Below are 144,179 nucleotides of genomic sequence, written 5' to 3' on the forward strand. Positions count from 1 at the left end.
TGTTGTCATTTTACTGTTCATACTTTTTATCATGTTTTAACTTTTAAATATATTTTATTGATTATGCTATTACAGTTGTCCCATTTTTCTTCTCCCCTTTAATCCTCTGCCCTGCAACACCCTGACGCCTGCATTCCCCGCCACTTAGTTCATGTTAATGGGTCATATGTATTAGTTCTTTGACTTCTACATTTCCTATACTATTCTTAACCTCCCTCTGTCTACTTTGTACCTACCATTTATGCTTCTTATTCCCTGTACCTTTCCCCCCAGCCTCCCCCTCCACCTCCCCGCTGATAACCCTCCATGTGATCTCCATTTCTGTGACTCTGTTTCAGTTCTAGTTGTTTGCTTAATTTGTTTTTGTTTTTAGGTTCAGTTGTTGGTAGTTGTGAGTTTATTTTCATTTTGTTGTTTATAGATCATCTCTTTTTCCTTAGATTTCATATAATATTTCCTTTATATAGATTCCTTTAACATTTCCTATAAGGACTTTTGTGAGGAGGAACTCCTTTAACTTGACCTTATCTGGGAAGCACTTTATCTGCCCTTCCATTCTAAATGATAGCCTTGCTGGATAGAGTAATCTTGGATACAGGTCGTTGCCTTTCATGACTTGAAATACTTCTTTCCAGCCCCTTCTTGCCTGCAAGATTTCTTCTGAGAAATCAGCTGATAGTCTCATGGGAACTCCTTTGTAAGTAACTGTCTCCTTTTCTACTGCTATGTTAAAGATTTTCTCCTCTTTAATCTTGGGTAATGTAATTATGATGTGCCTTGGTGTGTGCTTCCTTGAGTCCACCTCCCTTGGGACTCTCTGAGCTTCCTTGAGTTCCTGAAAGTCTATTTCCTTTGTCAAATTAGGGAAGTTCTCCTTCATTATGTTTTCAATTTCTTGCTCTGTTCTTTTCCTTCTGGCACCCCTATGATTCAGATTTTGGAATGTTTAAACTTGTCCTGGAGATTCCTAATCCTTTCCTCATTTTCTTTTTTTTGAATTCTTGTTTCTTCATTCTGTTCTTTCTGAATCCCTATTTCTTCCTTCTGCTTCAAACCATTGATCTGAGTCCTGATTTCCTCCCATCACTGTTGGTTCCCTGTGAATTTTCCTTTATTTCACTTTTCATAGCCTTCACTTTGTCCTCAATTTTTGGACCTTACTCAGTCATTTCTGTGAGCATTCTGATTACCAGTGTTTTGAACTCTGTATCTGATAGGTTCGCTATCTCTTCATCACTTAGTTGTATTTTTTTGGAGCTTTGATCTGTTTTTTCATTTAGGCCACTTTTTTCATCTTGGCTCATCTGTTAAGTAGGAATGCGCACAGTCTTAGGTGTTTAGTAAGGGGCTGAGCCTTAGGTTTTTGTCAGGGTGGGGCAACCCACACCACCATTGCGGCACTGCATGTGGGGAAGCGGTCAGAGAGGGAATACTGTTGCTTGCTCAGGTCTTGGCCTGCTTTCAGTCACTTCCTACACTACCCACAAGCAAATTAGGACCTTTTGGTGCTGACTCTCAGGTGGATAGGCTTGTATAAATTCTAGGACCCTGTGTGTCTCTCCAAGGAACTCTCCTGTACTTTTGGGAGTTTCTCCTGCTGTTGCAACATCGATGGACATTTTCAGTCAGAGGTTTTTAGGCTTTATTTCCCTGTGCTGAACCCTGGATTGCTATGTCTGTCCTGCTCTCCAGTTTTCCTTCCTATTTATCTACATGTAAATATCCAACTGCCCACTCCACCAGCTGCTGACTTGCCATGAGTCCTCTCTGCCCCAGCTGCTACTCTCTGCCCCTCCTACCGGTCTGGATGAATATTTCTTCCTTAACTCCTTGGTTGGCAGACTTCCATATACTTCAATTTTATGGCAGTTCTGGTTATTTTCTTTTTAAAATCTATTGTTGTCTTTCTGTTATCTGTGCAAGGAGGCACAGTCTGTATGCTTACACCACCATCTTAACTGGAAGTCTACAACCTTCCTTTTTGAAAAAAAATTATTTTTAGAAGGACAAGAAGGGAGCGAGAAAGGAAGAGAAACATTGATGTGAGAAAGAGACATCCATTAGCTGCCTCTCAAACATGCCCCTATAGACACCAAACCTCAACCCAGCCATGTGCCCTGACTTGGAATTGAACTAGTAAATTTTGCTTAGTAAGATGACACCCAACCAACTGAGCCACATGAGTTAGGACTCAAATCTTCCTTATTTTATTTATTTATTTATTTATTTATTTAATTTGTACACTTTTTTATTGTTGTTCAAGTACAGTTGTCTCCACTTACCCCCCACCACTCCCCCATACCCCAGCCATCTGCACTGTCCACCTTGATCCTACCCCCATTTGGTTTTGTCCATGTGTCCTTTATGCATGTTCCTGAAATCCCCTCACCCTATTCCTCCCCTTTATCCCCTCCCATCTCCACTCTGGTTACTGTAGGTTGTTTTTAATTTCACTGTCTCTGGTTATGTTTTGCTTGCTTGTTTGTTTTGTTGATTAGGTTCCACTTAAAGGTGAGATCATATGGTATTTGTCTTTCACCACCTGGCTTACCATAATGCTCTCCTGTTCCATCCATTTTGCCACAAAGGATAGGGGCTTGTTCTTTCTTTCTGTGCATAGTATTCCATTGTGCAAATGTATCATTGTTTTTTGATCCATATATTTATTGATGGGCAATTGGGTTGCTCCTAGCACTTAGCTATTGTAAATTGCGCTGCTATGAACATTGGGGTGCATAGGTTCCTATGGATTGGTGTTTCAGGGTTCTTAGGATATAATCCCAGCAGTGAAATTGCTGGGTCAAAAGGCAGTTCTATTTTTAGTTTTCTGAGGAAATTCCATGCTGTTTTCGACAGTGGCTGCACCTGTCTGCATTCCCACCAACAGTGCACTAGGGTTCCCTTTTCTCCACATCCTCTCCCACACCTGTTGTTTGTTGGTTTGTTTTTTATGGCCATTCTGACTGGTGTGATGTGGTATCTCATTGTGGTTTTAATTTGTACCTCTCTGATATCTACAGATACTGAGCATCCTTTCATATGTCTCTGTATGTTCTCCTTGGGGAAGTGTCTCTTCATGTCTTTTGCCCATTTTTTAATTGGGTTGTCTTCCTGGAGTGGAGTCATGTGTGCTCTGTATATATTTTGGAGATCAAACGCTTGTCCAAGCTATTGTTGCCAAATATTTTTTCCCATATAGTTGGTTCTCTTTTCATTTTAATGCTATTTTCTTTAGCCATGCAGTTGCTCTTTATTTTGATGAGATCCCATTTGTTTATTCTTTCCTTTATGTCCCTTGTTCTAAGGGACATATCAGGGAAAATGTTGCTGTGTGGAATGTCTGAGATTTCCTTGCCTATGTTTTCCTCTAGGACTTTTATGGTATTATGACTTATATTTAAGTCTTTTATCCACCTTGAATTTATGTTTTTGTGTGGTGTGAGTTGGTGATTGAGTTTCATTTTTTTGCATGTAGCTGTCCAGCTCTCCCAACACCATTTGTTGAAAAGGATATTTTTAATCCATTTTATGCTGTTTCCCCCTTTGTCAAATATTAATTGAGCACAGAGACTTGGATTTATTTCCGGGTCTCTCTTCTGTTCCATTGGTCTATGTGTCTGTTCTTATGCCAGTACCAGGCTGTTTCAATGACAGTGACATTGTAATCCAGTTTGATATCAGGTATAGTGATCTCTCCTACTTTGTTCTTCTTTCTGATAATTGCTGAGATTATTCAGGGTCATTTATGGTTCCATATAAATTCCTGAAATGTTCTATATCTGTGAAATATACCACTGGTACTTTAATAGGGATTGAACTGAATCTATAAATTTTGGGGGGTAGTATGGACATTTTGATGATGTTCTTTCTCCCAGTACCTGAACATGGTATATATTTCCTTTTATTTTGGTTTTCCTTAATGTCTATCTCCAGTGTTGTGTAGTTCTGAGTACAGGTCTTTCACCTCCTTGGTTAGGTTTATTCCTAGGTACTTTATTTTTGTTTTTGCTATATCAAATGGAATTTTTTTTCCTGATTTCTCTTTCTGATATTTCATTTTTGGTGTACAAAAATGCCTTTGATTTCTGAATATTGACTTTTTATCCCACTGTTGTGCCAAATTCATTTGTTAGGTCAAGTAGCTTTCTTGCGGACTTTATAGGATTTTCTATGTACACTATCATGTCATCTGCAAATAATGACAGTTTTGCTTCCTCCTTTCCAATTTTGATGCCGTTATTTCTTTTTCTTGTCTTATTTCTGTGGCTATGACTTCTAATACTATGTTGAACAGAAGTGGTGAAAGTGGACATTCTTGTGTTGTTCCTGATCTTAGTAGGAAAGCTTTTTAGTTTTTGTCCATTGAGTATCACATTTGCTGATATGTGATATATGGCCCATGGCCTTTATTATATGGAATAATTCTTTACAATAATAATACAACAAGAAATATATGATCTCAATAACAAGAATAGAAAGTACATGACCAAGTACAAGAGTAGTGCGATACTGGACCACAAATGAAGTGAAAGAAGGAAAATTGAAATACAATTTGAAAGAGAGAACAAGGAAAACCAGTCAAACAATGCAATTAAACAGAAGAATAAAAGGAATAAAACTCAACAAAAAGAGAAATAAAAAGACACTAATAAAATAAAAGAAATAAAAATAATGAAAAAATAATAATACAAATAAACGATAACATGCAAGTTCTCTAGAAGAGCAAAGTAAAATTTGTCTCAGTTTCTCAATTATTGGGTTTAGCCTTGTGTTCCCTCTTTGTATCTGTCTCTGGACCTTTCAGAGCTCCAGGTCTTATTGTCTCACTTGGAAAAGAAAAAAAGCCTCCCAGTGACTTTAAACCCACAAAGCCAGTGCTGCTGGTCTTTGTGGATGCTGCAGGCTGAGGGGGCTGGGCTTGTTTTTTTTTTTTTTTTCCTTCCTATGGTTTTGTGAAGATGGGGGCCAGGTCTGGGCCACAATATTCACAGTTTCCCAGACTCCAGCCCAGGTCATCTGTGTGCTGTTGATCCCCCACTGTTCATGTGCACCAGGGCAGTGCCTTCAATTCACCAGCTGTGCTGTCTGTGAGGTGCTGATTACCACCTCTCCCTTGCTACTGGCCTAGGTAAAGTCTCTTGAGGGTAGTTCAGCTCCCCCAGTGAATTAAGTCTTTCTGGAGACTGTTAACTCCCTGAACCTTGATGCTCTCCTCTGTGGCAGCAGCAGGGCTGTGTGTGTGTGCCGGGAGGGGGGGGGCGGGGTGTGGGGGGGTGGGGGGGGCGGCCTTCTCCTTCCTGTTCACTAGCCAGCTGTGATGTAAGCCTGCTGTGGCAGTGAGGAAGCCACTGTGGCAGAGTTTCTTAAACAGCAACTGAGAGCCTTTTTACTTTTTAGTAAAATCCTTTTGTGTAAGCCCACCGTTCTTAACAAGTGTCTGGCTTTTGACACAGCCCAACTTTCTACCAGATAGAGACTATCTGGGTCAGGGTCCATCCTGGCCCAACTCTTTTCCCTTCTCCAGGTGTCACCTGGTTCCCAATTTCTCTGATAATGACCTAGCATAGTCCCAGCAGTTGAACATGAACCACCTTTGTGAATCTGTCACTTCGTCTTTATTCCCTCTAGCAATGTCAAGTACTGGGGTCCATCCTGTTGCTGCTCTGTCCTCCCTGTTTGGTAGGGTAGGAAGCTGCTGATTTTGCCCTTCTCCAAGAATCCTGTGGAAGGCACTGGGCCAGGGGTTGCAGCAGCCTTGGTCCCCACACAGATCCCAGGGTCCTTAGCGTCCCAACGCAATCCCCCTACCATCTGTTTTTCAATGTCTTCTAGAATTTTGACCTCCAAACTTTATATAAGATGGGATTCCATTGGCTGTTCACTCTGTTCCTCAGAAGATCAGCTGTGTTCCATCTGTGCACAGGGAGAAATGGCCTCTGCTCCCACCTACCTTACCACCATCTTTTCCAGCCTGAAACCTTCCTTTTTAATAATGCAAACAGTATGGCTCTCTGAATATAAACTACAAGCAGCTTTCATCTCAAATAACCTAGTGTTTGTGTGACAGTATGAGAACTTAGGTGCTGGGAACATTTGATGAATGAATCCTTCCAGTCAGATAGTGTTCTTTTTGTACTCATTACCTGGCATTTACGATCAGATTAAATCACTTTCCATCATAAGGCTCCCAAAGACTTTGAACAGTTTTTCAGTGATCCTTACAGAAAAACATACTTCCTAGAGAAATGCAATATTTAATATACAGTCCATTGGTATACACTGGATCTCTAGGGAACACCAGAATTCCCAGTGATAGCACAAGGGTTAGTATGAGGCGACTTTTTTGTTTGTGTGATTTGACAGTAAAACTCTTATAACTGCTTCATGTTTCTGCAAAGACATGTTCCTTTGGAGTCAATTATAACACACAAAATCTGGACATCCAGCCAAGATGGAGGCATAGGTAGACACACTGTGCCTCCTTGCACAACCAAAACAAGGACAACAACCAATTTACAAACAAAAAACAACCAGAACTGACAAAATCAAGCTGTATGGAAGCCTGACAATCAAGGAATTAAAGAAGAAACATTCATCCAGACCAGTAGGAGGGGTAGAAATGGACAGCCTGGTAGAGAGAACTTGTGGTAAGGTGGTGGCTGGCAGGCAAGGCAGCAGTGGCTGGTGGAGTGGGGGGTCCCACATTCATGTACAGATAAACTGGGAGGAACTACTCAGGAGTGAGATAGACTGCACAACCCAGGGTTCCACTGCAGGGAAGTAAAGCCTCAAATTCTGACTAAAAACACCTGTGGGGGTTGAGTCTGCAGCAGGAGAAACTCCCAGCCTCACAGAAGAGTTTGTTGGAGCAACCCACAGGGTCCTAGAGTGTACACAAACCCACCCACCTGGGAATCAGCACTAGAAAGGCCCAATTTGATTGTGGGTAACAAGGAAGTGACTGAAAACTGGCAGAAAGTGGAGCAAGCACCACTGTTCCCTCTTCGATCCCTCCCCTACATACAGCATCACAACACAGCAACATGAGTTGCCACACCCTGGTGAACACCGAAGGCTCTGCCCCATACCACGTAACAGGTGAAGACAAAAAAAAAAAAAAAAAGGAAAAGAAAATGGCCCAAATGAAAGAACAGGTCAAAGCTCCAGAAAAGATACAACCAAGTGACAAAGAGATAGCCAACCTATGAGATATACAGTTCAAAACACTGGTTATCAGGATGCTCCAGGAACTCACTGGGTACTTCAACAGCATAAAAAAGCAAAACAAAACAAAACAAAACCCAGAGAGCAATGAAGGTTGCATTATGTGAAATAAAGAAAAATCTACAGGGAAGTAACAGTGATGGGAAGGAAACCAGGACTCAAATCAACTGTTTGAAATAGAAGGAAGATAAACATTGAACCAGAACAGAATGAAGAAACAAGAATTCAAAAAAAATGAGGAGAGGCTTAGAAACCTCTAGGACATCTTTAAACATTCCAACATCCAAACCATAGGGATGCCAGAAGGAGAAGAGGAAGAGCAAGAAAATGAAAACTCATCTGAAAAAATAATAAAGGAGAAATCCCCCATCTGACAAAGGAAATAGACTTCGAGGAAGTCCAGGAAGCTCAGAGCATCCCAAAGAAGTTGGACCCAAGGAGGAACACACCAAGGAACATCATAATTACATTACCCAAGATTAAAGATAAGGAGAGAATCTTAAAAGCAGCAAGAAAAAAGGAGAGAGTTACCTACAAAGGAGGTCCTATTAGACTAGAAGAAATCTTACAGGCAAGAAGGGGCTGGAAAGAAGTATTCCAAGTCATGAAAGACAAGGACCTACATCCAAGATTACTCTGTCCAGCAAAGCTATCATTTAGAATGGAAGGGCAGATAAAGTGCTTCTCAGATAAGGTCAAGTTAAAGGAGTTCATCATCACACAGCCCTTATTATTTGAATGTTAAAGGGACTTATCTAAGAAAATGAAGATCAAAACTATGAACAGTAAAATGACAACAAACTCGCAGCTATTAACAACCCAACCTAAACAAACAAATAAAAACAAACTAAGCAAACAACTAAAACAGGAACAGAATCACAGAAATGGAGACCACATGAAGGGTTATCAGTGGGGGAGTAGGTGAGAGAGAGAGGGGGCAAGGTGCAGAGAATAAGTAGCATAAATGGTAGGTAGAAAATGCACAGGGGGAGGTTAAGAATAGTATATTAAATGTAGAAGCCAAAGAACTTATATGTATGACCCATGGACATGAACTAAAGTGGGGGAATGTGGATGGGAGGGATTGTGCAGGGTGGAGGGGAAAATGGGACAACTGTAATAGCATAATCAATAAAATACATTTAAAAAACAGACAAAATATACAAAATCATTGGGGGCACATCCTGAAGTTTTGAAAAAAAAGAAAAGAAAAAGAAAGCTGAGGATGCATTCTGTTTTGGTATAACAATGATTGCTTTTACTCAAGTCTTGAAATTTCTTCTTTGGACAATCCTCTTTGACAATGATATGTGAATATTCAGCTTTGCTAGGTATGGCAATAATTTTTATGGTTCACAAATACAAAATGAAAGTGCTCCAAAAAATACCTTCATGTGACTACTTAATTTCTGGTAACTATTATAGTGCTGAAATTACTAATATTTTGCTACTTCCATCTAGTAAAACTAATCTATGAGATTGAACAGATATTTGGACTGCAACATTGTTAGTGGCTTGCATGCCTAATGCAAGGCTCCAAGCACTTTGAAAGAAGCCAACAGTTGTCATCTAAACATTTGCCCATCTACTTACGCATGTCGCAATGTGCTACTGGCTTCAACATATTGTAGAAAGATAAAGTACTGCTGAGGTGGATTGAGGATGAATCTGCTCATTTTCCTGGAATCAATCTGAGGATAATGTGTATTTGTCAAAACTTGTGGAAACCTTTAAGAAATAGAACAAGGGGATAATAAAATGTCTTGAAGTCTCCCCAAAATAAGGTCCTGCAAATAGAAGTAATTAAAATAAACACACAAAATAAAATCTGAATGGAGTTATGTTATGAACTGAATGTTTGTGTTCCCCCCTCTCCCACCCGCCTCAAATTCATATGTTGAAATTCTAACCTGTAACATAATGGTGTTAGGAGGTAGGTCCTTTGGGAGGTTGTTAGATCATGAGGGCAGAACTCTCGTGAATGGAATTAGTGTCCTTATAAGAAAAGACACGAGAGCTTGTTTTCTCTTTCTGCTCTCCTGCTGTCTTATCCTCTAGGATACAACAAGAAGTGATGATTATCTAAATACCAGGAATTGTGGTCTCACCAGACATCAGTATGCCAGCACCTTGACCTTAGACTTGTCAGCCTCCAGAACTGGGAGAAATCAATGTTTGTTGTTTAAGCCACTCAATCTATACTATTCTGCTATATTGAATAGCAGCCTGAGCTAAGATAACCTATAATTGGTAAATAAATAATGAAGAATCTTATAACGAAGAAAATCACAGAACCAGATAGATGGCTTCACTGGTGAATTCTACAAAATATTTAAAAAATCAATACCAGTTATTCTCAAACTCTTACAAAAAACTAAAGAAGAAGGGGCATTTCTTCACTTACTTTATGAAGCCCCATTACTTCAATATGAAACTATACAAAGGCACTACAAGAATAGAAACTATATGTGAAAATCCTTTCTGAATATAGATGCAAATACTTAATAAAATACTAGTAAATCGCACTGAGCAATATATCAAAATGACCATCACATGACCAAGTGGGATTTATTCCTAAAATGGAAGGATGATTCAAAATACTAAAATGAATAAATATAGTAAATCATATTAGTAAAAGGAAAGAATAAAAACCACATGATCATCCAAATGGCACAGAAGAAGCATTTCCAAACACTAAATATAAAAACACTCAATAAACCAGGACTTGTAGGGAAATTCTTTAACATGATTTAAAAAAGCAGTTATGAAAAACCCACAGCTAACATGATACTCAGTGGTGAAAAGCTAAGCTTTTCCTGTAAGATTAGAATTAAGGCGACAATGCCAGTTTTCACTGTTGCTATTGCACATAATTCTGGATTTTCAAACCACAGCAATTAGGCAAGAAAAAAAAATAAAAGGCATCCAAACTGGAAAGGAAGAAGTAAAGTTATTTTTGAATGCAGATGACATGATCTGATATGTAAAAATCCCCAATGATTCCACAAAAAAATGTTAGAGCTAATAAATGAATTCAGCAAATCTGTAGGATTCAAAATCATTGCACAGAAATGAACTGTATTTCTGTACATTTGCAATAAACAAGTCAAAGGAAATAAAAATGAATAATGCCATTTACTTCCAGTCAATATGTCAGTGTAGGTAAATGTGGTAATTTAATCCTCATACAACCACATCAAAATTGCAGCTAAACTACAGAACACCCATCATTCAGAACCTCCTGAAAGCTAGCTGAATGGAAGTCGTACAACTAGTTTAAATAAGAAACTACACTGAGACTGTGAGAAGGGTCGGAGAAGTAGAATAAGCTGATCCCAAACCTACATGTGGTAGAATTTTTGGAGGGATAGCTCAACTGCATAGGTCCCTTCTGGGCAATGAGGGGTCTCAGCCCCCATACCAGGATCCCCAGGTCATGGTTTCAGTGCTGGGAAAAAGCCCACATAACTTCTCTGTGTGTAAGACAGCAGGGATTGAGGCTGAGGGAAGCGGAGGCTTCTGGTGTCCCAGGTAGTTCTAAAGGATCAGCATGGACTTATTTGGACTTACTCCCTCCGAGCTCCAGTACTGAGGTAGTAGTTTGAAAGGCACCAGGGACAAATGGGGAGTAACTGCCCTGCCTGGCATCAGGATGAGAGCTAGGAGGCAGTTTTCTCCCAGAGAGAAGTGCTGGCAGAGGCAATTACTCCTTTTCTGAGTCCTCCTCACACAGAGCTGGCAAGTGGGTGCCATGTCTGAGTCTCCATCAACCTGGCTTACACTGCTTGACCTGCTTTGACAATTCTTTAAGACCTTGCCCCTCCCAACATTTGGGACCACCCGAGCCATTTCCAGTGGCTTTTCCATACAACTAGGCTCTCTTGCTTCATGCTTTGAACTTTCCTAAAATCTCTCAAACAAGCAGTGTTTGGTCTCTGTGTACCCCATACCTCTTGCTAAGTGGTCCTAAGTCTAGTACTAGCAGCAACCCACCTTGTTTCACTGTGGGGAACTACATACTGTGGAGCTCTCCTGGCCAGCTGCGGGTGAGAATAAGTTGTCCTGGACACAATTTGTTGTCCCAACAGGAAAGGAGGTGGCAATTCCCTCTAGTGGAGAATGCCCAGAGCCCTCCTCCAAAATGGCTTTTATTGGGATCGGTACATGCAGGGGTATACAGCATGCATGCATAGCTAATCTATAAATGCCCGAAGGCTATAGTTAATAGAAAACATATTATCTATAGATAACAATTGAAGGAACACAGATCTGCCTCAGGGTAGGGTCTGTTAGACATGCTGAAGCCAGATGGTCGTTGAGGCTTGTTTCATGAGATAAGGAGTTCACTCCCTTATGTTTATCTGGTTTATACCAACAGGGCTATACAAAGCAAATCAGGCTTCAAAGGGTACAATGCATTCTTTAGGCCTGATTTTTCAGGGAACCCTTGGTGTTAGTATCAGGTCGTTCCTGCCTCCTGCATTCCCAGCATTCTGGTCGAGACTTACAGGCCTCTCTCAAGGCCTTGCTCATGTGGGTCTACAGTCTCTGGTGCCATACAAAGTGGTCCCCAACAGTCCATAGCTGGGCCTCTCCTATGCAATTTCAAGCCTAGCACAAGTAGCAGCCATCTGCAGATTGCTCTGTAGCACATGCTGCAGGGCTCCGTGTTGGGCGCAGGTGGTGGCTGACCTTGTATCTTCCAAGAGGGTTCAAGAACCAGTGCACCCAGTGCATAGCCTCAGACACCACTGGATTGTTGGGGAACAAGAAGCGTGCACCCGGAGTGCTCAGTGTGTGTGACTAGGGAGGCTGCGTTACTGAGCCCTACAAGATACCTACTAAACAAGGCCTGTCTACCAAGTCTGGGAGATGCAAAAGCGCTACCTAATATATAGAAGGAAACACAAGGAAGCAGTCAACATACAGAGAAAGAGACAAAAAAAGTCCCAAATGAAGAACAGGGTAAATCTCCAGGAAAAGAACTAAATAAAATGGAGGCAAGCAAATTATCAGATACAGAGTTGAAAAAATGATTGTAAGAATGCTCAAGGAACTTAGTGAGAACATCCACAGCATGCAAAAAAACACAGAAACCATAAAAAAAGAACTAGTGAGAAATGAAGGAAACACTAATTAAAATAAAGACTAATTTAGAGGGAATCAACAGTAGTGTAGATGAAGCCAAGAATCAAATCAGCAATTTGGGATATAAGAAAGAAAAAACAAACAAACAAAAAACAAAAACACCCAACCAGAACAGCAAAAAGAAAAAGGAATTAAAAAATATAAAGACAGTGTAAAGAATCCCTAGGACAACTTCAAGTGTACCAACATTAACATCATGGGGTTGTTGGAAGTAGAAGAGAGAACAGGAAACTGAAAATCTATTTCAAAAATGCCAGAAAACTTCCTTAATCTGCTGAAGGAAATAGATGTACAAGTCCAGGATGCACAAAGAGTCTCAAAAGACATAAACCCAAAAAGGTATACTCCAAGACACAGCATAATTAAAATTCAAATGGTTCAAGACAAAGACAGAATCTTACAAGCAGCAAGAGAAAAGAAATTCTTTACCTACAAGGAGGTCCCATAAGACTTCCAGCTGATTTCTCAACAGAAACTTTGCAGGACAGAAGGGAGTAGCAAAAAATATTCAAAGTGATGAAAAGCAAGGACCTACAATCAAGATTACCCTACCCAGAGAAGCTATCATTTAAATTCAAAAAACAGATAAAGAGCTTCCCAGACAAGGAAAAGCTAAAGGATGCCCTAGCTGGCATAGCTCAGTGGATTGAGCGCAGTCTACGAACCAAAGCATTGCAGGTTCAATTCCCAGTCAGGCCACGTGCCTGGGTTGCAGGCCACGGCCCCCAGCAACCGCACATTGATGTTTCTCTCTCTCTCTCTCTCTTTCTCCCTCCCTTCCCTCTCTAAAAATAAATAAAATCTTAAAAAAAAAAAGCTAAAGGAGTTCAACACTACCAAGCCAGTAGTATATGAAATGTTAAAGGGTCTTCTTTAAGAAGAATAAACAAATATAAAAATATGAACAATAAAATGACAATAAGTACATATCTATCAAGAAGTGAATCTGAAAAAGCAAAATAAATGAACAAGCAGAAAAGGAACAGATTCATAGATACAGAGACTTTGACAGTTGCCAGATGGGAGGTATATTGGGGAGGTGAGTGAAACAGGTGAATAAATTAAGTACAAATTGGTTGTTGCAGAGTAGTCATGGGGACATAAAGTACAGCATAGGGAATATAGTCAATAATATTGTAATAACTATGTATGGTGTCAGGTATGAGATTTATCAGGATGATTACTTAGTAAGTTATATAATGTTTAATCACTGGAGTGTATACCTGAAACTAGTGTAATATTTGTACATCAATTGTAATTAAAAATAAAAATGATTTAAAAATAACTTGAAAAACAATTCTATTTACAATAGCATAAAAAAGAATTGCCAATATATTTGGCAATGTAAAACTGTACAGCTGCAATGGAAAATAGTTTGGTGTTCTTTTTTCTCAGAAAACAATATACAGAATTATCATGATTTAGAAAGTTTACTCATAAATATATATGCAAAGGAACTAAAACCAGGTAGTTAAACAGATAATTATATGCCAATATTAATTATAGCATTTTTTATAACAGCAAAAAGATACTAACAATCCAAGTGCCATTTAATTGATAAATGGACAAAATAAAATGTGATATATACATATAAGTAATTTTAAAAAAGATTTTACTTATTTACTTTTAGGGAGAGGGGAAGGGAGGGAGAAAGAGAGAGAAACATCAATGTGGGATTGTCTCTTGTGTGCCCCCAGCTGGGAACCTGGTCTGCAACTCAGGCATGTGCTACTGAAATTTGAACCTGTGGCCTTTTGGTTTACAGGCTGGTGCTCAATCCACTGAGCCACAGCAGCCAGGGCACATATAAGTAACATATTCAGAGAAAAGAGGGAATGGAGTTTTCATTCATGCTACAACCTGAATGAATGTGTAAAAGCTTATGCAAAGTGAAATAATCCATACACAAAATGATGAATATTGCATGAATCCATTTATGTAAGTTACCTAAAACAGGCAAATCCATACAGAAAATGTTTAGAGATTACCAGGGACTGGTCTAGGGAGAACGAGAAATTATTCCTCAATGATTACAAAAGACTGATAAAAACATTTTGGAAATAGGTAATGGTGATGTTTGCATAATTTAATGTCTCAGAATTGTATCCTTAAAATGGTTAAAATGTTGGATTTTGTTACATGTTTACTTTAATTTGAAAGATTAATGATGTAATATGTAAAAATATTGAATTATACACTTTAAATAGGTGAATCATATTGAATGTAAATTATATTTTACTTAAACTGTTTCAAAATAAATAATAAATACTATACTTAAACAACCAATTGTATCTGTATAGTAGCAATGAGCATACAAAAATGAAGCTAGCCCTGGCCAGCGTGGCTCAGTTGGTTGAAGCATTGTTCCATACACAAAACAGTTCCCCTTAACATAATCAAACCCCCTTGTTTGATTATGTGGTGAGGGCACTTATCTAGGTTGTGGGTTTGATCCCCGGTTGGGTGTGTACGGGAGGGAGCCAATCTATGTTTCTCTCTCACATCAGTGTTTCTCTCTCTTTCTCCCCCTTACTCTCTCTTTAAAATCAATAAAGATACTAAAAATAAAGTTAAAATGAAACTAAGAAACTTCCATTTACACTAACATCAAAATAATAAAAGTTAGGAATGAGTTTAACAAAAAACTTTGAATAATACAGAACACTGTTGAAAGAGATGAAATTAACACTAAATTAATAGAAAGACCAACTATCTATGATCATGATCAGAATACTATAAGGTGGCAAAATGTCCCAAATATGTCTATAGACTCTACCTTCAAAATTTCCAATGACTTTTTTTGCTGAAATTGACAGGCAGATCCTAAAATTTACCTGAAAATCTAAGAAACCAGGAACAGCTAAAACAACCTTGAATAATAATAACAAAATGGAGAACTCACAATGCCCAGTTTCACAGCTTCAGAGTTTCAGTAGATAAGACATTGTGGTAGTGGCCATAGGTTAGACATAGATGAGTGGAATAGAATTGAGAGTCCGCAAGCAAGCTTTCTTATATACAGCTAACAAACACATGTTCAACAAATTGCCAGGACAATTCAATGCTGAAAAAAGTCATTTCAACAAACGGTCATTGGAAAATTGGCTAGTCCCGTGCAAATGAGTCAAGTTGGACCTTCTACTTCACATCAGATAGAAAAATTAACTGAAAATAGATTAAATTCCTAAACTGGAGCTATAGTTACAGGGTACAGGGCTTATTTTGGGGGCCACAAAAATATTTTAAAATTGAATGTGGTGATGGAGGCACAAATCTGAATTTATAAAAACCATTGAGTTGTACACTTCAAGTAGGCAAATGATATATTATGTGAATTGCATCACAATATATCTTTTTAAAATAAAAGGTTATAACTAGTGATCCCACACACATGAAAAGGATAATAAAGAAAAACTATAAACAATTCCATGCCCAGAAATTTAATAACTTGAATGAAATAGTCCAATTCCTTGAAAGACAGAAAACTACCGAAGCTCACATGAGATAGACAATCCAAATAGGCTTATATTTATTTTTAAATTGAATTGATAATTATAAACTTTCTAAAACAAAAAGTACTAGATCTAGATATTTCTCACTGCTGAATTTGACCAAATATTTAAGGAAGAAGTTGGGCCAAATCCCTTCAATCCCTTGTAGAAAATAGAAGTAGAGAAAACCATTTCTAACTCATTCCATGAGGCCAGCATTATCCTGACACTGAAAATAAAGACAAGTACAAAAAAGAAAAAGTGGAGAAATATTGTTCATAAACATAGATACAACTAAATATTGGCAAACTGAATCTAACAATGGGTAAAAAAAGGATAATACACCATAAACAGAATTTATTCATGTATGCTTGTTTAACTGGCTGATTCTATGATAACAACAAAAAAAATCAACAAATAAATTCTACCCTATCAACAAGCTAAAGAAAATGATCATATCAGTAATGCAGAAAAAGCACATGACAAAATCTATCATCCATTCTACAGTTAAAACCTCTCTTGCCCTAGCTGGTGTGGCTCAGTGGACTGAGCACTGGCCTGCAAATCAAAAGGTCACCAGTTTGATTCCCAGTCTGGGCACATGCCTGGGTTGCAGGCCAGGTCCCCAGTAGGTGCGTGTGAGAGGCAACCACACACTGATGTTTCTCTCCCTTTCTCCCTCCCTTCCCCTCTAAAAATAAATAAATAAAAATCTTAAAAAACATTTTTGGCAAACTAGGAACAGAGAACTTTTTCAACTTCATAAAGAAAATCTTTCAAAAACCCTAATGCTAACAATACTTAATGGTGAGAAACTGCACACTTGACCCCTAATATTGGGTATAAGGCAAATATATCCCCCTGTACCATTTCTATTCAACATCTTACTGGAAGCCCTAGCTAGTATAATAACAAACAAACAAACAAACAAACAATAAAACCTGTACAGATTGGGAAAGAAGAAATAATGCTGTATTTATTCACATATGGAATTATTGTTTATGTAGAAAGTTCCAAAGAATCAACAAAAAACATAGCAATATCATAGCATATAAAGCTAAGAGTATATAATGTTGATTGCTTTCCCATATACTGCCAGTGAAAAATTAGAATTTGAATTGAAATGTGTTCAGAATGTATATGAGGAAAACTGAAAAACTCTGATGAAGGAAGTCAAAAATGTAAATAAATGGAGAGATAATCTATGTTCATGGATTAGAACACTGAACATTAAGATGTCAATTCTTTCCCAACTTGATCAGATTCTATGTAATGCTAGTTAAATTATAACAAGCTATTATATATATAAACAGATTCTAAACTTATATGAAAAGGCAGAAGGCCCAGAATAGCCAACACAATAGTGAAGAAAAAAGAGAACTGATACTACTAAAATTCAAGTTACTATATAAAGCTGCAGTAATCAAAAGAGTGGTACTGGCAAAAGAATAAAGTACACTGATGGAAAAGAATAAAGAACCCAGAAACAAATATAGACCCACACAAATATAGAAAACTGACCTTTGACAACGAAGCAAAGGCAATTTAATGTAGAAATAATAGTTTTTCAATAAATGGTGCTAGACATCCACATGCCAAAAAACAAAACAAAAAACTTAACAAACCTTACACTTTCACAAAAATTACATCAAAATGATCCATTTTATAAAAAACAAAACTATAAAAAGCCTGTAACAAAACACAGGAGAAAATGTAGGTGATCTTGGGTCTGTTAAAGAATCATTAGATATAACTCAAATGCACAATCCATGAAAGAAAAAAACTGATGTTGTAATTTATTGAAAAAAACACACAACAACTTCCATCCGGGCCAAAAGTGAACCAAAGGGTCACTGGTTTGATTCCCAGTCTGGGACATATGCCTGGGTTGTGGGCTGGATCCCTAGTGGGGGGCATGTGGGAGGCAACCACATGTTGATGTTTCCCTCTCTCTCTTCCTCCCTCTCTAAAAAGTAAAATAAAATCTTAAAAAAACCCTGCTTTTCAAAAGGCACTAAATAAAGGGAAAGATAAGCCACAGAATGTAAGAAAATATTTACAAAATGCCCATTGGAATAAGACTGATAACCAAAATATACAAAGAACTCTCTTAAAACTGAATTGGAAAACAAACAACATAAATTAAAATATGGGCAAATATCTGAACAGATATCTCTTTAAAAACAATATAAAAATAGCACAAGCATATAAAAATGCTTGACATCACGTATCACTAGGGAACTACAAATGAAATCAATGAGATACCATTACACAGCTATGGCATAGATAAACTACAAAACACTCACAACACTGAACATTGGTGAGAATGTAAAGCAACAGAAATTCTCATTTATTGCTGGTGGGAGTGTAAAATGATGCAGTCATTTTGGAAAACAGTTTCTTTTAATCTTATGACCCAGCAATCACTCTCCTAGGTTTTTACCCAACTGATTTGAAGATTTATTCCCACATAAGAACCTGCATGCAAATGTTTATAATAGCTATATTCACAATAGTCAATAATTGGAAGAAAGATGTCCTTTAATAGGGACATGAATAAATAAACTGTCGTATATTCTCACAACACCATTCGGCAATGAAAAGAAATCAACTTATAATACATACAACAAATATCTGAATCTCAAATTATGTTGAGCATAAAAGCCAGACACAAGTAAGTATAGACAATATAAATCCATTTATGTAAGGTTCAACGACAAAGAAATATATAACAGACTGGTGTCTACTCTTGGGGGTGCAGAGGTATACGGACTACAAAGGGACATCCTGCAGTTATAACAATGTCATGTGTCTTTATTCAGATCATATATATATATATATATATATATATATATATATATATATATATATGTCAAAGTGGATAAAATTGTATAGTTAAGATTTGGGTATTTTGGATGGATGTAGTGGGTTGTGATTGGAATGGTGCAATTTCAGGACTTCTGAGGTGACTAGTGTTGGCCCAGAAAATGTATCTCCCAAAAAGGACACCTGTGGTTAATAGGCTTAAATTCCTAACCAGAGCCTAGCAGCCATTGTTTTCAAAGATTCTTCACAAATGCTGCATTTCAGGGAAGAGCCGGACTGGGCTGCCAAGCCTCCTTCATTGGGCTCCTGTCCTGTAAACTGACCCTTATGAGAGCTCTTAGATGAAATCCAACCAATAGAACTTGGACTTCCCTGTCTGATCAAAGCTGCACAACTATATTCTCTTCATCTTCACCAATGAATTGGAGTAGCTCTATTTCTGCAAATCAGGACAGTGCTATGGGAATAATCAAGCTGTGAGATTTGTGGTCCTCATTTGTATAGACCAACCTGGGATCTGACTGGGGGTGGAACTGGGGAAGGCAGGCACATGTGCCATAAAAGTCAGAAAGGGGGAGGTGTTGGACCAAAAAATTCTGTCAGTCTAGCCTGGGGAAAAGAAGGGATTAGCTGAGGGGTGGGGGGCATGGACCCTTCTAGAGCATGTGGAAGTTTGGGAAGTTAATTGGGCATTCTGAGAAAGCACCAGTTCCATCCCACACCCCAAACTAATATAAACCCAAGGAACTCTCTTACCCACCTGGTGAAGGTACTAGGTGGTGTATATGTGGGACCCCTGGCCCCGAAGTCAAACAGCTGATGGCAGTACAGGCCACACACACAGGTTCCAGAAGAGAACCTGTAGGTGGTCAGTGTCAGGGCGCAAACTTAGCTGCCTGAATGAATGACTGCTCAGCAACAACCTGCGTTTCCCAAAGGACGGTACTTTAAATGTGAGAAGGAATTCTGGACACTGCCTTCAGTTTTGGTCTGGCTGAGGACAACTGGTCTTTCCTCCAGTTTTCCAGAGGGGATGGGGTTTGAGACAAGAGTCTGCCATTCTCCCAAATAATGCATTGGAATAACCACCTCTTTCCTTTCTCACCAGCCTCTGCCTTTAGAATTTGCCTATTGGTGGAGACAGTAGACAAACTGCTACTTGGGTTCTATACCAGTTTTGCCAAACCCAGAAGGGAGACAGTATGGACATTGGGAAGTCCTAGAGAGCTCAGGTTCAGTTCCCAGCTGCCTGTGGCAGGCCAGCCCGAGAGTGGGACTGCAGGGATTGCCCTATCTCAGGGAATTTCCCTGTATTCCTGCTCAAGGTGTCAGCCACTTGAAACACTTGGCTGATGAAAGGAAATGGGTCTGGGAATGAGATAGACTCATTCTATCTCATGAGATAGACTGAGTCAAACTGTCAGTCCTCTACCTCTGCCATTTGAGCTCTGTGCCACTGGGGTCCAGTGGGGACTATTTAGGCTTTTGTGCTACTGCATGCAGTAATGGTTGGCAGAAGAAAAGACAACTTGCTAGTGAACACTCGTTTGAAACAATGGAATTGTGGATTCAAATTTTGTTTATATGTCCCACTTTGCCTGGGGACTTGTTATGGTTATCGTTTTGGGTTTGTACTTCTGTGCCATCAGGAGTTGTTCCATTTGACCCCTTATGGGAGACTATTGGGCCAGATTTTCAGATTGACCCATGTAGTCATTATCTAATATCTAAGAAAGAATTGATTTTTTATTGTGAAACTGCATGGCCTATATATATTTTAGCCTGAGAAAAATGGTTCCTAAATGGTTCCCTAAATTACTACACCATCCTGCAATTGGAATTATTTTGCCAATGACCAGAGAAATGGGATGAAATCCCAGTGTCTAGGCTGATAGAAAGACACTATTCTAGTAATCACACTACACTGGTGCCTAGTAAACAATCAGTATCTTTTAAAGTTGGCTCTATATCCCAATGAAACATTCTAGTAAAACAGCATATTATCCCAAGGACTTTAGCCAAGGTTATGCAGGTCTATGTGTCCTAACTAGAGGAAGGCTGAGAGCCTCCTTTGCCTCTTTCTCCTCCAATCCTATACTAGGTGAGAGCTTAACATTCTAATTTAAGGAAGACTGTCTCAGGTGAGCCAGTCTAAACAGAGCTAGTACACTAGTCCCAAAAACCTGGTCAGAATTGGCATAGACTTTGTCTCAAATCTGTTTAAGTCAGGGCAAAGAGAAGAGTGCCAGCCTCAAGCTGGCAATTGGAAATACATGTCTAGGAAGCAGACAAATACATTCTGTAAGAATATCCAGCCAGAAGGAAGAGACATGACTGACAGAGCCTAGAAGAAGCAAAACTGGACTACCTACCACTCCAGCAGGTTAACAGGAAGCAAGAATAACCCTGTGAAGAAAACTCACACTCCTGGGCACTTCACCCGAAGAATACAGCCTTAGTTGTTCTAAAACTTGACCAATCTGAAATGGGATACAATACAGTCTTGTATTTAAGCGAAATAAGAGCCACTGTGGCATCTTCAAAATATCAGTGCAAGTGGAACTCTTTAGGTAGAATAACAAAACTATAATAGAACAGATACAGCAATGTGTAAGAAACTCCAGTAGGGTCAACACTCAAGTGATGCTCTCAGTACAGCAACGAATAACTTTATAAAATGATGCAAACTGCTGATGTATGAAACCTCTTTGAGTTCTTTATTAACATTTGGAGATGTGTGGTACATACAATTAACAGCATCACACCAGCTACAGAAGCACAGATAACCAAGGGTGTACTTCAGTACAAAGAACTCAGAGCAATTTATGATGTTGCCTACTCTGAGCTTTTACAAAAACCCAACTTTTGATACACACGGGACAGACAATATAGTAACTCCATTTTGAAATGGTTCTTAAAAATGACAATTGATAGTTCAAATCCTTTTTGAGTATGAGATGTGCAGGTCTCTTGGTGCCATTGAACTACTGAAAAAGGCCAGCTCTGGCTTGAAGGTCAGACAGAGTAGGAACCAACTGGGGTGAGGGGAGAGGTTTGACTTTCAGTGTACAGAGATAAGAGGTGGTCCAAGTGGACACTTTCAGTCCAGGCTCAGTCTGGGTCCTACAGGAATCCATCAGATACAGTTTATAATCTGAAAAGCTGAAAAATGCCAGCCATCTTTTGTGTCTCTGATTCCAACCGGTAGACAATGATGCATCAGGCCGTGTTTATGACACAGTAAACTTAAGAGGGAAGTGCCTAAAAGAAAGAATGGAATTCACTGTGTCAGGTCACCTCTGATCCTCTTGGGACAGGATGCCATGGGTCCCTCTGCTTTCACATGTGAATTAAGGAACGTTTTCTTTATTTCAATGCTCCGATTTGAAAATAACCAAAAATCTTCCCTCCACTCCCACTATCATTCTTCATAAATCGTGTTTCCAAAGTCCCAATTCTTGATGGTTCTAGACTTTTTCCTTTCGCTTCAATTTTGATACCTTCTTGACAGTCCCATTCTTATTCAGAAGCTTCAGGACACGATCTTTATGATCTAAAACCTTAAGCATGGAGTCTCTGGCTTCACTGATCTGATCCATCACAAGTTTACACCTCTGCATATTCCCCTGAAACAAAAGACATGTCAATGTCAATCAGTGATCTTGAGGATAATTTGGCTTTTAAAGAACTTCTCATCTTTAAATTGAGACCATTTTGGGGCTTTCACATAGAAAAATGTTTTAGTGTTTCTTGGTAATGTGGGCTGAAGTAAATAATAGGTTTTATTAAAGACATTAGTAGATGAGAAAAGGAAAGGAAGAAGAATACAGTAAACAATTCCATAAAGTGGATGATCAGAAAGGAAAGGGCTCATTCAAACCTGTATTAGTTCATTTATTCGGTGTAGATCATCATCAGTTGCTGCTTTTTTCTTTGGGATAATCCCTTCCTGTAGGTTGGTGAGTCTTTCATAAACATCATGTTCTAGATTAGTCTGCAACACACAGTGGGGAGGCAAGCATCGTGACCTCAGAAATACTTTTTTTTTTGGTCAACTTCAGGCAAAGAAAGCCACCTGGAATCCCTTTTCTAAACCCATCTGAGAACAGTTTGGGTGATGAAATCCTTTGTCTCAATGACTAAACTGATCAATAACAATTTATATTACAATTTGCCATGAGTAATTCAGAGTCCACCTTCAAGGATAACTTTTAAATACTGCCCTAAATTCAATTCCTCTGGAAAACAGGTCTGTAAGTTTCATAGAAATGTGCTTCTCTATTAAGTAGAGAACTAGACAGTACCATTGTTTGTTTTCTTTTTAATATACTTGTAACAGTGTTATTCAGATCACAGTTACTTCAAAGATGGAAAAAACCTCATGAGGTTGTTGTTTTGACTGTTATCCCTTCACTTCATTAGTGAAGGCAAGGTTCCTGCCCTAGGGTTTTGGAAATAGTTGAAAACGTAATACTGACTGACATTGGACAGATGAGGTCAATAGCAGTTTACTAGTCAACATACTCACAGGCCAGGGGAAGAGGACACTGCACACTATGTGGGGTCACAGGGGCCATGACGGGGCTGTATTCAGGAACACAGTGAACAAGCTGGGGTTGTAGGAGGCAGGATCTGTAGTGTCAAGAGGGAGAGGGACCCCATGGTTCCCACAGGTGGATGTGACTGGCTTATTTGACTAACACTGCAAGCTGGCAGAGAACTAAAGCCCAATCTTCAGCGAGAAGTGGGAAACGTGCCTGGTCCCCATGATAAAAAGCAGAGTGGGGAGGAGGGTCTTACACTGAGGCCATCTGAGGCTCCCTGTCATGGCAACACATAGTACTAAAATTTAATTGCAGGGTCTTATACCATAGGTGCTCAATATATTTTGGTTCTGGATACCAGAACTAAGATATATTTAGGTCATAATTATATATATGAAACATATACAATAATTATGTTACATAGCACACATAAAAATTCTATGATGACCCATGTTCATTGCAAATCATTTTCAAAAGAAAATGCTCTATGACTAGACACCTCCAGTATGTGATAAGACTTGACCTACCAGCTGCAGCAACTGGGCGGCACAGAGGTGGACTTTCCAGCCTTGGGCACGACAGGACACTCCTTTCTGATTAGCTATTTCTTGTAGCATAGCTTTCTTCTCCTCTAGAACCATAAAAAAAGTATGCTTCAATTGTAGAAAGCTAAAATCCTTAATGTTCAAGTTGTGCAAGTGCTACTATTTTGTCAGTAATTTCTTCACTTAAATATCTTTAAATATATCCTTTGCATTGAAGTCATTAAGAAGTCATAACAAAAATAAAAGGACTCTTTTGCCCATTCCATAAGAATGCTTTACAGACATGCTCTGCTAGTCTAGTGAGTTCAAAAGATGGCAAGTTGCTATTCTAATCTCTTTAAAGAAGGAAAATGGTCTTTAGTGGGTTGTAGCCTTGGCTCATGTGTGCTGGTTGCACGCATGTGGAGAGTTGGGCCTGAAGTCTTTGAAGCTCTTCAGTATTACCTAGATCTTGGAGAAATCACAGGAACCAAATTTAAATAACACTTAAATTTGGGCAGTAAGTTATAAATGAAATGTATCATTTGTGCTGGAGAGAGACAAACTAGGATTGAGGGGTGCTCATCAAAGGTGAGTTTAGCTATACCTGGGAATTTTTAACTATGGTGTAAGTAGGATTTAAAATATATTTACACATTACATGTATAATTAAAAATTTTAAATATAAAAATTATTTTATTTTAAAAATTACTCTTAAAAAAACAAAACAGTAAGGGGGAGAGAACTGTATTTGAACAATGATTAAAATAAAATTAAAAACAAAAACAAAAACAAAACAAAAAAAAATCAATCTATTTGTCAAAATGCAGAGAATGCCCAACACCAACACTGAACCCTAACATAAACAATGAAATTTGAGTGGTGAGATGATGGATCACTGTAGGACTATCAGTTGTAACAAATGTACCACTACAGTGGGGATGTTGATAAGTGGTGAAGGCTGTCCATATGGGTGGGGGAGGGGGTGTATGAGAAATCTCTGTGCCCCTATTCAATTTTGTTATACACCTAAAACTGCTCTAAGAAGTTTGTCAATTAAAAAAAAAAATTGCCACCTAGCAGGAAAATATTAGCATAAAAACGATTAAACAATTTTTTAACTCCTTGAGATAATTACAGACTCATTTGCAGTTGTATAAAATAATACAGAGAGATATGCTGTGTAGTCTTTACCTAGTTTTCCCTAATAGTGGAGTCTTGCAAAACTAGAGTATAATACCACAACACTGATATAGTGCACTGACCCTATTGTTTTCACATTTTAGATATACTCGTGGATTTCATTATAAGCATTTTACAAAACTTTTAAATTTGAAATAAAGATTCACAGTAAGTTACAAAGATAGTATAGAGATATGCCTGATAGGGGACTTTTATCTAAAACATATGAAGAACTCTTAAAATTTATCTATCTATCTATCTACCTATCTGCCATTCACCTTTATTAGATCTTTTTTTCCCATCACTATTTATCTCCCCTATATGCTTTTCTACCTCCACCCATCATGGCCCTCACAATCATCACACTGTTGTCCATATTTCTAAGTTCTTTTTCTCTTTTTTGCTCAATCCCTCTAGAATAATTCTTACAACTCAAAAAGACAAACCAATTAAAAATGAAGGTCAAAGATTCCAAAGAGACATCTCTCCAAAAGATACATGGATGGTCAATAATACATGAAGACATTCAACATCATTAGCATTAGGGAAATGCCAATGAAAACCAAATTGAGAGTGACATCAAAAGAATGGTGGTATGAGAGATCCCCTTGGTCTCTTACCCAGAAATTTCAACAATTTGAACAGCTATAACTCAACAAAGGATTCTCTGTTCAATACATAGGCACACGTGAGAGATCCACACATTGAAGCATCTAAAGGTGGGCAAGTGGGAACAAAAAGGACAGGTCAGAAGGAAGGGAGAAAGTCTCAGACTAGCAATGGAGCCAGGAGCTCAAAGCAGGGCTCAGCTCAGAGAGGAGAGGAAGGAAGCTGGTTGTGGCTGGCACTTCCTTCAGTTGGGAGGAGCAACGACCCTTGGTGGGCATTCCTGCAGGAGTGAGCAGTATGAGTTGTGGCTGAGATGAAAGACCCTGGCAAGGACACAGCATGATGTATGGCCACGGTTGTTGGGAAGTGGACATTCGAGAAAGAGAAACAAGGTCATGGAGCACTGCTGCCTTGCAGACTCCCAAAGCACCTTCTGTTGCTCTTGGTATTGGGTTGAGAAGCACACTATCTGCAAACTGGAAAACTGTTACTAGAGAATAATTACTTTCCCTGAATAAAGGGTGCATTCTGTGACTGATCCCTGATTAGGATACATTGGTGGGGGACCCCTGTGAAGATTTGAGATTGCCATTATAGAAAGGGCAAAACAAAAAAGGTGGCTGGGTTTCCCTAAACAATGCCACCTCTAAGCATCATAACTACACTGAGGACAGTCAAGGGGTTAGCTTTGGGATTTCACAGAGCTAAAAAAAATCCCCTCCTGACTCAGTGCCACCTACTGGAAAATAATAAAAGATCTCTTTGCATTAAATGTCACTCATAGATGCCTAGACAATGAAGGAAATCCTCAATATCATGAATAACTGAGGTAGCAAAGCAGCTCAGAAGTCAACGAAAAATCTCTAGAAAACAAACCTAAAGACATGGAAATATGTGATGTAAGTGACAGAGAATTCAAGAGTGCAGTTCTGGAAAAAACTAAAGCAGCAAGAAAATACAGGCAGTTTAATGAGCTCAGAAAACAGATCAATGGACAAAACGGGTATTTTACCAAAGAGATTGAAAATAAAATATTTTTTATATATATATATATTTATTTATTTATATTTGTAGAGGGGAGGGGAGAGAGGGAGAGAAACATCAATATGTGGCTGCCTCTAATGCACCCCCACACTGGGGACCTGGTCCACAACCCAGGCATGTGCCCTGACTGGGAATTGAACCAGCAACCCTTTGGTTCATAGGACAGTGCTTAACCCACTGAACCACACCAGCCAAGGTGAGACTGAAACTTTTAAAAAAGAACAAAACATAATCTTGGAGATGAAGAATTCAATAAGAGATCAAGAATGAACTAGTGAGCATAGGAAATAAAGCTGACTATCTGGAGGAAAGAATACATGATATTGAAGATAGAAATCTAGAAATGACACAGAGGGAACAAGAGTAACTAGAGCATAAAAAAAAAATTAAAAAGCTCCACAAGACCTATCTGACTCCATCAGAAAGAATAAATCATACCAGAAGAAGAAAGAAAAAGAAAACAAAGAGCCTTTCCAAACAGTTAGGGACCTTCCCAAACAACATAGAAAAAGCTAGATGCTTGAATCCAAGAAGCAAACAGAACACAGTTACCTCAATCCAACGAGGTCGTCTCCAAGGTACACTGTATTAAAACTGTCAAAAAGTAATGGCAAAGAAAGAATTCTCAAGGCAGCCAAGGAGAAGAAGGAAGTAACCTATAAAGGAAAGCCCATCAGGTTATCTTCAGACTTCTAAGCAGAAACTCTACAAGCCAGTACAGAGGGGAACCAAATATTCAAACTACCGAAAGAGAGAAGTTACCAGCCAAGAATCATACATCCATCATAGTTATCCTTCAGATATGAAGGAGAAATAAAGACTTTTCCAGACATGCAGAAGATAGGGGGATTTATTACCAAAAGACCTCCACTATAGGAAATACTCAAGATCATAATACTATGAGTAAGATCAACAAACTTACAGCATAAAGAGGAGCAATTTGTGATTTGTGATGGCGGATGAAGATCAAATGCACTTAAAAGATGAAAAAGTACTATATTTATGATACTTTATTTTTCATACACTAATGGTACCATACACACAAAAAAAGACACATAGCTTAAAAAAAAAGAAAATGGAGAAAAAAAATATGGAATAACACTGGTACTTTGGATCAAGATGGTGGCAAAGGCAAACACAGCTTGCCTCCTTGTACAACCACATCATAGTTAAAATTATACAACAATCAATACTCAGAAATGTCAGAAATCTATTTGAATGTAAGTCTTGATAACTGAGGAATTTAAAAAAAAACATCCATCTAGACTATTGGAGGGGTGCAGATATGGAATGGGCTGGTTCCACACCCATATGTGGTGGATAAAAATTTGGATATCTTGGGAGTAAAGAGTCCCAGCCCCATACCAGGCCTCCCAGTGCCAGGAAGATAAGTCCCCATAACTTCTGACTGCAAAAACCAGCAGGGATTAAGTCAGTGGAAGAAACTTCTGGAGTCCCAAGCAGTTTCTCTTAAAATACATACACAATCTTACTCAGACTCACTTCTTCTGAGCTCCAGCACCAGGCCAGCAGCTTGAAAGGCACCAGAGGAATACTGGACGAATATGAAGTACCTGGCATCAAGATGAGAGTTAGGTGGTAGCTTTTGCCCAAACAGAAAGGTGGGGAGAGCCAAAGAACGGACAGGAGGGTGCCATGTCTGAGACCCCATCAACCTTGCTAACCCTATTTGCCCCATCCTGGAGATCCCCTGAGATTCCGTCCTACAAAACAGAGCTGTTAACAGTAGCTTTTCCATATGACTGGTCTTGGCTCATGCTTTATAACTTCCTAAATCCTTTCAAACAAGTAATAACTGGCCTCAGTGAGACCCCAGGCCCTGTACCTCTTGCTCAGTGGCCACTAGCAGCAGCCACCCTAAATCACAGCTTGGCTTTGCCTGGGAATCTCCAAGCCCTGCACAAGTAACAGTCATCTCAGACTGGTTCAAAGCTCAGGTAGGGTAGCCCCAAGTAAAACATGGGTCGGGGCTGACCTTGGCTTGTACCACCCAAGAAACTCCAGGGCCAGCACCATCCAGTGACTAGCTACAGAACATTTTGGAGTACTACCACCCTACCCCTGCACAGTGGATCCTCCACAGAGAGCAGAGGTTGGTTGGTCAGTGGTCACAGCCAGCCTTTGCAAATGACTGGCCTGGGTAAATTGCTCCCATTAATCTGCCAACAGCAACCAAGGCTCAACTACAAGAGGAGTGTGTACTCAGCCCACACGAAGGGCATACCTCAAATACCCAGCTTGGGTGATGGGGAGGCTGTGCCATTGGACTCTATAGGATACCTACTACATTAGGTCATGCTACCAAGACATGGAGTCATAGCAGTTCTGGCCAACACATAGAAACAAACACAGGGAGGCTGCCAAAATGAGGAGACAAAGAAACATGGCCCAAATGAAAGAACAGATCAAAACTCCACAAAAAGAACTAAACAAAATGGAGATAAGCAATCTGTCAGATGCAGAGTTCAAAACACTGGTTATAAGGATGCTCAAGGAGCTTAGTGAGGACCTCAACAGAATAAAAAAGATCCAGTTAGAAATGAAGGATATGTTAATTAAAATAACAATTTACAGGGAAACAACAGTAAGGTGAATGAAGCTGAGTAAAATCAATAATTTGGAACAAAAGGAATAAAAAAACAACCGATCATAAAAACAAGAAAAAAAAAAAAAAAAGAATCCAAAATAAAGAGGACAGTGTGAGAAGCCTCTGGGAAAACTTGAAGTGTTCCAACATTTATATCACAAAGGTGCCAGAAGAAGAGAAAGTGCAAGAAACTGGTAATCTATTTGAAAAAAAATAATGGAAGAGAACTTCCCTAATTTGGTGAAGGAAATAGACATAAGTCTAGAAAGCAAAGAATCCCAAACAAGATGGTTTAAAGAGGCCCACTCCAAAGCACATCATAATTCAAATGCCAGTTGTTAAAGATAAAGAGAGAACTTTCAATTAATACATATCATCAATTGAATCTAAAAAACAAACTAAGCAAACAAGAACAGAGACAGAATCATGGCCACAGAGATCATTTTGATGGATGCCACATAGGGAGGGAGGTGTAGTGGAAGGTGTGAGGAGGTGATGGGATTGAGAAATACAAACAGGTAGTTACAGAATAGCCCCAGGGATATAAAAGTACAGTATAGGAAGTGGAGTAGTCAACGAACTTATACATATGACCTATGGACATTAACAAAGGTATGGGGATTGCCTGAGAAATGGGGTAGTGCTGAGTAGAGGGGGACAAAGGGGAAAACTGGGACAATAGTAATAGCATAATCAATAAAATATAATAATAATAAAAAAAGAAGTATGGAATACCACCAAAGAAAAACAACAGAAACACAAAGGGAAAGAACCAATGTAGGCACAGAACAGAAAACAAAATATAAAATTGCTATTAAAAAATCCTCAAACATCAATAATTACCCTAAATGTAAATGGATTGAATTCACCAATAAAGAGGCACAGAGCAGCAGTCTGGATCAAACAAAAACCAACAGTATGTTGCCTTCAGGAGACACAGATAACTAAGGTGCAAAAAGAAAGGTAGGTTCAAAGACAGATGATGGAATATGATTTTCTAAGCAAATGACATACTACAGAAAAGCAGGTATAGCCATATCTGACAAAATAGATTTCAAGATAACAGTGGTAACAAGAGACAAATATGGACATTTTATAATGATAAAGGGGACACTACATCAAGAAGACACAACATGTTTCAATATATATATACCCAATCAGGAAACACCAGAATATATAAAGCATTTACCAACAGAACTAAAGGGAGAAACAGACAAAAACATAATCATAGTTAGGGACCTTAATAATTGAGTGACACCTCCAGATACATCATCCAAACAGAAAATCAGTGAAGAAATATCGGCCTTAAATAATACATTAGATAAAATGGACATAATTGACATTTACAGAGAATATCAAGTTATACATTCTTCTCCAGTGCACATGGAATAGTCTCGAGGATAAACTATATATTAAATCACAAAACTAGTCTCAAAAACTTCAAGTAGATTAAAATTATACCAAGCACAGTCTCTGACCACAATGCTTTGACATTAGAAATCACCTGCAAAAAGGAAGTAAAGAAACCCACAAATATGTGGGGATTAAACAACATACTATTAAAAATGACTGGGTCAAAGAAGAAATAAAGGTGAGATCAAAAGATATACAGACAAATGAGAATGATAACACAATGTATCAAAACTTCTAGGGTTTAGTGAAAGCAGTAATAAGAGGGAAGTTATAGCATTACAGGCCTATCTCAAGAAATAAGAGAAATTGCAAGTAAACAACCTAACATTAAATCTTCAAGACTTAGAAAAAGAACAAAAGCAACCCAAAGTCAGAAGAAAATAATAAAAATTAGAGCAGAATCAAATGAAATAGATAACAAAAAAAGACTATTCAGAAAATATTATGCAGAGCTGGTTCTTTGAAAAGATTGATAAAAGTGACCAACCCATGGCTAGACTAAGGAAAAAAGAGAAAAGACCTACATAAACAAAACCAGAGAAGTTGCCACAGACATCACAGAAATACAAAGGATCGTAAGAGAATATTATGAAAGACTGTATGTCACCAAATTCAATAACCTGGAAGAAACAGATAATTTCCTAGAAATATGTTTCCTATACTGAATCATGAAGAAATCGAAATAGACTGTTCAGCAGTGAGGAAATTGAAACAGCCATCAAAAACCTTCTCCAAAGCAAAAGTCTAGGACCAGATGGCTTCACTAATAGATTCCACTACATGTTGAAAGATTTGAAACCTGTAAGAAAAGACAAAATACTACCATTGTGACAACTTGGATGAAGCTCAACAGTATTATGTTGAGCAAAGTCAGTCGGTCAGAAAAAGCACAGAACCATATGATTTCACTCATATGTGGGATATAAAACTGAATGTCATGAACACAGACAACAGTGTGGTGGTTACCAGAGGGGAGCAGGTAGAGAGGTTTTAGGGAAAGGTGGAGCAAGCCTAGTCTGTGGTGAGAGAAGATCTGACTTTGGGTGATGGGCACATAGTATAGGTTACAGATTTGTATCATGGAAATGTGCACCTGAAACCTGTATGTTTCTTTTGACCAATGTCATCGCAATTAATTAAAAACAAACAAAAAAATCCACACTGAGGTACCACTTCCCACCCACCAGCATGCTATAATAAAGAAGTCAGTAAAATATGGTGAGAATGTTGAGAAATTGGAAGCATCATGCATTGCTGATAGGAAAGGAAAATGTATTTGCTTTGGAAGGCAGTCTAATAGTTCTCAGAATGTTAGATACAGCGTTACCAAACAACCCAGAAACTCCATTCCTGGGTACATATCCAAGAGAAATGAAAACAGATAGCCACACAAAAATTTGCACAAACGTTCGTAGCATCATTTTCATAATAACCAAAAAGTGGAAGCAGCTCAAATGCCGCATTTATCCAATTGATGAATGGATAAAAGCTGGTATTCATTAATGAGAATATCTGGCAGGAAAAAGGAATGAAGTATTGATACAAAATGGATGAATGTTAAAAACATGCTAAGTGAAATAAGCCAGTAACAGAATACTGCATATTATGATTCCATGCACACGAAATGTCTAGCATTAGCAAAGCTAGAGACAGAAAGTAGATTAGAGGTTGCTGAGGGCTGAGATGTATAGAGGAGTAAAGATGGCAGGATTGGGGGTGATGGCTAAGGGGTATGGAGTTTCTTATTGGAATAATGAAAAAATTTTTAACTGCAGTGATGGATGCACAACTCTGAATATATTAAAAAAATCACTAAATTATACATTTTAATATGTAAATTATCTCTCTCTAAAGCTAGTAAAAGAAACAGTAGAGAGAAATCATTTACCCCACTGATTACATCTTACATAATTATAGCACAATATCAAACCCAGGAAATTGCCATTGATGTAAAGTGTTAGTGTAGTTCTATGTCATTTTATCATGTGTGTAGATTTATGTGACCACTACCACAATCAAGATTCAGAACTAGTGCATCAACACAAAGGTGTCTATCATGCTACACCATTATGGTCACACCACCCCTCCTCATCATTAACTTCTAGCATTATTTATATACTTTTGTCATTTTGAGAATGTTACATAGATCGGAACCACATGGTATGTGTCCCTTTAAGAAATCCATGGAAGCTGCCAAACGCTCAATAGTTCCTTCCTTTTTAACCCTAAGTAGTATTTAATAGTACCACAGTTTGTTCAACCATTTTCCCACTGACTATCATTTGTTTTGTTTCTAGTTTGTGGCTATTACAAAAACAGTTGCTATGAACATCTGTGTACAAATTTTTGTGTGGACATAGGTTTTCATTCTTTTGGGATAAATGTTCAGGAGTGCAACTGGTGGGTCACATAAATGTCTACTTCATTTTTATGAAATCGCATTTAGCGATTATATCCCAGAGTAACTCAGTAATATGTGAGCATGCCCTGGTAACCTACTCCCTAGTGAGATTGGTGAAAAATTTTTAAATAACCATTTACAACTCTGAAAAGCTCCTAAGGGCAAATAGCAAATGCAGAAACATCTATTCAAGCACACCTACTAAAATGTGGTAAAAACATCAAGCCTGTGGTACTTGAACAGAATGTTTCCTCTCCTTCTCCTTCCCAGCTCAGTTGCGTGAGGCAGAGACTCCATTCCAGAATGCTGCAAGCTAAACTGTGTTCCCTCTCCTCTCGGTGAAGGGCTTTCTTCCTAGGAGTAGGACACCACCATTTCTCATCCTGATCCTTGCTACCTATTGCTGAGGTCAAATCACAGGTAAATACCACTGAGATGTGGGGGCTCCATTTTGTTCAACTCCCACTCATGGAATAGACTGTATCTCAGGCAAGACTTGCTGAGGACAACTGGGGTGCCAGGGGCCCTTCTCCTGGCTTGTGAAGGGGATAGGAGAGGCAAACCAAGAGGATCTCAAGCTGCTCACTTCTCTCTCTCCAGAGTGCTCACCTCTTAAAAAGCAGGGTGTTACTCAGAGAGATGGTTAGTAGTATCCCCACTACCATCCTCATAACCCTTGGCTAAGAGATTCTATTTGGGGGGAGCAACAGTTCATAAAACAGATAGCCTAATCTATTCCCAAAGGAACTGATTCTATTTGTGAAAAGGTGAAGTTCAAACATTAAGGTGCTCCCAAGAATAGGGAGGTTGTAGTGAGAGGCAAGTGAGAAGAAATTTGTACATTAATGAAGATACAACCTAAACTGTGAGTTGGTTAGCTTGCAGGAGAAAACAAAGAATGAAAGTTGGGAGAAGCTCTCCTGGGGGCAGAACAAATATCCAACAATGACCTTAGAAACTATTCTAACAAAGAGCTACAACTGGACTGGATTAGTTTGCAAAGAAATTTGTTTTGTGTTACAGGGCAAATGCCAGTATGTACTGTGTTACAGTACAGTAAATGGCAAGCAATTAGTAGGGTTTAGCAGCTAGTGTAATCAGGAAAACTGGGAAGGAGCCCTATCAGTGCTCTTCTTTCACAGGATGACTGTGCATCCCTGGGAAGCAACAGCAGAGGCTTCCCTCTTGGGGGGCAGGATGGGGTGGATGTGGTTAGACTTCATTAAGACAATCCAGCCAGTTATTATGCAAAGAAGAAAATAACAATAACAAACTTGGGATGGAGGTGCAACTCAGAGGCACTGCGATATATATTACATAAGATGTCCAGTTTTCTACAAAAAATTACGTTATGCAAAAGAAACAGGAAGTATGAGTCACACATGGGAAATAAGCAGGCAACAGAAACTGCTTGTGAGAATGACCAGATGTCAGACTTACAAGAAAAAGCTTTCAAAATAGCCATTATAAATAAATTCACAGAATGAAAAGAAAGCATGAGTGAAGAAGTAAAAGAAGGTATGATGATCATGTTCCATTAAGGAAAGAATGTTCCATTAAGGAAAGAAAAAGAAAGAAAAAAAAAAAAAAAGAACCAAGTACCAATTCTGGAGTTGCAAAGTGCAATAAATGAAAAGTTTAAAATCCAGTGGAGGGAATCAACAGTAGATCTGAAATGGTACAAAAGAGAATTTGTAAAGTTTAAGACAGATTGGTAGAGATTATGGAAGCTGAAGAACTGAGAGGAAAACAGGAGAAAAATGAACAGGGCATCAGAAATGTGAGACACCATTAGGAGCACCAACATACATATAACAAGAGTACAATAAGGAAAAGAGAAGAAGGGAGAAGGAGGAATAATCTAAAAAAAAAATGGCTGAAAACTTCTCAAGTTTATTGAAAAAACAATAACCTATCCATACAGGAAGCTCAAGAAACTCCAAGCATGATAAATGCGAGGATACACACAAACAGATATATCATAGTAAAAATATTAAAAGTCAGTTGATAAAATCTTCAAAGTATCATTACTATTGATTTTGACCTTGATCACCTAACTGAGGTGGTGTTTGTCAAGTGTCTCCACTGTAAAATTACCCCAACCCCATACTCTTTTCACATATTACATTTTGGAAGAAAGTCTCTGTGCAGCCCATACTTAAGGATTATAATTCATGTTTCCTTCAACAACTCATGTGCTTATCATCTGTGTATCCTCTTTGGGGGAAGCCATCTTCATGCCTTTGTCCATTTTGTCAATGGAGTATTGTTTTTATTTACTGTTAAGTATTAAGGTTTCCTAACATATACGAGTCCTTTATAAGATACAAGGTTTGCTAATATTTCCTCCCAGTTTATGTTTGGTCTTTTCATTCATCTAACAGGATGAGGAAAAACTTTTCACAGATAAAAAGTTTTATGAGGCCCAATTTTATTTTTTTTTCTTTCATACATAGTGTTTTCAGTGCCATGTCTAAGAACTGTTCATCACTCCTAGGCCCAGAAAAATTTCTATCAGGTATTCTAAAAGTTTTATAGTTTTACATTCAAATTTGAATTTATTATCTGTTTAATAATAAAACGGATAGAGTTAATTTGAGTTAATTTTGAGTTAATTTTTGAGTTAATTTTTGTCTGAAGTGTGAGAATTAGGTTGAGGATCTGTGTGTGTGTGTTTTACTAATGAATGTCTAGCACTATTTGTTAAAGACTCTCCTTCCACTAAATTGCTATTGCACTTTGGTCAAAAATCCGTTTAGCATATTTATGTGGATTTACTTGTTTCCTATTCTATTAGAGTCATCTATAGGTCTATCCCTCCAAAGATATGTACCATTGTTATGATTACTGTAGCTAAATCATAGGTTTTAAATATTGCTAAGAATGATTTCTCTTATTTTTCATGATTATTTTAGCTATTCTAGCTCCTATGCCTTTCCATATAATAAAGTTTAAAGTAAGCTTTACTATGTCTACAAAAGCCTTTCTGTAACTTTGGTAGGAACTTTATTAAACCTAGTGATTAACCTAGGTAGAACTGACATGTTTATACTGAGTTGTATAATCCATGAACATTGTATGTCTCTGTTCAGTTTTTGTAAATTCATTCCAAGTATCTAAAATTACAAAGGATTTTTGTGTGTGAATATTGTATCCTATGACTTTGCTGAACTCATTAGTTTTTTTCACAGAATTCCTTGAAATTTACTCTGTAGATAATAATGTTATCTGCAAATAGGGATAGGATAGTTTTATTTATTTCCAACCTGTATAACCTTTTATTTCTTTTTACTGCCTAAGCTGTGGTTAGATCTTCTATGTTGACTAAAAGTGGTGAGAGAACAGCCTTGTCTTTTTGCTAATCTCAGGTAGAAAGCATTCAGTCCTTTCACCATTAAGTATAATGTTAGCTGTAGGTTTTTGCAGACTTTGTTTTTTTAAGGATTTCACTTATTTATTTTTAGGCAGAGGGGAAGGGAAGGAGAAAGAAAGGGAGAAAAACACCAGTGTGTGGTTGCCTCTCACATACCCTGCACTGGGGAACCTGGCCCGCAACCCAGGCTGTGCCCTGACTGGGAATTGAACTGGTGACTCTTTGGTTCACAGGCCAGTGCTCAATCCATAGCCACACCAGCCAGGGCTTTTTGTAGACTTTTTTTTTTCCCCAAATCAAGTTGAGGAAGTCTCTTCCCCTATTTTTTAAGTTTTTCTAACAAGAAAGCATTGAGTTTTGTCAATTTTCCTGCGTCAATCAATATGATCATGTAATTTCTCTTTAGCTTTTGTTGTGTTCCCCACCCAAAAGATACACTGAAGTCCTAACCCTTGGTACCTAAAATGTGATGATGCTATTTGAAAGTAGGGTCTTTGTAGATGTAATCAAGTTAAGAAGTAGTTACACTGAATTAAAGTGGGCCCTAAATCCAATGACCAATATCTTATGAGAAGGGAAAGTCAAGATACATACGGAAGAACTAACTCTATGTGGATATGGAGGAAGAATTGGAGTGATGCAGTTGCAGGCCAAATGTTATCAAGGATTGCTGGCAACCTTCGGATAGAGTATATGATCCTGCTGGTACCTTGATTTTGGACTTCTAGCCTCCAGAACTATGAGAGATAAACTTATATTATTTTAAACTCTCCAGTTTTTGGTATTTTACAGCAGTCCTAGAAAATTAATTTAGCTTATTAATAATTGGTGAATTAATGAATTTTTAAGTATTAAATGAGATTTGTATAGCTATAATGAATCCCATTTACCAAAATGTAAAATTCTATTTATGTAGTACTGGATTCGATTTACTAACATTTTGTTCAGTATTTTTGCTTCTATATTCATGAGGAATATTGATCTGTAGTTTTCTATATTAATGCTCTCTTTGGCTTTTTTTTTTAAAGATTTGGGAAGGGAGGGAGAAAGAGAGAGAGAGAGAAACATCAATGTGTGGTTGCTGGGGGCCGTGGCCTGCAACCCAGGCATGTGCCCTGACTGGGAATCAAACCTGCGACACTTTGGTTTGCAGCCCGCACTAAATCCACTGAGCTATGCCAGCCAGGGCTGGCTTTTGTTTTTGTATCAGGGAAAGACTGACTTCATAAAATGAATCTGAAAGTGTTCCATTCTGTATTTTGATAGAGACTGTGAAGAATATGTGTTGATTGTTCATTTAAACATTTGGTAGAATTTCCCAGTAAATGTATCTTAGCCTAGAAATTTCTGTTGGGAAACTTTTATATTATAATTTCAACTTACCTTATGGTATAAGGACAGTTCAGATTGTCTGCTTATGGTGCAGTTTCAGTAGTTTATGTTTTTAAAGGAATTGTTCCATTCTATCTGAGAGACTGACTTTATAAACATAAAGGTGTTCATAGTATTTTCTTATTCTTTTTAAAGAAGATTTGATTTAGTTATTTTTAGAGAGAGGGGAAGGCAGGGAGAAAGGGAGGGAGAGAAACACTGATGTGCCAGAAAAACATTGATCTATTGCCTCTTACATGCCCCCAACCAGGGACCTGATCTACAATCCTGGCTTGTTGTGTCCTAACCAATAATTGAACCTGCAGACCCCAATAGGTTCGTGGGACTACTCCCAACCCACTGAGCCACACCAGTCAGGGTGTATTTTCTTTAGCTTTTAATAGCTGCACAATATGTAATAATATGCTGTTTCATTCCTAATATTCAAAATTTGCCTTTTCTCTTTTATCTTTCTCAACTCTTGCTAGAGATTTAATTTTATTGATCTTTTCTCAAAGAACCAACTTTGGTTTTATTGATTTTATTGTTTTCAATTTCACTGATATCTGCTATCTTTACTTTTTCCTTCCCTGTGTTTCCTTTGAATTTGTGCTACTCTTTTTACAGCTTTGATGTAGGAACTCTGAGTGAACTATTTCCTCTTTTCTAAAGCAAGCAATTAGTGCTAGAAATGTCTCTGTTGGCAAAAGCTTTATTTGCCTCACTCATTTTGATTGTTTTTTATTTTCATTTTGATTCAGTGTACCTATTTTAAAAAATTTCTCTTGAGACTTCCTCTTTCACCCATTACATAGAAATGAGTTGTTTACTTTCCATGGTTTGGAGGGTTTTTTTTTTTGGTTATCTCTGTTATTGGTTTCTAATTTGATTTCATTATGGAAAATGAAGATACAATTCTTTTAAATCTGCTGAGGTTTGCTTTCTGATCCAAGATATTGTCTATCTGTACATGTTGTGTACATACTTGAGACAATATGTATTTTCTGCTGGTGTTCCAAGTGTTGTACAGATGTTTAGTAGATGTTGGTTTATGGTATTGAGTTCTATATCCTTGCTGATTTTGTCACTGCTGAGAATGGGGTGTTGAAACTCTCAATATCACAGGGTATTTGCCTATTTCTTCTTTTACCTCTATTCTTTTTACTTTGCATATTCTGAAGTTTTTGGTTTTTGTTGCCTCTACATTTTTTAACAGTAGGCAATGCCTTTCTTTATCTCTAGTCATTTTCTTTCCTCTGAAGTCTTATATTTGATGTTAATATAGCTACTCTTCTCACATTCAATGCAATACCTATTAAAGTACCAATGGCATATTTCACAGACATAGAACAAACACTTCAAAAATGTATATGGAACCATAAACAACCCCGAATAGCTGCTGCAATTTTGAGAAAGAAGAGTAAAGTAGGAGGGATCACAATACCTGATACTAAACTATATTACAAGGCCACTGTAATCAAAACAGCCTGGTACTGGCATAAAAACAGGCACATGGACCGAAAGAACAGAACAGAGAGCTCAGAAACAAACCCAAGTCTCTATGGTCAATTAATATTTGACAAAGGGGGCAGCAACATAAAATGGAGTAAAAATAGCCTCTTCAACAAATGGTGTTGGGAGAACTGGACAGCTACATGCAAAAAATTGAGACTCAACCACCAACTTACACCGTGCACAAAAATAAATTCAAGGTGGAAAAAAGACTTAAATATAAACTGTAACACCATTCAAGTCCTAGAGGAGAACATAGGCAGGAAAATCTCAGATATTTCACACAGAAACATTTTTACTGACATGTCCCCTAGAGCAAGGGACATAAAGGAAAAAATAAACAAACGGGACCTCATCAGAATAAAAAGCTTCTGCACGGCTAAAGGAAACAGTATTAAAATAAAAAGAGAATCAACTGTATGGGAAAACGTATTTGCCAATGATACCTCAGACAAGGGTTTAATCTCCAAAATACATTAAGAACTCACAAGACTCTACTCTAAGAAGACAAGCAACCCAATTAAAAAATGGGCAAAGGACTTGAACAGACACTTTTCCAAGGAGGACATACAGAGGATCCAGAGACATATGAAAAGATGCGCAGTATTGCTAGCTATCAGAGAGATGCAAATTAAAACCACAATGAGATACCACTTTACACCAGTCAGAATGGCCATCATAAACAAAGCAACAAACACCAAGTGTTGGAGAGGTTGTGGAGAAAAGGGGACCCTAGTGCATTGTTGGTGGGACTGCAGACTGGTACAACCACTATGGAAAACAGTAAGGAACTTCCTCAGAAAACTAAAAATGGAGCTGCCTTTTGACCCAGCAATTCCACTGCTGGGACTATATCCTAAGGACCCTGAAACACCAATCCAAAAGAACCTTTGCACCCCAATGTTCATAGCAGCACAATTTACAATAGCTAGGTGCTAGAAGCAACCTAGATGCCCATCAGTAAATGAATGGATCAAAAAAGTATGGTACATTTCACAGTGGAATTCTATGCAGCAGAAAGAAAGAAGGAGCTCCTACCCTTTGCAACAGGGAGCTGGAAAGCATTATGCTAAGCGAAATAAGCCAGGCAGTGAAAGACAAATACCACATGATCTCACCTTTAACAGGAACCTAAACAACAAAGCAAAGAAACAAGCAAAATATAGTCAAAGACACTGAAATAAAGGACAGGCTGACAGTGACCAAAGGGGAGAGAAGAGAAAATATAAGGGGAGAATGGGAAGGGTTTACAGGAACAAATATAAAGGACACATGGACAAAAACCAGGGGGCGGGGGAATGGGGGGGAGGTGGGGAGGGATGGGTGGGTGGGCTGGAATGGGAGTAAAAGGCAGAAAACTACACGTGAACAATGATTAAAATAAAAAATATATAGCTACTCTTTTTAAAATTTTTGCATTGAATACATTTTTCCAGCTGTCAATCTACCTATGCCATTGTATTTGAAGTGAGTTTCTTATAGACAGAATATAGGTGGATCTTTTTTCTCCGTCCACTCTGCTATTCTGTGTTTTAATTGGTATGTTTAGACTATTCACATTAAAGGTAATTTTTAAAAAACCCTCACTGGAGGACCTCTTTGTTGATTTTAGAGAGGAAGGAGGGGAAAGAGGGGGAAGGAGAGGAAGGAGGAAGAAGAGGGTGGGAGAGGGGAGTGAGAGAGAGAGAGAGAGAGAGAGAGAGAGAGAGAGAGAGAGAGAGAGAGAGAGAGAGAGAGAGAGAGAGAAAGAAATGTGAATCAGTTTCCTCCAGTATGCACCCTAACTGGGGATCACACCTGAAACCTAGGTCTGTGCCCTGACCAGGAATTGAACCCTAAGACCTTTTGGTGTGTGGGACAACACTCTAACCAACTGAGCCACCAGTCAAGGCTTAAGGTAATGATCTCTATATAAGATTAAGTCTGCTGTGTCATTATTTGTTTTCTGTTTGTTTCCTGTGCCGCTTGATCCTACTTCTCTGTTCTTTCCTACTTCTGAATTACCGAACCAATTTTTACTATTCCATGTTTATTTATTTTTATGAATATGATTTTAAAACTTAGGCAAAGCAGTTCAACTAAATCTTAATAGTCAAGAGACTTGGTGCAAAAGTGATTAATATGTATGTATCCAAATAGAAGACTTGAGGAATCATTAATAGTTTTAGCTGTCAAATTACCTTTCTTGATACAGTTATGGAGAGTAAATCCCAATAAACAATAAAAATCTTTATGTTACCAGGGAAACCTTTAACTGTTTTACTACTATGATATGGAATCCTGAGGCATTAAGAGATGTTTGGTGGGTACATATCCTGCTTCCACCACAGGCCAGCATTCTCTGATTTTTGGAAATCTCGCCCGCTTTTCAAACCTAAGGGTGTACTCATGAGGAAGAAAGTTGAAAAGTGTCACCACCTCTGTACTCCCATGCAGAGATGAACTGTTAGGACCTTTACCCCTGCTCATAGAAGTCAGTACCACTGCCCTGGCTGGCATAGCTCAGTGGATTGAGTGTGGGCTGTGAACCAAGCATCGCAGGTTCGATTCCCAGTCAGGGCACATGCCTAGGTTGCAGGCCATGGCCCCCAGGAACCGCACATTGATGTTTCTCTCTCTCCCTCTCTCTCCCCGCACCCTCCCTCTCTTAAAAAAAAAAAAAAAGGGAAGTCAGTACCACCCTCTGACTAATCTGGAGGTTACAAGGAAATGCTCAGAGAAGTTTCCAAATAGAATATATATGAAGGAATCAGAAATACGACCAACTCTTTGAAAATGTATACGTCTTTGTGCAATGACTGTATTTGAGATTAATGACACTTACAGTCTGTCAGTACAAATATTTAAAAATACTACAGCCACTTAATTTATCACATGTGGCTTTATCAAAATGTTATTAAGTTCAACAACAACAAAAATACTTATTGAGGGTTTGCCTTGGACAATTCCAAGAGTTACACATATGTTAAATAAAAGTAGTCTTTTGGAAAATAAAACTTCTTGGGGCGTATGCTGTAGGCACATTTGAGCATCCTAGGAGCTATTATGGATTATGTCAAATAATCTAGTACAGCTCCTTCCACAACTACTCTGAGAGCAAAGGAGGTCACCTGCCACCACTCAAGGAGGTGGTAACACATGAATTTTACTGAAAAAAAAAAGATAAAAAAAGTCACTTATTCATTAGACTGTATTTCCAATAAAGTACACACAGCTTTCTCAGGCAAAAGATAATTTTCCAAATTTTATACGCAAATGTACATTTTGCCTAAGTTAAGCACTAAGTTTTTATAACAAAAATGTAGGGTTTTTTAGAAAGGAAAAACTGATTCTATTCTACTGTAATTGTCATATAAGCAAGTGAAAGAACAAGTTCATGCATTGACACTGGATGTTTCTTGGGGAAGCTAACCTTTGACCCGAACATCACTGTATCGCTGAAAGTGGTGGTAAGCTGCTTTCCAAGGGTTCCGATAGTGACGGAGCAAAGTAATGGGAGGTCTTGGGCGCACTGGAACATACCTTACACCTTCTTCATCTATTCAAAAGGAAAGAAAAAGAGCATTAAATAGCTTATTACATATTTGCCACAATCCTTAAGGTACAGTTCCAATAAGTAAGCCATACTTACTACATAAACCTGACTACATAAACAGCTTCAGGGACTGACCCCCTGATTGAAGTGAGAAAGCTTCACATGACAATAGTTAATCCAAATGAACATTACCAATATACTCCTTGGGAGGAGACTTGCGCTTCTCAGCCTTCATCAGAAGACTCTTGGCAGTGGACTTTTCATCATCAGTGCTGTTTGTCTCCATCATATCCCCTTCTTCTGTAGATATCACATGCTGTTGCTTTCGAGGCTTTTTCCTTGGGGAAGCACCAGGTGGTAGGTCACTGGTGGGCATGGACAGGTTGTTAGCCAGTAATGCAAGAGATGGTGACATAGTGCTGGCAGCCAGTGGAGGAACAGCTGTCATAGGGAAAAGACCACACACATGTATGAGAACACAAATATAACAGAAAATTTCCCCTGATTTCCTCTGATTCAATGAGAATGAGTAGGTAGAAAAGAGGAACATTTATGGAACTTTCCTTTCTGCCTAGCACTGTGCTAAACACTAACTGTGGCAGAGGCTGCCAGATGCTTCTTAATAACTCACACTTTCACCTTCCTTAGCACGTGGGCCCACTTTTAATGGGCATATTGCCACTAAGCTCAAACACACCATTTACTAGGCTCCCTGCCAGGTGTGGCCATATGAAATATAAATAGAAGTGTTTTGTAGCACTTCTAAGAAGTTATCTTAAAAGAAGGCATGGCTTTTGATTTCTTGTCTTCTTTTTTTTTTTTTAAAGATTTTATTTATTTATTTTTAGAGAGGGAAGGGAGGGAGAGAGGGAGGTGGGGGGAGGGAGAGAGGGAGAGAGAGAGAGAGAGAGAGAGAGAGAGAGAGAGAAACATCAATGTGTGGTTGCTGGGGGTTATGGCCTGCAACCCAGGAATGTACCCTGGCTGGGAATCGAACCTGGGACACTTTGGTTCCCAGCCCGCGCTCAATCCACTGAGCTACGCCAGCCAGGGTTGATTTCTTGTCTTCTTATTGTGATGCTGAAACTGAGATGTGATAGCTACAGTTCTAGCAGCTTTCTTGAATCAAATTGTATGAGTGGTTGGAGCCTGGATCCCTAATATTTTATGGACTGCCTCCCTCAGGATTTGATCTCAGACAGACAATAAAATCTTACATGTTCAAGCCATTATTTTTCAAGACTTTGAGCATTAATTCCTAGAAGTTAACCTATTAAAACATATAATCTTAAAAATAATCTAAAATTAGTAGGCACTATTTTATTATCCCCAATTTAAAGATGAGAAGATAAGACACAAATCATGCCAGTCCAAAGTGGCAGAGCTAAGTGGAGACACGCAGTCTGGCTTCAGAGCTTGTACTATGTAACTATTACAGTACACTGCCTCTAAATATGTGGTGAAGGGAATATTCTTTTGGGCTTTATGGATCATACATCTGGGTATTTAAAAACCATGATACAAATTCATTCAACTCTGATTTTCACTCTACCATATACTTGTGCCATCCTTTTCCTCCACCCTACGTCAACCACATACTCCAAACACTGTCATCTCATCTAAATTTTAAGTGTACAATTCTCTAGCCAAAACCAACTATCTTTGCAAGTCATTCCTCTTAGAAACCAGTCTTTAACAATCCCTAGTCCCCACTAGGAACTATCATTAGCTCTGCCAATTTTCTTTCTTCTTCTTTTTTTTTTTTTTTTGCTGTCACTATCCCTCTTCTATCACTGGGTTTTAATTCTACCATCAATTTAATTGAATTTATTCAACCACTGTCCCTTCTCATTTTACTGTACTCAACAAAAGCACAAGAGGTTAAATCCAACTCTCCAAGTAGTCTACATCTTATGCAAGTGAATGTTGCTAGAAGAATGATACAAAGTAACACTGATTGTCTCATGCTAACATGCTCACTAACCTCTCACAGACACTTAACTGCTGTGGGACAATCTTATCATAACTGCTAAGTCCATTTTCTCTACACATGATCATTTCACCCTCTCCTCCATTCTCACACCTTCAGCATCTCCTTTACCAGCCTGACTCTTAGCTGATGACCTGGCTTTCAATTTTACTTAAAAAAAAAAAAAGGAAAGGAACAATTAGAAGAAAATGTCCATAAATTCCTACAACCTCATCTACCTACTTACTTGGGACCATGTATCTCCTTTCTCCTTTCAGGTACATAATAGATCCCACCCACACTCATCTCAGATATTGCTCTAGGAGTTCTCACCTCTTTCCTGCATCATCAATTCTTTCCTCTACTGGAACGATCCTCAGGTAGGATCATTCCCACATGAAATTGTTATTTGTCCCATCTTAAAAATAACTTTCTCTTGGCATCATTTCCCTTCAGATATTGCCCTTCTTTTCTCTTTCCGTTTATAACAAATTCCTTAAATATTGTTTCTACTCATTGTTTCCAATCTAATGCCTCTCTCCAAGCTTTCTCTTGAATTCACTCCCAATCATACTTTGACCAATATCATTACATAAAAACTGCTCTTCTCAAGCTTTCCACAACCTTCATGTTGCTAAATTCAATGATCAGTGCTCAAGTCCTTATTTTTACAGTTTATATTCAGTATTATTTTGTTTTGGTTTTAGGTGTACAGCATAGTGGTTAGACAAGCATATACTTTATAAAGTGTTTCCACTGGTACTTCCAGTACTCAATTTACACTGTACACCATTACTACAATATTACTGACTATATTTCCTATGTTGTAATTTATATTCCTATGACTATTCTGTAACTTCCAATCTGTACTTCTCAGTCCTTTCACCTTTTGCATCCAGTCCCCCAAACCTTTCCTTCTGGCAACCATCAGTCTGTTCTCTCTGTATTTATGAAGCTGTTTCTCTTTTGTTTGTATTGTTCTTTGGATTAAACATTTAAGTGAAGTCACATGATATTTGTCTTTCATTGACCTATTTCACTTAGCATAATACCCTCTAGGTCAGGGGTGTCAAACTCATTTTTACTGGGGCCACATTAGCCTTGCAGTTGTTTTCAAAGGGCCAAATGTAATTTTAGGACTGCATAAATGTAACTACTCCATAAGTAGGAGTAAGGAACTCCACATTAGGCACTCTGAAGGCAACCATGGGGCTGATGCGGCCCCCAGTGAAAATAAGTTTGACACCCCTGCTCTAGGTCCATCCATGAGTCATGTTTTTTTTTGCCTTTTTCTTTTTTTTCTTGAGAATGGGAAAGGGAAGGAGAAAGACAGGGAGAGAAACATAGATCAGTTGCCTCTCACATGCTCCATGATCAGAGACCAAACTTGCAAACTAGGCATCTGTCCTTACTAGAAACTGAACCAGTGACCCTTTGTTCTCCAGGATGATGTCCATTAACTTAGCCGTGTGGTCAGGGCATGAGTCTTTATTGTTTTTTTAAAGTATGTTCTATTGATTATGCTATTACAGTTGTCCCAATTTAATTTCTCCCCTTTCTCCGCTATATGCCTTGCACCCGCCCCTCCCACCACCATTCCCACCCCTCCTTAGTTCCTGTCCATGGGTTGTAGGTGTAAGTTCTTTGGATTCTCTCTTTACTATACTACTCTTAACCTTAAGCTCTGTGTCTATTTTATGCCTACCAGTTATGCTTCTTATTTCCTGAACCTTTCTCCCCAATTCTTTCCTTTACCCTTCCCATGAATAACCCTCCATGTGATCTCAATTTCTGTGATACTGCTGCTGTTCTAGTTTGCTTAAGTTTTTGTTTTTTAGGTTCAGTTGTTGATAGCTGTCAGTTTGTTGTCATTTTATTGTTCATAGTTTTTGATCTTCTACTTCTTAGATAAGTCCCTTTAACATTTCATATGAGAAGGGCTTGGTGATGATGAATTCCTTTAACTTGACCTTATCTGGGAAGCAATTTATCTGCCCTCCCATTCTAAATGACAGCTTTGCTGGACAGAGGAATCTTGGATGCAGGTCCTTACCTATCATGACTTCAAAAACTTCTTTCAAGACCCTTCTTGCCTGTAAGGTTTCTTCTGAGAAATCAGCTGATAGTCTTATGGGAACTCCTTTGTAGATAATTGTCTCCTTTCCTCTTGTTTTATGATTCTCTCTTTAATCTTGGGTAATGTAATTATGATGTGCCTTAGTGTGTGCTTCCTTGGGTCCAACTTCTTTGGGACTCTGAGCTTCTTGGACTTCCTGGAAGTCTATTTACTTTGCCAGACTGGGGAAGTTCTCCTTCTTTATTTTTTAAAATAAGTTTCAATTTCTTACTCTTCCTATTCTCCTTCTGACGCCCCTATGATTTAGATGTTGGCATGTTTAGTGTTATCCCAGAGGATCCTAAGCCTCTTGTCATTTTTTTTAAGTCTTATTTTTTTATCCTGTTCTGGTTGAATGTTTATTTCTTCCTTCTGCTCTAAATTGTTGATTTGAGTACCAGTTTCCTTCCTGTCACTGTTGGTTCTCTGAATAGTTTCCTTTATTTCACTTTGGGTAGTCTTCATTTCTTACTTCATTTTCGAGACCTTGCTCAAGGAATTCTGTGAGCATTCTGATTACTAGTGTTTTGAACTCTGCATTACATAGGTTGTCTCTCTCCTCATCACTTAGCTCTTTTTCTGGAGTTTTGGTCTGTTATTTCATTTGGGCTATATTTCTTTATCTTTGGGCACCTGTTACCTTGTAAGAGGTGGAGCCTTAGGTATTCATTCACCAGGGCAGGGCAACCCTCTTTGCTGTGTTGTGATGCTGTCTGTGGGAGAGGGGTCAGAGAGGGAACAATGCATCTTGCTTGCTCACTGTGCTCTAGCCCTACTTTCTGTCACATCCCAAAAGTGGAGTATGCCCTTTCGGGTGCTGATTCTCAGGTGAGTGGGTTTTTGTATGTTCTAGGATCCTGTAGGACTCTCCAATGAACTCTCTTATGAGAATGGAAACATTTTCAGCTTTCACAACCCCACAGACTTTTACAGCCAAAAGTTTTGGGTCTTTAGTTTCCTTGTTAGACAGCCCCCCACCTCCCATACCTGCACAATCCGCCCCCTTGCTGCGGATCCTGTCCCACCAGCTGGCCATCTCTGTCCTTCTTTTCAGTCTGGATTGTTGGGAACTGCCCTGCCTGGTATCAGAAGCTTTAACCCCCGCCTAGGCTAAGGCTAAGGGAACGCCCTTGGAACCGTAAGCCAGGAAGGAGACAAAAGCTTATCTCCCTGGCAGGAGCGCTGCTTCTCCTGCTTCATTTATAACTGAACCCCAAAGCTTGGTCGGTTAGCCAAAGATGGGTAAGATTCCCCAAGGGGGGAACGATCTAAGACAGGCACGATCACATGGGAGGCCCCCAAAAGGACTTTGGGGGCTACAGCAAAAGGGGGTAGTGGACCCTCGCTCCTTGGCTTTGACATAGCCTGAGTCCTCATCATCTGGGAGAAAATCTCCTTATCTCTTGGTTGCCTTAGTTCCCGTGCTCCACCTAAGCCTGAAACAATGACAGGGTGGTGCAGCTCTGTGCTGAAAAGGGTGGGTTCCGGGGTGATCAGGCCTAAGAAAGAATATGTAAAATCCTGTGAAATCTCTTTGTTTAGAATGCTCTCAGTTGAATGAGTAGGGTCCAAGGAGGAAGTTAGTTTGTTCCTTAAAGTCTTACAGCTCTTGGACCCTGACTCAAAATAGGCCCTCAGACTTCCTTGTTATCTATTGTTTGATCCTTACTTCCTAGCAATGAGTAATGAGCTTTTACCTGAATTCTTATGCAAACGAAACCAATAAAAAGCCTCTCTGGATGGGGAATGGCGCGCTTTCCCCACCAGGGAGGGTGGCCATGGTGACCTCCAGGAGAGAGGGTGGCCAAGGCACTCCCCACATGAGTGGCGGCCCGGCTGTTCCTATTCCCCCACAGGACCTGGTTGTCTCTGTGTATGTTTTTCTCGTGTTTCGACGAGCCATCCGCAGCGTTCCGTGATCACTACTGGCCGGTGACCCATGCATCACTGGATCAATGTTTCTTTAATACCTTGGTTGTTGGACTTCCATGCAGTTTGATTTCTGGTAGTTCTGGTTGTTTATTGTTTTTAAATTGGTTGTTGTATTTCTTTTAGTTGTGCGAGGAACTGAAGTGTTTCTACCTACACCACCATCTTGGCTAGAACTCACGAGTCTTTATCTTAATTGACCTTTCAACAGCATGTGATCCAGCTGATTACTCCCTTTTCCCTGAAATATTTTCGTTCCAGTTTTGCAGGACATCACATACTCCAAATTTTATTTTTACCACTCTAGCCCTTTTACCATTTAGTCTCCTTTGCTTGGTTCTGTTTCCCGTCCGTCCTCAGAAAGTGATCTTATCCAGGCCCATGGCTTTAAACATAATTAATATGTATTATTAAACACAACATAAACATTAAACCTAATTAATGACAACTCCTAATTTATGCTGCAACTTCCATTTTCTATTCCCAAAGCAAGGCTCATAGATCCAACTACCTACCTAACATCTTCATCTGGAAGTCTAACAGATATCTCAAACTTACCATATCAAAAACAATTTCCTGCTATTGTCCTATAAAATGTGGTCTTCCTATAACTTTCTCTATCTCAGCTGACGGCAACTCCATGCTTCTACTTACTAACCCAAAAATGTTGTCATGGACCCTGATGCTGTTCTCTCACACTCAACATCTAATCTTGAAAGAAATCCTCTCAGTTGTACTTTAAAAATGTTATCTAAAAATCCAGCCACTTCATGCTCTGGCTGGTGTGGCTCAGTGGATTGAGTGCAGACCTGCAAACCAAAGGGTCGCTAATTCAATTGCCAGTCAAGGTGTATATCTGAGTTGCAGGCCAGGCCCCCAGTAGGGGCCGCACAAGAGATAACCACAAGCTGATGTTTCTCTTCCTCTCTTTCTCATTCCCTTCTTCCCTCAATCTAAAAATAAATAATAAAATGTTAAAAAAATAAATAAATAAAACCCAACCAGTTCATACCACTTATGCTGCTACTTCCCTGGCTGAAGTCTTCTTGGTTCCCTGCAATTAATGTAACAGCCCCTAAATTAGCCTCCCCAATTACATCTTTGTTCCCACAGCCTTTTCTGTACATAGCAGACAGCCATCTATAAAAAATGAAAGCAACCCAAGCCCTTTGTCGGCTCAAAACCTTCCAACAGGTCCCACCAACGTCCACAAAGACCATGTTCTCACAATGGCCCATAAGCTCTCATAGTCTTGACCCCGTTTCTCTGACCTTATCTTCTACCACTTCCTCATGCAATTAGCTCCATCTACTTGTGCCACTGCTATTCTTTGAGCAGAGCAGGCATGCTACTATTTTAGGGCTCTTACTCTTGGTCTGGAATGCTCTTTTCCCTTTCCAAGTACTTGCCTGTTTAATGTTTCTACTCAAAGATAACTTTCTCAATATCTCTTTCCTTTAGAAGTCTTTAAAACTCATAGCTCCAGCCCTCACGTTTCTTTATATTTTGTCCCTGCTTTATTTTACTGTTCATTACCCTTGCTGGAGTATAACTTCCCAGATGTTGGAGTTGTGCTTTTTCTACTTTGTCTCTATTTTATAAATGTCTTACACTGCATGTTACTTTCGTAGTTATAAAAATCAAGATCCACAATAAATTATTTTTAAAAAACCCTCCGAAGTGACCTACCCTTCACAAATTGGAAGTTTAGTCAAGAAGAGGAAAAGGGATAAAGAATACTTTTATGATTTTACTAATCACATGTAAGTTTATCAAGAAGAGTATTTTCAACAATGTAAATCTTACTTTATTGCATAACAAGGGAACAAAAATTGGCAAGGAATAAATTGTAAGTAATCAATACTTAGTTATGATTGTATCTTGACATTTCTTACATGGCAATATTTTCTGAACAAATACAAAGAAGCTATATTAAAGGATATATAAATATCCTTGGGGGAATATTAATTTTGTTCATGATATTGGTAAGAAATAAAATTAATTATAAAAAGAAATGTTAACCTTTTGTAGGATTTTGTAAAATTCTATTTATTTATTTACAGACAGAGGGGAAGAGAGGGTGAGAGAGAAACATCAATGTGTGGTTGTCTCTCACATGTTCCCTACTGGGGACCTGCTCCACAACCCAGGCATGTGCCCTGACTGGGAATTGAACTGGCCACTCTCCGGTTTGCAGGCTGCACTCAATGCACTGAGCCGCACCAGCCAGGGGATAACCTTTTGCTAGATTTTGATTAATAAATAAAATTAATTATAAAACCAGCAAAACAGTTTTAGTTTTCAAAAGGATGTTCCATTTATAAAAAACTAATAAAATGCAAATTTAAAATGGGAACGGAGAAGTCAGTGTTTCTCAGGAGAAACAGTTTTGGCTCTCAGGAGAGTTAGGAAAGGGGAAGAAGGAACTGCCAATAAAATGTATTCTGGTCCTAATTGGGTGGCTCAGTTGGTTGGGCGTCATCCTGCAAAGCAAAAGGTTGGTGGTTCATTTTCAGGTCAGAGCACATGCCTGGGTTGTGGGTTTGATCCTTGGTAAGGGTGCACACAAGAGGCAACCAGTTGATGTTTCTCTCTTACACTGATGTTTCTCTCCTCTTTCTCCTCCCTGCTCCTCTCTCTAAAAATAAATGAATGAATGAATAAGTAAAAAAAAATACAAAATAAAATCTTAGGGGGGAAGAAAAAAAAGAATATTCTGTGAATGAACTTACCAGAAACTGGCCTCATAATGTCCATTGGTTCCACTTCTTCTTTAACTTTTATCTCAGGCACAGAAGGAACCAAAATTGAGGCGGGACTGCCACCCACACCTGCTGATGGCAGAGTGGCAGCAGCAATGGTAGTGATGGGAGGAGTGATGGGAACTGCTCCAGGATTGGTTGAGAGGGCGACTGCTGTTTGTGATGGGGGACTAGCTGCAGCAATCATGGTTGGAATGGTTGGTGGAGGCTGCTGAGCGGTGGGAGGAACTGCAATGGTGGGCTGATCATTATTTTGATTGGACACAGTCTCCATGGACACAGTGACTGGAGTGGCCATGGATACGTGGATTTCTGACTTAGGTTTGGCACTGAAACACAAAAGCAAAGATAACGTAGCAAACAACAGAAAACTGACTTAACCTATAATACCTCAAAGGATGGGTATTTGTCCAATTCTTTCTGTAAAATATAGCAAAAGTAAAATAAATACTTGTTGATTCCAAAAGTTGAATTTTAAAGTTTTAAAAGAAACTATAATTTTTAAAATATGCCCTCCTTGGTGCTCTCCCTCTTGGGAGACTGCCTGCCTAACCAGTTCAGCTATTCTTCTTCCCAGGTATGTAACCTTTGCCTTCCCTCTTCTAAGCTCCCAGGGCCCTTCTTTTGCTTCTGTAGCCTGTGTCCTGAGCATACATGGCCCAGCTGGCTCACACATATTACCTTTGTAATTTTCTAAATAAACTTTCTCTTACAATTAAAAAAAAAATGCCCTCTTTGCTCCAGCTCACCATATGTTTATAAGCAGTAATAAAATTAAATTAGAAAACCAAGCATATTTTTAAAAATATCAAAGCCACATCATCAAAAAAAAATTTTTTTTTCATTATGTTTTACATTTTCCTCCTAGAATTCCTTAATGCCTATGCTGTCTTAGGTTTTTTATTGACAACAACTGTATTTATATTTCATATATAGTGTCTTTATACCTATTTGATGTAAAAGAGGAAACTCATGCACATGGTAAAGATACAAAAGGATACAAATTAAAAATAATTTCCCTCCACTTCCCATATATAGCCTACTAACCTAAAGGCACCACCCTTGTAATTTTCCAGTATATTTTACAAGAGATACTTCTGGAATCTAAAGTAGCTATAAATGCAATGTTTACAAATGTGTATCTTTAGCTCTGGCTGGCATGGCTCAGTGGACTGAGTGCCAGCCTGCAAACCAAAGGGTCACCGGTTTGATTCCTAGTTGGGGCCCATGACTGGGTTGCGGGCCAGGTCCCAAGTGGGGGCACATGAAAGGTGACCACACATTCATATTTCTCTCCTACTCTTTCTCCCTCCCTTCTCCTCTAAAAATAAATAAAATCTTTTAAAAAAAAGTAACTTAAAAGAGAATGCTATAAGATGAAAGTTGATGTCACCTAGAAAGAAAAAGAGATTTCCAACTTAAAATTCTCCTAGCCATTATATCATTTAAGAGTATGGGTAGTACTTGTTTATAGAAAAATGGCACAGATATTTTTGCCCATTCCTCCTGCTAAGTATAGCTAAAAATAGTGAGTATTGATTATGCGTACTATATATAAAACAAACAAAAAAGCTGGTGAAAGGTGAAGAGTAGACATACTTGGCTAGGAATCTCAGGACCTGAGGAATGACACAGAAGTAAGTTCCTTGTGTTTCTTTTCTGCCTCTTATGCCCCAGAATGTGTGCCAATGAGGTGGCAACCCAGAAATGTCAAAGGGCACTGAGAAAATAAGCCTCAACAAAAGTCTTTTCTCTCTAGCCAAGGAGCCAAGAAAGGCCATCAAGATGAAAAATTTGTAGACAATAACTATTATACTCCAGTGAAACACCACATTGCAATTGTAACCCCATCCCCATCCCCTCTAGCTTTGGAGAATCAAGACCTTTACACTTGCCAGGCTGTAATGAGGGACTAAATCCTCTCTCCTCCATCCCACTACTAAAGAGGTATGAAAAGAGGCCAAAAAGGGAACCTGGACTTCAATCCCCAATTCGCAGTAAGAAGGCAATGTTTTCTCTTCCTCAGCTGGGTAGCTGAGAGTGGGACCACTAAAACAAAAGGCATATAAATAAATTCCAGTCTCATAATACTAAAATGTCCAGGTACAAATAGAAAATCACTCATCTAATCAAGAGTCAGAAAAAAAACAACTTTAACAAATGATAGAAGAATTAGCTGGCCTGGACTTTAATGCAGATATCATAAAAAAGTTTCAATAAACAATTATAAGTTCACTTAATCTTAACAACAGTGAGAAAATAGACTGAAGAGGGTAAAATACATTTTTCTTATATAAGAAGTGTCAAACACTGGCACTTTAGTGCTCTTTGTTATGAAAGGTGCTCTAAAAAATCAAGAAAGTAAATCAAGAAAAACAAAGTGAATGGGCTCCAGATGATTACCTAAAGGGACATAGAGCATGATGAAGAATCAGCAGGAATAGTGTCTGGGCATCAAGTCCAGAGCAACCAATGCAGAATGGAGTAGGTAGAAGAAAGGCTTCAAGGAGGGATCTCATTCAGGGAAAAGAGATCTAATAAGATCTGCCTGTATTTAGAGTTCTATAAGTTTGGTGGTGTTTGAGAATAAATTAGTGATTGCCAGAGAAGACCTAAGCAAACATTAGCAGTAGTCTTGTAGAACTATGTAACTTCTTTTCAACTCAACTTTTAAATTTATTTTGACAGCTTTTGGATTTATTTTTCAAATTCTCACCTGTGAATGTTGATTATTTATGTGAAAGGGAAACACTGATTGGCTGACCCGACAGGGGATAGAGCCTGCTAACTTTTGGTGTATGGGACAATGTTCCAACTAACCAAGCCACCTTGCCAGGGCAGATTCACTTTTTAATTTTAGTTTTCTGTTTAAAACACTTATCCTGTATTGTTTCTTCTGAATTAGTAATATTTTCACACTTCCAAAGATATACTGATAAGTATCCTCATTCCGTGAGCCTATCTACTACCACCTCCACACAATACCACTCTGTTTCCATATTTTACTGAATCCAAGTTGCCAACAATTACAGAACACACCAATATTTTGTGTACTAGTAAAGGATCCATTAGTTAATGACAGAATATTAACATGCTATCAATTTAAAATCATATTGATTTCAGAGACGTTGATATGTCTATGTTGATCTTGTATTACAGTACATTCTATATGGTTTTTATCTTTCTTTTTAAAATGTCATTCACTGTTTTCGTTTCTATCTTCTATGTCTACATTATTTTCTTTTTAAATTTTGGTTTAATTCTGTGATGGTCTCTTCTAGATCTTGAATGAATTATGTCAACTCATATCATCTCTTTATGTTTTATAATTTCCTCTTGGTAGTCTTCTCATCTCTGTGTTTTTCCTCATTGGGCTGTGGTCATTTGATTGAGGAATTTAAATTCACAGGCAAATATTCTACTACAGATTTCATGTGAACTACGTAAACAATAAACACATTAGTACATTTTGTTGCTCTTTCTAGGGAGTGAGATGGACTGTGCAACCCAGGGTTCTAGCGTGAGGAAATAAAGCCTCAAAAGCTCTGACTTCAGGCAGTGGGAGAAACTCCCGGCCTCACAGGAGACTTCGTTGGAGAAACCCACAGGGTCAAAGAATGTATACAAACCCATCAACCTTGGAATCAGCACCAGAAAAGCCCAATTTGCTTGTGACTAGCAGGGGATTTGACTGAAAGCCAGCCAGGAGCCAAGCAAGTGGCACTGTTCCCTCTCTGACCCCTACCCCACATACAGCACCACCAGTAGCCAAGTGGGCTGCCCTGTCCTAGTGAATATCCAAGACTCTGCCAAGACTCTGCCCCTTACTATATAACAGGGAGGCCCAGACAAAAAAATGTGGCCCAAATGAACAAGCAGATCAGAGCTCTCAAAATAGAACTAACCGATAACCATCTCTATCTCTAATAGAGATAACCAACCTATTAGATACAAAGTTCAAAACAATGGTAATCAGGATGCTCACAGAAATGGTTAAGTATGGTCGCAAAATAGAGGAAGAAGTGAATGCTATGCAAAGTGAAATAAAGGAAAATGTACAGGGAACCGACAGTGAAGGGAAGGAAACTAGGACTCAAATCAATGAGTTGGAACAGAAGGAAGAAATAAACATTCAACCAGAACAGAATGAAGAAACAAAAATTCAAAAAGAATGAGGAGAGGCTTAGGAACTTCCAGGACAACTTTAACCAATCCAACATCCGAATCACAGGAGTGCCAGAAGGAGAAGTGGAAGAGCAAGAAATCGAAAACTTAGTTGAAAAAATAATGGAGAAATTCCCTAATCTAGCAAAGAAAATAGACTTTCAGGAAGTCCAGGAAGCTCAGAGGGTCCCAGAGAAGTTGGACCCAAGGAAGCACACACCAAGGCACATCATAATTTCATTACCCAAGATTAAAGAGAAGGAGAGAATCTTAAAAGCTGCAAGAGAAAAGGAGATAGTTACTTACAAAAGGGTTCCCATAAGACTATCAGCTGATTTCTCAAAACAAACCCTGCAGGCAAGAAGGGACTGAAAAGAAGTATTCAAAGTCATAAAAAGAAGTATTCAAAGGCAAGGATCTACACCCAAGTTTACTCTATCCAGCAAAGGCTATCATTTAGAATCGAAGAGCAAACAAAGTGCTTCCCTGATAAGGTCAAATTAAAGGAGTTCATCATCTACAAGCCCTTATTATATGAAATATTAAAGGGATTTATCTAAGAAAAAGAAGATGATCAAAATTATGATCAGTAACATGGCAACACACTCATGACTATCAACAATTGAACCTAAAAACAAAAACAAACTAAGCAAACAACTAGAACAGGAACAGAATCACAGAAATGGAGATCACATGGAGGGTTATCATTGGGGAGGTGGAGGGGGGGAAATAGGGGAAAAGGTACAGGGAATAAGAAGCATAAATGGTAGGTAAAATATAGACAGGGAGAGGTTAAGAATAGTACGGGAAATGGAGAAGGCAAAGATCTTATATGTATGACCCATGTACATGAACTACATTAGGGGAATGCTGGTGGCAGGTGGGGCACAGGGCAGAGGGGAATAAAGGGGAGAAAGAAATGGGACAAGTGTAATAACATAATCAATAAAATATATATTTTTTTAAAAGCATCTAATGCTCAAATAAAGAAAAATAGAAACCTCTGGGATAACAACATCAAATAGTCTAACATTTACATTATAAGGATTCCAGAAGTAGAGATTTAAAAACAGGAGAGGGGCAGAAAATATATTTGAAAAAAAATAAGGCTATAAACTTTTGTAGTCCGGGGAAGAGAACAGATATCCAGCTTCAATAAGCACAGAGAATTCCAAACAAGATGAACTCCAAGAGGCCCACACCAAGAAATAAGGAATTAAAATAGCAAAGTTAAGGATAAAGAAATAATCATAAAGGCAGCAAGAAACAAACAACCCACATACAAAGAAAATCCCATAAGGTCATGAGCTAATTTCTCAGCAGCAATTTTTCAGGCCAGGGGACAGTGGCAGGAAATATTTGAATGCTGAAAGAAATGAACCTATAACATAAAATATTGTACCTGGCAAGGTTATCATTCAGAACTGAAAAAGAGATGAAGTTTCCCAGACAAGGAACAGGTCTTCTTTATACAGAAAAGGACATAACCAGAAATAAGAAAATACAGGAAAGAAAAAACTTTACTAGTAAAAGTAAATAAATATATAATAAATAAGGTTAACCCAAAAGCTAATATGCAAGGTTCAAGACAAAAGTAGCAAAGTTAACTATAACTACAAGAAATATGTGATACAGAAAACAAAAAGACACAAAAGAGATGTCAAAACATAAACATGGAGGTGGTAGAAAAATGTAGTAATTTTAGAATGCGTTTGAAACTTAAATGCTTACCAGCTTAAAACAAAGTGCTATAGATATAGGTGGATACACATGAACCTCATGTAACCACAAACCTACAAAAATTTAGAAGAAACATACAAAAAATAAAGAGAAAGGAACCCAGACAAAATATTCTAGAAAATCAGCATATCAAAAGGAAAGAGAGGAAGAGAAAAAAGAAAGGGACAGAGGAGAACAAAAACAACCCGGAAACAACAAAATGGCAATCAATAAGTACTTTAAATGTAGATGAATGTACAAAACTGTAAGATGAATCTATATGTTGTCTGTAAGAGACTCACTAGATCAAACTACACAAGTGGAAAGTGAAGGGACAGAAAAAGGTATTTCATACAAATAGAAACAAAAACACAGCTATGGTAGCTATACTCTGACAAAACAGACTTGAAAACAAAGAATGTGAAAAGAAACAAAGTGGGATATTACATAATGTTAAATGGGTCAATCCAAGAAGATATAATTCTAAATACATAGACACCGAACACAGATGTACTAAAGAATATAAAGCTACTATTAATGGACATAAGGCAGAAGTTAACAGTTGATACATTAATGGTTGGGGAATTTAATACCATACCACAATGCACAGATCTCCACACAGACAATCAATAAAGGAACCATGGCTTTAATGTCATATTAGAGCAGATCACATAATAAACATTTACAGAATACTTAATTCCCAAACTGCAGACACGTATTTTTCTCATGTGCATATGGACCCTTCTGCAGGACAGACCACATGAGGCCATTAAATAAGCCCCAATAAATTCAAGATTCAAATTATATAGAGCATATTTTCTGTCCTCAATAGCATAAAACTAGAGATCAACTGCAGGAAGAAAACTACAAAAACCACAAACATATGGAGATTAAATAGCATGCTCCTCAACAGCCAATGGATCAAAGAGATAATCAAACAGAAAATCTAAAAATATCTTGAAACAAATGAAAACATAAACTTACAAAATTTATGGGATGCAGCAAATGTAGTTTGTATAGCTATGAAGTTCTAAGAAGAAAATTCATAGCTGTACAAGCCTATGTGAAGAAAAGTCCCACCTGAAACTAATACTGAATGTCATCTGTAATAGAAAAAAAAGAAACAAAAAAGATCTCAAATAACTTAACTTCACACCTACAGGTACTAGACAAAGAAGGAAAAACAAAACCCAAAGTAAGCAAGAGGAAGGAAATAGTGAAGATCAGAGTAGCAATAAATAAAATAGAGACTGGAAAAAAAAATAAGGAAGATCAATGTCAGCAAGAGTTGGTTCTTTGAAAGAATAAAACTGACAAACCTCTAGCCAGGCTCATCAATAAAAAAGGGCGAGAACCCAAATTGAAAAAAAAGAAAATCAGAAACGAAAGAGGAGAGATTACAACAACCGACACCACAGAAATACAAAGAACTCTTAATGAATACTGCGAACAATTATATGCTAACGAACTGGACCACCTGGAAGAAATGGAAGAGTTTCCAGAGACATACACCTTTGAATATTAAACTAGGAAGAAACAGAAAATCTGAACAGACTATTAGCAATGAAGTTGAAGCAGTACTCAAAAATCTCCCAACAAACAAAAGCTCAGAAGTAGATGACTTCACAGGTGAAGCCTAACGATTATTTAAAGAAAAATTAGTATACATGCTTTTCAAACTATTCCAAACAACTGAAGAGGAAGTAATGTTTCCAAACTCATTCTACAAGGCCAGCCTTACCACGATGCCAAAACAAGACAAAGACACTACAAAAGAAAGTGTAGGCCAATATCCCTGATGAACACAGATTTAAAAATTGCCAACAAAGTACCTACAAACTAAACTCAACAATACATTAAAAAGATTACACACCATGATAAAGTGGGTTTATCCTAGGAATGCAGGAATGCTTTAATATTCCCAAAGCAATTAAGGTGATACACTGTGGCAAGAAAACCAAGAATAACAATCCTATGATCTCAAGGATTTCGAGGTATAGAAGGAACTTACCTCCAGACAATAAAGGCCATGACAAGCCCACAGCTAACATCATACTCAATAATGAAAAGCTGAAAGCTTTTCCTCTAAGATCAGGAACATGACAAAGATGCTTACTCTCACCACAATATTTAATATAGCACCCAAATCTTAGCCACAGCAATCAGACAAGAAATAAAAGGCATCCAAATTGGAAAGGAAAAAGTTAAAATGTCACCATTTTCAGATAATATACTTATAAAAAACCCTACCAAAAATATGTAGGACACATCATCAAAAATTACTAGAATTAAGAAATGAATTGAGTAAAGTAGCAGGATACATAATTAACACACAGAAATGTCACATTTCTGTACACTAGTAATGAATGATCAGAAGTTAAGAAAATCCCACTTACAAGTGCATCAAAAAGAATAAAATACGTAGGAATAAATTTAACAAAGGAGGTGAAAGATCTGTATTCTGAAAACTTTAAGATACTGAAAAAAAAAATTGAAGAAGACAAAAATAAATGAAAGAACATACTGTGCTCATGGATTGGAAGGATTAATTGTGTTAAAATGACCACTCTACCCAAGCAATCTACAAATTCAATGCAATCCCTATCAAAATACCAAGGATATTCTTCTCAGATCTAGAAAAAATAATTCAAAATTTATATGGAACAACAAAAGACCACAAATAGCCAAAGTAATCTTTAGAAAGAACAAAGTTGGAAGTGTGCTCCATGATCTCAAACTATACTACAAAGTTCTAATAATCAGAACAGTATGGTACTGGCATAAAAACAGACACACAGAACACCAGAAGAGTCCATAAATGAACTCTCACTTTTATGGACAAAGGAGGCAAGAATACATAATGGAGAAATGACAGAGTCTTTGAAAAGTAGTGTTGGAAAAAAACAGATGGATACATGCAAAAAAATGAAATTGGACTACTCTTTTACATCATATACAAAAATAAACTCAAAATGAATTAAAGACTGAAATTAAGAACTGAAACCATAAAACTCTTAAAATAGATAGCAACCTCTTTGACATCAGTCTTAGTAGTATCTTTTTACATACTCCCATTGAGCAAAGGAAACAAAAGCAAAAATAAAGAAATGGGGAAAAAAAGAAAAGAAATGGGACTACATAAAACAAAAGCTTCTCCACAGCATGAGAAATCTTTCACAAAATGGAAGACAACCTGCTGAATGGGAGAATATATTTGCAAATGATATGTGCAATATGGGGTTAATATCTAAAATATATTAAAAACTCATATCTCAATGACAAAAAATAATTTGATTAAAAACTAGGCAGAGGACATGAAGAGATCTCTTCAAAGAAGACATACAGATGCCAACAAACATATGAAAAGATGCTTAACATCAGAAATTATTAGGGAAATGCAACCAGGAGATAACATCTGACACCTATCATAATGGCTATTATCAAAGTCAGTAAGTAATAAGTATGGGTGAAAATGTGGAGAAATCCACTTCTGGGTATTTATTCAAAGGAAATGAAAACACACCTTGAAAAGATATATGCACCCTGCCCCCCAGGCTTCAGACACGACAGTGTCCCTCTGCTTGTGATGCAGGGAGACCTTATATTCAGTCCAATGGGATGCAAGAGCTTTGTTTCTGCCTGGAGAGAGGGCTTGGACAATGAGGCACTCTGCCCTCTTGCTGCCATAATTCCTTTCCACTGAGATCCAGAGTTAGTAGGAGATGAGTGCTGCTGGCATTCTGTATTGCTTTGCACTTTGGTTTGTGTGTGGTTCTTCCCACTCACTCCACCCTCCTTTGGACATCTTACCCAGTCTATGGGCTCTTTTACCAGCCTGTGCTGTGGAACTGTTACAACATTTAGTTAAAGTTGAGGGGTTTTGGCCTGAAATAAAATTCACTTATTAAAAAAAAAGTTCATTGCAGCATTACTTTAAATAGCTAAGATATGGAAGTAACCTAGGCATCCATCAATAGATGAATGGATAAGGAAGATGTGGTACATGTATACAATGAAATATTATTCAGAAATAAAAACAAAATTCTGTTATGTACAACATAGACCTAAAGGATAATACACTAAGTGAAATAAGTCAGAGAAAGACAAATACTGCATGATTTCACTTATATGTGGCATTAAACAAAGTCAAAACAAATGAACAAACAAAACAAAGAGACTTACAGAAACAGGGACTTCCAGCCAAGATGGTGGCATAGGTAGACACACTGTGCCTCCTCGCACAACCAAAAGGACAACAACAAATTTAAAAATAAATTTAAAAACATTTCTGGCCACCAGAACTGCCAGAAAATTGAACTGTATGGAAGTCCAACAACCAAGGAGTTGAAGAAGAAACACTCAGACCAGTAGCAGGGGCAGAGATGGGCAGCTGGGTGGAGAGGATGTACAGTGAGGCAGTGGTCTGAGGACCCGGAGAGGCAGTGGCTTGTAGATCGGGTGGTCCCACATTTGCATGCAGATAAACCGGGAGGAGCAAATGGGGAGTAAGACAGACCCACAACCTAGGGTCCCAGCATCAGGAAATAAAGCCTCAAACCACTGACTAAAAACACCTCTGGAGGTTGTGACAGAGGGAAAAACTCCCAGCCTCACAGGACAACTCGTTGCCTTCCCCAACATACAGCATCACAACACAGCTATGTAGGTTGCACCATCCTGGTGAATACCCAAGGCTCCACCCCTTACTACATAAGAGGCCTGCCGAACCCCCCTGCCCCCCAAAAAATGGCTCAAGTGAAAGACCAGATTAAAACTCCAGAAAAAATTACAACTAAGCAACAAAAAGATAGCCAATCTATCAGATGCATAGTTCAAAACACTGGTAATCAGGATGCTCACAGAACTGATTGAGCTCAGTGGCAACATGAAGAAACAAATTAAGGCTACCCGAAGTGAAATAAAGCAAAATATACAGGGAACCAACAGTGACAGGAAGGAAACCGGGACTCAAATCAATGGTGTGGACCAGAAGGAAGAAACATTCAACCAGAACAGAATGAAGAAACAAGAGTTCAAAAAAAAATGAGGAGCGGCTTAGGAACCTCTGGGACAACATTAAGTGTTCCAACATCCGAATCATATGAATGCCAGAAAGAGAAGAAGAAGAGCAAGAACTGAAAACTCTGAAAAAATAATGAAGGAGAACATCCCCCATCTGGCAAAGGAAATATACTTTCAGGAAATCCAAGAAGCTCAGAGTCCCAAAGAAGTTGGACCCAAGGAAGCACACACTAAAGGACATCATAATTACATTACCCAAGATTAAAAATAAGGAGAAAATCTTAAAAGCAGCAAGAAAAAAGGAGACAGTTACTACAAAGGAGTTCCCATAAGACTGTCAGTTGATTTCTCAAAAGAGACCTTACAGGCAAGAAGGGGCTGGAAAGAAGTATTCCAAGTCATGAAAGGCAAGGGCATCCAACATTACTCTATCCAGCAAAGCTATCATTTAGAATGGAAGGGCAGATAAAGTGCTTCTCAGATAAAGTCAATTTAAAGGAGTTCATTATCACACAGCCCTTATTATATGAAATGTTAAAAGGACTTATCTGAGAAAAAGAAGATAAAAAATATGAAAACTGAAATGACGACAAACTCACAGCTGTTAACAACCCAACCTAAAAACAAAAACAAACTAAGCAAACAACTAGAACAGGAACAGAACCACAGAAATGGAGATCACGTGAAGGGTTATCAGCAGGAAGGAGAAGGGGGGAAAATGGGGGAAAAGGTACAGAAAATAAGTAGCATAAATGGTAGGTAGAAAATAGACAGGGAGGTTAAGAATAGTATAGGAAATGTAGAAGCCAAAGAACTTATATGTACAACCCATGGACATGAACTGAAAGGGGGGAACTTGGGTGGGAGGGGTGTGCAGGGCAGAGGTGAATAAAGGGGGGAAAATGGAACAAGTGTAATAGAATAATCAATAAAATATATTAAAAAAAAGAAGCAAAAAAGCCCCAAACTGATGGTTGCCAGAAACAATGGGTATAAAAGGTAAAGGGGTACATAGTGAATATGTGGTAAGCACAGTGTTAAGATATATAAACGTCTAATCACTGTTGCTTACCTGAAACTAATATATTGTATGCCAACTATACTTTAATAAAAAATAAATGTCAGAAGTAGATCCAAACTTAGGAATATGAGAGTCCCTCAAGGCATAAATGGGCTCTTGACTTGCCTTATGAGTTACACAATGTGAATAAGGTTACCCCTGTTCCAACTACTCTTGAATCATTTTAAGAAAGAAAATATTTGAATTCTCAACACTTCTAATGTTCTGAATTACAGTGTACTAAGTAAATATTCACTATTTTTTCATTTCCTTATAAAACTGACAGTTAATATTTTCACAAATGTTTTGAAAGTTCACATAATAATCCTATATTCCTCCACTACTGAATAAGATCCCTTTGCACAATTTTAGCTTCCATGTTTTTTTTTCCCCACATTCCTGCATTAATGTGCAAAGTTATGTCTCCAACTACTCCTAAAGTCTTGGTTCCTGCTCTTTCCTTTGTCTGATACAAAAAATCAGGGAGCATTTGGCTTACTCTTTCATGCTCTTAAACCTCTGCTGAGATAAGCCTTTTTATTAGACATTATCTCTTCCCCATTACTTTATTTTTATTATTTAACATATTTGTAAAGGTTTTATTTATTTAGTTTTATAGAGGGGAAAGGGAGGGAGAAAGAGAAGAAGAGAAATATCAATGTGTGGCTGCCTTTTGAGTACCACGTACTGCAGACCTGGCCTGCAACCCAGGCATGTGCCTTAACTGGGAATAGCACTGGTAACCTTTTGGTTCATGGGCCGGTACTCAATCCACTGAGCCACACCAGCTAGGGCACTTCCCCCATTATTTTATATTCACTTCACACCGCTTTTTTCCCCTTCACATATTTATTAATTCTTTTAAAAATATTTTATTGTTTATGCTATTATAGTTGTCCATTATTTTTTTTACTTACTAGAAAGTAAGCTAAGAAGAACAGTTTGTCTGTTTTAGTCACTCTTATGTACCCCCAGATTCTACAATGACACTTGGCACATGCTAGGCATTCATAATTCTTTTTTGAATAAAGTTTTATGAAGTATACCTAAATACATTAACATGGCAAGCTATTACTGACATAAGTTAAAAAAAATCAATCAGCAAGATCTTTTTTTAAGGGTCTGTCAATCTATATATATGTGCATGTGTATGTAGGAGAAGACGTGGAAAGATAACTTAACAAAACTGTTACCAATCAATGATATTCTGGGGAGTGAGACTGACAAAGAATAGAACAGTGATTTTCACTTTAGACTTTAAGTATTTTTATACTGTCTCATTTTTATCCAAAATAATTTCACTTTTGGAATTAAGATGATAAAGAATAAAGAAAAAAGCATGTATTAACTATTCCTATGATGCCATTTATGATAGCAAAAAAACCCTGGGTGTTTACTACAACACAGGTTCTATTCTAAGCACTTTCGTTGAGTCATTTCATTTGAATACATAGGAATCTGATGAAATAAATGTTATACATATGCCCATTTCATAAATGAGGTAATGATGGTCAGAGAGGTTGAAAAATGTGTGTAGGTTATGTAGATAAGAATAGCATATAAAAATTGCACATAAGGAAATTATGTGAAATTGGTCATGTTGATTAGACTCTTTCTACCCCAATTATGTGCAGTTGGAGGCAAGAGAAGTAACATCTTTGTGCTCACCCTGCTGGCCTAGGTGACCCAGATGTACTCCGCAGAGAGCTTTCCACTCGAGGGCTAGACACTTCAGGAGGCTGAGGAGGAATGAGGGTTTTTCGAACTGCAATTCTGAAAGAGACAAAAGACAAACCAAAACACCCCAGCAGTCTAAGGGTATTAAAAGATAAGAAGTACAAGATACACATTTTCTAGGCATGCCTATAGCAAAATAAAAGCATCGCACTGGCTAAGTAATAATGATTTTTAAAAACATTATCAAAGTGATATAGGCACAATATTTAAAAAGTCAAATAGTACTAAAAGGCTTTAAACAAAATACAGCAGGTCCCTTCCCTATTCCTCCCCACTTCTTGCCCATCACTCTCAGGAAGCAACCACTGTGACTCTACTTGCCTTTTCTGGCATGCTTTATCACCTTTCTACTTAATATTAAAATTTAAGCCTATATTAAGTGTTTACAATCATTATTATGTCTATGCATTTATATTGACTTGAGCCAATTATTAAACACAAAGTGAAAAATGTTGATCAAGGTAATTAGTGACCTATTGTGCCATACAGTAGAGACCACATATGGCTCAGACAGAATTAACCATTGGGTTCAGCAATGTAGAAGTCACAAGTGATCTTGACATGTTTAGTTTTGGCAGAGGGGAACAAATGTCAGACAAGAGTGGGTTTGAGAGAAAATGGCTAGAATCAGAATGTACCATGTTATAATGCCCAATGATTAATGAACCTACACACTGAACCTCAAGACAGCTAACATCTCAAAAAGGGTGACCACCAGATATGTCTCCTGGTAAAGTAATAAATAAACAATGGACTTATGAAGTACTCATGGGAAAAGGAAAAAAAAAAAGTGAACCTAATCAAGCCTTTAAGATTCAAGTAACAGCATAGAGAAAACATGGAGAAGAGAAGAACAAGTGAAACTACACCAAGGGGGAAGTGGGTTTAATTGTGCTCCCTAAAAAGACATAGCTAAGTCCTAATCCTTGGCACCTGTGAATGTAAAAAAACTAGGATCTTTGCAAATGCAATTAACGTAAGGATCTTGAGATTATTCTAGATTTACAGTATGCCCTAAATCCAATAACTGGTAGTTACATAACAGAAAGAAGAGGGAAATTTCAGATACAGACATAGAGGGAAGGTCATGTGAACACTGGAGTAAGGAGTCCACAAGTCAGGATATGCAAGGGATTGCCAATAGCTGCCAGAAGGTAGAAGAGAGGCACTGAATGGGTTCTCCCTGAGAGCATTCAGAAGGAACCAACCCTGCCAACACCTCAATTTCAGATTTCTAGCCACCAGAACTGTGAGAATAACTGTTGTTCTTAGCCACCAAATCTGTGGTAATTTGTTATAGCAATCCTAAGAAACTAATACAAGGGAGATGCAATCAAGAAAATCCAGAGAGAGAGAGAGAGAGGAAGAGGAAAAACCATAGGACCAAAGACCAAGTTTCTTCAACAAATAAATTTTAAGAAAAAAAAAAAAAAAAAGATATGGAGGAAACCTACATATTAGAAGAGCCTCAGGAGACATATCCACTAATCATAATGTGTACATCTTATGAGAATGCTAATCCAATTAAATAATGTAAAACAAAATAAAATGTGTGACATTTTAGATCACTAGAAATTTGAACAGTGATCAGGCAATTGATGGTATTAAGTTGATACTGTATTTTTTGGTATGTATCTCTCAATAGACACATGCTAAAATACATACAAATGAAATAATGTGCTGTTTGGAATTTGCTTCAAAATAACATGATGGAAAAGGGTGGGTAGGCATCTAGATAAAATTGACCAGGAGCTGATAAGTTGATAACTGAAATTGAATAATGGGTACCCAATGATAAATACAAAATTTTATTATGTTTACTTTTCCATAAGAAATAAAAAAGACAAACTCCACTACACACCCCCAGAAGCAAAGCAAAACAAAACAAACCCCGTCCCCCCAAACTAATGGGATACACCACTATAAACAGAGAATGACTAAACTTAAAAAATGTGCCAGTAACAAGAGTTGGTAATGGTGAATGCAATCATCCCCATAGCTGGTGAGGGTTTAAGTAGATACAAATACTTGGAAAAACTATTGGCATAATCTACTAGAGTTGAACATAAGTACTGCCTAACCCAATTAAACCAACTATATTCAGAACCAGCGGTTTCATTTGGCACCACTGGGTCTACTCACCCATCTGTGGCAGGTTTCTTCCGAAGTATGCTTGGCCGGGGGGATGAGCCCTGGGCTGGAGCATTGGTGCTAGCACTCTGGCTGTGGGTCTGCACCACAGTTGTTGCTGCTGGAGAAGCACTGAATGGGTTGCTAATAGGGTTGGCTACAATTGTGGCTCCATCAGCCAACACCACTGCTGGAGGACAGGATGGGGTCAGGAAAGAGCAATACAGAGAGGGGAAGGCAAGAAACATTACTAAAATGTCTCAAAATAAGAATGATCATATCCATGTTGTGAATATCCAATTTCAAGATAAGAAAAGGGAACATAATGTTCTTTGGTCTAAAAGATAAAAGGCAAAGTAGGAGAGGTTACTATGTCTACTGATGTATGATTGATAACCATTTTCTTTGCTCTATAATCATAATTACTAAAATGAGGTAAGATATGTAAAGTACATGGTATACTTTCAGAAATCTCCCAGTTTTTGTAAAATAAAACCACTTTCAATCCTAAAAATGGTTCCGACATTCCAGTTTATCTTAATTTTACAGGTTTACATAAAATCTTCCCCAAAATCTTAACAAGAATGAAAAAAACTCCTATAAGGTGAATTTGCTCTTCCAACTAAGAGTTTTAATTTACAGAATGCTTCTCACCATTTGCAAATGGTTGTAAGGCTGTGTATGTACACACTTCTAATGAGCCTGACAGGTAAGTTCTAAGTGTCTCATGTTACAAAGCAGAAATGAAAGCTTAGAGGAATTGATTACCTGAGACCACAAGCCAGCAAGTGGAAGATCCAGGATTTAAACCCATTGTTATCTCTTTTCTCTACACCAACTTGCATGCAGAAAAGTAAAATTACCTGAAGTCTTTCCTTCAGTCGGAGGCTGCTGAGTACCCACTGATGCAGGCTGAAGTCCTTGTGTACTGATTGGGGTTGCTGAGTGAATCCCCTGTGTGCCAATTGGTGCTGGCTGTATTCCCGGGGTCCCAATGGGGGCTGGCTGTATCCCCTGTGTACTGATGGGAGCAGGCTGGATTCCTTGAATGTGTCGAGCATGAGATGCATCTACTGTCATCAACTGCATGGGGTTCAGGTGAACTGTAGAAGCCACCCCAACACCAGTCTGAGCTGTTATGGCAGAATTTGGAGCTTGAGCTGAAACTAAAAATAATGTAAAAACTGACTACAAGAATATTAGCTTTGATTAGATGCAGTTCACATAAGAAAAACACTAAAATGAAAATAGAATTTTTCCACTAAATGAGATCTAAATCCTAAATTTAAAAAAAGCACAAAACTATATATTGAGGTTCCCCCCCTTACTTCCTACCAATTAGATATGATCTTTTTTGCAGATTATTAAAAATAGCATTAAAACAAGAAAAGAGCAATCTATGTATTAAATTGCAAATGTGAGCCAAGCAACTGTGCTAAACAATTCATATAAAACTTCTAGGATACATCCATAGTTCCCAAGTCAAGAATATTTTGTTTTAATTTATAGAACCACTATCATAAGCACTTCTGTAATACAGTGCTTACAAATTTTAAATTCTATGTATCCATAAAAACAAAGAACAAGCAACTTTCCTACACAGCAATCATACCACCTATGTACATATTAAAAACAAACTCAAAAACAAAATCAAAAACAAAAACAAAAACAATGCCCTGACCAGTGTGGCTCAGTTGGGTGGGTGTTGTCCCGCAAAGCCAAAGGTTGCCAATTCGATTCCCAGTCAGGGCTCACGCCTGGGTTATGGTTTGGTCCCCAGAAGCGGCGTGTTAGAGGGGCAATTGATCAGTGTTTCTCTCCCTCTCCTTCCTCCCTTCCCCTCTCTCTAAAAACAAACAAAATTTTTTAAAAAATCACTCTCCCAGGAAGCAACAAAAAAGAAATTTCTCACTATTTATAGAAAGAAAACACAGTAAGTTTTCTTCTTAGTTATCAAAAAAACCCAGGAAAAGTTATCTACACCCTGTTTCAAAATAACCAAGATAGGGAAACAAGCTAAGTGTCTGCTGATGGACAACTGGATTAAAAAAAAAAGTGACACACACACACACACACGAACATTATTCAGCTATAAAAAAAGAACATTTGTAACAGGAGAGACCTTGAGGGTATCATGCTAAGTAAATAAGCCAGACAGAGAAGACAAATACCATATGTCAAATGTAAGAAGAAAAACAAAAACACATCAAGTTCATAGACAGAACAGACTGATTGTTGCCAGAGGCTAAGGGGGTACTGGTGGGAAGTGTGGGATGAGTAAAATGTGTCAAAAGGTACAAACTTCCAATTATAAAATAAGTCATGGGGATGTAATGCATGGCATGGTGGCTGAGTGCATATTTGAAAGTTGCTAAGACAGTTCTCATCACAAGAAATTATAAAATTATTGTACAACAGGATCTAATATGGTGTATGCCAATTATACCTCAATTAAAAAAATATAATGGAAATTTTCATAAACCATAGAGAAAGGATAAATTTTTTTACAAATGAGAAAAGTATCATGAGAAATCAGTATATATAAATACACGGTCACTGTTATCTTCCCTTGTTGTAAAATAAACAATCCACAGAGCATTTTTAGTTTCTTCTTGAAAAGTATACCTTTGTTATTTCTGTTCAAACTTTGGTCATTTGTCTTAGGCAGACTATGCAGTCTAGTCACTATTTCAAGCCTTTTCAAGTTCTACCCTTAAAAAACTATATCCTCACTCAAACTGTACTCCAGCCAAAACTGAACCACTCTGTTCCAAGCACATATTATATGTTAATACTTTATTCACAGATACTAAGTGTACTTTTCTGTAATCCCACCATGGCTCTGTCCTATCCTTTCTGAGATGCTTTCCAAATACTACTTCCTTTAGGAAAATCATCTCTGATTTCCAACCCTACCATCTCATGTAGAATAACCTTTCTTACCTCAGAAGCAGCATGGCTTTGTTCAAGCCTCTCTTCAGGGACTTAGTACTTAATCTACTATAATATCTCCTCATGTCTTACTTCCCTATTAGACTCTAAGCTTGTTGAAAGTAAGATCTGTTTAAGAGTAGCTTTAAAAATAAAGCCCGGCATAGAACCTTACACACAGTAGGGTGTCAATAAATATTTGTGGTATTAACAAATGCATGAATGAATAAATGAATTATTGAAATAAAAAACGTCTCTGAAATAAATAAAATTTCAAGAATAATTTGAGAGGGATTATTTACAAACCAGATAATGAACATATATTTATAATTATATATTTAACTAATAACTAATGGGTCAAAAAGATTCCATCTTTATAAGCAACCAGAGAATCCCTGAACAAAAAATCCCTGAACAAGCCAACATACCAAAAAAAAAAAAAAAAAAAAGAGGCAGAAATGAACATACCGATTTTTAAAGCTATTTAAATAATTTAAATATAGTGTTTTGAAGTTTAAGCCCAGCACTCTAATGGAAATATAAGTCATATGAGCAATTTTAGATTTTTCTGTAGCCACATTAATAAAGTAAAAATAAAAGATCAAACTAATTTTAATATATATTTAAGACATCTTATTTAATCCAGTGTATCTAAAATATTAGCATTTCAAAGTGTAACCACTATAAAATTTTTTACTAAGATATTTTACATTTTCTTTCTATACTATGTCTTCAAAATTCAGGGTATATTTTGTTTTTAAACACACACTTCAATTCAGATGTTAAATTTTTATTAAAAATATTTGATTTGCAAAATATTTTGGTTCTACACAATCTAAATTTCAAAAGAGTAGTTTCATCAGTAAGTTTTTGCAAACAAATTTGAAGTTTCACCAATTTAATGAAGTAAAACAAAAAACTTATTTTGTCATTTGTGGTGGGTCCCTCTTCGAATGCTCAATGGCCATGTGTGGCCCTGGCTGCATCTTCACTTGCACAACAGAAGGGCAATGTCCACAAGCTAGAGCAGGGGTGTCAGTGTCAAACTCATTTTCACCATGGGCCACATCAGCCTCGTGGCAGCCTTGAAAAACCCAAGTGTAATTTCGACTCCTTAACAGTTGAGGAGTAGTTACATTTATACAGCCCTAAAATTATTTTGGCCCTTTGATGGCAACCACAAGGCTGATGTGGACCCTGGTAAAAATGAGTTTGACATCCCTGAAATAGATAATCTGGCTTTCTTATGTCTAAAGTGAGCTGAGGGTCCCACAGGGAAAATGTTACACAAACACTCTAGCTTAAGAATTGTTTTTTTTTCCCCTGGGTTATCAAAAAGAATACTATTTATAAGGAAGAATGTTGAATGCTTAGCATAAATGGACTAACATTAAAAATACAACTGCTATTCTACAAAACAACAGAAACTCTGTAAGAACACAGCTTTATTCGTTTTAACTTGTAGTATAGTTTTAAGGTATAACAAAAATTGTTAACGTAATTATCCTCAGGTGGGACAAGTCATGCAAGTATCAATAATAATAATAATAATAATAATAACAACAATAACCTTTTCACACAAAACAAAGAAATGGTGATTTAAAACCTTAAAGCTTCAGATTTCATGCTTATCTGAATTTGAACACAGAAGATGGAGTGATTAAATCCATGCTAAACACTCACTGATTGATTTCCATCTCATTGCTTGAAAATATTAAAACGTTAAAAGTCATCTTAACAGGAGTTCATACCTGGATACTGTCGAATGGTGGACACAGAGCTGGTGATTGGGGTGTATGTGTGTGCAGTCAGTGGGTATGCAGAAGGTGGGTATGTTGGCAAAAAGTACTGGAACTGAACAGGAACAGATGGTCTATAGATGGAACACAAATAATAATGAGCCAAAATGATCTATTTTCTTCTTTACCTTCAAATGATCCTATCCCCCAGATCCTTTTCACACTTTTAACTGCCATACCAACATTTCCTATTGTGTCTCAAACACTTAGGTAAAAGGAAACAAATCTACAGAGTAACTAACACTTTTAAATAAATACTAATAAATACTAACTGTATCAATAAATTTAACACATATATGGAATAATAATTGGCAAAAAACTGACTTAAAAAACTCAGTAATTGAAGGGTTTTCCCTGTTCAATTCCACTTGAAAGACTCTAAGCTCAGATTGTTTATACTGACAAATTTTATCAAACATACATAAAACAGATAATCCCAAGCGTATGCAAACTGATTCAGAGACCAGAAAAAGAAGAAAAGTGACCTGTTATTTTTTCAGCTTAATATAGCCTTGACATCAAAACTCGACAGGGAGAGTATAAGAAAACATTATAAACAAATTTCACTCTGACACCAAGATTTATGAATAAAATTGAAGTACTATATAAAATTAAGTATATTAGAATCAAATATGGTTTATCACAGATAGAAATGATTCAACATAAGAATTTCTATTAATGGTTCAGATATTAAAAATTATAAAAGAATAATCATATGAAACTTTGAAAAGATTTACAAAAAGATTTAATAGTGTTCAATATTTATTCATGATATAAATGTCTAAGAAAACAGGAAGAGAAACAAACTTTGTACCTCAAACTGCAAACAGTATCTATAAAAACTTATAATGAAATTTCATAAGAATTCCTATTCAGGTCAGGAACAAGACAAGGACTCTCATTATCTCTGCTACATTCCACATTATATTAGAAGCTCTATCCAACAAGAAAGACATAGGTATACAAAATGGAAATGAAAAAAACTCTTTCGTCTCTCAAAAAACTGTCCTATTTGTAGATGAAATAAATATCTACATAGGAAATCTGGAAGAATTTACAAACTTTTAGAGCTATTAGTCATGTTCAGCAAAAATGATGGACACACAATATATTAAAACCTATATGCATTCTTATACACCATAATAATCAAAAAAGATCATTTAAAAATGACCCAACCCTGAAAAGACTTCATGTGCACTGTACCATGTGCTGACTGTGGGAAGAAGGGAAATGCAAATACGGAATGGGGGAGGTAATGGGGTTAAACTAGAGGTGTAAGCGTGTACTAAAGAGTTTTTAAAATGTTATATACCGTATTTTTCAGACTATAAGACACACCCCCCAAATTTGGGAGGAAAGGGGGTACGTCTTATACTCCAAATGTAGTCTACCTGGCTTGCTGGGGCCGGGGAGGGGGGCAGGTGCAGTGGCGGTGGAGCGGGGTCACAGGTTATTAAACATTTCACCACATTTTTTTGCTTCAAAATTTTTTCCTTATCTTCCTCCTCTAAAACCTAGGTGCATCTTATGGTCTGGTGTGTCTTATAGTCTTAAAAATACAGTACTTCTTACCTCTGCTCCCTCAAAGAGCCTAGAAGAAATGACAATCCAGTAACAATTAACACAGCTAATTGTCTATATCTTAGTTTCTAAACGATGAAAAGGAACCAGGGCTCTTTAGAGAAATGGCAGATTCCAGGCAGATTCAGACAGAAAAAGTTCAGGAGCTGGCAAATTTTGTGGTGGTGGGAAGTGCTAGAATGACCAGGACATGGCAAGAGTATAGGAACGAGCCAGAAGGGGCTCCCAAAGACCAACCCAGAGGCAACTTGAGCATCAAAACAAGATGACATAAATAGATTTTAGTAATGAATAAAACCAAATCCATAAGCCTATACACAATAAATAAATAGGGATAAAATTTCTTTACATCAAAATGCCAGCTGATAAATATGAAAGAAATGATAAATAGAAAAAGTCACTATGTTGCAACTAATCAACTGCAGTTCTCAATTGATTCAGCCAAGAATCATCAACAAACTACTGTGTGAAAGTTTATTGGGGAACAGGATATTTATAACCTCAAAGTATTTCCACACAAATTATTTATTTACAAAGAAGATACCCTTTACAGTAGAAAAATCTGGCAAGCATCATCTTTACTAAGTTAATTAATGCTGACATAATTAACAATGGGACAAAGGAATAGCATGAGCTCTCTGATGTATAAGTGAGAATGCATCACTCAAGTGGTATTCACTCAAAACATACTTGAATATCACTATGACAAAACAATCTGACAAGCCCAAATTGAAGAATATTCTACAGATCCTGTCTATCTGTATCCTTAAAAAATGTAAAATTGTGAAAGAAAATAGAAAGCTAAAAAAACCATTTCAGGGATAACGGTATTGTGGTTAAGAGAATGTCTTTGTTCCTCAGAGATGAAAATGGAAGGATGATAATTAGGGATAAAGGGTCATAATGCTGCAACCTTTACTCTCAAAATAAACAAATGAATACACAAAATAAAATAACGTATACTAAGAGAACATAAAAAAAAAGGAGAATGGCTGAGTAAATATAGACATTTTTCATAAAACTAAGAAAAATAACACAATTATTCTCAGGGGGAATATTTGAAAGTAAGAATAAGTAAATATATGCCATATTTGTGGGACATTTTGTTTTACTGAAAATTCAAAACAATTAATGACACAATGAGGCAGTATAACTGGCAATTCCCTCCTACCTGTTGTCACTGCGAGTTTCCATGGCCACAGGATTTGGAGAGGCCCGATGCCCTGAGATAGGGATCAGGCTACTCCTCTCTGTGGGGTAGTCAGGCTGGATCCTAGGGGAAGTGTGTGTGATCTGCTGAGGCACCACCTTAGCTACAAAAGTAAACCAATTACATTACTGCTTACATGCTTCTATTGGCAAGCCACAGCATTCTTGGCCAGCAGTATTAAGAATGCAAATGGTAAGAAAGTGGATTTTTAGTTTTAATCAAAATAAAAAATGAAAGATGAGTACATAAGGTTAAACTAATTATTTCAGTCCAATAATCCACTAATACACTCAACCTGTTATTTGTTAATGCAGGGTTCAACATTAATACTTTAACAAAAACATCACCAACCACACCTTTTTCTCCTTACCTGGATTCTTTGAGGTCCCCTCCCTTCTTTAAGAAAAATTTTTATTTAAAAAATTCAACAAAAATATAAATACAGAAATGACAAAGACCTTAGATTCTGCTCTGTAAGTAACTGGGTCCATAACTAATTAGTAACATGTTGCTAATCAGTGTCAAGTATATCATTTAAATTTCCATGTCCCAGTTTCCTCATATATGAAGCCTTCTCCAGAAAAATCACTTAATTTGAATATCCTTGTGATTTTATCTAACACTTTATAGCAAAATCAAAAGAGTTTTCAAATTTAATATCATTCAAAATTTTCTTGCCTCTACAATTTGTAATCAAATTTTGTTTAGACAGTATAGCTGAACTGGGACATACTTTATAGTTCCTATAGACCTATCTGTTAACTCTATACCTGGGAATTTGCACAGAAAAGCTGTGACTTCAGAGATATAGAGGGACCCAGTTTCCATGTGTGTAAAGACACAAGTTACACCAGTGACAGGCACATAACCACTAGATACTAGGGTGATGCCACCACATTACCCAAAGTGCAATGCATATCAAAAGAAGCACAAACCCACCATGATGCCTAGCTATTTCCTTAGGGAGAAAGCTAGAGAGTTTTCTGCAGGATGATGGTTGAGATGCCCTATTTGACCACTTATGATGGCATCTATTAGCTAACAGAGAGAAGCTGGCATGACATATTTTCCATCAGTAGTAAGTAGAGCATTGAGTGGAAAGCAACTAAACCTTGTTTTTCACTGTGCCCATAAAAGGCAGCAGAAAATAATACTTGCAATAGGAATGCAGCTGTCATTTGGCAGGGTAACTAACCAGTGGCTGGTAACTGTAAACAAACCCCAAAATTTACCTTTACTTTTTTTTTCTAATTAAAAAAGCCATATTCTCAATTATTAAAAATAAATCTTAACAAAAAATATAATGTAGAAATCATAAGTTGGCCATAATGCTGTCTCCAAAGATAATCTCATTTCTTGGATGCTGTGACTGTCTTATTATGTTTTTTTTATAGTTCTAAGACCACCATCATGTGTGGGCCAGAGCAAAAAGAAAATCAGGATGGTATTCTATTGGAAGTGAGTTATCCATTAGGAGAGAAAACTATATGTTCATCATTAATCAGTCTTTTTTTTTCCTGACCCAATACATTCTTGTTAGTAACAATGGCTGAATCCAATATTTAATCTCACCTGGAAAAAGCAAGTGTCACCTGAAAAAAACCACTTAGGTGATTTTAATATATCTCCTATACCCAAACTTGAAGATCAGTGCTGCAGGGTTAATGTCAAATCTCCCTTCTCAACTGAGGTACTTTTCTACAGATATCCTATTATGATGTAACAAAAAAGTAGGTTTCTATACAAGAGGAAAACAAAACTAAAGCATAAACCTGATGGAACTTAAAAGAAACTAATCACAGTAAGTGGCAGATGTTAAATCTGTTTGGACAATTTTTATCAGATGATTTTCATATCTAGAATTCAGTAAATGGTTAAAATTCAAAGATAAATGAGCTGGGGAGACAGAGAATACAGTAAATTAGGACAAGTTAAAAATTGGTGGTTCTAGGCAAAATGAATGAACAGAGTTTAGTCTCCTGGTGCTTTTAGTGAGTTGACTTCCACAGTGTGATCTCTTAAGAAGATACAGTGACATTAACAAGAACTAATCTCAAAATAGTTTTTCACAGAGAGGCAAAACCAGAGAGCCCCTACAGGGTACACTGCCCCCTCTTAATTGTTCTGATTTTCTTCATAGCTGAAGATTCCCTAGTGAGAGTCTAGAATGTAAAAATTAAGAGTGGGCTTGGCTCTGATTTTATAGCACTGACATTAACCGATGACAATACTAAGGATAGCCAGAAATTGGTATGACATGACAACATGGAATAGTCAATGAAAAAGAGCATTGCAACAAGAGTAACGAAACAAATATGCACTACTGCTCAAACCACTACTGCTCAAACCACATACATACATAATAAACTTCTTTTTACGGAAGTGAAATTAACTTCCTAGGCATATGGGAGATGTTTGGTGCCAAGCTGTAGTGAGCAGTAACATGCAAAAGACCGAGCAGCAGTGTCCTCTCTGCTAAGTACCAGTTTAAAGGCTGGTATAATCCAGTTATCTAAAAGAGGAGTAAAAGTTTCCCGGGACCAATCATTATCGTGCAAATTGTCCTCAAAGTTTGGAAAGAGGGCTGTTAAGGTGCAGTCTATCTCACAAGTGAAGAAGGCAAGTAGGAAGAGCACCCCAGGGCCGGAACACAGAAGGCAGGGAATCTGTGCCTGGTCACCAGATTCTGACAATGCAGTATGTAGTGTGTCATCTGATAAAAAGCAGTCTTACTTCTAAAAAGTACAATATGTTAAAAATATGGCAGCTATCCCAGATCTTTGGGAGTAAAGAATAGTAAGATGACATGCTCATCATTACAGAACCGAGACAAAGGTAAAAACTAAAACTTGCGACTGGTAGATTAAAAAGAGCAGTCTCGTGGGCTGTGGTCTCTGCCTTGGAAGCTGTGAAATATCAGCTGTTACAGCAGACCTTGGCAACCTGTGGCCTGTGAGACAAATCCTGCCTGTTATGTTTCTGTGAGCTAAGCACCATGACACATAAAATTATATGAAATTCAAATTTTGGTGTCCTTAAAATCTTAATGAAACATAGGCATGCCCATTTGTTTTCATATTATCCACTGATGAGTAGTTGTGGCACAGACCTATGAAGCCTGAAAAACCTCAAACATTTACTAGCTGGTCCTGTGGAAAGTTTGCCAATACGTGCTCCTGATGACTAAAGTTTGGCTATCAGAAACTTTTCAAAAATTTACTGACTGATTGATTTTTAGAGGGGTGGCAGGGGGAGAGAGAGAAAGACAGACAGATTGATTTCTTGTTCCACTTATTTATGCATTCATTGGTTGATTCTTGTATGTATCTTGACTGGGAATCAACCCACAATGTTGGTAGTATTGGGATGGTGCTCTAAACAACCACACTACCCATCCAGGGCCAAAGATTTTTTTAAATATTCAAAGTATACACATACTTAAAGGGGGAATAAAGTTTTAGAAGAAGTTTTGGGCCCTGGCTGGCGTAGCTCAGTGGATTGAGCATGGGCTGCGAACCAAAGCATCGCAGATTCAATTCCCAGTCAGGGCACATGCCTGGGTTGCAGGCCACGGCCCCCAGCAACCGCACATTGATGTCTCTCTCTCTCTCCCCCCTCCCTTCCCTCTCTAAAAATAAATAAATTTTTTTTTAAAAAAAAAAGAAGTTTTGAAGTATCTTGAGGCAGCACTCAGATGAAAACCTAGGTAATCAACTTGAGGTTTAGCCATCTTCCCACTTTTTCATCATCCAAAGATTTTTCCTAAACAATCTGTTTGTATACAAATTCTCTTCATTCCATTATCTTTGCTTCTTTCTTTTCCTGTTGTTCTTGTGTAACTATGTCAGTAAAGTTAATTTACTTCTTTAAAAAGGTATGCATAAAAGAAATAAAGACTGATGAACGAGGAAGTTAAAAGTAGACTTAAAGTTTACTTTAAGCTCTTAAAGATTTTCCTCTCTTCTCCTACCTTCAATGGCAAATCTGTATGACAAATAATATTAAAAAGTAAATTCACTGTTACTTTGAAAATCAGCAACAATAAAAAAATCAATACTATCCATCTATAAGAAAAGCTGGTCAGAGGGGCTGAACAATTCCTTTTAAGCTTCTATCTAAAGGGTGCACAATACTTACCAACTGGGATGTTTGAGGTGGTCACAGCAGTAGCATGGGATGAATGTGAGGGCATTGTCATAGTAACAATTGTACTTGTGGGAGCTTGTGTGTGTGACACAGTTCCTAAAATGGGAGGGGAAAAAGAAAATTCTTTAACAATGGCTGCTCTGTACACATTACAGGTTCTCAAAAACCTGAGAAAAGCTCTTGGGAAAAGTTAAGAGAATTTTTATAGTCTATTCTTTTTCTCTGACTGAAGCTGAGAAATAAAACATTTACCAACCACTTATGCTTCATTTTTCCATGACAGAAAGAGCAAGAATAGTGGCTGACTTACCAGCCGTGGTTGCAGAAGAAATGGTGTTTGTTGCCAAAATAGGTGCTACTGTTGCTGCAGCCACTGGTGTGCCAGTACTGAAGATAGTTTTCTGTGGCAGAAAAACCCAGAAACAGTTATAAACAAGAACAGTTCCCACTCAATCCAGTTAAAAGCAATCACTGCCACTAACATGGTCAGGTTCTTAGCATGTTCTACATAATTCTGGTTTTAACCCACAGAAGAACCATACAGATAGTTCTTCACCTCTGGTTATACCTGAGCCATGGTATGAAGCTGCTGTTTTGGTGTCCCTAACCCAGGGTGAGAAGGCAGTGTGATTCTTGTAGTTACATCCCGTGACTGAGCAGGACGCTGAATACTAATTGCTGCAGATGGTGGATGCTGGATAGATAAAGTAGGTCGACTGAAAAGATAGAAAAGACATGATTTATAATCTGTCTCCAGACACAACGCAAGCATCAAGGCCACTTACCACCTTGTACTAGATCAGACTCATAGAGCTGTATTTTTTTCAGAGTTCTGTGGGGTCTGCTGGTGAACCAGTGAAGTAAATGGCTCATGAAGTTTCTCTTTTGAAACTGCCATGAACCTCACTTTAAAAAAAACAATCAACATGTACCATGAACTGAATAAATTAAACTCAGGTCATTCTCAGTATACTCTATATAGTTAATTAATGCTCTACAATAATCTCAAGTAAGTATTATTGTAATCAACACACATCATTCTATAATCAAAGCTGAAAACACACACCAAGGTTCTTAGTATTAGGAGTAAAGATTACAGACAACCTTGATTAACAGCAGGTTAACCCGTGAACCTTAAAGTAATGACCCCCCCTCACAATTTTATACCATTTACTATGAAATGATAAAAAGTTAGTTATGACTATCTAATGACTGAAAAGGATATCAGCATGAACAGCATGTCAAATTAACTGGCAGCAAACTACTGAAACTCAACAAGAGAAAGAACACTTCATGGTACAACAAAATTGGCATCTCAAGCCAGGGGTGAGGACTAATAGATAGTGTTGGGAAGATTATGTAGCTATTTAGAAAAAAATAAAACTGGATCCATACCTCACACAGTATATCAGGATAAATATGAAAATGATCAAAGATTTAACAGAAAATTTAAAAGTACATGGAAAAAAGATAAGAGAATTCTTTTATAATCTTGGAATAGGGAAGTGCTTTCTAAGGAGTAAAAGATTAAAAATCCACCAGCTATAAAAAAATCAGTAAATCTGACCCTGTAAAAAATAAGTAAAGCTCCTATTATACAAAGTATAATCTTCTGAATATACTAAGAACTCCTAGAAATAAAAAATAGCAGCCCAATAAAAAATAGGCAGAAAAATACAAATAGTTTGCTAAAAAGAAAACACAAATGGTCCCTTGACGAAGAAAAGATATCACTCTCACTCATAGGAAGAGAAATGCAATTTAAAATACTCTGAGATATCCTCATTCACCTATCATCTTGGCAAAAATACCTTCCCAAAATTGACATCATTCTCTGCTACTCAATCTGTAAGGAAATAGGCAATTTTAAACATTCTGGAGGGAGTATAAATTGGTATAAACCTCAGTGACGGCAATTAGTAGATACTGTCTGATCACTTTGAGAATTCATCCTATAGATATGCTTGCACACATGCATAATGACCTACATAAATGTATGAGATTATTCACTGCAATATTATTTGATAGTGAAGTATTGGAAAGAACCATAAATCCATTTACACAATAGATCATTATTGTTTCAACTAAAAGAACACTAAAATTATGTATTAAAATGAAAAACTTTTGATATATATGCTATTATATGAAAAAAAGTAAAGAGGAATATAGAAATTAAGCATTCTTTTGTGTGAAAAGATAAAACTAAGAATTGCATTTGAATTTGGCTATATTTAAGAAACACTGGAAGCATACCTAAAAAACCTATTATCATTCAGACTTCCAGTCAAGATGGCGGTGTAGGCAGATATGGCTCACCTCTTCACACAAACACATCAAAATTACAACTAAAATACTCATGTTTCACAACTCCTAGATCCTATCAAACAAGCAATAGTTGGCTTCAGTGAGCCCCAGGCCCAGCACTAGCAGCAGCTAACCTAGATTCACAGCTTGGCTTCACCTGGGAATCTCCAAGCCCAATACAAGTAGCAGCTATCTCAGATTGCTTTATAACTCAGGCAGGGTGGCCCCGGGCAAAACGTAGGTCATTGGCTGACCTTGCCTGTACCACCCATGAAACCCGAGGGCCAGCGCCACCCAATGGACAGCGATAGATCACATCAGAGCACCATTATCCTGTCCCTGCACAGATGATGCCCCCTGGAGGACGGAAGTTGGTGCTAATTGGTCATAGCCAATCCTGCAGCTGACTGGCCTGGATAAATCCCTCCCACTGATCTGCCAACAGCAACCCAAGCTCAACTACAAGAGCAGGGGGTACTCAGCCCACACAAAGGGCACACCTCAAGTACACAGCTTGGGTGACAGAGAAGTCTGTGCCACTGGACCCTACAGGACACCTGCTACATTAGTCCACACTACCAAGACACGGAATCAAAGCACCTCTATCTAATATATACACACAAACACAGGGAGGCTTCCAAAATGAAGAGACAAAAAAACATGGCCTAGAGGAAAGAACACATTAAGACTCCACAAAAAGAGCTAAACAAAATGGAGATAAGAAATCTATCAGATGCAGAGTTCAAAACACTGGTTATAAGGATGCTCAAAGAACTTAGTGAGGACCTCAACATAATAAAAAAGATCCACTCAAAATGAAGGATACAGTAATTAAAATAAAGAACAATTCACAGGGAAACAGTAAAGTAGATGAAGCCGAGAATCAAATCAATGATTTCGAACATAGGTAAGCAAAAAACAACCAATCAGAACAAGAAGAAAAAAGAATCCAAAAAAGTGAGGAAAGTGTAAGAAGCTTCTGGGACAACTTCAAGAGGTCCAATATTTACATCATAAGGGTGCTAGAAGGAGAAGAGAAAAAGCAAGAATTTGGAAATCTATTTGAAAAAATAATGAAAGAAAACCTACCTAATTTAGTGAAGGAAATAGGCATGCAAGTCCAGGAAGCACAGAGAATCCCAAACAAGATGAATGCAAAGAGGCCTACTCCAAGACACATCATAATTAAAATGCCAAATGTTAAAGATAAAAATTTGAGAATCTTAAAAGCAGCAAGAAAAAAGAAGTTAATTACCTTCAAGGGAGTTCCCATAGTCTATTAGCTAATTTCTCAAAAGAAACTTTATAGGCTGAAGGAACTGGCGAGAAACATTCAAAGTCATGAAAAGCAGGGAACAAGGTTGGCTAAGATTGCTTTACCCAACAAAAATATCATTCAAAAATCGAAGGGCAGATAAAGAGCTCTCAGACAAGAAAAACTAAAGGAGTTCATCATCACCAAACCATTATTATCTAAAATGTTAAAGGGGCTTATTTAAGAAAAAGAAGATGATCAAAACTATGAACAAAAATTGCAAAAAATATAAATCAACAATTGAATCTAAAAAACAAACAAACTATGCAAACAAAAAGAACAGAGACAGAATGATGGATACAAAGGGCATTTTGATAGCTGCCAGTTGGGAGCAGGCTGTGGAGGAATGAGTGAAGAGGTGAGGGGATTAGAATCATAAATAGGTACTTACAGAATAGCTACAGGGATGTAAAATACAGTATAAGAAATGGAGTAGCCAAAGAACTTATACACATGACCCATGAACAATGGTGTGTTGATTGCTTGAGGGAGTGAGGGGTGCTGGGTGCAGGAGGGTAATGGGGGAAAAAATCAGGACAACAGTAATAGAATATCCATAAAATATAACTAAAAAAAGAAACTATCACCAGGTTGCCTTAAAAAAAAAAAAAGGAACATAGACTTCTTATAGATGGGGGACAGAGAAGAGTGATACTCCTTATTGTATACTTTTTTATGCTTTTATATTTGGAACCATGTGAATATAAAGTAGGGATAAGAAACTGTGATCAATTGAGTTGTAAAGGTAAAAATGTGACCAAGACTTCATGTGTCCAAACTAAGCAAGGGTTTTCAACAATAAGGATCCCTTCTCAAAATGCTGTAAAATCAGACCATGAGCAATCAGTGAATAAAGTTTATAATGGCTGGATTTCTTCCCTAGAGAACTAAATGGCATATATCATTCGAGTTCATAGGAAAGCAGAATCCTGGCCACTGACGCAACTGTGGAACTTGGTGGAGCTCAATGAATTAGCATGTTATTGCCAACTGGATGCTTAATGGTTGACAACATAGGGCACTAAGTACAGTGTCAAAAAAGCCAGGTCCTCCCTGTATTTGACATTAAAACACCAAGAGAGATGCATGTATACATAAATCAAATACTGACAAATTTTAGGATAAATAAACCTAATTATGGAAATAGTTTTAAACAAAGAACAATGCCAATAGTATCACCTGGAAAGGCACTCAATTTGAACTTCGACACATTTATATTTTAAGAGGTACAGCTCATACAAAAATATACCCAAAAGGAGTATTTACACATGGTGGGACAAAAGGAAGTTTACAGTCATGAGTACACAAAACAGAAAGAGTTTATTCTTGTATTATTATTTACTGATTATTGTGTTATTTCCATATGAACAACTATAAACTTACATTTGCCCTATCCTGTATTAAGTATTTAGATGTTTTTAAGCGTTTTTCAAAGCACAGACTATATTTGTCTTGGATTTTCATTTCCTCTAGTAAAAAAAGTTATTGACCTGACTGGTGTGGCTCAATTGGTTGGGCATCGTCCTGTAAAGCAAAAGGTCACCAGTTCCACACCTGGTCAGGGCACATGCCTGGGATGCAGGTTCGGTCCTTGACCCAGGCACATATGAGAGGATACTTACTTTTCAACAAATGTTTATCTCTCACATAGATGTTTCTCTTCCTTTCTCCCCACTTCCTCCCCCTCTCTAAAATAAATATGTAAATAAATAAAATCTTTAAAAAATGTATTAATATATAGGGTTGGGCGAAAGTAGGTTTACAGTTGTGACTATGCAAATAATTACCATTTATTAATTATTGTATTATTTATTTCTATTATTTCCATACAACTGTAAACCTACTCTTGCCCACCTCATACATATAATGCACATTACATGCCAGGTATGTTTTAAATGCTTTTCATGCAGTATATCTTACTTCTCATAGTGATCTCTGAAGTAGGTAATATTATTGCCATTTTTTAGGTGAGAAAATTGAGCCATTTACTCTTTGACCTAGCACTACCACTTTCACAAATATACATGCAAGGTACACCGTCTGAAACATGTAACGGTCATCTACAGAATATACTGTTAAGAGAAAAATGCAAGGTAAGAAACTATATATAAATATAACATGCTGCAACAAAGGAATGGAAAAAGGAAAACGTACGGGTTTATCTGTGTGTATACTTATTCTTAGGAAAAGAAACTAAGAGTACAAATAAGAGAATAATAAAATGCCAGCCTACCTAGAGCAGATGGTAACTTGGGAAGGAACAGGGGTACTTGTGAATCCATCTTTATATTAGCTTTGATTTTTAAGCCAAATCAATATTCTCCATGTTTAACTCAAAAAGCAAATACTAAAATTAAAAACAAATTTAAACAAATAATCCTAACAATAAAATTATAATAAACATTGGAAACATAATAAAAAATTAACAGGTTATTTTTGAAAGATTTAATTTATTTCTTTTTAGACAGAGGGGAAGAGGTAGAGAGGGGGAGAGAAACATTGATCAGCTGCCTCTCTCATGCCCCTAACCAGGGACCAGGCCTAAAACCCAGGCATGTGTTCTGACTGGGAATCAAACCAGTAATCTTTCACTTTGTGAGACAATCCCCAACCCATGCCCACTGAACTGCGCTGGTCAGGGCTTAACAGGTTACTTTAGAAAGCAAAGGACAAGAACATGGGTAACTGGTATCTGTGAGATGGAGATGAGAGTGACACTCCTCACTGTATATATTTTTCAAGTTATATTTTGGAAACGTGAATATAAATTAGGAAAAAGAAGATGTTATGTCACATTTCACAGGGAAAAGAATCACTTCAAGTGACTTTTGAACCCATTTTCCCTCTACTTACTGGAATCTAGTCTGAGAACAAAAAGAACGTGAAGAAATCTTTTATCTTTATTTATTTATTTATTTTAGAGAGGGGAAGGGAGGGAGAAAGGGAGGAAGAAAGAGACAGAGAGAAACATTAGTGTGTAGTTGCCTCTTGCATATCCCTACTGGGGACCTGGCCCACAACCCCGGAATGTGCCTTGGCTGGGAATTGAACCTGCGACTCTTTGGTTCACAGGCTGGTGCTCAATCCACTGAGCCACACCAGCCAGGGCCAAATCTTTTTTGGGAAAAAAATATTTTATTTATTTATTTTTAGAGAGAGAGGTAGGAAGGGTGAAAGAGAAGGAAAGAACATCAATGTGTGGCTGCCTCTCGCACGCACCCAACCAACGACCTGGTCTGCAACCCAGGCACGTGCCCTGACTAGGAATCAAACCAGCAACCCTCTGGTTCACAGGCTGGCATTCAACCCACTGAGCCACACCAGCCAGGGCAGAATGTGAAGAAATCTTAAACTTTACTCAGTAGTCTCGCTGTTAGTAGTAATCTAGAGAAATCAAGGGGTTAAATTTATGCCAAGTGGACTTGGGACTCTGCATTCTTACTGTTAAACTCCTTTTTAAAAATATTTTGGATGATAAAAACCCAAGCATTTATATATTGTCTTTAGTAAACAAGGTTTTCAATGTAAGAGAAAAGATACACAAATAGAAAATCTAAGAAAGCAAGAAAAAACCTGTAATGTTACCTGACTATCTTTACTATATTGACTACCTCTGTCCACAGAAACAGCCTGAAGGCTGAGGCACCTCAGAAGCAACATGTACCCCTAGTACCCAGGTCTTGGGTTCTAAATACTATTCCTACTATATGAACTAAGAATCCTTGGAGAAATGGCTGACTTCAAGATTAGGGAAGTAGGAAAAAGTAAAAAAAGAGCCTGATTCATTCTGTACTAAAAACAAAAAAGTACTCAAAGACTATCAGGAGTTAGCAAAAGTACCTGAGCCAGTTTGATGGAGTTCTCACTAGCCAAATTTGGAGCAACTGTGAGAAAAAGAAAGGGATTTTAAACAAATCAAACATCTTTAGTCCCTCATGGAAACTCAACCTTCCACCCCAAAAGGTCAAAAAGATTAAGTAAGGTCAGCCAGCTAGAAAGTGCTCCCAAGTATATTGTCTTAATTATGATCCTATTTCTTTCATTAATCATTTTTGTTGTTGTTTTCAATTGACTCAAAGGGATACAGACTCACTTTAGAAGCTGGACATATACAGAAAATAAGGGGTTAATTTATTACAAGTGGATTGTGACCATCTCCAGTGTTCAGCCAGGTTATATTGTTTGACCTCTTTGGAGTGACAACAAGAAGTACTATAGGCAGAGACTACCAGTTTGATATTTTTTTTCCTTCTCCTTTTAGAGAATGGTAACAAGAAAAACCAAAAATAAGAATGCAGCCTCCATCTCTGGCAAAACTCAACCCACACAATAGATAGCAGAACTGCCAAAGGTAGTAATAACTAAGTGACACAGGAAGCAACGGAGAGAGAATTTCTGTAGCTGTAATTTAAGGGGTAAAATCCAGTTAATTATAATTCTCCAAAGTAAGGAGCATACTCTGACACAGGAGACTAAAATCTTGTTACAACAGGGGCTGCTGGCCATGACACAGGACCCAGATTAATTCCAAGACCCAAGATACAATGCAGGACTGCTTCCATGATATGAAAACACAAAATAACAATGTAAGAGTTCACTAGGAGTTATGACAACAGCAGAAGACAAAATAAATGCACAGAGATCAAAAGAGAAACAAAAGAAAAGCACTCAGCTGTTTCAGGAGTGAAGGCAAAGCTAAAAGGAAAACATGAGAAACAGTGCTAAAAACTCAATAAGGGGCCAGAAAAAATTGTGGAAAAAAAGTAAGCAGGAAGGGTAAAAACAGTTTAAAAGGATTAAATAAGCAAGTCATGAAAAAAGAGCCAACACACACATAATTGGATGCCCTTGCAAATGGAATAAACACATAAATATAAAATTCAAGCAAACTTTTAATAAATATAGTTACATGCTGCACGTTAAAAAGGCACACCGTGTTACAGAACAAAATGTTACATACTGGTTACTACAATACACATCCTAGTAACGCTGCTGAAATTCAATGATAGAGAATCTTAGGCCATGAAGCAAAAATATCAAGATCCTTCTAAGGGGTTTAAAAAATAAATCAGGCTGACCTCAGACTTCTTTCTATACAGCATTATCTAGCCCTAGAAGGCAGAGAAAAAAAATGCTTACAAAGTACTCAAGGAAAGAATACAGAAACCAAAGTCTTTATCAGCCAAACTACTGCTTAAGTGTAAGATATCTAGGAAATGGTTTTAAGCATGTAAAAACTGAAAATATTAGTCCTGTAAGCCCCTGTTAAAGAAAGTCATAAAGAATTTCATTCCACTAAGTAATGAGGAAAAAAAGTTCAAAGAACTGGCAGAAAGAATTGAATCTATTTAACAGAAACTTCCACTTAAAAAATGTTTGGAACTTTCCTTCTTTTTCTATGCCTTGAGTCAATTTAAATATCATTAGTTTATCTGGTCTTTGGGAGTTTGGTAGAAGTCAATAAAATATTCTGGGTTTTCCAGGAGACGGCACTTTGAAACTTTTTTCTATTGAATATTTCTTCTACAGAAAATGGACTATTTAAATGTTCTAGCTCCAGAATTCAAAAGCAGTTAGATATTAGGAATTTATCATAGTTACATAAGTAGGAAAATCATATGATCATTAGGGCTTTTGTCTGTTTAGTTCACTAACATATTTCTAGTGTCTAGAGCATTGACTGGCACACAAGTACATACATATTTGCTATATGAGTGAATGCTGAAACTATTTCTGATAAAATTCAAATGTCCATTTTAATTTTAAAACTCAATATTATACTGGAAAAGATAGATACTCCAATAGCAACATGGTTAAAAAAACAATCTAACCCTGCTTTTCATTGTATACACACTTATACCTTTTGAATTTCATTATACCATCTGAATCTACTAATTTTTAAAAATAATTTAAAGCTAAAATGACAATACACAGTCTATTTTATGTTTGGAAGTTATGTCTCCTTGTGTATCAGACAATATATTCAATTACCAAAAAGTCAAGTGTCCTCATTTTATTGAAGAGGGGACTAAGAATCAGGGAAGTTGAGAAACTCACTTAATGTCACACAGCTAGTAAATGATAGAGCTAATGATTAAAGGTAAGTCCTAGGTACTATTCCACATTTAAATGTTATTTTCTTCAGAGTTTGGTTCTAGGCCCTCTCTTGATGCTATTAATTTCCCCTGGAATCAGATACCTCAGAGATTTAATTGTAGACCATCTGCCAATGACTTCTAAACCCATGATCTCTCCAACCACCTGTTAACCACAGCCATTTGATAGTTTAAGAGAAACTCAGTATCCAACAACACTACCTTTTTTCCAAAATATTCCTTCTTTCCCTTGTGTCCTTTCAATGTCCTGGGTCCCGTAAAGAAGAAATCAAGGTGGCGTCTCAGATATCCTCCCTCTTCTACTCTGCCCTGCCTCCAACTAGTGATCAAGTCTTATGGAGGGTCTCTGGTTTCTGGCAGCTCTATTCCCCATACCTACTGGTCCTTCTTTTGCTTAGTGAATCTCTTCTTGTTCCTACTGCCAAATGTTTTCTCTGGCACCCACATAACCAATGGTAGAATCAAGAAAGACCACCAGAAAACTGTGAGCTCTTGGAAAGACTCATTATTCCACTGCCTTCCCCAACCACATTTTCATAGCCTCGCCTCCACTATGGCTTGGGGATCATGAAGACATATGTCAACATGTCTTCATCCATAATAGTGTCACTCATAAGCATCGTCAGAGACCATCCCTCAGCAACCAGACTTTATCCCTGTATAGAAAGAACTCTCTATTAAGAGATAATCTCTATTAAGATAGTTTATACTATCTCCCCATTTCAAACACCCAACCCTTCTACTGTACCCGCTGGATTTACAATTCATCAATCCCCTGTATCCTCAACATATTTTCTGAATATATCCTTACCTTCATATCCTAATGAATCTTAGTTCTCCTAAGAACACTGCTTCTACTGGGAGCCATTTTCTCCCCATCTCTTCCCCATCTGTATTGTTTTCCTAAATTATCTCCTCCAGAATTCTTCCCTGAACTGCAAACTCATATATTAGCCTATGTCAACCTGAGTGCCTGAAAGTCAGAAAAAGCTTAAAATACCCAGAATCAAAGTCTGGACTTCCTCCCACTGTTCTACATCTTAAGTTAATGCAACTCCACCTTCCTAGCTGCACAGCCCAACTCGTGATAGCATAATCCTGACTCTTTTCTTTCTCCCATAGTACCCCCAATGCAATTCTTCCAAAATCCCCCTGACTACCTTCAAAATTCTATTCAGAATCTAACCATGTCTTTCCATCTCCAACAACTGTCTCGCCTGGATTTTTGCCATGCCCTTCTAAACACCTTCTGTTTCCAACTCTGCCTCTCTACAGCCTATTCTACCCAGCAACCAGGATAATCCAACTAAATCTTCAAATTATTGCACAGCCCTGCTCAAACTCTACCAAGGCTCCCACTGTACCCCAGTGAAGACAAATTACTGAGTAAATTCCTGGTCCGTAAAGCCTCACGTGATCTGGGGACCCTGTAACCTCCTAAAATAATCTCCTGCTGCTCCTTTTATGTGGCAAACATTATCCTGTCTCAGGGTGTTTGCACTTACTATTCTCACTGTGGAATACTGTTATCCCAGATAACCATATGGCTCACTTAATCCCGGCTTCCAATTTTTTGCTCAAATGTATCCTTATCAACAAAGGCCTCCCTGATCACCTTATACAAAAAAAATGTAAGCCTCCAGGCACTGCCATTCCAAATCCCATGCACTCTACCTGATTTTTCCCCCAAAATGCTTTCATCATTTAAAAAAGTGTATGTGTATATATGTAAGTATATATGTGTATGTATTTTTCCATATACACACATATATATTTCCTGTGTGTCACCAAACCCTAAAAATAGAAACTCTGAGGCAGGAATGTTTGTTTTATCCTCGGTATCTAGAACACCACATAGTGCACTTAAAAAAGAACTCGGTAAGTATTTTTGAGTTAAATGAAGGAATAAAGAAAGGAAAGAAAAAAGGGACAGATGGGAGGATGGCAGGATGGCTCCATCATCAAACCCCCAAACATACCTAAGTGTTGAATCAGTGGCATGTGTTGCTGTTGTAGTGATGACTGGAGACTGAGCTCTGGTGGCTGAGACAGTCGCTACCACAGCAGGAGGGATGGTGTTAGAGGTGGTCACAGGTGGACGAGACTACCAAGAGAAGAGAAAAAAGCAATATATAGTACACCAATCATTGAAAGTAAAATTTGAAACTTGGGTCTTCAAATAAGTATGTTACTGTCCAAATGATAGTAAATTCTTGCCATTCTTATTACGGAATTCTCTCTTTGAATAGGTTGTTATAAAAACAAAAGGAAGAATGATAAAAAAAATCTAATTTTGGATAAATAACACACAGATCCTTTCTTTCCAAATATAACTGGATGCAAAATTGTATCCTACTCTTAGTACAAACTGGGATCTACCTATTCAGATCTAGAATTCCCACAGATAGGCTGTCGGTCCTGGTGTAGATGTTTTATATTACCACACAACCAGTGTTTTACACAGAGGGCCTACTCAGCCACTGCTATAGGTGTTAACTCTCAGGCCATCTAGGTCAGCATACTAAAGGCAAACACATGTTAATAGTATTCTTTGCTGATAGAAGACTCAGGGTGCCCAGATGGTTTTCAGATGTTTTCACATGGAAATATTTCCCTTACCAGTATAACCGTGTAAATCTTCACCTGACAAATGAGTTTCACACTGGGCTTCACCTGCTTGTATACTGTCAATTCTCCTATTCATCTGAGTTCTTAGTAGTTCCTCTTTTCTGATCTTGTTACATGTCTTAAATCTGCAAACTCTGCTCATTCTTGATCTCTGTTTTTCACTTTTTAGCCTCTTAAACCTATTGTGTCTACTGTTACAACTTGTCTCATTATAGGACTTTTGCACTATTTTCCTCACTACTGAGGTTCCTTGTCTTGGGGGGCCTAATCAGTTTCCAAATGTGTTGTGTTAGCCAGCAGGTGCTTTTGTTTTGTTTTAATTTGAAAGCTCTGGCTTGGACATGTACCACCCACTGTGCTAATCAGTACTTTCCTTTACTTAAACTCAGCTATTTCATACATATACCTGGTCCTCAAAGGTATTTGAATTTCTACCCCCTACATGTAATTCAGTTAAGTTAATCTTTCATAGTTCTTTCTCTAATCATACAATACTGCATTGAAAAACTTATTAGCTCTCTGAAATGTACAAAATCAAGTTTACACTCCATATCTTAAGAGTTTTGAGACTTCCAGCAAGATGGAGGCATAGGTGGACGCACCGTACCTCCACACACAACCAAGATTAGAACAACAACAATTTAGAGCCAGAATAACACCCAGAACTGACAGAGGATTTATCTGAATGGAAGTCGGACAGCCAAGAAATTGAAATAGACCCGTTCATCCAGACCGGTAGGAGGGGCTGAGAGGAGGAGCGGGCGTGGGTCGTGGCGTGCAGAGATTGGGGAAAACTGGGCGCATAAGGCAACCGGAAGTGCATAAGCCTTCCAGGACACAGTGGAGGACCCTGAGTACACAAGTGGCGGCTAGCGGACCCAGTGAGGCGGCATTGTGGACCAGGGCAGAGCGCGCAACCCAGGATCCCAGAGAAGGGACTGAGATCCCAGGAGAACAGAGCTACCGCCATTGTTCCCTCCCTCTCCCGCCCCCACATACAACATCACAATCTAGCGACTGGGGTGCCCAGCCCAGGTGAACACCTAAGGCTCCGCCCTGCACGGTAACAAGAGCGACCAGACCGAAGGAAAAAAAAAAAAAAAAGGAGAGAGAGAGAGAGACATGTCTCCAACAGTAGAACAGATCAGTCCCCCAGGACTCATCCTTTTGAGCGACCAAGAAATAGCCAATCTATCAGATGCACAGTTCAATACACTGGTGATCAGGAAGCTCACAGAATTGGTTGATTTTGGGCGCAAATTACATGAAAAAATGCAGGTTACCATAAAAGAGATGAAGGAAGATGCACGGAGAACCAATAGTGATGGGAAGGAAACTGAGACTCAAAACAATAGAGTGGACCAGAAGGAAGAAAAAAACAACCATGCAGGAAAGAATGAAGAAATAAGAATTCAAAAAAACGAGGAGAACCTTAGGAACCTCCAGGACATCTTTAAATGTTCCAACATCCGAATTATAGGGGTACCAGAAAGAGAAGAGGAAAAGCAACAGATTGAGCACATATTTGAACAAATAATAAAGGAGAACTTCCCCACTCTGGCAAAGGAAATAGACTTCCAGGAAATCCAGGAAGCTCAGAGAGCCCCCAAAGAAGTTGGAACCAAGAAGAAACACACCAAGGCACATCATAATTACATTAGCCAAGGTAAAAAATGAAGGAGAGAATCCTAGAAGCAGCAAGAGATAAGGGGACAGTAACCTACAAAGGAGTTCCCATCAGACTGTCAGCTGATTTCTCAAAAGAGACCTTACAGGCAAGAAGGGCCTGGAAAGAAATATTCCAAGTCATGAAAGACAAGGACCTACATCCCAGATTGCTCTATCCAGCAAAGCTCTCATTTAGAATGGAAGGGCAGATAAAGTGCTTCTCAGATAAGGTCAAGTTAAAGGAGTTCATCATCACCAAGCCCTTATTTTATGAAATGTTAAAGGGACTTATCTAAGAAAAGAAGATAAAGAAAAAACATGTATAGTAAAAGGACAGCAAACTCACAATTGTTAACAACCACACCTAAAGCAAAACCAAAAGAAACTAAGCAAACTAGAACACGAACAGAACCACAGAAAGGGAGATCACATGGAGGGTTAGCAACAGGGGAGTGGGAGGAGGAGAGAGGGGGAAAAGGTACAGAGAATAAGTAGCATAGAATGTAGGTTGAAAATAGATAGGGGGAGGGTAAGGATAGTATGGGAAATGTAGAAGCTAAAGAAATTATAAGTATGACACATGGACATGACTAAAGGGGAGGATATGGGTGGGAGAGGGTGTACAGGGTGGAGGGGAGTGAAGGGGGAAAATGGGACAACTGTAATAGCATAATCAATAAAATATATTAAAAAAAAAGAGTTCTGAATTTATAGACACCACAGTATCATCGAGTAATAACATTATACTTCAGTAGTACTGAGGCCAGAAATTTACCTGAAACAAAGTTGAAAGGCATCAACTGTCCTCAAAGTATACATATGTGCATAAAATATTTAGGGGTTTATAAACCACTATCCAAATTAGAACCCCTCAGTTCAAGCTAGCCTTTACTAAACACTGTATATAACCATCACTGTCTTCCTTGCCACTGTTCACAGTATTGGTCCCCTCACTACCTCTTCACTTTCTCCAAATCCCCATTACCATGCTCATCCTAATAAAAAGCCTTCCCTTACTACCTCTTCTAAATGCCTAGAGTAGATCACATGACACTGTGTATAGTTCAGCCTTCTCAAGATCTTGGCAACTAGACTGAAAGTCACTTGAAGTCACAGGACTCTCACAGTGCCTATCAGAATGAATGACTAAGAGTAGGTACTTCGTCCTTACGGGCTGACTGTCCAGTAAATACTAGACGTACCTGGATTGGCTGGTGAATGATGTGCTGGACTGCTGGCTGAGCTGTAGCAGCATTTGGCAACTGGGAAGTCGGTCTCAGGACTGTTGTTACTTTAGAACTAGACATCACAGCAGCAGCAGCTGCACCTGGAAAAATAATTTTTTCATTAGTACACACAAAATTTAAATAGTTCTCATTACATCTCCTGGAAAAATGATCAGAATTTCTAAAACTCAATGTCAGTTTTCAGTGGACTTTCTGTGTATCTCCTAATTTCATCACTTAGACTATTAAGAAAACGTGCACTGAAGGGTTGAGACTTATTAAGTTTATTAGTCTGTACTACTTCTTCAAAAACATTCAATAAAACTAGCTGTTTTTTGTTTTTTTAACTGTAAGTATGTATCAGTGAAGCACATGATGAATAGCCCAGTGTGGTGTGGCTGCCCTGGTTCAGGCCAAGGCTCCAGCAGTTTAACTTCCAGATAGTGAGAGCTCACCTGAACCACCACTGCCTCTGCACCATCAGTGCAAATGTCAACATTGTGAAAAAGGCAAAAGATGCCTCAGTATACATAAAAAATGGTTTTCCTCTCACACAAACCCCTTCTGTCTGTGGACCTCACTGTGAGACCAAGTAAACCTGATTTTGTATTTGTTAATCTAATTTTGTAAGCAATGATTTTATACTCTCCACTAGAAGGTAACAATTTTTTGACCAAGTAGTTGAAAAAACTTGTTAAATTTAATACCTCACAGCCTACTAGAACTTAATTGTAAGAACAAATTTATCTTACTACCATGTGAGTGAAAACATTTTGAGTAGCTATTATCACTTAACTTTAAACGTATTGAGTATTAATAGTTGCAGCTTATTTATTAAAAATGAAGACAGCTCTGGGTGGTGTTAGGGTGTAGAAGGGATCAAGCAAAAAAGAGAAAGAACTCATGGATATGCAGAACAGTGTGATGATTGTGGGGGGGTGGAGCGGGGAATAGGTAGAGGTGAAGAGGGATAGGGGAGATAAATGGTAATGGAAAAAAGTACAATAAAAAAATTTTTTTAGATGAAGACCATGTTTAGGCTATCATAGTCTTGAGGAGTTTCTCATTAAAAAGGAGAATTTTTAGACACACTAGAGCTTTGAACTGCTTTCAGTTTATACACATATATGCAAACTTGTTGTACAGTGCTAAAAATGTACACTGCTCTTATTTCTGCTGTCCTGTAACATTAATAAGCTGATTCTGGATATATTTTGTGTAACTCTATCTTCTACCAAATGTATATTGCATCTCAAGAGTTTGAACAAGATGTGTAGTCTTTACCTCGAGGTAAATGAGAAGCTCCAATGTGAAGAGGAGGCCCAGGAGCACTGCTGCGGATAATAGACATCTGTACGTTTGTGGTCATGATATGATGCAGGTTACTGGGATGGCCCTGCAACAAACAGGATGCAATGTTGTCTTATGTGCTTAGTCTTAGCCACTGGTACTTAGATGCTGCTTCTAGAAGTCAGCTGCCTCCAAATGTGGGTCAGGTTGTTCCTTTCAGATGGTGAATAACCCAAGGGAAAGGACATTTAGCCTTTCTTACACAGCATACTGCATGATGATCTGTGCCAGCAAGCATATGGTGACTGTGAGGACATATCAACTAGCTGGTTGCTAGATCCCTGTAACAGATGACACAACTGACTGTCCACTTTCGGGTACTGTCATCTTCAATATAAGTCTTTTACTTGTTTTCTGTCTTGGCCAAAAGCTTATTTTTTTCCTATTCTCACTATTTCTTTTCCATGTCACTGTAGTCTCTTTTTCTAGAGATCCCTTCCCTTTTCTCCCCCCCTTCCCCTCATCCAAGGATTTTTTTTTTTAAAGGAGAGAGGAAGGGAGGGACACATCAATGTGAGAGGGAAACATTGATTGGTTAGCTCCTGTACCAGCCCCAGTCAGCAACTGAACCCATAACCCAGGCATGAACACAGACTGGGAATCAAACCCACAACCTTTCAGTTTACAGGCTGATGCTCCAACCAGAATTTTGGGCCCACCAGAATTTTGAACCTATAACCAAGCACAACTGGACTCCAACTTAAGGACATGGACTTTCTTATCTAGATTTGTATCTCACACAGGGGATAGTTCCTCACACACAGTGGAAGCTCAATACCTAGTGGCTAAACAACAAAGACCACTGAGCATATTGGTTTTACTTCCTGTCCTTCTCTCTCAGATCTACTGTCTTAAACTTGCATATATGAATGATATGAATGACGGTTTAATTTATTTAGTATGTAACAGAGGGGTCAGGTCAAATTGCTAAAAGAGAAGGCAGTGGGCAGGGAGAAAACCCCAAAGCGAAATTGAAGGTTAGAAACAGCTTGCTCTCCCTATGAAGGGAGGGGCGGCTGGAGAAGGGAGCTTATACAGAACATGTGTGACAGGAGACTTTGCCCCCTTGCTAAACATGGTGGCCAGAAGAGGAGCAAAGCCAAACAGGGCCAATACTGGCTCTCATTGGTTGGAAAACTGGACACTCCCACTGGCTTTTTGCACACACAGGATTCTGAAAGAAGACTTTTTTTTTAAATTTTTAATAAAGATTTTATTTATTTACTTTTAGAGAGAGGGGAAAGGAAGGAGAAAGAGAGGGAGAGAATATCAATGTGTGGTTGCCTCTCATGTGGCCCCCACTGGACACGTGGCCTGCAACCCAGGCATGATCCCTGAATGGGAATTGAACCAGCGACTCTTTGGCTTGCAGCCCACACTCAATCCACTGAGCTACACCAGGCAAGGGCTCTAATAGAAGACTTTTAAATAGAGCACACCAGGAAGGAAAAAGCTGGTTCATTCTTTCCCCTCCCCCACTGGCTGGGGGGCATACCAATGGCTGCTAGTGTGGGTCTCTGAGCAGAGACCTGCAGGCACAGACTCCAAAAGATGTCTGGAACTAGACAGTGATAGAGACCAGCTAAGCCACCTACATTTGTGATACTTTGGGGTGGGAAAAGAGGTTCCTGGTGCAACCTGGAACTAAGCTGGCAGAGACCTTCATGATAAGAGTTGGCACTGTGAACAGATTTTTGTTCTTACGTTATTTTCAGTTCTTGAACTTACATAGTAGTTGTAACGACAAATATTTAAATCGCTGTTTTTGATGTCATATTCTTTTTCTTTCCTCTTATTTTTATTTACCCAGATATTTTAGGCAGAAATTTGCCATTATTTCAAATTATATGATTGTTAAATAGAAGATTCCTTTCTTTTTCACCCAACTCCATCTTTGGAGATTTGCCTGATAGGTGGTGAGTGGTAGGATTCCCCCCTCACTGGATGGGTTGGGTCACAAGTACAGTGCCTAATGTACTGCTGGCATTCAATAAATAACAACAGTTCAGCAACTCAGTTTGAAAATCAGCAAATTAAGAGAGAAAAAAAAAACCTGTTGTCCACTGATAGTTGCCACAGGAATGGCTGAAGCTTGAGGGATGCTACTCTCCATGGTAACGGTAACCTGCCCTGGAACCTTGGGGGAAAGTGACAAAGTAGAAGGTGGAGCAGGAGCAATGGGACGGCTAGGCATGGTGGGCTTCGGAGGTGGCTGCAAACAGAAAACCACATGAAACATAGCAATAGCTTTTTACTAGTGATGCATTTTATTCTGAAGTTAAAAGTATGCAAACCAACTCTGGACAGTGCCAGGAAAGATGTCAGAAGCCTTATTTGTTTTCTCTCTCATCACCACAGCTTTTCCATTAAAGTATTAGCATTTCCATTGTACAGATGAGAAAAAATGCAAAACAAGCCCAAGTCACCTACTCAAAGCCACACAAACAGTAACAACTAGAACTAAGACTAAAGGTCAGATCTGTATGCCTCACAGGCAACATTCTTCTATACAATGCTGCCTCTCCAAAGTTTGGGCAGAAGTAAAAAAAACTCCCAATAACTGAAATATAACCACAGGTAATACACAAGGCAATAGTCGAAAATACCCCCACATCAGGAAACTACTAAAATAAAACCTTGGAGAAGAGTACCACCCCAAGATAAAAACTGAGTTAGCAGGCACATTACTTTATCAATGCCAAATAGCTATTAGAAAAGACCCTGTGATTACCAACTGCCCAGCAGCATAAGACGAGGCACTGCAGAATGGCAGACCTCTGAATTACAGAGAAGAGCTGAACTGATAGATCAAAACAAAACAAACTATGATCCTAGGATACAGCCTAAGACTTTGTGAAAATCGTCAGAAATATTACAGCCAGTCTTTAACTGTGGTTCAATGTGAATTTTAAACCTCTCCATTACCTTCATAAGTCCCTCTGAAAATGAGAGTGGCACTGCAGGTGTCAGATGTGGTGAGGCTGTCACGGTGACAGGTGTGCCTGATGCAACAGCATGGTGTGTAGACAACATCTGCACTTGTGGATAAGGCCTTACAACAACAGGCTCTTGCTTCTCTTCACGAGACTGGAGGGAGCTGCTGGAACCAATGTGCTCCCTGGCAGTAACTTCAGCATCCCGACTAGGTTCATCGTTGACTAGTGAAGACATTAAGGGTAAAAAAGCATGTCATATCCTTCCAATATTAATTAACAGCACATACAAGAGTAGCATTTGCAGCTAAGTTTCAGAGTTAATAAACTGACCATTTCCTTGCAAGATTTTCTTAACAAAGAGAATTTAGGCATTAGATTCCTCTGATGGATATCAAATTCAAAAGTCACACCTGTGAAATGCAGGATCTGCTTAGATACTGTGGCTTTCCCTCTCCTATAAGTAACGGCCCTGACAACCATCTAAAATGAGCTCAAATTGAAAGTGTAATACAAGATATAAGACATTTTCATTTAGCCCTGGCTGGCATAGCTCAGTGGATTGAGCGCGGGCTGGGAACCAAAGTGTCCCAGGTTCGATTCCCAGCCAGGGTACATGCTTGGGTTGCAGGCCGTAACTCCCAGCAACCACACATTGATGTTTCTCTCTCTCTCTATCTCCCTCCCTTCCCTCTCTAAAAATAAGTAAATAAAATCTTAAAAAAAAAAAAAAGACATTTTCATTTGAAATATAGATTTAAAAAGTTATAAAAACCTAACATTAAAAAGGTAATCTAAGTATAGTTCTTAAGTCCAAGAACATATTTTTCAAAACAATTTCAGTCCAAATCCTTATAGGGTGAACAAGGCAATTTCTATCATTATTACAAAGCACACACCCTTTAAGGTTCAACAATTCCACTTGTAAGGGTGTGTACCATAGATAAAGAGCATATGTGTAAAATGACTTATGCACAAGGTATTTGTTTCAGCATTTTTATACTAGTAAAGAAACTGAAAAAACCTACATGTCCATCAACAGAAGGGCTATATACATTACGGTATATTCCCACAACAGACTACCACGCAAGTATAAAAATAAAACAAGGAAGTCTTTTAGGTACTCTTATTGAAAAATCTGTAACATATATTATGAAAAATACAGGTTAAAAAAGCAAAGTAGATAACAGCGAAAAAGTAAATAAAATACACACATATATATACATACTTATGTTTATATATGGATAACATATCTCCAAAAGTATCCTGGTTGCCTAAAGGGAAAGAAAATGAAGGACTGGGGGACAGTGATGGGAGAGAGACTTTTCACTGTATACTCTTTTCATAACTTATTTAAAAATTAAGGCCCTTGCTAGTGTGGCTCACTAGATTGAGTGCCAGCCTGAAAGCCAAAGGGTCATCGGTTTCATTCCTAGTCAGGGGCCCATGCCTTGTTGCGGGCCAGATCCCCAGTGGAGGCCACGTGAGAGGCAACCATACATTGATGTTTCCCTCCCTCTCTTTCTCATCACTCCTTCCCCCTCTGTCTAAAAAAAATAAATACAAAATAAGAAGTTAAAAAAGAAACTAATGTAATGAAAAGAGTTTGTAAAAATATTACTTCAGTCTTATCAATCATTTTCCAAACTAATATTAACATTCTTTTTCTGAGCATGAAGATTATATTTATGAAATAAATTTTTAATTATTTGGAAAACTATAAAGAAAGTAAAACTACTTCCAAAGGCACAGGCAATTAATATTTTGGTAAAACCTTCAGATGCTTCTCAATTTTTAATTTGGGTGGGCTTTTACTTATTTAACTTAACTAAAACTTTCATAAAGATGAGCACACAAATGTTGATTATATAGTTCAATGAACTTTCACAAACTATATACAACTGAGACTAGCAACCAGGTCAAGAAGCAAAACATTCCTGGTTCCCCAGAAACCCTCTGTTCAGCCTGATTCCAGTCCCTGGCCTTCCCAAGTACATTCACCAATTTCTAATACTATAGATTACTACAGTCTAGTTTTTAATTTTATATAAACAGACTCATAAGAAATGTTACCCCCCTGTTATGTCTTGCTGTTTTCACTTACAGGTATGAGATTCATCCATATCATTGCAGGTAGCTATTAATCTTTCAAACACAGTATAGTTTGCCATAGCATAAATAAACCAAAATTATTCATTTTACTGTTAATATGCATTTAGCTAGTTTTCAGTTTTTGCTATTGTGAATAATATCACTAATATTCTTGCACAAGCCTTTAGTGAACATATGACCCATTTATGTTGAATATATCCCTAGGAGTAAAACTGCTGAGTGATACAAAATATATACTACATCATTTGAAACGCTAAATGGAATCCCACTGCATAGATATGGTATTGCTTTTTATACCATTGATGAGTTTTTTGATTATTTCCCAATTTTTGCTTAACAAAACCTCTGGGATGAATATCCATATGTATTGAGTCCTTATTCAATGATCTCAAGAAAGAAGTCCCCAAAGTACAAGTGCTAGGTGAAAAGATTAATGTATATTTAATATTCTGCTATAGATTATTGAGTTATAATTTATATACAATAAAATGGCTACTCTAAGAGTAGAGAGCACAATTTTTTTCATTACAAATACTCTCACCAACAACCTAGGAGCAGAATGGTTAGGTAAATGTTTAATTTCCTTCCTTCCTTTTTTTAAAAAATGATTTTATTTATACATTTTTAGAGAGGGGAAGGGAGGAAGAGAAGGTAAGAAACATCAATGGGTGGTTCCCTTTCACATGCCCCCTACTGGGGACCTGACCTGCACCACAGGCAAGTGCCCTAGGTGGGGAATCAAAGAGGTGACCCTTTGGTTTGCAAGGTGACACTCAATTCAAGTCATACCAGCCAGGGCTAAATGTTTACTTTTTTATAAAACTGCCAGAATACTTTTCAAAGTAGTTGTATGATATTTTGTTCACACCAGCAATGTATTATAGAGTCTCAATTGCTCCTCATCTTCACCAATTCTTGATACACAGACATTCTAGGTGGTGTGTACTTGGGTATCTCATTGTGGTTTTAATGAGCATTTCCATGATGATTAGAAATGTTGAACTTTTTTATGTGATCATAAGCTATTCATATATATCTTCCTTTGTGAAGTGTATGTTCGTATCTTCCATCCACTTTTTAATCAGCTTTACTGAGTTTCAATTTACACATAAAATCTACAAGTCCTTGCATAAAATTAAATTTTCCTAAGAGTACACAGACCACACCACAATCATGATATAGAATGTCATTTTCCTTTAACAAGTTCATTCATGACCCTTTACAGTGAATTCCCTTCCTCCCACACCTGCTCCTTACAAACCACAGATCTGCTTTCTATCATTACAGCTTTGTCTTTTCTGGAATTTCATATAAATGGAATCATACAGTATGTGGTCCCTTGTATCTGACTTTTAGTATGTTTTGGAGGTTCATCCATGTTGCTGTATATACTGGTAAATTTGTTGTTTTTCATTGCTTAGTATTCCATTGTATGGATAAACCAAACTGCTTCTATTTTTTCCAGTTTTTCACTATTATGAATAATGGTTCTATGAACACTGAAGAGTCTTTGTATATACGACTTATTTTCATTTTCTTGGGTAAATACCTATGAATGAGATTACTGAGTTGTATGGTAAATTTGTGGATTATTTTGCATTTCTACCAACAATGTATGAGTTCTACTTGCTCCACAGACACATCAAACCTTGGTATTGTTGGTCTTTTAATTTTAGTCATTCTAGTAATAGATGTGTAATATTTCTTCCTATGGTTTTAATTTGAACTGCCCTGAGGGTTAATTTTGTTGAGTGTCTTTTATGTGCTTATTTGACATTTAAATAGAGTCTTTGGTGAAGTGTCTATTCAAATATTTTGCCCATTACAAAAAAAAACAAGAAACAAAACAAAACAGGCTGTCTTTTTACTAATGAGTTAGAAGATTTCTCTATATATAAAGGTTGTAAGTCTTTTGCAGATACATTTATTACAAATGACTTCTCTTAGTCCGTGACCTGCCTTTCTATTTTTTTTTATTTTTAGTTTTTAAAAGATTTTACTTATTTATATTTATAATGAGAAGAGGGGAAGGAGAAAGAGATGGAGAGAAACATCCATGTGTGGTTGCCTTACACATCCCCTACTTGGGAAATGGCCTATAACCCAAGCTTGTGCCCTGACTGGGAATCGAACCAATGACCCACTAGTTTGCAGGCTGGCACTCAACACACTAAGCACACCAGCCAGGGCTGCCTCTTTATTTTTTAATGGTGTCTTGACAAGCAGTCATTTTTAATGTATCAGTGCTTCTTTATAATTCCTATTTTTTGTGACTTAGGCACCTTTTGTTTTCTCTAAGGTTGCAAACTGTTTCTGCAATGTTTTTTTTTAACATTTTTAAAATTGTTGTTCAAGTACAGTTTTCTGCCTTTCCCCCCAACCCCTCCCCACCACCCCAGCCCTCTCCAATGTTTTGTTTTAGAAGTTTCAATTTTTATGTTAGGCCTATGATGATACATTTTGAGTTAACTGTTATGTATGATGAAAGTAAAGGTCAAGGTTCATTTTTTTTCTATATGGATATACTCATGTTCTAGCACTATTTTGTAGAAAAGACTATCAGTTCCCTAGTGAATTACCTATATACTTTTGTCAACAATAAATTGATCATTATGTGTGGGTCTATTTCTGGATCCTCTATTTTGTTCCAATGATCTATATTTCTATACTTATGCCAAAATCACACTGTCTTGATTAATGTAGCTTTATAGCAAGTCTTGAAGTAAGGCAGCAGAGTCCTCTAAATTTCTTTTTCTTTTTTTTGGTCAAAACTGCTTTAGCTATTCCAGGTCCTTTGGTTTCCACATTAATTTTAGATTCAGGCTGTCAATTTTTACAAGAGCCTGATGGGATTCTGATTAGAATTTCTTTGAATCTATAGCTCCCTTTAGTAAAACTGATTATGTTAAAACAACAACAACAACAACAACAACAACTGAGTTTTCGACAACAACTGAGTTTTCGACAACAACAACAACTGAGTTTTCGACAACAACAACTGAGTTTTCGACAACAACAACAACAACAACAACAACAACAACAACTGAGTTTTCGCCCTGGCTGGTGTAGCTCAGTGCGCTGAGCATGGGCTTGCAAATCAAAGGGTTGCCAGTTTGATTCCCAGTCAGGGCACATGACTGGGTTGCTGGCCAGGCCCCTAGTAGGGGGCAAGTGAAAGGCAACCACAAATTGATGTTTCTCTCCTCTCTTTCTCCTTCCCTTCCCCTCTCTCCAAAAATAAATAAATTTTTTAAACAAATTAATTTTCATTGCTAGTAAACAGAATTCATTTTTGTATATCCTGCAAACATTACTAATTTCATTTATTCTAACAGCTTTTTATAAGCATTCTTTAGGATGTTCTGCACACATGAACATGTTGTTTATGAACAAAAAGTTTTACATCTGCTTTTCCATTATCAATTCATTTTTAACCATCCCAATTGTCCAAACAGATTTTACCCTAATTAAAGTTTTAAGGGAAATGAAGATTTCATAATTTTCCCCCAAATTCAAGATTTTGACTTTTGACAATTTAATTTAAGTTATTGTATAAGGTAGTGCCCTAACTGGGCACTATTGTTTGGAATGTCATCCCATACACCAAAAAGATTACAGGTTCAATTCCTGGCCAGGGCACATACCTAGATCGCAGGTTCAATTCCTATTTGGGGTGCAAGTGGGAGGCAACCAATCGATATTTCTCTCTCAGATTGGTATTTCTTTCTCTTTCCCCTCCCCTTGCCCCTTCCTCTCTCAAATCAATAAACAGGTTCTTTCTGCACACACTCAGGTCCAGCAGAGGGAGCCACAAGCTATAGATTGCTAATAACTCCAAAAAGGTTGTCCACCCACAGTCACAGGCAGCATTTGACATGGCCTGCTCCAGAGATTTTGCCAATCCACATAATACATACCAACACAAAAAGGTAGCCAAAATGGGAAAAACAAAGAAACAGGCCCCAAATGAAAGAATAAGAGAATTCTCTGGAAGTAGAACAAAATGAAATGGAGGTGAGCAATTTATGTGATATACAGTTTAGAGTAATGATTATGAGGCTACTCGACAGCATGAAAAAGACATAGGAACATGAAAAAAAGGACCAGACAGAAATAAAGAATACAATATCTGAAATAAATGATACACTGGATGTAATTAAGAATGGTTAGATAATGCAGAGGAACAAATCAGTAATTTGGAAGACAAGGTAAAAACAAAAGACAAAAAAAGAAAACCCAAGCAGAGCAGCAAAAAGAAAAAAAATTTTAAAAAATGAGAGTTTAAGAAACATTTGGGACAACATAAAGGGTAACAACATCTGCATCATGGAAATGCCAGAGGGGAAGAGTGAGCAAGGGATTGAGAACCTATCTAAAGAAATAATGACAGAAAACTTCCCTAACTTGGTGGAGGAAAAAGACACACAAGTCCAGGAAGTGCAGTCTCTCTCAAAGATGGACCCAAAGAGGTCCACACCAAGATACATCATAATTAAAATGGCAAAATTTAAAGATAAGGAGAGAATTTTTAATGCCACAAGAGAGAAAAGTTAGTTATCTACAAAGTAGCTCCCATCAGACTGTCATCTGATTTATCAGCAGACACATTTCAGGCCAGAAGGGATTATATATCAGGGTGATGAAAAGTAAAGACCTACAACCAAGGCTGCTTTACCTAGCAAGTCTATCATTTAAAATTGAAGAAGTAAAGAGCTTCTCAGACAAGAAAAAACTAAAGGAGTTTGTTACCACCAAAATAGTATTGCAACAAATGTTAAAGGACTTGCTTTAAGAAGGAAAATAGTTAAAAATAAAATGACAATAAATATGTATATATCAATAATCACTTTAAATGTAAAGGCTTAAATGTGCCATCAAAAGACCTAGGGGGTAGCTGAATAAATAAGAAAACAAGACCCATACATATGATGTCTCCAAAAGATCCACCTCAAAACAAAAATACACAGACTAAAAGTAAAGGGACGGATAAAGATATTTCATGCAAATGGAAAAGGAAAAAAAGCTGGGGTAGCAATACTTGTATCTGACAAAATACACTTCAAAACCAAACTTATATTAAGAGACAAAAGGAAAAATAAACTAGGGGAACAGAACTACATCAAACTGAAGTTTTTGCACAGCAAAGGAAATCAACAACAAAATAAGAAGACAACCTACTGAATAGGAGAATATATTTGCTGATAAGGGGTTAATATGCAAAATTTATAAAGAACTTATAAAACTCAACACCAAGAATACAAACAATCCTATGAAAAAATGAGCAAAGAATCTGAATAGACACTTCTCCAAAGAGGACATACAGATGGCCAATAGGTATATGAAAAGATGCTCAACATCAATGAAAATTAATACCACAATGGGATACTGCCTCATACCAGTCAGAATGGCTATCATCAATAAATCAACAAATAACAAGTGCTAACAAGGCTGTAGTAAAAGGGGAACCCTTGTGCACTGTTGGTGAGAATGGAGATTGGTGCAGCCATTGTGGAACGCAGTATGGAGGTACTTCAAAAAATGAAAAATGGAACTTCCTTATGACTCAGCAATTCCACTTCTGGGAAGTTATTCAAAGAAACCCAAAACACTAATTTGAAAGTACATATGCACCCGTATATTTGCTTCAGTGTTACTCATAATAGCCAAGATATGGAAGTAGCCCAAGTGTCCATCAGTAGATGAATGGATAAAACTATGGGACATTTACACAATGGAATACTACTGTCATAAAATAAAGAAAATGCTACCCTTTGCAACAGGGTGGATGTGGAGAACATTATGAGAAATGAAATAAGCCAGTCAGCAAAAGACAAATACCATGATTTCCCTCATATGTGGAGTCTATGAATACACTGAACTAAGAAGTAGAAACAGACTCATAGAGTAGGGGGACAGCTCTGGGCAGGGCGGTGGGGGGATAAGGGGTAGAAGGATTGAGCAAAAAGGAAAAAGGACTCACAGACAACAGTATGGTGACTGTAGGGGGTCGAGTATATAAGGGGGATAAATGATAATGGGAAGAAATACAATAAAAATAACTTTAAAAAATAACCTTTCTCCAAAATAATAAATAAAATCAATAAACATATCCTTTGTGGGGATTTAAAAAAAAATCATATAATGTACTATCTCACATTAATCTGTTCTTGGAACCATTTATTATTTCCTCCCAGATATCTGGAGTTCTCAACTTCAGTTTATTTTTACCATCGAAGAATCTTGAAAGTAGAGAATTGTTGTAATCTTTACTTCTGAACTTAGATCATGTATTTGAAGTCCTGATATGCTCAAGCTCCTAAATTACTTCTTCTAATAAGAGCAATAGCAAGTATTGCTTACAGGGACTTTTTTTTATAGTAACTGAGGAGAAAACACTGTATCAGAAGTGTAATTATATACAATTTTGATCTTAGTCAATGATTTTCTTCTCAATAAAATTTGAGAGCAATTATTGCTGACAACCTTTAAAATAAGCAATGTAATTCCTTGTAAAAAAGAGATGTTCAAAAATATTCTTCTCAGTTATGCTCTTTTTAAATTATTCTGTTGTGAATTTATACCAAGGACAAAACAGTGTCAACATTTTTAAGGAGTAAGGCACTTTTAAGTGGCTCTACAAGAACATGTTGACCACTACTTTGTGCCCTGCACTGCAGCAAGTATAAAACATACAAAGTGTGTAAGACAGACATGATCCTGGCTTTCATTCTACAATGTCCTACCCTCAATTGTGGATGATGGGAGTCAGCAAAAAGTTCCTCGAGAAGTGACTTCTGACTCAAAACCTCAAGAAGAACAGGAATTACCCACATGAATGAGTGTGGAAAGGTATAAGGAAGATTGTGGCAAAAGGAACAGAATGTGTGTATAAATTCTCAAGATCAAGAGAGGTGAGAACTTTTTATCATGGCTTCAGAAATTATGAGTAGCTACTATTATGCAGGAGGCATAAAGTAGCTTAAAGTTACTTTAAGACTAAACATAACTGAAATACATCTATAACAAAAACTGAGTTGGCAGAAGGGAAGCAAAGCAATGAAAAATGAAGCTGGAACATTAGAAAAAGGGTCACAGCTCATAGGCAAGAGACAGAGGGGATAATTAAAGATGATGCCTGAGTTCCGGGTTTGGGCAATGAACACACAGTGTAACCATTTACTATGATAATGAACATAGCAATATGATAGTGAAGAAAAAGAAACAGAAAAGGGAGCACTTTTTTCCACTTTGCAGTGCTTTTTTTGATTTTTGGATATCTAGAGAGAATGAAACCATTCGGAGTTCTTCAGCATCACCACTGTTAATTCAACTGGATTCTTTGTTGTGAGGGACTGTCCTGCATTCTGTAGGTAGAATGTTTAGCAGCTTCTCTGGTCTAAGCAAGTTCTATGCCTTACACACCACTGGACTCTTATTACCATATCTCTGGGCCTTAACTAAATGAGAAGACATTAATACATTTAAAAAAAAAAATTCTTGTAGGCATGCTTTACTGTAACTTTCATTTATACTCTAGTACATGTGACTGAAATGATTAAAACAGGAAGAAAAAAGTGTTTAAATTTAAACAAGAATATCTTTTCTTTAAATTTGATAACCTAGTATTTACTAAAAATCCCAGAAGGAATTTGCTAATTAGAAATTTGACAATATTCTTAAATCAGGAAGCAACATAGAAGAATATCACAGATCTCACCTGCAGCTGCTGGGTTTATCAATCCTGCAGAACCACTGTTTGCAATCTGTGAAGGAGCCTGGCTTAGGCCAGTGGAAGGAGTTCCTAACCGAGGAAACTGTTGCGAACTCATTTCCACCTGCAGTGCATATAATCATAGAGTTATTACTGGATTCTGAGAGTAGAATCTATAATGAAAAATTAAAGCATCTTTAGTACTTCTATTTTCCCTCAGAAGCAAAAGCAGCATCATTTATCTAAATTACTGGTAATCAATATACAGTGCGCAAATTATCTCAACTTTTTAATTTCAGAAAGTACACAAGCTCAATTAATAGTAAAATCGTTTATTTGGTGTTGGGGGATACTGACCCTCCAAAACTACTCGTGGGTTGCCACCCCATAAGTCAACACTGAATCCTGTACAACAGCTACAATACATGAACACAATAAATAAATATTTGTGTAAAATTTTATGAAAATTTTTCAAATCCCTTTGAAAGGCTTAAACCTCACTCCAAGGTGAAGAGCACTGTCATCAGTATGTCTTAGGAGGAATCAGAGGAGAATAAGAATCAGAAACCTGACATTAAGAATCCAAAAGGAATTCTCGAATGCTTTTTTCTGCATAGGCCTCCATTTACGGATTCCTTTCCCCTCCTTTCAGACCACCACTGAGCCAAAGGGACCCGAGACCTTCACCGCCTTCTCTGAAATCGGCCCCCACTTTCCCCTCTAAGGACAACCCCATTCGTGGCAACCCCGCCCCACCCCACAGCCCCTCCGCTGAGGTCGGAAAATAGGTTTCCAGTCACCTCGGGTCTGAGACTACGTCTGGGGGCGAGGAAGAGGCGTTCTTGGGAGCCCCAGAGGAAACTGTCGGTCTCTTTACCTGCCGCCACCGCCCGCCGTTCCCATCTCGCCCGGCTGGAGGTGCCACGGCGGGCGCATCTCGGTAGCGGCGGGGTCCTCCGGTGTATGGGACACGCCTCTGAGGGCGCCTCAATTCAGCCTTTCCCAGCTCACTGTACCCGCGGACGCAGGGTCTGAACCTTCCCCTATTTACCCCGCCCGCCCATTGGCCCCACGACGGGCGCGTCACTCTAAGACTGGCCCCAATCAGCCGCGACCTTCGAGCTCTGATCCCGCCCCACCCTCCTACTGACTTCCAGCCAAACAAGCGCGAACCTCACCGTGACAGTTCCAACCTTCCCGAGAAGGAGCCAATGGCAGTGAAAGACTAACGTTCCAGGAGCGGATGGGAGGAGAGCCGGCAGGCCCCGCCTCCGTCGGGGTCTAAAAGATGCGGGCGCAGGGCCCGGATGTGGAGAGTCACTTTAAACTGCTTAGGGAGCCAAACTCTCTCGCTGTCTGCCCACCTCCCTCCCGGGCCGCTCCGCTTCCCCACGAAGGCCCACACCTTATTGAATCAACCTAGCGTCTCTCCCTTGCTGCAGTACACCTGGCCCCTGCTGCCAGCCCAAATGCCGTGCCCAGCTCGCCACGGAGCCTAAATCTGAGGCGCGGAAGATGTGGCACCGCCGGTCCTTCTCAGGGGACACGCAGCGGGAGGGACGTTGCAGCCCGACTCCACCGCCCCGCCCCCTCGTCTCCTCCCCTTCACTCTCAGGGTCCTGTCCCGCCATTACCTGGGCGCTGCGCCGAGTGGCACCCGCGCCGCCTCGAGCTCGTTTCCGTGCGCTCTCACCCTGCGAGGCCAAGGTTCTAGGAACTGGACCCACTGCTACGGCCGCCGCCGCCGGGCTGCGACCACTCTGCTCTCCACCACTCAGCCCAGCGCCGCGGCTTCCGCCGCCGTAACGAGCCCCTCCTCTATTGGCTGGGGAAAGCCCCGCCCTCCTCCGGGAAGCCAGTCACAGCCAATGTGAGCGGGAGAGCGGATGGGTCGGTCCCTAGGAGGCGCGGAGGCCCTCACGAAATGTAGTCCTTGGTGCTAGGAGGCGGGTTTGGGCGGGGCCTCCTGACGAGTCCGTGAGGCAACTCCTTCTCCTGACGGTCGGGACACAGCTCTCCTTTTTCCCCTCGCGTGATAAAAGGAGTGGGTCACGCCCCTTTGCTTCAGCTAAAGGCACTAGCTTTCATTTTCCCGATGGTAGTACGGCGTGGGAATAGAATAATGGAGGTCTGCTGCAGCTGGCGAAGAGGTCAGAAAGGTGAAAGTTTTCCCGACGAGGCTTACTTCCCCGCGCTGCAAGTGGTACTTGATGTCATCACCGAAGGCCGCAGAAGGCAAAGCCTGAGCCTCGTGGGAGGACCGGAGCGTTGATCTGGGGAAACTGCCGGGTTTGCGAGCCCCAGAGCCGAGCACCCTTGGTTAAAGTAGGCCAGCTCTGAGACCGGTTCCTGGCACTGGATTTGGGCACTGTGGACCTGCTCAAATTTTCCAGATTACAAAGAAGCGAACGGGGATGGTGGTGTTTTATTGGGGAAGTAGGTAAGGAGTGGAAAGTCAGAGTGTATACACTTGTAGAAGTCTTACCCAAAGCTGTTGGAGCAAAATTTGGGTCTGATAATAAAAATTATGTATCCTGCCCCCACCCCCCGCCGCCACACCCACCTCCCTCCCGGGTGGTAATTTAGGCCTGGAGATTTGTGAGTAGTTAAGAAATAAACAGGGCTCAAATCCCTTCTTCCTATGACAGAAAGCTGTGTAAGAACCACTTGGTAGAATGAGTCTCAAATACTCCTCTTTTCTCAAGGCTTTTTCCTTTGTCACTTTCTTCCCTTGTCAAATCCTCTGAAAGTGCTGCTGTAATATACTTCAACCTTCTCTCTCCTCTAGGCAGTCTCCAAACTTGATGGATTCTGCTCCTGCCACAGAAATTTACTGGTGACCTACGCAACTTCCCCCAGTGGTCCTTCACTTGCTCTCATCTTGTCTAGCTTACTGATGATAATTCCTCCTTAAAACGTTCTTCCCTTGGCCTCTATAACCACCCTCTCTCCTGGTTATACTCTTATCCTTATCAGTCTCCACTATACCTCCTGCTTCACAAATACTGTATAGCACTTGCTGAGGCGCCAACCCTCTTTTAATGCTATACTATCTTCCTAACTGGTTAAATGTACTTTCAGTTTTAATTATCATTCTTGAAAGAATCAATTTTATCTGCATGGTAACTAGCTCTCTTGGAGTGGTACACCTGCAGTTCCACCTACTAGCCTACCAGTCAACATAGATGACTTACAAGCTCCTGAAATCTAACATTTTGAACATCTTTATTGATTTGCCTAATCTCTATTCCAACTGATTTCTGGGTTTGGTTAATATCATCACCATCCTCTTTTCCTTTAGTTTTTTTTTAAACATATTTTATTGATTATACTATTACGGTTGTCCCAGTTTTTCCCTTTGCTTGGCCCTGTACCCCCATTCCTCCCAGCAATCCCCTCTCTTAGTTCATGCATATAAGTCCATGGGTCATGCATATAAGTTCTATGACTACTCCATTTCCTACACGATTCTTAACATCCTTCTGTCTATTTTGTACCTACCAATTTGTACTTCTTAATCCCCGCACCTTTCTTCCCACCCCCGTTCTCCCCCTTCCCCCTACCAGCTGATAACCCTCCAAATCATCTCCATATCTATGATTCTGTTCCTGTTCTGCTTGTTTGCTGTTTTAGATTTAGTTGTTGATGTGAATTTGTTGCCTTTTTAATGTTCATAGTTTGGATCTTCTTTTTCTTATATAGGTCACTTTAACATTTCATATAATAATGGTTTGGTGATGATGAACTCCTTTAGTTTTACCTTGTCTGGGAAGCACTTTATCTGCCCTTGCATTCTACAAGATAGCTTTGCTGGATAGAGTAGTCTAGGTTGTAGGTCACAGCTTTTCATCACTTTGAATGCTTCTTGCCACTGCCTGTTAGCCTGCAAAGTATCTTTTGAGAAATCATCTGACACTCTTATGGGAACTCCTTTTTAGGTTACTCTCTGCTTTTTCTCCTGCTGCTTTTAAGATTCTCTTTCTTTAAACTTGGTCATTTTAATTATGAAGTGTCTTGGTGTGGTCATCTCTGGGTCCAACTTGTTTGGGTCTCTCTGTGTTTCCTGGACTTGTATGTCTATTTCCTTCACAAAATTAGGGAATTTTTTTTCATTATTTTTTCAAGTAAGTTTTCAATTTCTTGCTCTTTCTCTTCTCCCTCTGGTACCCCTGTAATTCAGATGTTGGTACATTGAAAGATGTCCCAGAGGTTCCTAAGCCTATCCTCATTTTTTTAATTCTTTTTTCTTCTTAGTGTTGAATATTTTTTCTTCCTTATGTTCCAAATTGTTGATTTGATTCTTAGCTTCATCCCCTCCACTGTTGGTTCCCTATATATTTTTCTTTATTTCACTTAATACCACTTTCATTTTTGCCTGCATATTTTTCTTTATGCTGTTGCAGTACCAAATGATTTCTGTGAGCACCCTGATAATCAGTGGTTTGAATTCTGCATCTCTTAGGTTGCTTATCACCATTTCATTTAGTTCTTTTCCTGGAGTTTTGTTCTGTTCTTTCATGTGGACCACATTTCTTTGTCTCCTCAACTTGGCAGCCTCCCTGTGTTTGTTTCTGTGTTTAGGTAGAGCTGCTTTTACTCCCTGACTTAGTAGAGTGGCCTATTGTAGAAAAGATACCTGTAAATTGTGCAGAGCCTTAGGTAATCACCAGGGTGGGCCAACCTCTTTCACTTCTTTGTGGCTCTGTGTGTGGGAGACTCAGGGAGGGGACAGTGCTACTGCCTGGCCTGTGGAGATTGCCTGGGAGGAAGCTGTCTCTTGGCACTCACCCTGTCTCCAGTCACTTCACTTTCTCCCCTTCTTCACATATGATGCTTGTGCCCTTCCAGCTGTTGCCCTGGTGCTGAATCCCAGAGGTGGTGGGTCTGCGTAAGTCCTGAGCCCTTGCGGGCCCTTTTAAAATGAATGTCCTGGGAAACCTGTAGTTTCTTCCACTGTTCCAACCTCCACTGCTTTCTATAGCCAGAAGTAATAGAGACTTACCTTTCTGGTGCTGGAACCCTGGACTGAGTGGTCTAGTTTGGGATTGCTTGCTCCTGAAGTATCCTTCATGATTTTATCCACCACGAATAAATGTGGGACTGCCCATTCTACCATGTGTCTGCATCACTGTGTTTCTGCCCCTCTTACCCATCTGGATGAATGTGGCTTCTTAAATCCTTGGTTGTTGGACTTCCATACAACTTTATTTTCTGATAAATCTGGGTGATATTTGTATTGTGTCTACTTGTAATTTTTGCTTAGTTCTGTGTGGAGATGAAGCATGTTTACCTATGCCTCCATCTTGACTGGAAGTCCACTTTTCTCTGCCTTTGGTTTTATTTTTGTTTCCATTCTTCCACATTCCAAAGTCACCATATGTATCTTTCTATCCCCTTTCCAGTCCCTTCCATAGCCTTGGATCAGGTTCTTTATTTCTTGTATGAATTACAGTAGTGTTGCCACCACTCTCTATCCCCAATCTGTTCTCTACAGTTTTTCTAAAGCATTAATCTGAGTGCTTCCCATTCACAATGTTCTAATAATCTTACAATATACGCCAAACCTCTAACTGCAGTACTCAAAGGCCTTAATAATTTAGTCCCTCTGACTTCTCCAAACATTTGATTCTCTTTCAACAATACTGCCACCAATTCTCCACACAGTTTGGCTTCAGGGTTTTTGCCCAAGCCTGAAGTGCCTCCTATAGGCCTCAACCTTCAGCAATAACCTGATAGAGTGCCACCAATTCCATAATGCCCACCGGGAAATTGGCAATCAATGGTCATTGGTGACAATTCAATGCCAACAGGAATCCCCAATTTGGGGTGTGGTAAAAAAAGAAACTTTATTCAGTGCAAAACAGCTCAACTGTGACACAACAGGGCTGTGAAAACAGCATGGGTATAGAACAACTCTGGGACCAGCACCCTGGGTCCAGGCCTTCTCCAGCTAGACAGCTCTGCTCCCTGCTGGTCTGCTCCTCTCTGTTCCATTCTGTGCCATTCTGCTCTGGTTTGAGCTGGTCTGCTCAAATAAAACATCTTAGGTATTTTTTAGCTCAGCCAGAAAATCATAGTCTTCCAGAGGAAAGGGAAAGTGTGCTCTGAAAGCTAGAGGAAAGCTGGCTTATACAGATCGAAGTCCCCACCCCTGGTCCCTAATTGGTCTATTCTCATGAAAATTAGACTTCACATTCTCAGTTTGGTCTAAAAGGCTCTGTCCTGGTTGGTCAGAAATGAGCTGCTCTGCTTGGTTGGTAAAGATATTGATGGGGATGTAGCTGTGCAGTTCCATTTAGATAGGTAAAGCCTCATTCCTAAATGTTTGAAATATTTAGGAACCTAGGAACTCCTTTATGAGGGCTGACTCAGGTGGCAGGCAGGCAGCATAAGTGCTGAAGCAGATAATTCAGTGTAGGCCTCTATCTGAAGTGTGTGAGAAGCCCAATATAGAAGTGGCTACTAGGCTTTGTTTTTGTTTTGTTTTGTTTTTTATTTTTGAAATTGAGCCTAGCTGGCCAAGAGGAGCCCTTAGTAGGTATCTTCTTTTTCAGGGTCCAGAAAAGAAAATTATTTATACTTTTATAGAAACCTTCCTGTCCTCTCCTTTCCGTACTATGCAGGATAATTCCATGAAACTTCTTCAGTATCTCTGTCATAGCATTACTTTGTCTAGTTTGTAGTAGGTGGAAAGATAACTCATCTTTATATTTCCCATCAACAGGAAGGATTCAATAAATATTTACTGAGTATAATTACAAACATCATAGCAAATGGGCAAAATTTGAGCTTTCCTTAGTTAGTAGGGACAGATAGTCTCTATTGCTATATTCACCCAAGTGTCCAGTTCCTCACACTTGAAGGAAAATAGATGTTTCATCCATGGTTGTGTTGCTAGGTCTCAGAATTCCCAATCCACTGAACTTGGTGTTCTAAAGACAGCTTCCTTATGCTTTGGCTAGGTTGAACCTTCCACACTTCTCAAATATTCAAGCCCCCAGCCAGTTTCAGGAACTTTTGAATATTGTGGAATCTTGAAAATGATGTTGTGCACACAACATTGAACAAAGACACCAAAAGACATCACATCTGTTGGGTGGTTATCTACAAAAAGGCAAATAACTTTTGGTGTTTCCTTTAGGTCCAGATACTCCCCTTGGCCAACTTCCTAGCCAGGGAAATCTTAGTGTCTTCCTGTTCACTCATTAATAAAAGGAGAATAACTTTACTTATATCAATCTGATTGTATAGATTAACTGAGCTGCACATAAGAGATATGAAGCTTTGAACTTGCTTATATCTGCTGTGTTCATAACTTTCATCTATTTATTACCCAGGCCAAACTCAGCATCGTTCTCCTCCAGTCACCACATTCTGTACCACTGTCCCTACCCTAAATGCACCTGTGTTAGGTGTGGCAGACAGACTGTAGGATGACTTCTCACAACTTCTCCCCTGGTGTTCATGCCCTTGTACAATTCCTTTTCCTTGAATGTGGGCAGGACCTGTGATTTTCTTCTGAGACATGCCAGTAAGCCATGACAAGTAAAATAGGGAATCCAAGACAGATAGCTGAATGAACTGGCCAAGCAATTTACAGAGATACAGAAGGTCACCTCCCTAGAGATAACATCCAGGTCTCAGTTGTATTTCAGCTCCCAACTCAGAAAAGCAGCAAAACAAGGTGGTAACACCAGGGCCAGCTTCAATGACTAATGACCTCCTGCCCTGGTACTGACTAATCAATAGAGACCATGGCCCTGAAAGACTACACTGGGAAAATGAATGAATATTCTGCTGAAACCCACCACTGAGAATTCCCTCAAGATTCCCATCTGCAAGAGAGACATGGAAGGACCCAGTGCCTGTGCTCTCTTGGGTGAGCAGCCAGCACCATTCCCTGACTCCTTTCCTTCCCCTTCTTCACCCACAGGCACACATCTCCTACATTCTAAGGATCCTCACAAGGTTTGCAACCAAGGGAGAAATTATTTGGTCCCAGGCAATTCCCTGAACCTGTCCCCAAGGCCCTTTTCTTTCACTTCCCAGTGAACTAAGGCAGCCCAGCTTAGGCCCTCCCTTGTTTCTTCTTCTACCCTAAACCCTTCTCTCACTGTCCCCAGCTTCAATAAATATACCCTCACAGTCACCTGAACTTGTGTTGTGAAATTTTTGCTACATGAAGTCAAGAACCCTGACACTACAGACTGGCCCTAGGCAGACCCACTCAGGGCCAGGTCCCTGTTTGTTAACTTCTAACCAATAGAATGTAGCAAAAATGATGGGATATCACTTCTTCCTTGACTATGTAACATTATATTAGACTCTGTCGTGCGGTCAGACTCACTCTAGAGACATCTCTAGCTGGCCTGATGAAACAGCTATGTGGCTTACATGGCAAGGAACTACAGATGGCCTATAGGAACTATGAGAAACCTCCAGGATTTCAGGGGGGCCTCCAGCTAAATACCTGCAAGAGGCTGGATCCTCAGTTTTCCACATTAAGGAAATTCATTCTGCCAACAATTTGAATGAGCCTGGAAGCTGATTCTTCCTTAGTCAAGCTTCCAGAAGAGAACCTAGTCTATCTGACAGCATAACTGCAGCCTGTGGTACCTGAGCAGAGGACTGAGCTTTGATATGCCTGAATTCCAGAGCCCCAGAATATGCGAGATAAAAGTGTTTTGTTCTGAGCTGCTAAGTTTGTGGTGGTTTGCTGTATAGCAATAGCTAAAGAATATACCAAGTACAGGATGGCATCTTATCCTAGAGCAGCTATTCTGTAGGCTGTCTGAAAGAAAAGTTCTGTACACATTAGAAGGAAAGCAGCTAACCAACCTTTTCAATTCTGTCCAGACTTTGAAAGTGATGTAGACTGTTTTAAAAAAGTAGAAGCTAAAATGCCTCAGCCCCATGAAAGCCATAAAAAAGTGCTGGGCCAGCAAAAAGCTGAAGCCATAAGACAAAAAGGTGTAGCCAGTGAAAATGGGCAGTCAGTAACAGCATGTAGAAGCAGGAACAATAAGGGGCCAATTCAATAGGCAGTGGGTGAGAGATGGACAAACACTTCTGTGTAAGTAAACACAGCTTGTCTCCTTGCACAACCACATCAAAATGATAACTAAACTATAGAATGACCATTATTCTGAACCATCAAAAATTGAGCTGAATGGAAGTCTTACAATTATGGAATTAAAGACAAACTACATCATGACTGGCAGGAGGGGTGGAGATGTGGAACAGGCTGGTTCCACACCCACATATGGTAGATAAAACTCAGTAGGGATATGTCAGGAGAAGAGGGTCCCAGCCCCACAACAAGTGCCCCAGCTGAGGGTTCCAGGGCCAGGCAGAAAATTCTCCATAACTTCTAGCTGTAAAAATCAGTAGGGATTGAGGCTTTGGAAGACAGCAATTGCTCGAATCTCTGGAAGTTTCTCTTAAACGGCTCATGCACAGACTTACTCATATTCACTTGCTCTGAGATCCAGCACAGAGGCAGCAGGTTGAAAGACATGTGAGAAGGAATTGAATTGCCTGGCATCAGGGTGAGATCTGGGAAGCAGCTTTCTCTCAGACGGAAGTGTTGGCAGTTGCTACTGTTCCTTTTCTGAGCCCTCCCCCAACAGAGCCTCAGAACCAGCAGGGGGGCTCCACACCTGAGATTCTACTTACCTGGCTCATACTGTTCGATCCACTCTGATAATTTCCTGAGGCCCTGCCCCACCCAACTTGTGAGCCAACCCAAGTTGTTTCCAGTGCCTTCTGTATACAAATGGCTTATCTTGGCTCTTTCTTCAAATTCTAAGAAATTCTCTCAAACAAGCAGCATCTGGCTTCAGCAGACCCATACTTTTCACAAAGTTTCCCCAGGTGTGGCACTGGCAGCAGATGGCCTTGGTTCACAACTTGGCCTTGCCCGGGCATCTCCAGGCCCAGCACAAGAAGCAGTCATTTGAAGATCACTTTGTAGCTTATGCTGTGTGATCCCAGACAGAACACAGGTGGTGGCTGACCTTGCGTGTGCTAAGAGCAATCAAGACTCAACTTGAATAATAGAAGAGACTATGCCACTGGGCCCTGTAGGACACTTACTACATTAAGCAAGTCTACCAAGCTTGGGAGATGTAGGAGCTCTACCTAATACATAGAAACAAACACAGGGAGGCTGCCAAAATGAGGAGACAAAGAAACATGGCCCAAATAAAAGAACTGAACAAAATACCAGAAAAATAACTAAACAAAATGGAGACAAGCAAGCTACTTGATGCAGAGTTCAAAACATTGGTTATAAGGATGCTCAGTGAACTAAGGCGAAGAGCAGATGAAATCAGAACTTCAATACACTAAAAAACACATGGAAACCATAAAAAGCAACCAGTTATAAATGAAGGGTACACTAACTGAAATGAAGAACAATTTAAAGAATCAACAGTAGAGTGGATGAAGCTGAGAAACAAATCAGCGATTTGGATTATAAGGTAGCAAAAACAACCAATCAGAAAAGCATATAGAAAAGAGAATTTTAAAAAGTGAGAATGTTGTAAGGAGCCTCTAAGACAACTTCAAGCATACCAACATCTGCAGCATGGGATGCTACAAGGAGAAGAGAACAAGAAATTGGGAACCTATTTGAAAAAATAATGGATGAAAATTTCCCTAACTTGTTGAAGGAAATAGACATAGAAGTCCAGGAGGTGCAGAGAATCCCAAACACATAAACTCAAAGAGGTCCAACCCCCAAGACACATAATTAAAATTTTAATGGTTAAAGACAGAAAGAATCTTAAAAGCAACAATAGAAATGCAATTACTTACCTACAAGGAAGTCCCCATAGATGGTAAGCTGACTTCTCAAAAGAAACTTTGCAGGCTAGAGGGAATGGCAAGAAATATTCAAAGTGATTAAAAGCAAGTACCTACAACCAAGATTATTCTACCCAGTAAACCTATCATTTAGAATTGAAAGACAGATAGAGCTTCCCATACAAGAAAAAACTAAAAGAATACATCACCACCAAACCAATATTATATGAAATGTTAAATGGTCTTGAAGAAGAAGAAGAAGAAGGAGGAGGAGGGGGAGGAGGAGGAGGAGGAGGAGGAGGAGGGGGAGAAGGAGAAGGAGAAGGAGAAGAAAATGTGGTGAGAAGATGGCAGCAAGGTAGGTGGGAATGGAGCCCAGTTCTTCCTTTGCCCAGCTGGAACACCTAGCCGATCTTCTGAGGAACAGAGTGAACAGCCAACAGAATCCCAGCTTATATGAGGTTTGGAGGCAAAAAATTGCAGAGGACATTGAAAAACAGACGGTGAGGAGATTATACTGGGACAGTAAGGTCCCTGGAATCTGTGCAAGGACCAGGGCTGCTGTGGCCCCTGGCCCAGCACCTGCCACAGGATACAGGGAAGAGAGTTAGAGCACCAGCTCCCTTACCTACCAGAGCAGGGAGTCCAGCCCACCACCAGGAGAGATCTGGATGCTGGAAGTTGCTGGGGGGAATAGAGAGGAAGTGGGAGGCACACAGAGGTGGTATACAACTGCTGGGACTGTGGACACTGGCACCAGAGAAATTGGGATGCCGGGCAACACCTGGAGAAGGGAGGAGTTGAGCCTAGTCAGACCCTGACTGGGATAGTCTCCTGACTGGTTGGAAAGTTGGGTTGTGTGAAAAGCCATGGACATGTTAAGAACTGTGGACAGCTGGTTTGTAGGGAACTCTCCAGCAGAGACTGGCTCACCCTGAGAGTAATTTCAGCTGTGTGTGCCAGAGTGAGTGGCTGAGCAGAACTGTGCGCCCACTTGTCTCACACTGTGCACCCAGAGACAGTAGATGAGGAGAACCATGACCCCTGCTTGTCTGGCACTATGCACCCAGAGTGAGTGACTGAGCAAACCCATGAGCCCCACTTGTCTGAGGTTCCATGCGGGATATTGACTTATCCTGTGATCAGATAAGTGGCTGATTTGAGCTTGGTAGCTTGTGAAGGATCTGGGCCAGAGGCCAGGAAACTGGGAATATTGCAACCCAGACTTGGTCTCTATCCTCTCAAAACCACAGGAAGGGAGAAAAGCAAAGCCCATGCCCCTTCTTCCTGTGGCATCCAGGAAGACCAACAGAACTTGCTGAACAGGTTTAAAGTGAGCAGGAGGCTTATTATTTTCTTTATTTTTCTTTTTGGATCCTCTCACTTTTTCCCTCTTCTTTTCCTTTCCCCCAGGTGAGACAATAAGACTTGGAGTTAACAAAGTCAGGAGACAGATCGAAAGGGGCAGCACAAGGCTAACACCCAAAACTGAGAAACTAAGACAAATGTCAGTTTCCCATCTGAAAGACCTGGCATTTTGTTTAGGTATATTATATTTATCTTGCCATTATTTTTACCACTTTTATTAGTATTTTTTCCTTTTTTATTGTTGTTCAAGTACAGTTTCTGCCCTTCCCCCCACCCCTCCCCACCCCTCCAGCCTGCCCCAACACCCTCCTCCATTTCTACCCCCCCCCACTGTTATTCTCCATATCTAATTTATAATTGTTCCTGCAAACCCTTCACCCTTTCTCGCATTATCCCCTCCCCTCTCCCCTCTGGTCACTGTCAACCTGTTCTCAATTTCAATGTCTTTGACTATACTTTGCTTGCTTCTTTATTTTGTATATTAGGTTCCTGTTAATGGTGAGATGATATGGTATTTGTCTTTCACCGCCTGGCTTATTACACTTAGCATAACGATTTCCAAATCCACCCATGCTGTCCCAAAGGGTAGGAGCTCCTTCAAGAATTCCATTGTGTAAATGTACCATACTTTTTTGATCCATTCATTTACTGATGGGCACTTAGGTTGCTTCCAGCACTTGGCTATTGTAAATTGTGCTGCTATGAACATTGGGGTACATCGGTTCTTTTCAATTGGTGTGTCATGGTTCTCAGGATATAATCCTGGCAGTGGAATTGCCAAGTCAAGAAGCAGTTTCATTTTCAGTTTTCTGAGGAAATTCCATACTGTTTTCCATAGTGGTTGCACCAGTCTGCAGTCCCACCAACAGTGCACTAGGGTCCCCTTTTCTCCACAACCTCTCCAACACTTGTTTGTTGCTTTGTTTATGATGGCCATTCTGGCCGGTATGAAGTGGTATCTCACTGTGGCTTTAATTTGCATCTCTCTGATGGCGAGCAATACTGAGCATCTTTTCATGTGTCTCTGGACCCTCTGTATGCCCTCCTTGGAGAAGTGTCTGTTCAAGTCCTTTGCCCATATTTTAATTGGGTTGCTTGTCTTCTGAGAGTGAAGTCGTGTGAGTTCTTTATATATTTTTGGAGATCAAACCCTTGTCTGAGGTATCATTGGCAAATGTGTTTTCCCACACGGTTGGTTCTCTTTTCATTTTAATGCTGTTTTCTTTAGCTGTGCAGAAGCTTTTTATTCTGATGAGGTCCCGTTTATTTATTCTTTCCTTTATGTCCCTTGTTCTAGGGGACATGTCAGTGAAAAAGTTTCTGTGTGGAATATGTGAGATTTCCTGCCTATGTTCTCCTGAAGGACTTTAATGGTGTCATGACTTATATTTAAGTCTTTTATCCACCTTGAATTTATTTTTGTGCATGGTGTAAGTTGGTGGTTGAGTCTCAACTTTTTTGCATGTAGCTGTCCAGTTCTCACAACACCATTTGTTGAAGAGGCTATCTTTGCTCCATTTTATGTTGCTGCACACTTTGTCAAATATTAATTGACCACAGAGACTTGGAATTATTTCTGGGCTCTCTATTCAGTTCTATTGGTCCATATGTCTGTTCTTATGCCAGTACCAGGCTGTTTTAATGACACTGGCCTTGTAATACAGTTTTGATGTCAGGTATTGTGATTCCTCCTACTTTGCTCTTCTTCCTCAAAATTGCTGCACCTATTTGGGGTAATTTATGGTTCCATATGCATTTTTGAAGTGTTGGTTCTATATCTGTGAAATATGCCATTGGTACTTTAATTGGGATTGCAATGAATCTATAAATTTCTTTGGGTAGTAAAGATATTTTGATGATGTTAATTCTTCTAATCCATGAACAGGGTATATGCTTCCATTTGTTTCTGTCTTCCTTAATTTCTCTCACCAGTGTTGTACAGTTTTCTGAGTACAGGTCTTTTACGTCCTTGATTAGGTTTATTCCTAGGTAATTTACTTTTCTTGATGCTATATCAAGTAGAATTTTTTTCCTGATTTCTGTTTCTGATATTTCATTGTTGGTGTACAAAAATGCCTTTGAATTTCTGAATATTGATTTTGTATCCTGCTGTTTTGCCAAATTCATTCATTAGGTCAAGCAGTTTCTTGAAGAAGTCTACAGGGTTTTCTATGTACACTATCATACCATCTGCAAACAATGAGAGAATTGTTTCCTCTTTTCCCACTTGGATGCCTTTTATTTATTTTTCTTGTTTGATTGTTGTGCCTAGGGTTTCCAATACTCTGTTGAATAGAAGTGCTGGAAATGGACAACCTTGTCTTGTTCCTGAATTTAGTGGGAAAGTTTTTAGTTTTTGACCATTGAGTATGATGTTGTCTGATATATGGCCTCATTAGGTTGAGAAATGCTCCCTCTATTCCCACTTTGTTGAGTGTTTTTATCATAAATCAGTGCCATACCTTATCAAATGCTTTTCCGCATCTATTGATATTATCATGAGATATTGTCTTTGCTTTTGTTTATGTGATGTATTATATTTATTGATTTGTGAATATTGTACCATCCTTGCATCCCTGGAATGAATCCCACTTGGTCATGGTGTATGATATTTTTAATATATTGTTGGGTGTGGTTTGCCAATATATTGTTGATGATTTTAGTTTCTATGTTCATCAGAGATATCAGCCTATTGTTTTCTTTCTTCATTGTGTCTTTATCTGGTATTTGGATTAGGATGATGCTGGCTTCATAAAAAGAGTTTGGGCATGTTCCATCTCCTTGGATTTTTTGGAATAGTCTGTGAAGGATAGGGGTTAGCTCTTCTTTAAATGCCTTGTAGAATTCTCCTGTGAAACTGTCCGGTCCAGGACTGTTGTGTGCTGGGAGTGTTTTTTATTGCTGCTTCCATTTTTTTTTCAGCTGTTATTGGTCTGTTTAAACTTTCTCCTTCTTCTTCACTGAGTTCTTGAAGAGTATTTTTCTAGAAATGTGTCCATTTGACCAATGTTTTCAAATTTCATGGCATACCATTCTTTGTAGTAATTTCTTACAATTCTTTGTATTTCTGCGGTATCAGTTGTAATCTCTCCTCTTTCATTTCTGATTGTGTTTATTTGGGTCCTCCCTCTTTTTTTCATGATGAGACTGCATAAAGCCTTCTCAATTTTGTTTATCTTTTCAAAGAACCAGCTCCTGGATTCATTGATCCTTAGAATTGTGCTTTTAACTCTATGTCCTTTAACTCTGCTCTAATCTTGGTTATTTCCTTCCTTCTACTTGCTCTAGGCTGTCTTTGCTCTTGTTCCTCCAGTTTTGTAGTGGTAGGTTAGGTTGTTTATTTGAAATCTTTCTATCTTTTTTTAGGTAGACCTGTATTGCTATGAACTTCCCTCTCAGGACTGCCTTCGCTGTGTCCCATTGGCTTTGGATTGTTGAGTTCATTTTGATTTGTTTCCAGAAAATTTTTTTATTTCTTCCTTGTTATCATTCTTGACCCATTCATTGTTTAATAGCATGTATTCAATCTCCATGAGTTTGAATATTTTTTAATTTTTTCCTTGAGGGTGGTTTCTAGTTTCAGTCCCTCGTGGTTGGAGAAAATACTTGATATGATTTCAATTTTCTTGAATTTGTTGAGGCTTGTTTTGTGTCCAATCATGTGGTCTATCTTTGAAAATGTTCCATGTGAATTTGAAAATAATGCATATTTTGCTTCTTTGGTATAAAAGGCTCTTTATATATCAGTTAAGTTCCTTTGATCTGTGACATTGTTCAGTGCCACAATATTTTTGTTAATATATTGTTTGGAAGACCTATCCACTTTTGACAGTGGGGTGTTGAAGTCCCCTACTATAATTGTTGTGTTGCTGTTTATATCTTTCTTGAAGTCCTTCAAGATTTTTTTATGTATTTGGGTGCTCCTATGTTGGGTGCATACATATTTACAATGTTTATGTTTTCTTGATGGGTTCTTCCCTTGAGTATTATGAAGTGACCTTCTGGGTCTCTTTTTATGAACCTTTTTTCAAAGTCTATTTTGTCTGGTATGAACATTGCTATCCTGGCTTACCTTTTTCCCCTGTCCATATTCTTGGAATATTTTTTCCAGCCCTTCAGTTTCAGTCTGTGTAGGTCTTTTCTTCTGAGGTGGGTCTCTTGTAGGCAGTATATGTGTGGGTCATGATTTCTTATGCATTCAGTTATTCTATGTGTTTTGATTAGAACATTGAATCCATTTACATTTAAGGTTATTATTGATAGGTATTTATTCATTTCCATTTTTTGTACCTGTGTTCCTCTCTCCCTCTCTCTCTCTCTCTCTCTCTCTCTCTCTTTCTTCCTCTTCTTAAAGGAGTCCCTTTAGCATCTCTTGCAGAGCTGGTTTGGTGGAGGTGTATTCCTTTAGACTTCTTTTGACTGGGAAACTCCTTATTTGGCCTTCCATTTTAATGGAGAGCCTTACTGGGTAGAGTAATCTTGGTTTCATGCCTCTGGTTTTCATTACCTGGAGTATTTCTTGCCATTCTCTTCTTGTTTGGAGCCTTTCCATTGAGAATTCAGCTGCTAGTGTTATCCAGGCTCCCTTGTATGTTACTTCCTGTTTCTCCCTTGCTGCCTTTAAGATTCTCTGTTTGTCTTAAAATTTTCCCATTTCAATTATGATGTGTCTTGAAGTGGGCCTGTTTATGTTCCTCTTGATTGGGACTTGCTGTGTTTCCTGGATTTGTGTGTCTTTTTGTCTCATCAAATTATGGAATTTTTTCATCATTATCTTTTCAAACAGATATTCTATCCCTTGCTCTTCTCCTCCTTCTGGTATCCCTGTATGGATATTGTCACATTTTATATTGTCCTGCAGCTCTCTTGCCACCTGTTTTTCATTCTGTGTCTCTTTTCCTTTTCTTGCTCTATTTGGGTGTTTTTTTTCTACTTTGTCCTCCAACTCACTGATTTGATCTTCTACTTCATCCAGCCTGCTTTCAATTCCTTCTAATGTGGTTTTAATATCTGAGATTTTATTGTTCATTTCTTCCTGGTTTTTGTTTTTTAGTTTCTATTTTCTTTTTCGATCTGATGTAGTTCTCATTCAGTTCCTTGTATTTGTCTGTGAGTTCCTTGAGCATCTTTATAATCATTAATTTGAAATCTATGTCTGATAGTTTGGTTACCTCCATTTCATGTAGCTCTTTTAATGGGGAGTCTTCCATTCCTTCTGATTGCATGTTCTTTTTTTGTCTCCCCATTTTAGGTGACTCTTTTTGTTTGTTTCTACACTTCCTAATGCTTTGCTTTGCTAGCTGTCTTTGTAGGGTGAATTGTTATACTAGGAGTTCTATCGGATTCAGTGATGTAGTTTCTTTGATCTTGTCTGGATGCTTGGGTTTCCCCTTTCTTCTTTTGGTGCAGGCTCTGTTGTTGTACTTGGGTTTTGCCTGTTGGTGGTTCCTTTGCTGGCAGATTCTTTTCCCTAGCAGGTTTAGTGTTGGTCACAACTCCCAGTTTATTTTATATTTGGTCAATGGGAAGGGCAAAGGAAAATGGGTTAAGACAGCAGAAGAGTATTCTATTGGATGTAAAGTACCAACAAATAGAAAACAGATAGGAAATCCTTTGGAGAAGTACAGCAATAACCATGATATTTCACTCAACTAGCCACCTTTTACAAAAGGTGAAAAAGATATGAGAGTCTTATTAGAGGGAAGAAGGAATGTGAACTGAATCCAGAAACTAGAGCATTTGTGTGAGGTTAGAAGGTGAGATATAATGAGAGTAAAGGACAGAAACTAGGCTTAGTATGAGAGAGAATAGAGTTAACCACAACAGTAATAAAGCTCAGGAAGATAGTGAAATGAGCCAAGACTAGGGAGCGGTGCTGTGTATTATTTACAATAATATGGAGCATTAATTATTTACAATAATGCTGGAACAACAGTAAAATGACAAGGAATATATGATCTGAATAAAAAGTATAGAAAGTTAAAAACCAATAGTAGTGTGTTATCAGAATATGAGTGAATTGAAAGAAGAGAAATTAAAATGCATCATGAAAGAGAGAACAAGGAAAACCAGTCAAACAATTCAATTAAGCAAAGAAAATGAAGAGAACTAAACAGAAAGAAGAGAAATAAAAAATAACAATCAAATAAAAGAAAAATATCAAAAAGTCATAATAAAAAACAGTAAAATGCAAGTTCTATAGAATAGCAAAGTGAAATTAGTTACAGTTTCTCAGTTGTTGGTGTTAGCCTTAAGATCCCTCTCTAGATCTGTTTTTGTTGCTTTCACAGCTCCAGGTCTTATTGTTTGAAGCTTGGGAAAAGAAAAGAAAAAAAAAAAACCTTTTCCTGATTTTAAACACACTAAGTGAGTTTTGCTGGTCTTCCTGGATGCTGCAGGCAGAGAGAGGCTGTGCTTCACTTTTTCCCTTTCTGGTCATTTTGTGAGGATAGAGGCTAGGTCTGAGCTGCAATCCTTTGGAGCTCAGGTGCCTGGTCACAGGTGCCTGGGCATTTGTTCGGTAAGCCTCCACCCTAGGTCCTCAGAGTGCTGCTGTGTCCCCACTGTCCATCTGCACCAGGCCAGTGCCTTTGATCCACATTTGATCCACCACATTATTCTGCCCCTGAAATTCCTTTATTAGGAGCAACTCATATACCACCTCCTCCTTTTTTGCTGGCCTCAGTGCTGCACACTCTTAAAGCCCCTTCAAGGCAGTTTAGTTTCCCTATTAAATTAAGTCTCTGAGAACTGCTACCCCTCTTAGCCTCTGCTGCCCCACTTTGATCAGTCTGTGAGGTGCCCTGATTTGAAGCAAATCGTTCCCCTCCTCCTCCCTCTTCACTGGCCCAGAGGCTGAGAGTGTTCCTTAAACAGCTACTGAGAGCATTTTTTTAAAGTAAATTCCTCTTGTTTGCACCCACCATTCTTAACCAGTGCCTACCTTTTCACACAGCCCAACTCTCTGACCATTCTGGAGACTTTTGTATCAGGGTCCATCATGGCCTAACTCTTGTCCCTTCCCCAGGTGTCACCTGGCTCCCAACTTTCTCTGGTAATGTCCTAGCTGGTGACCACAGTTCCAGCAGGAACACCGCCTTCATGCATCTCCCTCTGCATCTTTATTTCCCCCAGCAACTTCAACCATCCCAGTCTCTCCTTGTGCGGGGCTGCCTTACTTGCTCTGGTAGGGGAGGGAGCTGCAGTTACAATCACTGATCTGGCTCTCCTCCAAAGTTCCTGAGTCAGTTGCTGACCCCAGCACCAGGCACCAGGCTGGGGACCACAGCAGCCTTGGTCCCCACACAGGTCCCTTGAACCTTACCATCCCAATGCAATCTCCTTACCATATGTTTTTCAATGTCCTCTACAATTTTTGCTTCCAAAGTTCATAAAAGCTGGGATTCTGTTGGATGTTCACTCCATTCTTCAGAAGATTGGCGTCCTAGGTATCCTAGGTGTCCGAGGACACCTAGGTGTCCTAGTTGAATGCATTAGCAAGTGGGTTCCGCTTCTACTTATCTTGCCACAATCTTCAGTTTCCAGGTGGTATTTCATATTTTTTGATGTAACTGTAAATGAGATTGTTTTCTTAGTTTACCTTCCTGATATTTTATTATTGGTGTTTACAAATGCAACCAATTTATGAATGTTTATTTTCTATCTTGCTACTTCACTGAACTCATTTATCAGTAGTATTCTGGTATAATATTTAGGCTTTTATATATAGTATTATATCATCTGCAAATAGTGACAGTTTTACTTCTTCCTTTCCAATTTGTGTGCCTTTTATTTTTTCTTTTTGTCTCATTGGTGTTGCTAGGACTTCTAGAAATATGTTCAATAAGAGTGTTGAACATGAGTATTTCCACCTAGTTCCTGATCTTAAGGGAAATGTTTTTAGGTTTTCCCTGTTGAGTATGAACTTAGCTGTGGGTTTGTCATATATCACCTCTTTTTCTGTGATATGTTTTCTCTATTCCCACTTTGCTGAGTATTTTATTTTAAATGCGTCTGGATTTTTTCAAATGATTTTTCTGCAGCTATTGATATGATCATTTGATGTTTTACCCTTCATTTTGATTATTTGGTGAGCCACATTAATTGATTGGCAGACATTGTAACAATCTTGCATCCCAGGAATAAATTGCATTTGATCATGGTGTATAGTCTTTTTAATATATCACTTAATTCAGTTTGCTAATATTTTGTTGAGGAAATTTGCCTAAAATTTTCTTTCTTTGCGGTATCTTTGTCTGGTATTGGAATTAGGATAATGCTGGCCTTGAAAAATGTGCTTCAGAGTCTTCCCTTCTTTTGAATAACTTGCGATAGTTTGAGAAGTATAGGTGTTAGTACTTCTTTAAATGGTAAAATTCACTGGTAGAGTCATCTGGTCCAGGATTTTTGCTTTTTAGGAGTTTTTTGAAATTGCTGTTTCAATTTCATTCATTGGAATGGAATCAGTCAGTTCAGATATTCTGTTTTTTTTTAATTAAATCTTTCAAGATTGTATGTTTCTAGAAAATTTTCCCTTTTTTCAAATCATCCAATATGTTAGCATATAGTATTGATATTTTTATAATCTTTTGTATTTCTGTGGTATTAGTTGTTACTTTTTTTGGAGTCTAGTTAAATGTTTATTGATCTTATTTGTCTTAGAAACAGTTTTGGTTTCATCAACCTTTGGTATTTTTTTAGAATCTATTTTTTTTATTGTGATCTAATCCTATTTATCATTTCCTATGACTTACTCATTTTCTGCTTTGCTTGTTCATTTATTTTCAAAGAGTTTATTTATTTATTTTTTAGTGAGAGGGGAATGAAGACAGAAAGAGATGGAGAGAAATATTGATGTTTGGGGTGTGTGAGAGGCAACCAATCAGACACCAATTGTGGGACCTGGTCTACAACACAGATATGTGCCCTGAATAAGAATTAAACAGGTGGTCTTCTGGTTCATGGGCCAGCACTCAATCCACTGAGCCACACCAGTCAAGGCTATTGTTATTTTTTTAGTTTATTTGGGTGTAAGGTGAGGTTGTTTGTTTGAGATTTTTTCTTGCTTTTTAGAGAAGCCTGTGTTGCTGTGAATTTCCCTCTTAAGACTGCTTTTGCTGTGTGCCATGACTATTGCATTGTTTTGGTTTTATTTTTATTTGTTTCAATTATGCTTTGATTTCTCCCTTGATTTCACTGTTAACAACTTATTTTTCAGTAACACATTATTTAGCTTCCATGTGTTTGTGTGTTTTTCCTTTCTTTTGTCATTGATTTCCAGTTTTATATGATTGTAGTCAGAGAAAATGCTTGATATCACTTCAGTTTTCTTGAATTTATTGAGAGATTTTTGAGACCCAAGATATTTCCTATTGTGGTAAGTATTCCAGGCATTTGAAAAAAAAATGTACACTCTGCTGATTTGGAGTAAAATGCTCTGAAACTTTAACCAACTCCCTCTGGTTTAATGATTACTATATTTTGCCACCTATAATGTCACTTTTTGCCCAAATTTCTGAGGGAAAAATAATGATGCACATTATATGGGTATAATGATTACATGCAATGGGTATAATAATCTCATGTATAATGAGCACAAAAACATGTGTGCATTATACATGGGAGTGCATTATACATGGCAATAAATGGCAAGTTAAGCTCATTGTGTTCTTGTTGATTTTCTGTGTTGATGATTTATCCATTGATATAAATGGGGTGTTAAATCTCCTATTGTAATTATATTATGTCATTCTCCCTCTTTATATCCATCAAGTATTTGCTTTTTATATTTGGATGCTCTTATATTAGGTGCATAAATCACCCATGCTCATCTCTTGCTGTGCACCATGTTTCAAACTGGAGGGTTGGGGACCCCTGATGTAATGTCTTTCTTTCTTTCTTTCTTTCTTTCTTTCTTTCTTTCTTTCTTTCTTTCAAATTATAATCAATTAGTATTCATTAAACATCTTACTTTGTGTCCCAAAATTGCATAAAATGGTATAAAGTGGAATACAATAGGTCAATTTTAACAAAAATAACTAACTGCAATATACTGTGACCTGTACTCTGTTAACAAAATTATGAAAAATAGCTATAAAATTGATAAATAACTCTTTCTGGGAAGAAGACATTATAGGAATCACAGAAGGAGAGGAGATTTACCTCAAAAAAGCTTTGAATCATAATTTTTGCCCTTTGGTGAAAGGCATTAAAGATGGCCCATGCTAAATGTACTTTGTGAAAAAAATTGATAAGGTGAAGTTAAGAAGATTTTATCCTCTTAAACTGATGTCATATCTTTCTTTGTCTTTTATTATAGCCTTCTAGAAAGGCTATTTAGTTTCATGTAAGTATTGCTACCTAGTTTCTTTTGTTTTCATTGCATGAAATTATTTTTTATGCATTTTCTTTCAGTCTGTGTGTCTTGCAATCTAAAGTGTGTCTCTAGTAGATAACATATTTATGGGTGTTGTTCTCTTATCCATTCAGCTACCCTTTGTCTTTGGAACATTTATTCCATTTACACCTAAAGTTATTACTGATAGGTATGTATTTATTGACATTTAATTATTCATGTTTATGTTACTTTTTATTCTTTCTTAAAAAATTTTTATCATTGCTCAAGGACAATATTTTCATTGCTTTTATAAAGAGAAGAATGGAGGTGCATGCTGAAACAAAAAAGATAAGGTCGAAATGAAAGAGCAGATCAAAGCTCCAGAAAAAAGTACAAATAAGTGATTAAGAGATAATGAACCTATCAGATGCAGACAAACACTGGTAAATCAGAATGCACACAGAAATGGTTGAGTATGGTTCAAAAATAGAGGAAAAAGTGAAGGCTATGAAAAGTGAAATAAGGGAAAATTCACAGGGAACCAACAGTGATGGGAGGGACACCAGGACTCAGATCAATGGTTTGGAGCAGAAGGAAGAAATAGGCATTCAACAAGAACAGAATAAAGAAACAAAATTTCAGAAAAATGAGGAGAGGCTTAGAAACCTCCAGGACAACTTTAAATGCTCCAACCTCTAAATCACAAGGGTTCCAGGAGGAGAAGAGAAAGAACAAGAAATTGAAAACTTATTTGAAAAAATAATGAAAAAGAACTTCCCTAATCTGGCAGAGGAAATAGATTTGTAGGAAGTCCAGAAAGCTCAGAGAGTCCCAAAGAAGTTGGACTCAAGAAAGCACACACCAACGCTCATTATAATTATATATCCCAAGGTGGAAGATAAGGAGAGAATCTTAAAAGGAGCAAAAGAAAAAGAGACAGTTACTTACAAAGGAGTTCCCATAAGACTATCAGCTGATTTCTCAAAAGAAACCTCACAGGAAAGAAGGTGCTGGAAAGAAGGTGCTCTAAAGAAGTATTAAAAGTCCTGAAAGGCAAGGATCTACATCCAAGATTACTCTATCCAGCAGAGCTATCATTTAGAATGGAAGGGCAGAAGTGCTTCCCAGATAAGGTCAAGTTTAAGGACTTCATCATCACCCAGCCCTTATATGAATTGTTAAAGGGACTTTTCTAAGGAAAAGAACATAATCAAAAGTATAAACAGTAAAATGACAACAAACTCACAACTAGCAACAACTGAACCTAAATACAAACCCCAAAACAAACTAAGCAAACAACTAGAACAGAAATAGAATCACAGAAATAGAAATCTCATGGAGGGTTATCAGAAGGGGAGGGAGGGACAGAATGGGGGAAAGGGTACAGGGAATAAGAAGCATAACTGGTAGGTACAAAACAGACAGGGGGAGGTTAAGAATACTATGGGAAATGAAGAAGCCAAAGGACTTGCATGTATGACCCATGGACATGAACTAAGGTGGAGGAATGATTGTGTGTGGTGGGGTACAGGGCAAAGGGGAATAAGAGGGAGAAAAAAAATGGGACAACTGTAATAGCATAATCAATAAAACATATTAAAATTAAAAAATTGAAACTTCTGAAGGTGAAATGCAAGGAGAAAAAAAACTTAAAAATCAGAACAGAATATCCCAAATCTTTGGGGTAATTACCAAAGGTTTAAAATATACATACTGGTAAAACCAGAAGAAAGAGATAAATAAACTGATGAAATATTTGAAGTAACAATGGCTAACAATTTTCCAAAATGAGTGAAAGAAACCAAGTGACAAATACAGAATGTTAAGAGAACATCTTGTAGGATAAATTATAAAAAATTTATACCTAAGCAATATCGAAACTCCAGAAGCCAAAGACAAAGAGAAAATCTTGGGCAAAGCCTAAGAGAAAAACCAGTTTACCCATAGATGAACAATTATAAGATATACCTCACTCCAAAGAGGACATATAGATGGCCAAAAGACATATTAATTATCAGCACAATGCAAATTAAAACCACAATTATATACCATTTCACATCAGTCAGAATGGCTTTCATCAATAAATCAACAAACAACAAATGGGTGAGGATGTGGGAAAAGGGGAACACTTTTGCATTGTTCGGGGGAATGCAGACTGGTGCAGACACTGTTGAAAGTAGTGTGGATGTACCTCAAAAAATTAAAAATGGATCTGCCTTTTGACCCAGCAATCCTACTTCTGGTAATATATCGAAAGGAACCCATAACACTAATTTGAAAGAACATAAGCACCTCTATGCTCATTGCACTTATTTACAATAGCCAAGATATGGAAGCAGCTCAAGTGTCTGTCAACAGATGAGTGGATAAAACAACTATGGGACATTTACACAATGGAATTCTACTGGGCTGTAAAAAAGAAAAAAATTTTATCCTTTGCAATAGTGTGGATGGACCTGGAGAACATTATATTCAGTGAAATAAGCCAGGCAGAGAAAGACAAATGCCATAGTATTTTACTTATATGTGGAACTGAATGAACAAGCTGAACTAACATGCAAAAGAGACACACTCATAGATTGAGAGTAGATGACAACTAGTGGAGTGGTTAGAGGGTAGAGGGATTAAACACAAAGGAAAAAGGACTCATGGATATGGACATCATTGTGGTGATTGCTGGAGGGAGGTGGATGTAAGTGGACCAAATGGTAATGGAAAAATACAATAAAGATTAAATTAAAACAAAAACCCCCTCAAAATTCTTTTCACTAATTACACAGGCAGGAATAGAATGAAATAAAATTTAAAGTCTTGAAAGAAAATAATCAGTAACAGAAAATTTTGTGTACTATAAAGCGATTTTTTTTAAATGAAAGGAAGAAAAAGATTTTTTTCAGGCAAACAAAAACTGAGGATATTTGTCTCTACTAACTTGCCTTATATGAAATGTTCAAAGAATTTCTTTTGAAAGAAGGCAAATGGCATAGTTCAGAAGATTGGGAACTATAGAAAGAAAGAAAGAGCATCAGAGAAAGAATAGAGGTAAAACAAAATATTATTTTCAATTGCTTTATGATCTAATAAATAATTTTTTCCAAAGTAATAACAGCAAACAATGTATTGGTTGATTATATCATACAGATAAGTGAAATGAATGGCAGCAGTGCAATAATGGATTGCAGGGAAGAATTGGAAATATTTTGTTGCAAGTTATCAGTACTACTCTGAAGCACTGTGGTGTTATTTGAAAGTGAATATGGGATTCAGGAGATCCAAGGTGGTGACAGAGTAGCTGACAGTCCTTTTCATCTGCTCACAGACACAGACTGGATTTGAAGTCTGAACGCATAGAGTGGAGAGTGAGTAAAAGTGACTGAGAGTAATCATGTAAGTGGGCGAGAGTGTGGGGACTGTGAAGGAGTAGCAGGAACAAGTCTGCCAGTGGGGCAACCAGGGTCCAGTGGCCTAGGCTTTCTAGGTGAACCACCACCACTGCCCAGCTCAGCAGTGCTGTCTGCACAGAGTCAGGGCAGCTCTAGATTGGCACATGACCCATGAGTTACTGGGGCAGAGAGAGAAGGACTGGGAGGTGTGTGCTCTAGAAACAGCACAATGGGAGCAGGCATGTCTGAAGCTGATGATCTCAGGAAGGAGCAGGGTCAGCACACCCCCACTGCCTTGTGTTGTAGAATAGCTATTTGGGTCTTCCCAATGCCATCCAGGAAAGATTCAGAGAGAAATTCTATCTAAAACTGTCAGAGCCTCTGAAAGGAGGTGGCCAGCCCTCAATATGAGAGACTGTTTTTTGGGGAGGGGAGCCTGAAGAGAACAGGACCCATGGGACCAGTACTACAGCATGGACCACACAGAAACTCCTTTAAAAGGGGAACTGAGGGAAGACCTGACACTCAGCAGGGATGTGGACTCACATGCCTGTGTGTCTGTGGGCAGGGGACAGCAGCTTTGCTAATAAAAAACTCAGAGGCAGAGAATACACTGAAGGAATGGGAGGTTCCAAACCAACAGAGCTCATGAGTAGAGGGCAGTCCAGGGAGAATTTCGGATGAAATTCCTGTGAGAGAGCAGTAGGCTCAAGTCTGGAAGGCAGCAGTCAAATGCCTGAGATTTCCTGCAGTCAGCCAGAGGCTTTCACAGACAAGGGAACACAACCCCTACCTTGCAGGATTACAGTCTCAGTGGATTGGTGAGGCCAGGATCAGGAGTTCCTTGCTGCATACATTTCCTTAGAGGAAAGAAGGAAAAGTACTGATAGGGCCCTTTGCCAGACACTACTTGCTAGACACTACATGCTACACAGCTCTGTGGGCCCTGATTTACTAAACCCACCGTGGCAAAGTAAATTGAGACAGGTGCAATAAGGCACTATCTTCTCTCATGCATAACTCTTTAACATTTAATTCATATCCTTCAAGTTTGGGCATAATATGGCACCAGATTTTATAATACAGTTTATTTCAAATCTCATATATTGCTCTCTCTTCTCTTACTCCATACTACCTCCTCCCTCCCTCTTGGTATTTTTGTTTTAAACTCTATTTTCTCTCTTGCTATGACTTGCTTCTATTCCATAATCTTATGGCCTCCACTCTAGACTCTCAAAATGATTTGTGATTGTCATTAGTCATCTCACATTCCTTTTAGCTTTCTTAAAATACCTTACTCTCTCTCCACCTTTATCAAACTTTGCTCATAGTTTGTGGATAAAGTAGTTGTTGTTACAGTTCTTTAATCTTATTTCTATAGACTATCTTTGTATTTTAAAACTCAGTTTTCACTGTTTCTCTCTACTACTACATTTTGGCTTCCTCTGGCCCTTTACTTTTTTCATTTTAAACATTAATGTTTCCCTGTCTTGCCAGGTTTTCATCCTGCAATCTTAGTTTTCCTTCTCCCTCTGTCCTCTCAAAATAACTTCTCTTTCTTCTAGACATATTTGTAAGCTTTTCTGTCTTTCCTTTTGCCCTCTTATTCCCATCACACCTCTATAAATCTTATCTCATTGGTTGTTGATATTTCTGTGGTGGACTTTTTCTGCAATTGGGTACATATTTTTAAATATATATAATATTGAATATTATCATTTATAATATATAAACATATTATATATGATATATATTATATATTGTATTTATATATAAACAATATATAAAATTTATATATATATATCCTTTTCTTGTGGTTTTCTGTTTTTTCTCTCACTATATATATATATTTTTTTTTACTTAAAATTTAGCTTTAACCTAATACTATATGCTTCACCTCTCTTATTCCACTCCATCTTTCCTCCACCCTTTTATACTTATGAATTAAATTTTCCTTTTTTCTACTTTGTTTTGTTTTTATTCCCTATTCTTATTATTGCACCTCCCTCTACCCTTGTAAAATACCTTCTTTTTAGTCATCTCATATTCGTTATTCCTTTTGTATAATAGTCTTAATCTCTTTACAACCTTATTAATAGTGGCTCATTTGCTGTTGATAGTGCAATTGTGTAATGGGGGTTATTTTTGCAGATGTGGGTATGTTTTCTGGCTATTTTTTTTCTGGCAGCACCTGTACAACAGTGTATAAAACATGGAGGTGGAGTAACTCTCAGTCAGTCAGCTGGAGGAAAGAATCAACCAAAGAATGACCCAACAACAACCAAAAATCAATTGCAACCAGAGAGCCTGCATAAAAGGCATAAAGAGCAGTATAAGAGCATCAAGTTCTAGTGATCAAGGACACTGAACCACTTAGTCATACCAGTCTCCTGCCACAGAAGATCACACAGTGAAGACAGGGAACCAAAGCAGATCACTCTAACAAGCAGAAAGGAGAGTCACCTAAAACAAGAGTCACCAAAGAAACAACCCCCAATTGAAAAAAAGGTGGAATTCCCACTCCTAAATGAACTGCTAGAAGATCTGCTAAATGAAATTGAGGCAACCAAAGTATCAGACAACTAGTTCAAAATAATGGTTTTAAGGATGCTTAAGGACTCAGTGACAACTTAGAAGAACTCCAGGGAAGCTTCAAGGCACTTACTGTGTACTACACCAACATGAAAAAGGACATAGAAACAATCAATAAGAGACAGGAGAAAATGAAATATACAATATCTGAAATGAGGAACACAGTGGAAAGAATGAAAAGCAGGTTAGATGAAGCAGAAGACTGAATCAGTGAGCTGAAAGACAAGGTTGAAAAAAAAAAACAACTCAGAAAGAGCAACAAAATGAAGAATAACTCCAAAAGAATGAAAAGTGGTTAAGGGAGAAGTAGGACAACATGAAATGTAATAATATTGATATAATAAGGATACCAGATGGAGAATAAGAGGAGCAAACATTAGAAAACGTGTTACAAAAAGTAATAAAGCCAAACTTCCCTAATGTGATAAGAGAAAAAGTCACACAAATCCAGGAAGCATAGAGGGTCTCAATTGAGAGGAACCCAAAGAGGCCTACTTGAAGACACGCCATACTTAAAATCACAAAATTTGAAGATAAAGATAGACTCTTAAAGGCAGCAAGGAAATAAAAGGAAGTAACATACAAGGGAGCCCTGATAAGGCTAGCAGCTGACTTCTCAACAGAAAAACTAAAAGCCAGAAGGGAATAGCAAGAAATATACTAAGTAATGAAAAAAAAGCAAAAGAAAAAAAAAAGAAACTTACTAAGTAATGAAAAGCCAAGGTCTTTGACCAAGACTACTGTACTCAGCAAGGTTCTCAATTAAAATGGAAGGTGAAAAGAAGGCTAAAAGAATATACTTCCAGAGGCAAGACGGAAGAGGAGTAAGTGGAAGTCACACTAACCTCCTCCCAGGACCAATCTGGAATTACAACTAAATTGTGGAGAAATCACCAGAAACAAACAACTGAACAATAGCAAGAGAGAAGCCTTATAACCTTGGACAGACAGAAGAATTATCTTTAGCACTAACTGACTGGTAAGGAAGGTGGTGGAGGCTGAAGAAGACTGGCTTGGTGCCCACAGGTGGCAGCTGCAGAGGGATAATTAAGCAACTGTTTGGATCCCCTTGAGAAGTTTGGGGTCTAAATCTTAAACTGGGATCCCCAGCCTAAAGCACCAGAGCCCAAAATGTACACAGATAATAATTGGCAGTGAAAAGCAGCAGTGTTGCTCTCTGCCACTGATGGACGGCTGGAGATAGAAAGAGCCATTTAGGAGTCCAACACAAAAATTTTCATCTGCTGCTGCTTACCCGGGGCTCTGGTAAAGGAGGGGGCAGAGTGGGCTGGAGACACCTAAGGAAAGAGTGGGCAGAAGCTTTTGGGAAAGAGCTGAGAAAGCAGCCTTGATCCCAGTTCTGAGTCATCCTTCACACAGCAGCAACCATCATGCCCAGGCAGACCACCTCACCTATGATGGGAACAGCCTGAAGGGAAATAATATCTATGCTCCCAGGAGAGACTCTGCCCTGGCTCTGTGGTGTTTAAGCCTGACTCCTCAGTGCAATAACTAGATTAACAACTGAAGGAGACAGCCAAAGTCAGTAGGTCCCTGGCAAAGTCATGCAAAGTGGGCTAGATACAGCTAAGGAGAGACTGGGAATGGATGATATGGAGAGAGAACTGAGAGAGTAGCCATCAAGGATCCTGGTGCTGAGTCAGCACCCCAATGGTAGCACCCTCCTCCTGAGGCAGAACATTCCCCTCTGAGCAGTAGGAACCAGAGGGGAAACAATAGCCCCAACTCCACCCTGTGGGGCTTAAGCTTGACTGTTGAATGCAGAGTGAATAGATTAACAGCTGAAGGTGACAGCCACAGACAGGAGATGCTTAGCAGTCTCGGAGCAGGCTGCCTAAGGTTAGACAGGGTCAACAATGATATCATCAGGGGCGGATCCAAAAAGGAAAAACAATGGTAAATACTAGAGGCTACCAAGACAAAATCCACTGTGGTCTTCTCCAGGATTAGCAATATTTTCTTCCCTGCATAGCTTTTTAACATTCATTTCTTGTCTACCAAGTTTGTGAATATTAAGTTACTAGATTTTATGCTATAGTTTATTTCTCTCCTTTCTTCTACTCGTCTTAATCTCTTTACAACCTTATTAATAGTGGTTCATTTGCTGTTGATAGTGGAATTACGGGGTGGGGGGAGTTCTTTTTTGGGGTGTGGTTTTGTTTCCTGGGCTTTGTGGGTTTTCTTCTGGCAGTACCTGCACAGTAGCATAAAAGATGTGCTGGCTGGAGTGACTGTCAGTCAACCATCTGGAGAGAAGAACCCATCAAAGAAAGACCCAACAACAATCAAAACCCAATTACACCTTGGCTGTTGTGGCTCAGTGGATTGAGGGCTGGACTGTGAAGCAAAGGGTTGCTGGTTTGATTCCAAGTCCCACATGCCTGGGTTGCAGACCAGGTCCCCAGTATGGGGCGCATGAGAGGCAATCACACATTAATATTTCTCTCCCTTTCTTTCTCCCCCCTTCCCCTCTCTCTGAAAATAAAAAAATAAAATCTTTAAAAAACACAGTTACATCCAGAGAGACAACATAAATGGCATAAAGGGCATTCCAAGAGCATCAACTCAAGAGTTCAAGGAGACTGCACCACTGAATCTCACAGGTCTCCTACCATAGAAGTTCACACCACAAAGTCAGGGAGTCCAAACAGATCCATTTAAGAAGCAGAAGCAAACAAGTAGAGTCTGACAAAGAATGGGAAGACAAAGAAACAATCCTCAATTGAAAGGAAAGGAGGAATCCTCAGAAAGAGTGCAAAATAAAATAGAGGCAAGTCAACTATCAGATACTGAGTTCAAAAAAAATGCTTGTAAGGAAGATCAATGAGCTTAGTGTCAATTACCAAAAACTACAGGGGAACTATGAGGAAAATATGCAAACTATATGAGCATAAAAAAGGACATAGAAACAATCAACAAGAGCCAAGAGGAAATGAAGAATACATTTTCAGAATTGAAGAACAGAGCAGAAGGAGTCAAAAGCATGCTAGATGAAGCAGGGGATTAAATCAGCGAGTTGGAGGACCAGATCTAAAAAAACCTCCCAGAAAGATCAAGAAAAGGAAAAAGACTCAAAAGGAACAATGAGGGATTAACAGAATTGCACAACAACATAAAATGTAACAATATCAGTATAATACAGATACCAGAAGGAGAAGAAAAGGAAAAAGGGGTAGAAAATGTGTCTGAAAAAGAAATGATGGAAAACTTCCCTAATTTGATGAGAGAATAAGTCACAGAAGTCCTGGAAGCAGACAGAGTCCTAGTCAAGACAAAACCAAAGAGGACAACTCGAAGGCACATCATAATTAGAATGGCAGAATACAGAGACAAAGAAGAATCTTATAGGCAGCAAGGGAGAAATAAGAAGTAACATACGAGGGAGCCCTGATAAGGCTAGCAGCTCCCTTCTCAACAGTAACACTCCAAGCCAGAAGGCAATGACAAGAAATGTCTTAAGTAATGAAAAACAAAGGCCTGCAACCAAGACTATGCTACCCAATAAGGCTCACAATTAAAATGGAAGGTGAAATAACAAGTTTCTCAGATGAAAGAAGGCTCAAAGAATACATCTCCGCCAAACCAACACTGCAAAATATGCTAAAGGAACTGCCTCAAATAAAAGAAGAAAAAAAGAGAGAGAGGGAACACAGCTATGAAGGAAGTAAAATGGCAATGAATAAGTACCTGTCAGTAATAAATTTAAATCTAAATAGATTAAATGCTCCAATCAAAAGAAATAAGGTACCTGAATATATAAGAAAACATGACCCACAGGTATGCTGGCTACAAGAGACCCACTTCAGAACAAAAGACCTACACAGACTGAAAGTGAAGGTTGGAAAAAATATTCAAAGCAAATGGACAGGGAAAAAATGCCAGGATAGCAATACTGATATCAGACAAAATAGACCCTTCAAACAAAGGCCATTAAAACAGACACAGAAGGACACTTCCTAATACTCAAGGGAAGAATCCATCACAAAGACATAAATACTATAATCATATAAGTACCCAACATAGGAATACCCAAATACATAAGTAAAGTCTTGGAGGACTTTAAGAGTGATTTAAACAGCAACACACTTATACTAGGGGATTTTAACACCCCACTGTCAAAAATGGATAGATCTTTCAAACAAAATATCAACAAAGATATTGCAGCATTGAAAAAATGCTATAGATCAAATAACTTAACTGATATACATAGAGCCTTTCATCCCAAAAATGCAAAATACATATTCTTTTCATATGCACATGGAACATTTTCAAGGATAGACCACATGATAGTACACAAAACAGCCTTAGCAAATTCAAGAAAATTGTAACATAGCAAGCATTTTCTCAGACCACTAAGGCCTGAAACTAGAAACCACCTCAAGGAAAAAACTCAAAAACACTCAAATTTGAGGAGATTGAATAGCATGCTATAAAACAATGAATGGGTTAAGAATGAGATCAAAGAAGAAATCAAAAAGATTCTGGAAACAGATGAAAATGAACACATAAGAGTCCAAAATTACGGGACACAGGAAGACAGGCCTGAGAGGAAAATCATATCGATACATGCCTACCTAAAAAAGATAGAAACATTCAAATAAATAACCTAACCATCCATTTACAGGAACTGGAGAAACAACAACAAACAAAGCCCAGACAGAGTAGGAGGAAGGAAAACAAATGGGACTACATCAAGTTAAACTTTTGAATGGCTAAAGAAAACATCAGTAAAATGGAAAGGGAACCAGCTATGTGGGAAAATATATTTGCAAATGATCTCTAAAATACTGGTTTGGTCTCTAAGATATATAAAGAACTCACATGACTCCACTCCAGGAAGAGAAACAACCCAATCAAAAAATGGGCAAAGGACATAAACAGAAACTTCTCCAAGGAGGACACAGAAAGGGCCCTTATGCATATGAAAGGATGCTCCCCATCACTAGTCATTTGCGAGATGCAGATTAAAACCACAAAGAGATACCAGTTCACATTGGTCAGAATGGCTTTCATAACCAAATTAACAAATAACAAGAGCTGGCAAGGTTGTGGAGAAAAGGGAATCCTAGTGCATTGTTGGTGAGAATTCAGATTTGTGCAGCCACTGTGGAAAAGAGTATGGAATTTCCTTAGAAAACAAAAATGGAGCTGCCTTTTGACCCAGCAATTCCATTGCTGGGATTATACCCTAAGAATACTGAAATACCAATTCAAAAGAACCTATGCACCCCAATATTCGTAGCAACACAATTTACAATAGCCAAGTGTTGGAAGCAACCTAAGTGCTCATCAGTAAATGATGGATCAAAAACTGCCGTACTTTTACATAATGGAATACTATTCAGCAGAAATAAAGAAGGAGTTCCTACCTTCACGACAGAATGTGTAGACCTGGAGAGCATTGTCCTAAGTGAAATAAACCAGGTGGCAAAAGAAAAATACCATATAATCTCACCTCTAAGTGGAACCTAATCAACAAAAGAAACAAGCAAGTAAAATATAACCAGAGACATTGAAATTAAGAACAAACTGAAGCGTAGGGTGAGGAGATTAAACTGGGGAAAGAATGGGGAGCACCAGGTCAAGGAAAATGTATAAAGAACCCAAGGACATGGACAACATGCTTGGAATTGACTGTGGGAGTAAGGGTTTGAGCAGACCAGGGGAGAGCAATTGTGGAACAATTGGGAGAACTGTAACTGAACAACAATAAATTGCACATAAAGAGAAAAGTTTCTATATCAGCTATCTGAGGACTTACATTATGATAGCAAGTGTACTGCTTATCTCAATAGGAGGTTCGTTACTGGATATCTCTTAGTCTTTTGTCCCAGGATTGCCACCAATAACCACACAGATTGTGTTCTGAACATAGAATCTGATGTGAATGACAACCCCTTGATTTGTGCATTGTACAACCTCACACAGCGGCCTTGTTTGCCCATATATGCTCCACTTTAAATACCTTCCCCTGCAATTCTGTCTCCCAGCTTCTTCCAGATGCATCTCTCATCTGAACTCCTTTTCCCAACATTGTATCCTCTCTTGTCCACATCCCCCGAGGTATTCTCTTTCCTCAGACTTCTTTTAGCATATTGTGTATGCCATGGTAACCTGAAAACTAAACAGGACCTGTGTGAATCCCTTCTCTTTTGGGGGGGAGGGGGTGGTATCAATATTGATTTTCTTTCTTTTTTTTTATTTTAATCATTGTTCAACTACAGTTTTCTCCCTTTTACTCCCATTCCAGCCCACCCACCCAACTCTCCCCACTTCCCTCCCATTACCACCATCCCTCTAGTTTTTGTTCATGTCTCCTTTAAACTTGTTCCTGTAAACCCTTCCCTCTCTCCCCTTATATTCCCTCTTCTTGCCCCTCTGGTCACTGTCAGCCTGTCTTTTATTTCAGTGTCTTTGGTTATATTTTGCTTGTTTCTTCATTTTGTTGTTTAGGTTCCTGTTAAAGGTGAGATCATATGGTATTTGTCTTTCACTGCCTGGCTTATTTTGCTTAGCATAATGCTTTCCAGCTCCATCTAAGCTGTTGCAAAGGGCAGGAGCTCCTTCTTTCTTTCTGCTGCATAGAATTCCATTGTGTAAATGTACCATACTTTTTTGATCCATTCATTTACTGATGGGCATCTAGGTTGCTTCCAACACCCAGCTATTGTAAATTGTGCTGCTATGAACATCGGGGTGCAAAGGTTCTTTTGTATTGGTGTTTTAGTGTTCTTAGGATATAATCCCAGCAGTGGAATTGCTGGGTCAAAAGGCAGCTCCATTTTTAATTTTCTGAGAAAGTTCCATACTGTTTTCCATAGTGGTTATACCAGTCTGCAGTCCCACCAACAGTGCACTAGGGTCCCCTTTTCTCCACAACCTCTCCAACACTTGTTTGTTGCTTTGTTTATGATGTCCATTCCGGCCGGTGTGAAGTGGTATCTCATTGTGGTTTTAATTTGCATCTCTCTGATAGCTAGTGATACTGAGCATCTTTTTGTGTGTCTTTGGATCTTCTGTATGTCCTCCTTGGAGAAGTGTCTGTTCAAGTCCTTTGCCCATATTTTAATTGGGTTGCTTGTCTTCTTAGAGTTGAGTCATGTAAGTTCTTTATATATTTTGGAGATTAAACCCTTGTCTGAGGTGTCATTGGCAAATATGTTTTCCCATACAGTTGGTTCTCTTTTGATTTTGATACTGTTTTCTTTAGCTGTGCAGAAGCTTTTTATT

The 144,179-nt window shown here is 38.4% G+C and overlaps 1 protein-coding gene across 6 annotated transcripts; it reads right to left on the reverse strand.

Annotated features, from left to right (window-relative positions):
• Positions 1-21,385: 21,385 nt before the first annotated feature.
• On the reverse strand, positions 21,386-110,249 carry SAP130 (Sin3A associated protein 130). Of its 6 annotated transcripts, XM_045826122.1 has the most exons (22): positions 110,078-110,214; positions 109,622-109,724; positions 108,450-108,567; positions 98,613-98,845; positions 97,741-97,899; positions 95,622-95,733; positions 94,314-94,438; positions 90,795-90,919; positions 79,649-79,796; positions 79,391-79,481; positions 79,072-79,176; positions 74,896-75,037; positions 72,096-72,217; positions 68,277-68,579; positions 67,426-67,603; positions 65,215-65,319; positions 51,552-51,910; positions 42,998-43,246; positions 42,683-42,808; positions 23,761-23,864; positions 22,570-22,683; positions 21,386-22,315 (listed from the first exon to the last, which is right to left on the reverse strand). In XM_045826122.1, exons 3-22 carry the CDS (start codon positions 108,559-108,561, stop codon positions 22,157-22,159), a joined length of 3,171 nt encoding a protein of 1,056 aa, XP_045682078.1. In that variant the 5' UTR covers positions 108,562-108,567; positions 109,622-109,724; positions 110,078-110,214; the 3' UTR covers positions 21,386-22,156. The 6 variants fall into 6 exon arrangements, with proteins under 6 accessions (XP_045682078.1, XP_045682082.1, XP_045682079.1 ...); XM_045826126.1 differs by lacking the exon at positions 109,622-109,724 and having other exon boundaries at positions 110,078-110,249; XM_045826123.1 differs by lacking the exon at positions 109,622-109,724 and having other exon boundaries at positions 67,426-67,600; positions 110,078-110,208.
• Between the last annotated feature and the right edge of the window lie 33,930 nt (positions 110,250-144,179).

Source organism: Phyllostomus hastatus, unplaced genomic scaffold (genome assembly GCF_019186645.2).
Source record: "Phyllostomus hastatus isolate PE091 unplaced genomic scaffold, TTU_PhHast_1.1 phas_scaffold_60, whole genome shotgun sequence".
In the NCBI taxonomy this organism is placed as follows: Eukaryota; Metazoa; Chordata; class Mammalia; order Chiroptera; family Phyllostomidae; genus Phyllostomus; species Phyllostomus hastatus.

Coding starts and splice junctions, on each gene's coding strand:
- SAP130 (XM_045826127.1), bottom strand. CDS start 109,379: ATGCGCCCGCCGTGGCACCTCCAGCCGGGCGAGATGGGAACGGCGGGC. Junction 108,575..109,320: donor ACGGCGGGCGGTGGCGGCAG/GTAAAGAGACCG, acceptor ATGATTATATGC/ACTGCAGGTGGAAATGAGTT. Junction 75,038..79,071: donor CACCTCAAACATCCCAGTTG/GTAAGTATTGTG, acceptor TTACTTTTGTAG/CTAAGGTGGTGCCTCAGCAG.